The 144,179-nt window shown below is 39.4% G+C and overlaps 3 protein-coding genes and 2 long non-coding RNA genes across 7 annotated transcripts; 2 read left to right on the top strand and 3 right to left on the bottom strand.

Annotated features, from left to right (window-relative positions):
* Positions 1-10,026: 10,026 nt before the first annotated feature.
* On the bottom strand, positions 10,027-99,175 carry LOC131253057 (uncharacterized). 3 transcript variants are annotated; one of them, XM_058253883.1, is made up of 18 exons: positions 98,948-99,175; positions 85,191-85,412; positions 73,841-73,936; positions 69,239-69,291; positions 68,224-68,320; positions 65,914-65,987; positions 60,672-60,789; positions 60,369-60,479; positions 51,873-51,949; positions 39,942-40,008; positions 37,167-37,232; positions 26,848-26,955; positions 26,559-26,689; positions 26,286-26,352; positions 25,627-25,694; positions 25,281-25,368; positions 11,895-11,965; positions 10,027-10,945 (listed from the first exon to the last, which is right to left on the bottom strand). In XM_058253883.1, exons 1-18 carry the CDS (start codon positions 99,083-99,085, stop codon positions 10,495-10,497), a joined length of 2,103 nt encoding a protein of 700 aa, XP_058109866.1. In that variant the 5' UTR covers positions 99,086-99,175; the 3' UTR covers positions 10,027-10,494. The 3 variants fall into 3 exon arrangements, with proteins under 3 accessions (XP_058109866.1, XP_058109865.1, XP_058109867.1); XM_058253882.1 differs by having other exon boundaries at positions 25,281-25,380; XM_058253884.1 differs by having other exon boundaries at positions 25,281-25,365; positions 98,948-99,174.
* On the bottom strand, positions 33,708-37,123 carry LOC131253058 (uncharacterized). Its single transcript, XR_009174819.1, has 2 exons — positions 36,387-37,123; positions 33,708-36,300 (listed from the first exon to the last, which is right to left on the bottom strand). It is a non-coding gene; the product is annotated as an uncharacterized LOC131253058 (long non-coding RNA).
* Positions 99,176-108,864: 9,689 nt separating the features above from the next.
* On the top strand, positions 108,865-110,417 carry LOC131254163 (probable LRR receptor-like serine/threonine-protein kinase At3g47570). The gene is made up of 2 exons (XM_058255167.1): positions 108,865-109,105; positions 109,894-110,417. The coding sequence occupies exons 1-2, from the start codon at positions 108,865-108,867 to the stop codon at positions 110,415-110,417; spliced, it is 765 nt and encodes a 254-aa protein (XP_058111150.1).
* Positions 110,418-117,691: 7,274 nt separating this feature from the next.
* LOC131253059 (uncharacterized) lies at positions 117,692-121,880 on the top strand. Its single transcript, XR_009174820.1, has 2 exons — positions 117,692-118,050; positions 121,505-121,880. It is a non-coding gene; the product is annotated as an uncharacterized LOC131253059 (long non-coding RNA).
* Positions 121,881-125,185: 3,305 nt separating this feature from the next.
* Positions 125,186-127,935, bottom strand: LOC131253060 (uncharacterized protein At4g19900-like). The gene is made up of 2 exons (XM_058253885.1): positions 126,452-127,935; positions 125,186-125,410 (listed from the first exon to the last, which is right to left on the bottom strand). Exons 1-2 carry the CDS (start codon positions 127,845-127,847, stop codon positions 125,298-125,300), a joined length of 1,509 nt encoding a protein of 502 aa, XP_058109868.1. The 5' UTR covers positions 127,848-127,935; the 3' UTR covers positions 125,186-125,297.
* Between the last annotated feature and the right edge of the window lie 16,244 nt (positions 127,936-144,179).

Below are 144,179 nucleotides of genomic sequence, written 5' to 3' on the forward strand. Positions count from 1 at the left end.
TGCAATGATTTTCAAGGTTGAGTTTGTAAAAGGAAAAAACAAAATATAAAAAATAAAAATAAATCAAAGAAAATATTAAAATGTGTCCTTTGAATCCTAGGGCCTTCAAAGACTCCTACCATGTTTTAGTTATGGTATGACTGGTTTGTTTCATATCCATGTTTTATATCCAGACTTACTGTTTAAAAAAAAATTGTTTATATTGATGGGCTTGCTTTGATTAATTTCCAGACGTTGTAATCTCCATCACTGAGTTCTAGTTCTACATAATAGCTTGTGTTCTGTCTTGTATGCTATGCATCCATGCATTCCAGTATAACATTTTGGTAGTATTTGGTTTTTTAATTTTTTGGATTCCACAATTTCTTCTTTTGTAGGTGGATAAATTAAGACCTTTTTATCAAGTATTTTTCATGATGTACTCTTTACAGTAGGCTCCTAATAAAATCTTTACATTTTTTTAAAATTTACTTCCTCTCCTTCTTATTCTTCTTCTTCTTCTTTTCCCCTGAAGAAGTTTATAATTTGTGAACGAGCTACTTCTACAGCTAGATCATGGGACCCCCTCTAATACGGAGCCCCACACATGCTGCAACCTCACTATATATAGAAGCCAAACCCTGTAATCATACTTGACTAGATAAACATGACCCAAGGCTTTGGGGCAAACATAATTTTCTTTGTTTTGAATTGGAAATGAAAGATTTATGATGGCCATGGTCAACAGCCCACAATATATTTCCGAGTTTAGTTCTCTTCATTTACCATTTCCTAATTTACAATTCAAGATATAACTAGAAAAAAAGAAAAAGAAAAAGTGGAGGCATTCATTTGGGACTAAATTAGACCACAGCAGTTATTACTAGGGTTTGAACCAATCACTACAAATAGACTGAATTTGGGACAGAATCTGTTGTAGGTCCTTAATCCAATCACTAGTATTTTCATCCATTTGCATTTGATCAAAGATGGGTCTTCCAACTCACACTGATTGAATTGCTTCTCTTGGAGAGTCTTGTGGTAATGAGAAGATAATATTAAGACTATATCCCTTAACTGAGGATATAATCCTTCATAGTGGCATGGTGGAATGGGATTCATACAGCTGACCCCAAGTAGTTGCGATAAGGCTTAGAAGAAGATGATGATGATATTATTTTGGCAGAATGGTGCTTACCCAAATAGAAAATAATGGATAACCTATGGTTTAACTACAGATATGTTTTAGTATGGTGGAATGGTAGCAACGGATTTGTAGTTGATCCAAATTAGTTTGATAAGATCTTCAATGATAATGGTGCTTCTTTGAATTCAATCTTACTCGTGTGAGTAGATTTTGTGTCTGATTCTAGTGTTTGACGAATGGGGGCACCCTATTTTTGTGGACCCATTAGTTACTCTGCTGGGAGTTTTTCTTTTGAAGCCTGCACGGGTTGTCCATGAGTCTATGTATCCATCCTTGGCGATATTGGAAGATTTTAGAAATAATATATACTTTCTATGGAGATGAAAGTAACAGGTTTTTGAGTTCGAGGTAGGATCTTCTACATTTATTTTTGGGTATTGATTTATTTTTTTTTCGGTTAGTTCTTGTTTATTATATCTTTGCTTGGTCAGTAAGGGTTCTTTGGCTAGAAGGCAGATAAGTTTGTTGAACGTTGTTTGAAATCTCATTATCTTTAATCTCTCTTATTTAATGAGTATAAATTTTCATATGGTAGGAAGAAAACCAGAATTGTATTTATTTATTTATCGTAGCATTCCACTGGAAGAAGGCTACATGACTGTTGCCCAGGTGCTTTTGCTTTCTGGTCAACGTAATGAACTTAAATATTTCTTATGTAGATTTTCTTCACGAATTAGATTGAAAATTACAATAGTTTGAGGACAGTACCGAATGGTCCGATCGACAACTATTATCAACATCATTCTTAATCCCACCAATTCATCACAATAGCATCCCCAAGATGAGTGCTTATCAAATGTTTGATGGACAGTGGAATATTTAAGGAATATTGATATTGGTCGTATTAAAAAGAGTAGTTATTTAATTGAACACAATTTCCTACAATTTAAGTGTAGGTGATCCAGTCGTCAATATGGATAGTGAAGAGGATGAAGAGAAGGAAAGAACCATTGTTATGCAGGCAGTGGCAGCTTGTGTGTCTGTGGTCGGCGAATACTGTCGAGAATACATATTCAAACAACTGGCATGTCACAGGATGATGAACATGTGTGGTTTATAAACTCAATTATTCGGTCCAGTTACTGGGATTGTGTTACTCAATTAAGAATGAGTCGGGAAGTATTTTTTGCACTATGTAATCAAAAAAGCAAGAAGACACATCTTACAGATACTCGCTATGTCGGTCTAGAAGAACAACTGGTTATTTTCCTGCACACAGTTGGTCATAACGTTCGAAATCATGTGATAGGCCACAGATTCATTCGATCGGGTGAAACTGTAAGCTGCCATTTTAACCGTGTACTAGATGCATTGGTATCATTATATCCCCATTATGTTAATCAAGCCGGACAAGAGGCACCTGTTGAGATTTAAACAAACTTAAATTAGGCGGTATACTTTTAGGTATCATATTACCTTTTAAGGTTTATTTTTTATATATCGTTATTCATACACAACTATTTAAAGTCATACTTCTTCCTTTTAAAATGTTATGAAATGCAACTAGGATTGCGTTGGCATAATTGATGGGACACACATTCCTACTTACGTACAAGCAGTTGACCATGCCATTTTTTACAACATAAAAGGTGTCTTATCTCAAAATGTACTTGCGACGTGTTCATTTGATATGAAGATTTTGTATGTATTGGCCGGGTTGGAAGGTTCTGCCTCAGATGCGAGGGTACTACACAACGCTCTGAGCCGCGCTGATGATCCTTTGATTGTCCCTAATAGTAGTCCTTGGTGATCTTAACAGTTGTCTTCTAATTGTCTTTACAAAGTTATGCTTCGAATGGACCCTTAATAAATCCATCATTTAAATGTGTAGGCAAGTACTACGTTGTCGATGCTTGATACGCTTATTCACCGGGATTTATGGCTCCTTACCGTGGGGTTAGATACCACTTACAAGAGTATCGAACTAGGAGAGCACCAGCAAACATGAAAGAGCTATTTAACTATCGACATGCACAGCTACACAATGTTATAAAACGTTGTTTCGGTGTAATGAAGGCCAGATTTCTGATTTTGAAAATGGCGATGCAGTATCAATTATATACACAAGTGAAAATTGTGATAGCTTGTTGTGTCTTGCACAATTTCATACAATCAAATTATTAGAACCATCAAGATCTACATGATTCGGGTATACCAGTAAATGATGTGGATAATAATCTTATACCACATGAAGTCTCAACAAACGAGGAAAGGCAATGTCTACTTCAAACCACTCAAAGAGAGAAAGAAACATGGGTTAGATCGCGAGATGATATTACACGAAGGATGTGGGCAAATTCGCAACATAACAGTAGGACTAGACAGCGTACTATATCTCTTGATATATGAACTTTTTATTTCTACTTACTTGACAACAGTATTCGAATATTTTGATTAATGTACCATAAGTATACATCAATAGTGGAAATATTTGTAAGTGTCTTGAATATGACTAAAAATATACACATCTTCTATTTTGATTACCATACTATAGTCATACACTTCAACCTTAAATTGTGTTAATTTAAGAGATGTATCGATGAAATATGTAACTGTGCATCATATGCGTAGGTGAAATGTCAAGCTCTTCGCCTATTGATGCATCAACACTGATACAGTCACTTGTTAAGTTTGTAGTGACACCAACTCGAAGTTCACCACGGGAGAAGACGGTGAAATCACTTGCAGAACCAGTCCCGGGCAGCGAATGTCAAATGGACTAAACCAATGGATGAAGTTTTATTTGACACTTTAGTGGAACAGATTGCACTGGGACGGAAGACTGACAATGGTTTCAAGAGAGAAGCGTATCAAGCAACGGCTGAGGAGGTGACAAAACATACACAGGTGACTGTCAATTGGTAAAATGTGCAGAATCGGATGCGTTATCATAAGAGAGAGTATAATGACATAAAGGACATGCTAGCAGCTAGTGAATTCAGCTGGGATAATGAGCGCATGGTGCTTACGGCACTTGATGATGTGTGAAAAGAGTATCTTCGAGTATGATCTTCTTAACTTTGTTAAGTATCTCAATATAGCAACATGCTGTCAGGATGACGTTATAAGTTTTTATTGTATTTATTCGTACTTATAAATGCTTATTTCGAATTTGTAGTCACACCCAAGCGCTGAAAGGTTATGAGGTAAAAGAATAGAGAGAATGGATGACTTAGCGGCTATCGTTGGATCTGACAGGCAATAAGATGTTACGTGCAGGGAAGTAGAAGTATGGCCGCATCATCCTATTGGGTCCAGTGAGATCTGAACGAGGCGTGGACAGGGATCGATGACAATGTCGACGACACGGTTGACCTCTCTGATGATACTTTAGGCAGATCGACGAGAAACACTCCATTTTCCTCCGACCCATCGGGTGGGAAAAATCGCGTGTTTCGCGGTACTTCCATCCGCACATCTCATTCTGATAGTAATCATAATGGGAGTAGCATTAAGAAATGATAGCGACCTCCTCGTTCCTGTGATATACTTGGCATATCTCTTAATATTGTTGCGGAGGCAATGCGTGAATTTAGCCTTGGAAAAGAGGTCAATCGAACAAGCAAAGTCTTAGATGTGCTAGAGGAGGTACAAGGGCTGATAATAGCGAGTTCATTGAGGTTGGCCAGCTCTTAAGTAGGGACAAGCAACTCGTTTCTTTCTTTGTGAGTCTACGACCTGAGCGCCATGTCGATTGATTAAAGAAAACACTATCCGATAAGTTTGCATCTGTTGGTGGTGTTTTTGTTTGATGGGGATCTGTTTGATGGGGATTTCTGATCTTAACCTGTAATAACTTTTTTTGGTATTTGGACATATTAAATTTGATAGACACTACGTATTAAACTGTTTAACTTAGATATGTTGTGGAATTGAATATCTATTATTATATATTCATAGCTTGGTTATAATCGTAGAGCCAGATCAGATTGGTAATTCGGATATTGCCGAAGGACATCATGGTTAGTTAATAAATTTGATGTTCTGCTACTATCCACTACTCCAAGGGTACGTAATGCTAACTATTCAACAACTTAGCAAATACACATTAATCGTACCTCTCAGCTCCCTTAACGCTTAAATATATCGTACACAATTATATCTGTTTGAATTTGTTTTAGATTCCAATTTACATGAAACACTTCAACGCTTTATGTTTTATGAATTGCATATCCTCATGCTTATCTGAGTTTATTCCACTTGTATTTACAGATGGGGAAAGAGAAATATTACGTTGTACTCGTTGGTCGCCGACCAGACATATATCTATCTTGGGAGGAGGCTAGATTAGAAGTAGAAGGCTATAGCGGGAGTAGACATCAAGCCTTCAAAAATTGGAAAGAAGCATCTTCCTTTTAGGAAAGTCACTATGGCTCTTCAATTGCCCAACCAGCTGTAAGACAAGCCACATATGATGGATGTGTATCCGGCTCTTCTGACCATCTTGACATAAGGAGGACATCTTGGTCGTCAACCCAACAGACGTTACGGGCCATGGTATCTCGAGCTACTTTGACAGATAAAGTCGAGATGTCCTTTGGTGAGAGAGTAGATGCATTTATTACGGGAATCATGATTATGTTCCTCGTCCTATATATTATTATTAGACTCTAGTGTATTCTGTGATGGACAATGTAGTAATCGTTGCGAACTCCACTCACACTTATTTCAAGGTCTCCAATACATGATGCTTCATGTGATATACAATTTTTGCTTCAATTTGCTCCATGTAATTGTTGCCACACCACATTGGAAGTTGTAATGGGGACACCCACCAATGATGACTTTTAGATTATTTCTGGAGTCCATTGTAGTTAGCATATGCCATTTTATCCATTCATCTGACTCTCCCCACCCAGATGCAAGGACCGACAGAAAATCAATCCATTCGAAAACTCATGTGGGCCACACCATGTGAATATGAATTTTCAGATTTTAGTCATTTGCTTCCACCATTCCCTGTGGCTTGGCCCACCTGAGTCTTAATATCCATGATGAAATGGCTGCTGGCACCCAATGGACGGTGCAGATCTTGTACATGTTCACCCTACATGGCTTTAAATAGAAAGTCACGCTCTTCGCGTGGCTAGGAGACCTGATTAAGTCAGAAACGTATTGGCTACTCCCACTGACACCATCCATGTATGGCTCGTGGTCAATGCGCTGTGGGCCCCTGCATGATGTATGTGTTTCATCCATTCCGTTTAATGATAATATTAGGGCTTGATCCCAAAGAAGAAGGATGGGATATAAATCTCAGGTGGACCACACCGGATGAAAACAAAAGTGATTGGATATCCACCATTGAAATCCTCCTAAGGCTCACTGTACGGTTTGTCTGGAATCCACTTACTTGATTTGGTCATATAGGCCCAGATGAAGGAAAAAACAGAAATCACCCACATCGAAACTTTTATGGCCCCTTTTGGTATTTTTTAATGATCGAACCTCATTCAACACTATTTCCTGTAGTATGGTCCACTTGAGATCGGGATATACTTCATTCATGGCCTCATACTGTAAAATTATCTATAGAAATAGATGGACGACATGGATGAAACACATGCATCATGGTGGGGCCCACAGAGCACCGACCAGCAGCCACTGGCTGGTCTCAAGTGACCAATGAACCAATAAAAAGGCGTGAGATTAGACGAATGCAATGCTTGTGCCAAACACATCACCAGTGAAATTCTTGGATTACACCAAATCCCACCGCCCGCCCAAACACGCCTGGATCCCATCCTGGATTATGTACAATCCAGTAGAATTATCAGACATCCACTAACACCACCGTCATTACCTTAAAACCCATGGGATCCCTCCAAAGGGATGGAATATAGCTCAATAGATTTCAATTAGTGGATGCAAAAGACATGGGAGATTCCAAAGCATATCGAATACAAACTACCAAACAAGACCTAAAACATGTGCAGATGATCAGAACAGTCCTAGCTATCTCTAAAATGGATGGAGTATAGCCAAGGGATCACCTTGAATGGACATTTCGGAATGATCAAAATGAAATTTGGTTGGTTTTTTTACTTATCTTCCTTTAAAAATAAAAATTTTAAAAAAAATTAAAAAAAAAAAAAAAAATCATCCATCAAAAGTCCTTCAATCAAATGGTTAGGATCCTTCAATTAGTTGGAAATTTCATCTATGGCCCACCTAAGCTAGGACGCACTGGATGATCTGTACCGTCCATGTGCTCGGCTTGGGACTCACCTGAACCAAATCCACAAACACAGAAAAGAAAGAAAGAAAGAAATGCACTTACAGACAACTACAACACGTACCAAAGTGCGAGATCCAATTGAACATCAAGTGGGTCCCACCGTGCAGATTCTCTAGCCCAAAAAATTTACGACGATGGGATGATCCAGTGGTGGGACTCACAATTATTTCCAATGTGAAAACCTGGCCAATACGCCAGGTGTGGCCAACAAATGAGCCGACAGGGTCTTTACTCTTGCTCGGGTGGTGGACTCTCAGGAGTTTCACTCCCGGTAAAGGGTTCGAGTACCCATAGGTGGTGAAATTCACCTGGCGTTTGAGTGTGTGGGGGTGTGTGTGCGTGTGTAAAAAAATAAAAAGTTTGGATCTATACCATTGTTAGCTCCATAGCTATTCTGTGGGACCCACCTGAGGAGCTGCTACGATATTACACAATAAAAAAAGGATTCTCCATCCATCACCTTTCTTTATTACTCTTTACCGGATTCCTGGCTTTCCTTTTATCCAACTATTTATAACACGTGGCACGCATCTTTGAACAGTACAACGGCTTTTCTCTAACAACTTATAACACATGTCTCAAATCTCTACCGTTGATCTCTTTTGTCCCACCGTGGACGGGCTACATCTGAAAAACCCATCTCAATTGGACAATCAGAACCTTCTTATTTGTGTCCTACAGATAGACGGTTGAAAAAACAAATAAAGCGGTCCACAGTCATTGGGACCTTCCAATGTCCTAGCGCGTATACATCCATGGAAGGACAAAATAGACCAATGGTGCGGATCACAAAGACATGGGCCCCTCTTATCAAATTGAGAACTAGTATATACTGTGCAAAGTGATGGACCACCAACCTTTATCCTGCTTTTACTTGTTATAAAGAGAAATGAAAGGTGGGAGAGAGTGGATGGTGTTGGTGTGTTTGGACACGTTATTTCTTGGTTCTTGCAATGTGGGCCGTTGATATATCCGACATGTGATGGTGGCCAACATTGAAACGGATAGATGCGAAGCTCGAGGCCTTTCCTGGTTCTCCTCTCTACACCTCTCCTTTTTCTATCTCATCTACACATATAAAAATAAAAATAAAAGCCAAACCTTTTCTTCTACTGTACCCACAGTATTTTATGTTGGGCACTTGATCATGTGGGGACATACACCAACAGTTCGGTATATTGTCTTGGATTTATCATCCTTTTTTTTGTGAGGGTGTCCAAAATCTGTGCCATTCATCAGGTGGGTCCCACCATCAACATGCTCTGGCACAAAAATCAGAATGGTAAGCTCATTGGCAGGTGAAACACACGTGCGTTGAATGTGGACCATGGGTCATTTTCTTCTATTGGTCAAACAAGTTCGTTTAATGTAGACTTTTTATAGATTTTTCTTACACCTGTGTCGCCCACCTGATGAGTGACTGTCTTTTTAGCCATGGCATGTTCAGGATAGAAAGAGGCAGCTTTTGGTGTACAGACAATTTCTCCAAGATCATGCATCTGATTGGCCCATTATTGAATGAGACATGACACACACATAAAATAAATAAATGACTTCTAGACTATCCTAACTGTCGATCAAGGGACCATTACCCATAATTTCAACTAACCATTCCAAAAATGTGTATGATTTTTTAGATGGTTGTTATCAAATGTTTGATATGATTTTTGGGCAATGCCCCATCAATTAAATGGCTCAGATTGATGGCTATCTGCACTAATTAAGTGGTCCAATAGACAACTTATCTTAAAACACCATCATCACTAAAAAGAAAAGATCAATCCATCCACTGGGCCCGACAGAGATTTTCACCACAAAGAAGAGGAGAACTGAATTTCTCCAGTCAGAAAGAGATCCGACCTCTTAAGTCTTCATAATCAGGAGGTGGGCCATTGATGCCGGTGGCCTCCGCATGCGTGTGGGGATCAGACGCTGTTGCAAAACCATCAATTGGAAGCCTTTATGGGAACACAGATGTAGCATCTTTTAGAAGCCATTTTCAGTTAAGACTTTGAAGGGTTAAGCCCACCTGATCTTGTTACATGTAATGTAAGCACTGAAAGCCTTACATAATGATGTTGCCTTCCAATGTGCCATAACAGGAAACCTTTTCAACTTAAAAAGAAGTTTGTGGCTTGCAAAACTGATATTTTCTCACCATCTCATCTTTTCTAATGGTGGTTGTACTTCATATGGGCACCACCACCCTCCAGCATCGGCCCACCTCTCCCACTTTGGAGCAAGATAGGATATGAGTGGCCGTACCCGTCAAAGCCACAGTTAAAAGACTGTTGCACGGAGCCCTTCCCAGCAGCCCGCAGGGTGATTTATCTAGTGTTGTCTATTCACTTGTTGGTGATTCACAATTAGTGATTGTGGTTAGGCATCTGATAGTGTCCACGTTTTTGTGTGTCAGATATGCTCTTGAGAATCTTTTGATCGCCACAGCAATAGTAAATGCTAGGAATTACTCACAGTCGAATAACAAAAATATCGCTAAAGTCTGTTTGGATGCACTAACAAATTGAATTGCAATTCCTTATCTGTTAAACTTGAAATGAATGACTGTTTACTTTCATTTGCATTCGTATTGAGAATCATATCTTTGAATTGGAATTGCATTACATTAAAGTAGGATTACAAAGGAATGTAAAACAATTTGAGGGCTATGATGAAACATCATCAAATGCATCATTTCGTTCGTAATTCGATTGACTTGTGCATCCAAATGGTTCCTAATTCTCCATTTCAGAGAATCAATCTACAGAATTTTCAAGAAGAAGAAAAAGAATCAATGTACAGGAGCACAAACATCTGAAATTTGGAAACTGGAGCATTGTTACTGAATTATCTATATAAATTACATTGTAAGTTCATGGGATTTAAGTTCATGAGATTTACACACAGGAGACAGATTTCCACTGTTCGGTTTTCCATATTACAGACAACTCTCCATTAAATGATATATGTTTAATGGAATTCCCATCCACAAACAGTTACACACAGCTTTGAGTTTGTATTTTTGGGGTATGTACAGAAGCATTTTTAAGTTGTAAACTGCGAATTCGGTCTATTTAGCTGATACAGAGTCACCGGATTTCAGTTCCTGTTCTAGTTCATCAAACTCCCAGCCTCCAATCTCATCTGCCGAGTAGTCTCGGCTAACCTTACCAAATTCTGACTCCAGCTTTGCGAGTTCTGCTTCGGCATCCAGGGTTTGATTGGTTGTGACTGGGGCCAAGTTTGGAGACTCTCCCTCTTTTGATGGTATTGTGACCATGACCGTGGCCGATTTTGGAGACTCTCCCTCTTTTGATGGTTTTGTGACCACGGCCGAGTTTGAAGACTCTTCCCCTTCCTGTGGTGAACTCTCAGATGACTGTATGGTGTGGGATTGACTCTTCTGTGACCCTTCCTCAGATGGTGTCTCAATTTCTAATGTCGGTCTTTCGATTGATTCGAAATCCACCTTAATTTGTTCGATCGCATCAAACAGTTCCTTGACCTTGGGTTCATCATGCCTGCAGTGGCAAGGACCATGTTTCTCATTTTCCCTTTTTAGGAAAGGGGCACCATGCAGTGGTGCTGGTACCACAGTAAGCTTACAGTGGTGCTGGGTAGATGTGGAGCGCAGTAATGTTTTTCAAAGAATCCAACCCATCCATAAGTCCCATCACCTCAGAAAGACCCCAAAAATGAGCCCAATCGAAAACTCGGAGGAGCCACAGCACAGGGAACATATTGAGAGGGAACACCCACCGTTGATTAGCTTGGGGGATCAACCGTGTTGTGTATATATAATCAAGGCCATTCAGACCCATCATCCAGTCCATACGAAGGGTAAGGCCAAAATTCAGGCTGTTTTGCAACTCAGATAGGCCCTTGTGGAATTCAAGGGTGGGCATTCCATCCCAGGTCATTCTGTTTGCTGTGGCCCAGCTTAGTTTTGAATCAGGCTGAGTTTTATGTCCCTGGGGTTTTCTGAAATGACACAACTGATAGATGGGCTCGATGGTGTAAATACATCCCATGGGCCCCAACTGTTCTCAGTACCACCGTAAGGTTTAGGTGGTACCAGCCGAGCACACCCATTGAAGAAAATAAGTATACATGCTTACACCAAAAACACTACCAATTTAAGGACTTGATTGGCTTCATTAAGCAGGCCCCACTCAACCCCAAAACTCAGGCTGATCTTATCTGGCGGGCTACTCTTGTGCCGAGGACCATTTGCCAAATTTTTTAACTATCTTTTTTTTAAAAAGGAGTGGCGCAACTGAGCCCAGCCTGATTTTGGGCCAGTGCATGTACGCAATGAGGGCCATCTGATCCATGGCCCAAAATCAAGCACAAATGCACCATGTTGACATGTGCAGGCAGTCCAGATGTTCACATTGCATTAGCATGACTCGTATACATGGATTCACGAAGCAAAAGACAGCATGTAAAGAAGGAGAAAAATGATAGCACCTGGAAATATTTCCATCGTGAGAATAGAACTGCTCTTTCATGTGGTCCACTACACTGAAGGTGGTTATTATCTGAGGAGAAAAAGAAACATGCAAATAATAAGATCACAGAAAACAAGTAGACAAATTTTCAAAATGGTGCACCACTGTGGGCCTTTTGATCATCATTAAATGGGGAGGCAATTATTCAAGAAACTAATAAATTTACATTAAAAAAAAAAAATCAATAGATTTGAATTGTACAAACCAAGATTATTTAAACATGATTGAAAAATTCAAACTACGATTATGGAATGCAAAACCACAATTACTCTTGATAGTGAATATTGTTTGTGCCAGAAGACATGAAAAACAGTATTGTGCTAAATGATCACCAGCAAATGAACAATCTCTTAAATCATGAGATTTTTATGATTATTTGCCTTTCTGAAGTAAAAATTCTTGTATTAGCTAGCTACAAAATTTGGTTTTGGCAGTTAAAAGTGTCATGACTGAACATGATGCATGTAATCACAGCTGTAAAGTACTTCACTCCAACAATAACAATGAAGGTAAAAAAAAAACATGTTTCCTCCATCGAACTCCCTCCAAAGCACAAGGTGCACCCCAGCAACTCTTAATTCCACAGCACAACATCACTATAATTTTCTCTCTTCCTCTTGCAAACCCCATCTATCCTACTACCTACATCGTGCAAGAAAAGTAACCCTTTTATTTTACTTATTCTTTCCAAACAAAAGAAAGGAAAATGCTCTACTATTTCTCGCTGCAGCACTCTACGGCCTACACAAATGTTACCACCACTGCTTGGTATGCTCAGCAGAGATCTTTGATCTTCATTCTTGCCACTCAGTTTGATATAAAGGACGTTGGACCTTGACACCAGTTTTTGGATGTTGAAGTAACTACAAAATTAGGGATTTTTTCCTCAATCCAAAAATGGGATAGCTCTTTTATCTCATGCAACAAGATTGATCGTGAACATATTGGCGCTTCCACAGAGGTCCAATCTCAAACTGCTTCAAACTAAGGAATTCCCACCATCAAAACATAGTTTGGTGGTTCTCAATATCCAACTTCATCAGGCCATAATATTACTTTTCGGTCAACCTTTTAAGCCAATTACATAAAATCCTGCCAATATTACACTTCATGGCTGTCAGAAGCATATTTCCCATTATTCCCCATGATAACATTCATTCCTAGGCCACCCACTAGTGACCCACAACTAGTTACTGTGCATTTCTGCAAACCAACTTGATATGGCGTGGAAAGTAACCTAGACTCGCTCACTGGAATGTAGCAGTAGAAAATCATTATACGGCCACTACAGTTTATAACACAGTCCATTCACCTTCCTATCAAAGCCCCATAGTCTTTGTTAGGATGATCTTCAAGTAATACATGCATGGAAATATCCAGTCTTCCATGACAGAACTGAATAAGTAGAAACCAACTCTCTTTCGTCAGGAAAAAAAGAAAAAAAAAAAAAAGTGGATTTGAGAGTTGTTCAAAGTTTTGGATCAGACTAAATTTTATCAACTTGTCACGATCCCCACCAAATAGCTTTTCAATGACTGATTTCAGTGACTCAACAAGACAGCATTCAATAGACAAATTCAATCAATAAAGACGATAGGACCACCATTGACAGGTATATCACTGGGAGATTGATAAGTGTGATGGAGTTTGGCAAGGACATGTGTATCCATATTTTCTAAAATTCAGGATTTTTAGACACAAGTTTGCATCTTTCTGATATTTTAACCAATTAATATACAGGAAGCAATTATTAAAAAAATTTCAGGACATGTTTGCAATCTCACGAATATACAGCAATGTTTATGCTGGTGTGTGCACAGTAACTGTTGCACTCTTTCAATATAGACCATGAATTTGCAAGTAACATTTTCATCTCTACTATACATAATGCAAGCAGCAAAGGGCAAAAAAAATCACATATTTTTTACTTACTATAGTTATGGATTATTAAAGGACATGGGAAGGGTTTTAAACTGGCATTTAAGTAATTTAACTTTGAGCCATCTTACTGGGTGATGCACTCCTGATTTTTACAACAACAAAAACTATGCCTGATTTTCCAGTGTGACCCATGGAACTCCCTTCAACATTTGATTTCCAAAAGCCTAATGAAGGTGGCTTCCAAATACATACCTCAATTAACAGTTGCCGATAGTCATCTATTATCCCTTGCCACTCACAAAGGAGGTCCAAAAAGGAGTTCCCTGAAAAGCCTCTGACAAGCATCCCCAATTTGCAAGCAGTGACTATATTTTTGTTGTCACCTTGCCCAAAGATGAGAACTATCTTCAAAGATTCTATTATTCCTTCTCTTCCCCATAGAATTGCACAAGGAAGAATAGAAACACACTTGCACACAGTTATAAACCTAATTTCATTGACAATGGACGCATGTTTCCCTGGGACTTGGTCACTGCTGGCAACCCAAGATAAGGCTATCACTGAGTCACCTTCAACCATTAGAGGACCACCTAGAGAATAAAAATAAAAAAAAGACTGCAATTAGAATTCCAATTCCCTACTAGGCCTGAAGAAACGAAGCATAATAAGCCTCTCCTTGATTACCCCACCAACTCCATTGTTGAATGCCTTTAGGGATGTCCTTCTGTTGATGTTCAACTTCATCCAGCTTGAAGGGGGTGGCAGCCGGTGATAATTCTTCTTCCGGATCTTACTATAATCCAAGATAAACAAGCTCTAATTCCTACCCAACTCAACCCCTAATGCCCTTGAAGTCCTTGGAATGGATTCCCTAACTCATAATAGAATGCTTAATAGTCTCCTTCACCAAAAGCAACAACAACCAGATGTTAATAGAAAATTCATCTATTTCACTTATGCCACCATGTAAGGGCATGGGGGAGCATTCTCCAATACACACAGCCTCTAGACATAAAAGGACCCTTCAACAATGTCCAAAAGATCCATGACTGAATTAGGAAGAATCAAGCAATGAGTGTTGTAATCTTCTCTACTTAATTCAATCATGGCCACGAATCAGGTGAGTTGGGTCAGGTTGAGGGTCAACCCGCAACCATACCCGAACCAAATTCCAACCCTAGCTGCCCAACCCGAATTCCTCTCAACTCTACCCAACCTGACCCGAATACATATGATTGTTCCCAACCCTACCAAAACCTTATCCAAATTTCTCAGCCTGAACCCAACCTGATTTCAAATCAGGTTGGCGTTTTCCAACCCGAACCCAAGCTGAAGACCTTGACAATCCAACCCAACCCGACGAGAACTCAATTGTGTCAATCAGGTTTGGATTGACTCGAACCCAAGTTGCAGCCCTAAATGCAATACAAACTTTCCATTTCACTCGTGTTTCTTCCAGTCTCTTGCATTCTCACCAAGTACTTGGGTTTTAGTAGTTGTGGTGCAATCAATGTTTGAAGTATTGGTATCGCTACAAGTTTCGCTGGCCAGGGATATGGAAACAATATCGATATCGCCGATAATATCGTTGATGACCGGAAATGCGGGGAATATGGGAAAAAAAGGTGGAATTTTCAGCGAAACTTCAGGATATGTTAAAATGGACATATTTGCATATTTAGAAATTAAAAATTTTAAAAATAAAAAATTGTAAAAAGAATGCATACATAACAAGTTTCCATTTAATGGGGCCTTGAAAGTATGTGCTATTGTTAGAAATCAATCCAACCATCCCATCCGGCCTATTTAACCATCCAACCTTCCATCCAAACATCTACCGATATTGCAAAATATCAACAACACATGATATTTCACCAAGAAATTATCAACAATTGGAAAGGAAACGAAAGATTGTGGTCTCAATATCACGCATGTTGCGATATCGATAATATCGAGATATTATCAATGACAAATTGAACACTACGTACAACCATGTGCCTATCAAAAAAAATTTGAAATGAAAATTTACTAGTAAAATATCGTCAATACACTTATGATACAAGCATTCCCTAGAATTTTCATAGTTGAAAATATTGAAGATACATTGACGATATTGATGCATTGGCAATACAAGCGACACCTAGAATTTACATAGTTGAAAGTATTGGCGATCACATTAGCTATATTGATACGTTGGCGATACTTAGCAATACAATGCTAATACCTGGAATTTCTGATGCTACTAGCGTTATTGGTATCGCTACCAGTGTTATCGGTATCGCTAAGCTGGAGATGAAGATAATATCGGAGATAATTCGAACACTGGGTGCAATGACTCAATTAGAGTTGGGATTGTTGCACGAGTCCCGCATGGGTGGAAGTGCTAGGGGAGTTAGTAAGTATGCGACAAATGTCTAACAACTGAAGAAGGTTTGCAAGTCTCCTGTGTTCCTTTTAGTGCAAGAACAGGTGGTCCATCAATTACATTTCTTTCCAACGCCTAAAGAAGAGGATAAGGCAAGGGATCTTGCTTTTCTAAGACCTGAAATCCATATCAACCAGGATTATGAACTCTAGGGCTATTAGTTATTTTAATTATAGTGATTAGTGAACCATACCAACTGAGCATCAAATTCAACCATGTGATATTGTTTGGAAAGTATTACAAAGCGAGTATATTTGTGAGAAACAACTAATCCCTGTCATATACATATCTTGAGAATCTGGACTTTGAGAATCCTTCCAAACCTAATACCCTTACACTTGAGTAACACGGCTGCATGCACCTCTCCATGAGCACTTCCACATGCAGCCACATGGACCAACTTAGCACATACATGAGATGATTGAGATCTGATCTAGGCATCAAGTGACCCCACCATGTAGATGTCCTGGTCAATAGATAGGTAGGCTCTCTCGTCAAGCTGATCACTTGTGCATGTTGCATTGGGCCAATTGGCAATGTTTTCAAAACTATCCATCTTTTTCATGTGTTAACGGCTATGGATATGGGCCTATGGCCCACTTGGATGTGGTAATGGGCCTACAACCCATTTTTGGTCTTGGGATATGTCAGACATAGTGATATTTGTATTAGGGGTAGTTTTGACATATTTGCCTTTTTTTATCACTTAAATATAAAGGAGTGGGGGCATGTAACCCTGATCTCCTTTTTTCTTCTCTCCATCTTTCTTCTCCCCCTCTCTTTTTTCCACTTCATTTTTATTTTTCTTTTTCCCATCTCTATACAAATCTACATGGTACCAAAGTTGTTCTAAAAGTGGTTCAAGCCCATAATCCTTTCCATTCCACCCCAAGTTGCTAGATCTAGTTTTGGGGGCCTTCCAAAAGTATAGGGGACTGATTGGACCTTAAGGGAAGAATGTTTTGCTGTTCTTTTGTGCAAAGATCATTTTGTTTTCTTTATTGTTCTTCAAGTAGAAGGGAACACTCACAAAAAGGATCGTAGATGCATTGACAGATAATGAAGACTTGGATTAGGGTGGTAACAGACCGGAAATCTCCATGTTATGTTATTCTAAACATGTAGGTGTGTATGGAACTTTCTCTAAGGTCAGCATTTTTCATTGTTGTTTAAGTAAATTGACTGTGGAATGTCTATGGAGCCCAAAAGTATAGTTGTTGGTTCCTCATCCCTTGGAAAAAGGCAAGGACCCTTCCTTCAATGTGTCAATAACTTTCGTGAAGTTGAATGGGAAGAATTATCTTTTATGGTCTAAGTCTATCGAGGTATTCCTTTTAGCCCGCAAAAAGGATTAGCACCTCACGGATCCTAGACTGGAGGAATCTAATCCTGGATACAAACAATGTATGCGTGGGATGCCAAGATTCAAACTTGGTTGAGGAATAGCATGGAGTCTAAGGTGAGTTCTAATTTGGTGTTCGTAAACATTGCAAAAGATGCCTGGGATATTGAAACGAAGATGTACTCCTCATAACAAAATATTTCTCGAGTGTATCGGTTATACAAGGAGATCTTCTCTTTTTAAAAGGGGGATAAGCCCCTTCGTGATTACTTCGTACAAGTGACTAGAATATAATAAGAGCTTTCCATAATCATCCCATTACCTTAGATGTCACAATCATGAAGAAGCAGTGGGAAGATATGAAAATAGCGAAACTTCTGTCTAAATTGCCAAAAGAGTATCGATCAACAGAGGATCATATTTTGGGAGGAGTTTCCATTCCTTCAATGGTAAAGGTTTATGCAAAGCTTTAGAGAATCTCTCTAGCAAATGAATTCGACAATATTTATGTTAATGCACTTGATAAAACTGCATTGGCCTCTTCATCTAGTTATTCTAGTTTATGTGGAGGTCATGGTGGACGTGGTGCTCTCCACGGTGACAAAGGTGGTAGATTCCTGTGGGGAGGTAGAGGTGGTTGTGGTGGTAGAGGAGACCATACATGTACTCATTGTGGCCGAACAAATCATACTAACTTTTATGAGGATCTTCATGGAAAACCTCCAAGGACTAGTCAAGCCCTTATGATGAAGGATGCTTCTTCCGATGATAGACCCACTACTCTTACTTCATCTAATCCTGGTGACGATTATATCAGTATTTCACTATCATGGGAGGAATATGCATGTTTCTATCTTCTAATGGCTCTACATCCAACAATGCTCCCTCCACCTCTATAGCCACTTTTGCTCAGTTAGTAAAGTATGTCTCTTGTCATCTTTTGCCGCCTCATGTATTATCGACTATAGGGCATCCAACCATATCACTAGTAACCGCAATCTCTTGTCTTCCTATAATTGTGTTTCATCAAATAAGTCGGTTGCTTTAGCTAAGGGTACATCATCTAATGTCATTAGAGCTAGTATTGCTCAGCTTAATGCATCAATTTTAGGGATGTACACGAACCGAGTTAGCTTGGTTAGCTCGCTAGACTCGACTCGAAAAAGCTCGATTCGACTTGGTTGGAAGCTGAGTTTGAACCGAGTTGAGCTGATAATTTTTTTTTAGCTCGAAAAAAGTTTGAGCTTGCTCGAGTTCGACTCGACTCGGATCAAACCCCAACTTGAATCGAACTCGGATCGAACTAGTTCGGTGACTCAATAACTTTGATATTGATGTTGCTCATCAAGTGTTTGATGAAATGACTCAACGAAGTGTTGGCCGGTGGTAAGGAAGGTATGCATACAAAACAAATACCATTTTTTCTTGATTTTGACATTGCCTACAAGATGTTTAATGAAATACCTGTAAATGGCTGCTATTGGTTTACATACAGTAAGAAATTGAAAGTGCACTCCATGTGTTTGTGAAAACGTCGCATAGGCTCGATCTTGGCTCGAACTTAGCTCAAACTGGCTCGAGCTGTTGATCGAGCTGAGCCGAGTTGGCTAGTCAGGTTCGAGGACCGAGCTGAGCCAAGTTCGAGCTGGGGTTAGCTAGTAGCCGAGCTAAGTCGAGTTGTGCCAAGCTCGACTCGGTTCGACTCGTGTACATCTCTAATCAATTTCGTTGTCGTCAGTTCTATATGCACCCAAATTTCGATTTAACCTTCTATCTGCAAGTAAACTAACACAGTATTTGAATTGTGTTGTCCTTCTTTCCTTCCTATTATGTGTTTCAAAACCTCATGATTGATAGGACGATTGGGGGAGGTCATGAAAGGAATGGTCTATACCACTTAAACAGAGCCAACAAATGCAGAGTGCTTGCTGCGGATTCGAAATTCAATGACATCGTTATTTGGGACATTTGTGTCTATAGAATCTATAAACTTTCATTCCATCACTTCCCAAGGTGTCAGAGTTAAGAGTGAAAAGCGTGTGAACTGACTAAATATTATAGTCCATTTTTCATCTAGAATCAATTTAATAAGTGATGTTCCGTTTAAATTAGTCCATAGTGATGTGTGGGGACCAGACTGACCAATTCGTATCCCTAGTTTGTTAAATTTTAAGTACTTTGTTCTTTTTATCGATGATTACTATAGGATGACATGGTTATACCTAATAAAGCATAAGTCGGAAATCTTTCATGCATTTTACAACATACCTCTAGATCAGTGTTCGAGTTGTCGATATCGCTACAAGTTTCGCTGATTAGAGATAAAGATATAATATCGTTATCGCCGATAACCGGAAATGTGAAGAAAAATGGCGAAACATGGGGAAAATGATGGAATTTTTCAGTGAAACTTCAGGGCATGCCTAAATACATATATTTGCATATTTAGGAATAAAAAAAATTATAAAAAGAATGCATTAAATAATAAGTTTTCATTTAATAGGGCTCAAAAAGCATGTTCTATTATCAGAAATCGCTCCAATTGTAATCAAAATGAGTTTATATAATACTTTATGGGGCCAATGTAATCAAAATCGCTCCAATTGTAATCAAAATGAGTTCATATAATACTTTATGTGGACCGAGTCAACTCTATGGGGCCCACTGATTTATATACCTTTATCCACTCCGTCCATCCACTTTACCATATAATTATAGGGCTTGATTCCAAAGATGAAGCATATCTAATGATTAAGTGGACCACACCGCAATAAATAGTGTGAATTTGAACGTCTATCGTTGAAAATTTCTTAGGGGCCATAGAAGTTTTGGATCAATGTAATTTTTGTTTTTTACCTTCATCGATGACTATGCGATCTTATGGACAACTTAATGACAAATAAAGATCATTTTGGGCCCTAGGAAGTTTTCAACGGTAGGAATCAATGTCTCCACTGCTTTCTATGGTGTGGTCTACCCAAGCTTTGGATCTGTCTAATTTTTGGGTTCATGACCTAAAATGATCTCGCCAAATGGTGGATCGTGTGGATATAACACACACATCATGGTGGGGTCCACAGAACTTGGTGACATCCAAGCCACCAAGGTCGGCACGCTCGCCGCTTTCACTCCCTATAAAAGGGACGCGGATTGCGTCCTACCCTCGCTTGAACGGATTACCATCGAGGCAGGGATCTGCAAGGCCCACCACGATGTAAGTGTTTTATCCATGCCGTTCATCATTTTTCTCAGATCATTTTAACATATGAGCCAAAAACTGAGGCAAGTATGGGGCTTAAGTAGACCACAAACTGGGGATTGAATGTCCACCATTAAAAACTTCTTGGAGCTGGAGAAGTTTTAGATCAAGCTGATATTTGTTTTTTCACTTCATCAACGTCTACATGACCTTATGAATAGGTTGGATGGTAAAAAAGCATCACGGTGGCCCTTAGGAAGGTTTCAACGGTAGATGTCATTATCTCTGTATCTTCCTTTGGTGTGGTCCACTGGATCTATGGACCTGCTTCATTTTCATAACTAGATCTTAAAACAATCTAAGAAAAGCGATTAACAGTGTGGATAAAATACTTACATCATGGTGGGCCCCACAGAGCCCTGCTCGGACGGATTACCGTCTGAGCGGGGGTTGGACACAATAAAAGGGGTAATCTGTCCGAGCGGGGGTTGGACACAATAAAAGGGGACGCGAATTGCGTCCATCCTTTTTAACAGATAATTTTAGGGCTATAAACCAAAAACTAAGTACATCCAAATCTCAAGTGGACCTCACCACTGGAAATAGTGTGAATTGAACTTCTACCGTCCAAAATTTCTTGGGGCCACAAAACTTTTGAATCAATCTTTTATTTGTGTTTTCCCTTCATCCATGTTTGTGTGATCTTATGAACAGGTTGGATGATAATAAACATCGCTGTGGGCCCTAATGAGGTTTCAACGGTGGAAGTCATTATTCCCACTGTTTCCTATGGTGTGGTCCACTTGAGTTTTGGGAATTCTTCAATTTTTAGCTCAACCACTGAAATGAGCTAAAAAAACGTATGGACGATGTGGATAACCTGCACACATTCACAGTAGGCCCAACTGAGTTTACTCAGCACAATAAAAGCGTACTGAGTAACTCAGTACGCAATCTGATTCTGTAAAAGGTTTTTAAAACCCGAAACCCTAAAAAAAACTCGAGGAAAAAGCCGTCGATAGAAGAGGTTCGGGAAGGGAACCCTAAAAGCTCGAAAAATCTCTCCAAATTTCTCAAGATTTCGCATATTTTTCGCCTCATTAATTTCGATCAACGATCCTACAGGAGCATACTTCCAAATGTTTCTTTTTTCCTTTTTTTTTTCTCAATTTTTTTTTGGTATTTACGCAGCTCCCGATATTATCGTCCCTTTTATTGTCGAGAATGAGTTGTCGGCTACAGTTATCCCTTAACAGAGCCGCGATTTTTGGTCGACAACTGTAATTTACATTAAAAATTGATAAAATTGCCAAATATTCGCCGATATTAGGAAGAGAAACGAAAAAAGTGAATTTCGGTGTCGCAACTCCAGCGACATCGATAATATCGGCGATATTATCGATTTTTCGCCGATAATATGAACATCGTATATATATATATATATATATATATATATATATATATATATATATATATATATATATATATCAATTTGGTGTGAAATTGTGCATGTTTAGATCAAATAATGCCTTGGAATTAATTTCCCGGGATTTTCAAACATATTTACAAAGTCAATGTATTATTCGTCAAACCTCTTATGCTTATACACCCGACCAAAATGGTGTGGCTGGGTCAAGAATAAACATCTAGTGGAAGTTGTTTGAGTTTTGTTGTTAGAAATGAATGTTCTATAGTTCTTTTGGAGTAATGCAATTCTTACAGCGTGTCATTCGATCAATAAGATGCATTTATTAGTTTTAGATGGCAAAACAATGTTCTCTCTATTGTTTCCTAATAAACCAGTTTTCCTATTCCTCCTAAAATGCTTGGTTGTACTTTGTGTTGCTCATATATTTGGGTCAAGTCGAGATAATTTTTTGCCTCGTTCAACTAAGTGTATTTTTCTAGGATATTCTCGTACTTAGGAGGGCTATCAATGCTATTCCTCCACTATTAAGAAGCATTTTACGACTGTTGATGTCACCTTCTTTGAAAATGTTCCATTCTACATTGAAAATGAGCTTACCGACTAAGCCACATATGTGGAAGTTCCCTTGCCAAATGTATTTCCTTCAGAATTTGAAGTTGAGATGCCACTGCCGCCCCAGAAGAATTTCACACAGACTTATTACAGAAAAAGGGGGGAAAAACCGGGTGTTACAAACTATTCCTCGTCAATCCACACAATCGGGTATTATACCTAGTAAAGTTCTTATCTCTTTTGATTCTCTTGAGATTGCCAATGATCTTCCTATTGCGGTCAAAAAGCTAAATGCTCGTGTTACTCATTCTTTCTCCAATGTTGTCACCTTTACTCATTTGTCCACGATTTGTCGTAGGTTTGCCTTTACCCTATCTATTGTATGAATTTCTGAAGCATTGTCGAATGAAAATTGAAAATGAGCAATGAATGAAGAGATGGAAGCCATGTACTCCAACGACACATTGAAGCTGAGTGATCTTCCTTCGCATAAGACTCCAGTCAAGCATAGATAGGTTTACATCTTTAACTTCCTGCCTTATGGGTCAATTGATTGTTACAGAGTCAGGTTGGTCGCTAATGGGTATACTTGGATTTATGGAGTAAATTATCTAGATATGTTTTCACCAATGGTTAAGCTTAATTTGGTTCGGATTATTATGTCAATAGTTGCAAATCATGATTGGCCTCTCTCTCAGCTGGATGTGAAGAATGCAATCCTTCATGATGATCTACACGAAGACGTCTACATGGAGCAGCCTCCTAGATACGTTGCTTAGGGAGAGTCATCTAAAGTATGAAGGTTAAACAAATATATGCATATATGGGTTGAAGCAATCACCACGAAAGTGGTTTGAGAACTTCAATAGTATGGCTGTATCATTTTTACTAAAAAGGAGTAAAGAATATTACTCAGTTTTCTCAAACCACTCAACCTCTGGCTACATAATTCTTATTGTGTATGTGGATTTATTATAGTGACTAGTGATGACTTGGCAGGGTACTGGAAAGCTGAAGTCATATTTTCAAACTCAATTTCAATTCAAATATCAAGGTCTTTTTCGATGTTTTCTTTGCATTGAAGTGGCAAGATCGAGAGTTGAATAAATTGTCAAAGAAAATGTTTGTAACTTATTGGAAGAGAAATGGATGTTGGGTACCAAACTGGGAGATACTCCAATGGACCCTTATCTCAAACTTGAACCTAAAGAAAGAGAATTGTTAGAAGACCCTAGTATGTGCAGGAGATTTATGGGCAAAGTAATCTATTTGACCATTGTCGAGCCTGATATTTCCTTTTCGGTCAGTGTGGTGAGTTAGTTCATGTAAATTCGGAGGACACCACATCTATAACAGGTATTTGAAATGTTCACCTAGCAAGGGTATCTTATACAATAGGAAATAGAATGTGACTGCTACATACGGACAAATCCACACACCTTAGATTTCATTTCATGATCAAATCATAAATTTATTCACCAAAGTCTCTCTCTCTCTCTCTCTCTCTCTCTCTCTCTCTCTCTCTCTCTCTCTCTCTCTCTCTCTCTCTCTCTCTCTCTCTCTCTCTCTCTCTCTCTCTCTCTCTCTCTCTCTCTCTCATGATGAGTTGAACAGCCTCATTTTTGGACCATGTCATCCACATGCACAGCCCGGATGTCCTTCACATGTTCTAGGCTGGCACCTCTGGCCGCATGTGATGGTGGGGTGGAGAGTGGATGTAGGCTTAGCAAAACTCTGTTATAATTAAATCTCGTATCATTATATAATGTACTTCCTGTAAAAATATACCAAATATCATCGTCATCATCTAAGCCTTATCCCAACTAATTGGAATCGGCCACATGAATTGCTTGGAGCATCCCCAATATTATTGAAATATCCCCAATATACTGATAACACTGGTGGTAATACCAATAACACTAGTATTATCAGAAATTATAGGTATTGTCGATATATCACCAAGGATCGCCAATATTTTCGTCCTCGTAAATTCCAAGTGTCTCTCGTATCGCCAATGTATCGATATCGCCAATGTATCGCCAATATTTTCGACTTTGTAAATTCAAGGTGTCTCTTATATCACCAATGTATCTTCGATATTTCAATAATATCGCTAATGTATCGATATCGCCAATATGTTTCTTCTTTTTCCATTTTCCAGATGAAAGTCTCTTGTTGTTTATTATTCTAATTGATAATAATAATAATAATAATAATAATAATAAAATCTGCATCCAGAGCAAAAGATCTTCCTCTATTTGAGGTTGATCATTCCATTTATAATGCGAGGAAACATTATTCAAACTGAAACTAAAATCTGATTTTGAACACTTCAATATTTTGAGAAACAGCTGCATCACAAAATGTTATCTGTCAGACAGCAAAAAATATGAAGATATGGTAATTGTTAAATTACACCTTGGTATGTATATCAAGTATAAACTGTAAAACAAATCCACAGTGAAGAAAAAGGAAAAAATATATCACAATATCATATCAAAGTAAATCAATGAATACCTTTGCTTCATATTCAAGATACTCGACTTCAAGATTTTTCAGTTGGTCCGAATTTTCAGTACCTAGATTGGACATCATCGCTGACCTGCTAAATGACACACCGAAAAAGAAGGGAAAAAAAAAAAGATAAAAGAAAAGAGGCAATAAGAAAGTTATTGCTTTTCATTATAAACATTCTGAAGTATCAAATTTATGGTATTAGAGAAGAAATGATAAGAAAATGGGGAAGGAAGAATGAGAGATTGTGAGATTCTCTCTCACTTGGTCTCTTGTTTATAATAATGGGGAGATAAGAACAGTGTGCACAATGTGCCATTTCTAACAAAATGCAACTTATTTACATTACCTTTTGTCGAAGTTCTTTAAGTTATCCACCAATTTCCTGATTTGAATGACATAACGCCCCAACTCTTCCTATATTAGAAATACGAAACGTGGCAGTAAGGGAAAGAAACTGCGTTCTTCATATGGTAAGGCAAATGGAGATATTAGGAGCATGTGTCAGTCACAGGCACAGTTCTGGGTCCAATTTCAAAAAACTGGACACTGCACATGAGCACAAGATATGGGCCATTTATCAAGTGGGCAGAAATGGAGGATCCACAGCTCAGATTCCACAATAATCAGACAATTCTGAACTTATGATCAGAAAAGAATTCTGTTGAATGTTGGACCATTTCTTACATTTACTTTATTTGTCTTCCCATTTTAGTCTGCTGATCACATGGTTAGAGTCCTTTGATCAGTCTTTTAACTTTGCAGCCCACCATTGTAAGTCCCAACTGGTCCAAATCTCAACCTCATCCACATGCACCCATGTATATGTCAATTCGATGCTGGACCTAGAAATCTGTGTTTTTCACCATTTCAGAAATCAGGCCTGATCTCCTATACCAATTTACATCTTTGGCCATATCACAAATGAATCACTTTAATGCTTCTACACAAAAAGAAAGAAGGAAAGAAAAATGAAATGAATCACTTTAAATAATAATAATAAAATACCTTATATGCTGAAAGGTGATGAATAACCACGTTCATAAAATAATTGTTATGTTTCTCCAACTCATCACTGAACATGTAAAGCAAATAATAACAGTTACAGGGAAGAACAGAAATTCTAATTGGTGAAACAAGATTAGCATAGAAGCAATGACAGTATGAAAACAAAATACAAAATCAGGATGCATGTAAGGCTAGCTGCTTTTAGGGCTAAACCACCGATATGGTGTAGTTATAAGCTCCAATCAGCATGAAAAACAAAATGGACATACATACTTGTTCTGCTTTTCCTTTTGATCCATATATGAGGACTGGAGAATCCAGGTATCTTCCAAGAAATTGATCCATGTGTGGACAACATCTGCTTCTACCTTACACGAAGCTACTGATCTAGAAAGCTCATCTTCCTGTAATGTATATTAGAGAAAGAAGCAAGTTCAGGTATCTGCATCTTGAAATTTTCGCCACTCTATGCTACAAAATATCACTTCCAGATATTTTGATTAACTGCCATGAAAGAAAGAAAGAAAATTAATAAATAAATAAATAAGATGAGCATTCAGACCTTGGCTTTCAAATGTAAAACAATTTGATTGCTTGCTTCCTCAAATTTCTCTCTCTCTTCCCTGTTATTGTGAAGGCGTGCAAGAGCAGCTGCCAGGGAAATATTGACCTGCAATTGATAATCCAATGCTAGAAATATCAAAGGCCTTCTTCGATATCAGTGAAAGACCTTTAGTTTGCCATCAAAGAGAATTCTACATTCCAGGAAACCAAGGATACATGATTATTGTTATCCTCGTGAACACTATTTTAACCAAGGAACCATGGAAACATCAAATTCCCTTTGTCTATTAAAAGACGGAAGAACTTCATAAACCATCTAAAGTAGGTCAAATGACAGTACAATAATTTTTTTTGAGAGGTAACAACAGTTTTATTACAAGCTCGCAAAACGAGAAAAGAATACAAGCCCATACAAGGCCAAAACCAAAAAACCAAAGAGCAAGGCCCAGCTCAAAGAGAGGCCGAATCGGCCTTAACAAGCACGGACCACTCCTTGACAAGGCCACTAGCTTTGTTAATAACCTCATTTACTCCCACATCAACATTCCTGAAACATCTCCAATTTCTAGCTCCCCAAAGACCAAAGCCCTGCCATAAGTCAACCTCCAAGAGATTTTCCCGAAGTTATCCGTACTCCCACCATGCCTAGCCCAAAGCATCTCCTCAACTGATCCTGGCATCACCCAGTCAATATGGAGCGAAGAAAAGAAATGACTCCGGACTCTTGCATACGAACAATGGACGAAAAGATGAACGATCGTCTCCTCATTTCTCATACTCATCAGACATATATTGGGGAGGATCAAGGCTCTTCTCTAGAGGTTATCTATAGTGAGAATTCTCTTTTGGCCCACTAACCACACGAAAATCGCTACATGATGAGGTGGATCCATACAGCGCATCAAATCTGAAATCAAGCTAGTAAATGATCTAACCAAGAATTTTCCGGATCGATTCTTGGACCAAATCATTGAGTCTTCACTGGAAGTATTAGGAATAACTTTCTGAAGGACCTGCAACATCTAACCGAAGTTACCGAACTCAGCAATCTCAGCTTCCGATAAATTCCTGCAACAAGGAGGGGCCCAAACTCTCCCCCCCCCCCCCCCCTCTTCAACCATAGAAAAACAAATCGCCAACAAAATGAAGCAGTCAGACTCGGGAGCAAGCCGAGCAATTCTTGGAAATAGAACCTGAAGCGCCTGCACCAAATATTAGCCCGAAAAGGTATGAGAAGCCCATTACCCAACTCAAAAGATATCCATCTACAAACTGGGTGATCGGTAGCCCCAACCCCTGTCCAAATCGCAGACGCCTTGTAAATGGACGATCTCTTTACATACCACCCACCCACTTGAGTGCCATACTTACAAGCAGTCTGCTCCCTCCAAAATGCACCTTCCTCAAACCCGAATCTCCAGATCCACTTGCCGAGCAAAGCCCGATTCATATCACCTAGTAGTCTAGGGCCAGCCCTGCCAACCTTGATCGGCTTGCAAACCTCGTCCCATTTAAGTGAAATTTCTTCCCTTCGCTAACTCCTCTCCAAAGAAAATCTCTCTGCAGCTTCTGAAGTCTGTCCAACACCAATTTAGGGCATTTGAATAGAGACAGAACATACACCGACATATTAGAAAAAGCTATCTTGATAAGGGTTAAACGCCCTCTCAAAGAAACGTACCGAAATTTCCAAGGGGCTAGCTTCCTCTCGATTCTCTTAACAACTATTATCCCATAAATGCTTGGTCGGCTTCCCAATACAGAGAGGCAGCCCCAAATAAAAAGAGGGAAAGTCCCAACTTTGCATCCAAAGATGCCTGCAAGGCAGATGAGATCCTTTCTTTTGACATGAATCCCTAACATTTCCGATTTTGCCGCATTAACCTTCAAACCAAAGACTGCTTCGAAACAAACAGTTAACTTACAAAGATTATCAACTGCCTCCTCTTTCACCTCACAAAATAGTAACGTGTTATCCGCATACTGAAGGTGGGATATTTGATCAGCATGGGCTGCAACCTTGAAACCACTGAAGAGGCTGTTATCCTCTCATTTTTGAAGCATCATACTGAGATCTCCCCCTACCGCTACAAACAAGTAGGGGAGCAAATGACAATAAAACATCAAATCATATGTTGAATGAAATCAAGTCTTGGCGCTCACATCCTCTTCTTAGCATAAAAACATGTTTCCAATAGATCAATTGACACAAAACATGAAGAAAGCTCTTTGCTTCCATGAAGCATTAATTATTCACCATACATCAAGTTATTGGTTAAAACTAATGACTTCATCTGTCCCTCCAAAGGGAAAGAATTCAATACGAAGTGTGGTTGTCTTACACCTTCCTCAACCAAGATTTAGGCAGGAAGAAAAGAATGTTAAGCCTAAAGGCATTATTCCGGACTTAGATAAAGCAGAGGTCACGCAGCTCAAAGATTTCCAAACTTGACCAAGCCATGATGTTCCTCAAATATCTATATTTATCAATTTGAAGAAAAAACTGTAAAACCAGAAAGCCTACCTAACAACCTTAGGGTCAATGTGGGCAGTGGGATTTCAGCAGCAAAGGTGCAACACAGGCAGGTTGGGTCAAGTTGAGGGTCAACCCAAGCCCAACCTGACCCTAAGAGGACCCAAGACGCCAATCCAGGTCCAAACTGAAGTCCTCATACTTGACCCAAGTGTTCGAAGTATAGGTATCGCTACAAGTTTTGCCGGCCGAGGATACGGAAACAATATCGATATCGCCGATAATATTGTTGATAACTGGAAATGTGAGGAAACATAGGAAAAATGGTGGAATTTTCAACGAAACTTCAGGAGATGTTACAATGTACATATTTGCATATTTAGAAATTATAAAAAATAAAAAAAAATAAAAAAAAAAAAAACAAAAACAAAAAAAAAACTTGCAAAAAGAATGCGTACATAACAAGTTTCCATTTAATGGGGCCTTAAAAGCATGTGTTGTTGTAAGAAATCAGTCCAACCATCCCATCCATCCTATTTAACCATCCAAACATCCATCGATGTTGCAAAATATCAACAACACATGATATTTTACTAAGAAATCATCAACAATTGGAAAGGAAAAGAAAGATTGTGGTCTCAATATCGCGCATGTTGTGATATCGATAATATCGAGATATTATCAATATTATCAATGGCAAATTGAACGCTACATACAACCATGTGCCCATGAAAAAAAATTGAATAATTTCTTTTTTTTCTAATAAGTAAAATTTTGATGATATCAATACATTGGCGATATTATTGAAATATCATCGATACACTTATAATATAAGCATTACCTAAAATTTACATAGTCGAAAATATTGGTGATACACTAGTGATATTGATGCATTGGCAATACAAGTGACACCTAAAATTTACGTAGTTGAAAATATTGGCGATTACATTAGTGATATTGATACATTGGCGATACTTAGCAATACATTGCTAATACCTAGAATTTCTGATACTACCAGCGTTATCAGTATCGCCACCAGTGTTATCGGTATTACTAAGCTAGAGATAAAGATAATATCGGAGATAATTCAAACATTGAATACATGTTTGTATATGTACATGCTTGGATAGATGGATGGATCAAGGATGGATGTATCTATGTATGCATGGATGGCTGGATGGATGGATTGTGTGTGCGTGTGTGTGTGTGTGTCTATATGCAAGCACACATGCATGGATGGATGGATGGATGGATGGATCATGCATGTATGTATCTATGTGCATGCATGGATGGATGGATGGATCCACCCTTTTCCCCATGTTTCCCTAAGTCAATAATACATTCTTTTAGGCCTCATTAAAGGGAAACTTATTATTTGATTCCTAAGTATGCAAATATGCATCTTTTCGTTATTATTTGATTCTTAAATATGCAAATATGTGTATTTTAGCATCTTCTAAAGTATTGTGGAAAATGTTCCACCATTTCCCCCATGTTTCTCTAATGTTTCCTTGAGTTAGCATTACATGCTTTTAGACCCCCTATTAAAGAGAAACTTATTATGTATGCGTCCTTTTTGCAATTATTTGATTCTTAAATATGCAAATTTGTGTATTTTAATCTCCTGAAGTTTCATCAAGAAATTCCACTATTTCCTTGTGTTTATCCAATATTTCCCTCAATTAGTGATACATTTCTAGGTATCAACGATAATATTAGCGATATCAATACACATTTCTATATCCCCAACCAATGATACATGTAATGATATTGATACTTCGACACTACTTTAACTCATATAAATTCCACATGTTCTAAAGTTTCACTCATATTAACGAGGCAAATTAACGCGTCACTCCATTAATAATAAATAAGGTCTAATACATGAATATCGGTTTTTCAGGGCACAAAACTAACAATGCATGTGATTGTTCCCAACCTCACCAAACTCGACACCAAACCCAAATTCAAATCAAGTAGGCATTTTTCAACCTAAACCCAAACCGATGACCTTGACAACTTGACCCAAACTCGAGTTGGGTCAATTGGATCAGTTGGGTCACCCCGAACCCAAGTTGCAGCCCTAGTAGCAAGTCTTGCAAAAAACCATATAGCTGGTCATCAATCATCACTAAGAACCACTACCACGCCATTAGATCGCTAACTAAAGAGCGATTTCTAAGAATGGCTAGGGTGGCAAGTTTGATGCATCAATAGGTGTTCCTTATGAAGTTTTAGGGTTTTATGAAAGACAGGAGCATATAACTTCTCCAAAACCAATTTTTAAGTGATTAGGAACTATTCTCATCCAAAAGATATTAAATTTTCAAAAGATGTAAACCAATGGCCAAGATCATACCTATGATTGTGCCCTCTCAGTTTGTGTAGAAGCCCAATGTCGGTCCTTCAAAGTAGGTCTGTTCTTAATCCATCTCTCGTGGAAGGGATGCATGCCCACATTATACGCCTATAGGCGTAGAAGATGAGAGTCGTGCACACCATATACGCGTGATGGAAAAGAGGAAGGAATTGGGAGTGGGATTATGTCTCTTCTTCTCTTTTTATTCTCTGGGGGGAGTATTGTGCCATACACCAACATCTTCGGTCCATGCCCTATATCATCAAAAGTTTGAAATCCTGCCCATCCATGTGCCTAAATCGACCCGCTGAAATTGACCCAAATCCTTCCACTATTTACCACATTCATCCTTGGCCAAAATCTCATGAAGGCAGAAGTGGTGAACCACTAAAAGATCTAATAATTGGATGTCAATCAAATTTGACCAAAACGTTTTATAGCGGAAATAGAAAAGATTTAATGGTTGAAAACGTTTGAGGAACCTTTTGAAAATATTAGAGAGCGTTGGTTAGCTTTAAAACACTTGATGAATGGGCCGATCAACAAGATCTACCCACATAAGTCCCAAGAAGACTATTGGATTTCGTGTCAATGCATGTAAGGCTTCCACCACATCCTAATATGTGCACCCAATGTTGTCAAAATCGTTATCGTATCGCAAATCGTAACAGGGGTTGAATCTATTGAATTGCAAATGATAAGATTTTTATGATTTTCGTAAAAATTTGAAAATTATAAATTTAAATAAAAATAATTAAAAACTTCAACACTATCATGACATGGCTTACTTAAAAATTAAATGACTATTATCTCTCTTTCTTTTCTTTTTTTCTTTTTTCTTTTTCCTTTCTTTGTCTTTCAAGAAATTTTCCTTAAAAAACATTCAAGGATCCTTTAATAATTTATGTTCTTGTTACCTTTCTTGAATGTAGAATTGCATTAGAAAAGTGGTATTTTATTTCATACACCAACAAAAAAAATATTTTGATTTCTAACCATCATTCCACAATACATATAAGTCAACATGATCGTAACCATCCATAGAAACATTTCAAATAAGTCATGCATCAATTTGGTGTTTCGACCAGTTAAGAAGTGAGAGGAAAAAAAAAAAAAGGTTTACCGATTTAACATTGAAGAAAATATATATCATTTAATCTCATATAAAGAACAAAATAAAATAATTTACCTTTTCTAAACGATTATTTTTTTAAAGGTTTTTTTCTAAATGATTCTTAAAGCCCCCACCAATTAAAAAACATAAAATGAAAGCCAACTAAAGCATAAAATAGAAGAAAACAAACATAATTTGAATCGTAAATCAGGATTTGAATCGTAAATAGTAGGATTCAAATCATAAAATCATAGGATTCATCTAAATGGGGATTCAAATCGTTTTGCTTAAGATTCGACTCAATTCATAAATCGTAGGATTTTATCAACACTATTTGCACCCAACAACAGTTGTATGTCAACCACCAATGTAACCTCAAAATGTCTATTAAGGCCCATAACACAGGAACCATGAAGTCCTTACATGACCTTGAGTCTAAGAATTTGTGAAAACTAACACATGATCAAGTCAATCCAATGCAAGCATGATCGGCCTCTCGGTTAGGAAACTTCACAAGACCAATGTGAATGTGGATAACATGATATCAAAAAAGGGTTACATAGCAACCATTATGTAACGGTAACAATGGGTATTGTTATGCATTACAATCCGTAGCCTAATAGTAATGATGGTGGTTGTTATGACCACTATTACCATTATTGAATACCTTAGTGGATACACAAGGTGGCCATTGTGTCCACTTCAATCTTTCCCCTTAGACCCACAAGTGAGATTCCATAAGCAACCCTCATAACCCACTAAACATATTTAATCCAATAGTTCCACACAATTAAATGATGAAAAGCAAAAGAATATTCCATTCAACTAAGTGGTCACCAATAAACAAGATCCATCAACATATGAAAGATTGGCTTTCCAGGGCACACATATGTAACACGATGTTCACTCGTGGCAATCAAAGACCAATCATTAAGCAAGTCGATGTAACCCCTAGAAATACTAGAAAATCATTAAGCAAATGACATTGAAATATGCCCACACGCAGTGGAAACATGGCTTTATGATACTTGCTCAACTCACAAACCTCGCACTCTAACAGTGAAAGAGATGACAACAACAGAATGATACTGTTCAAATTCTTTGAGTAGAGGTGACCTAGCCAACATGCCACTAATGAGGTGATGTACTACTCTTCATGGTGGCTCCAACTTGTTCGAAGTCCAAATAATAAAGATCACTCAATTCATGTCCTCCACCAACCCTCTTCCTTGTCCTTAGATCTTGACACAATAGGCAAGATCAAAAGTCATAGAACAATTGAGAGACTTCGTAAATTTAGTAACGGACGTAAGACAAAAGAAATTTATGCATATAAAGGACAGAGAATAAAGAGATAGAAGATAAGTGCCCAAACAACATACTTCAAACAATTTACCATCAACTAAAGTAACAAAAGAGTTGGAAACTAATTTATCAACAACAAGATGCACCAGACTCACACATCATATAATCAAATGCACCCAAGTCCATGACCCAAGGGGTCTAACTCGAGGGAAGTGAGACAAGTTGTACCTGAATTCAAAGTGCTAATGTGGTGGACGCAAGAGCACTAGTCGAACAATGAGGCTGACTCTTTAGTAACTTTAAGTATACCTCTTTAGCAAGAGTGACTAAAACACCAACAGCACTCCGTTGTTTTTTAATGTAGCTAGATCCAGCTGATCAAATCTCACTACTCTCTCTAGAATAAGAAACGTAGTTTGCACTGTGGATAGCTTGGTTTGGTTTCCCACACTCTCAACACCTTTAAATCCAGAATGAGTACCTTTCCTAAATCCATGGCCTCCCCCTGACTCTCACAATCACTTGTGGCTTCCACAACCTCCTTGACCACCATCATAGACAGCAAAAGAAATTAGGGAAGATCTAACACCTACTCCCACTACCCCAATGGCAATTATAGTACTAAGAAATACCTATTGGAGATGGGCATATACCTCATTAAGTGATGGAGCATCCCCACCTCCCAAAACTTATGCCCGAATCGATTCATATTCAAGTTTAAGACCTTATCTTTTTTTCCTTTTCTTTTTCTTTTATTCTTCCTTCTTTCCTCTTTTATTATTATTTTTGTTAAAGGTAAGTTTAAGACCTTATCAAAATTTTACAACTCAGAATCCTTCATGTTGCTGCCTTTTTTTTTCCAAGGCTTATGATGATCTTTACAAAAGCATGGGGACAAGAGAAGGTGGGGAAGATGTCTTCAAACTTGCAAAACATGAGTGAGGAAGGGTAGGAACCTAGATCATTGAATCAGTCTAGATGCATTAAGAGTAATGACAAGAGGGGACAATGAGATCAATGAAAGGTAGAGAAGTTATTTTCAAAACTTATTAGATGACAACCACTCTGAGAACATAGGGATAGCAGGAACCATAAAGTCAAATGATGTTGGAGACTATAGATACTTTCACAGGATTAAGATATTTCAGTGAAAGAAGCTTCAGGAGAGATGAAAATAGGTAAGGTCCTTAGACTAGATGGTATACTAATAGAGTTTTGGAAGTCTATGGAAGATACCTGTTTTTTTTTTTTTTTTTTTTCTTTCATTCTTTCATTTTGACAAAGTTGTTTAACAATATTGTAGCATCGAAGAAAATTTCGGATGAATGGAGGAAAAGTACTGCGATACCAATTTATAAGAATAAAGGAGACGAATAGAGCTAACAGTAAATATCATGGGTCTAAATTTATGACCATATTATGAAACTTTGGGAGAGTGATTGAGCAAAGACTAAGGCATGAGAGATGAATGTATGAGAAAATCAGTTTGGTTTCATGTCAGGGAGGTCTACCACTAAAGCTATCTTCCTACTTAGGTAATTAATTGATGGATGAATATAAAGAGAAGAGGAAGGATCTCCACATGATCTTCATTGACTTAGAGAAAGCTTACGATAGGATCCGTAGAGAATTAATCTAGTGGGTGTTGATAAATGAGTTTTAAGAGGATATATTGATATGAATAAGCATATGTATGCGGGAGCAGTAACAAATGTGAGAACCACCAACGAAGAGAGAAGTCGGTCCCAATAACAGTAGGCTTGCAGTAGGGGTCTGAATTGAGCCCATACCTTTTCACATTGGTTATGGATGAGTTAAGGAGACATTTACAGGAAGAGATCCCACGGCATATGTTGTTTGTAGACGAAATAGTTTTGATTGACAAGATAAGGGAGGGTGTAAAGTGTAAACACAAAGCTTACATTTATGGAGGGGTTCTTCATAATCTAAAGGATTTAAAATTAGTCGGTCCAAAACAGAGTATATGGAGTGCAATTTAGCAACAATAGGAGTGGGAACAAGGAATTAGTTAGGATTGTTGACCAAGAAGTTTCCCAAAATGACCAATTTCGATATCTTGGGTCAATAATTCATGAGAGTGGAGAGATTGAGAAGTATGTTGCCCATATAATTCAAGCGGGATGGAGGAAATGGAAATGTCCTTTTGGAGTTTTATATGATTGTCATTTAACCCTCAAAACTAAAAGGGAAAATCTATAGGATAGAGCTACGAAACCAGCCATGTCCCTCTGGAGTTTTATGTGATTGTCATTTACCCCCTCAAACTAAAAGGGAAAGTCTATAGGATAGAGCTACAAAACCAGCCATGCTTTATGGGACAAAATGTTGGACAGTTAAGTAACAACACGTTCATAGGATGAGTGTAGCTGAAATGAGGATTGTTAGGATGGATGAGTGGCAACACAAGTTTAGAATTAGAAATGAATGCATTCGAGGGAATCAATACTCAAGATATAGAGTCATAGAAAAGGGGGGGAAAGCCTCATAGAAGAAAATAGAGAAAGGAGGGAGAGACAATCAGGTCTATGTCAATATGTGCTATGATACCATGTTGAAATCATGGGGGAGAAGAAGAAGAAGAAGGGAAAGCGTGCCGCTTGGTATCCCATGTCCCATCTCCCTTGTCTTTTATTAAGAAAAATCTCATAATGACAAATTTGCCCCCAGCAGCACAATACACCCATGTACACATTGTAGGTCATGCATCCCACACTGTGTACTTTAAAGTATACAAGAGTGGGGCCCATACACACACAGGTACATCTGATGGACTGCACGGTTGTATGGACAATACATCAACGTAACAACAATGAATGCAACACACTAACATCTGTAACGGAAGTAACCAAACACAACAAGTGAAGGCAAAATAAGGTACAAAAGCAGTTTCAGGCTGACAGCTGAAGCAAATAAAGAGGTCAATCAAAATTGACATTTACAAGATTCGACACGAGTATGTTCCGAAACTGAAGCAAGAAATTTTGACTTAAAAATAAATAAATAAAAATAAAAATAAAAAAATAATATTTGCATTAAGGCATATACCTTTTTCAGTTTAGCCTCAAGCTCATCTCTTTGCTTTTCAAGTCCTGCAATCTCAGTAGATATTTCCTGTAACATTGACATGACAAAAATGGCTTAGAGCTACACCTTTTGCCAGGAATAATAAAATGGTCACCCCATATGCATGCTTTCATATGATCTCCGAAGCACACATGGAGGTTCAGACCAAAAAAAAAAAAGAATCATAAAGCCAAGAGAAATCATGAACTACAACAGAAAGAAGAGGTTGTCCTACTCATGAGTATGTATAACATAATGATCTCCTTAGACTATTACATCTCACCTGGTATACCTAAACATCAGGTTGTATCATACAAAAGAAATACCACGTAGGTATGCAGCACTGATCCGTTACATATCAATTGGGTCTAGGAAAGAAATGGTAGAACCTTTCATGAATAGGATTTCTTCTTAGTAGAATAGATTTGTGTGGAGTTCTGAGGACAAATCAATAAGGTGGACCAAAGAAGTGAATTGTCTCCCTCCTGGGTATGAGAGCCTAGTGCTGATGGATCCGCATTGGGTAATCTAGGTGATTGTGAAGTTGTAGGGGCCACAAGAGATGACCGTCGGAGAATACTTCTCCAGACAGCCGCTTGAGCATATTCAAATAGGGGGAGGTGTCGGCATTGAGAAATGGCCTTAGGATCTTTACTTCATATTTCTCTAGGAGCATTGTCATCGAAGGTCCCAAGAACGTCATTGGGTGCAGATGCCAACTCTGCCAATGAAAACTTTCCTTTATTTTCGATGAAAATCGTGAAATATCCTCAGGGTTAAACATTTGTTAATCATGCAAGTAAAGAAGAAAGTGAAACCACAGATACTCTTGGGAAGGAGGGCATTCAAAAGTAGACCTTTGCATTATAGACTCTAGGCCCCCTCATTGAAATGTGTTATATCTTTCCTTTGGAATCATATGTTCATCATTTATGAAAAAAAGTGGGGTATCATGCATCATGCATGCACGAGTACATGACAGATTATGCACGCATGAGAACATAGTTAATTAAGTGCACTAGAAATGTGTGTGCGCCTCTGTATACGTTGGGCGAAGCCATGGTGCAAAATCACACTGATTGGATGATCCCAACCATCCAATCAGTAGCACGAGAAGCAGACAGCAATGAATCAGAGAAACAAAGTCGTTCCAATCATCATCTTGAAACATTTACTCGGTACTTTCCACCATGGATTTCTTATTATTCCAAAGAACCACATTGGTTTTGGTGATCCCAGCCATCCAATCTATGGCTCGCAAAAAAAAAAAAAAAAAAGATGGTTGTAACAAAATGGTGGCTTTAGTTTTTTTTTTTTTTTTTTCCCTGAACCCTTTTGGAGCTCCTCTTTAATAAAGTTTTGTTAGCTTTCAAAACAAAACAAATCAAAATGGCCCACATTCAAAGGGGTAGGGCCATTTGATCAGCATGACAGTTTTCACCATGGCTTGCCTCCAATGGTATGAATAAATGGACGATCAGGATCAGTAATTTGATGTGCCGTATGTCACTGAATGCAGACCCACACCCACACGAACACATGCATGCCTAAAATAACTCACTTGGAATTGTATGCAGGATAATGCACAATAGGGAGCTTGCGAATATGATTTTTTTTTTTTTTTTGGGGGGGGGGAGAGAATCAACCAAAAATCACATTGATCGGATGATCCTAACCATCCAATCAGTAACATGGAAAGCAGACAGCAAAGATTGAATCAGAGAAACAAAGTAGTTCAAACATCATCTTGAAATATCTATTCAATAGGTTCCACCAGGGTTTCTTATTATTCCCAAGAACCACATTGGTTTTGGTGATGCTAGACATCCAATCTATGGCATGCAAAGAAACCGATAGTAGTAGCAAATTGGCAGTTTTAGTTGTTTTCTCCCTAAGCCCTTTTGGTGCTCCTGTTTAATAAAGTTCCATTACCTTTCAAAAAAAAGGCCCACATTCAAAGGGGTAGGGTCATCTGATTGACTTGACAGTTTTCATCATGGCTTGTCCCCAATGGTATGAATAAATGGACGTTCGGGATCAGTAATTTGATGTGTTGTATGCCACTGAATGCAGACCCACATACACACAGGTACGAACATGGACATGCCTAAAATAACTCACTTGGAACTAGATGCAGGATAACGCGCAATAGGGAGCTTGCAAATATGAGATGATTTTCAATTTATATTTTATTTTTATTTTCTATTATTATTATTAAAAAGACAATCCAAGCATTGCCGAACATAGCAGTGAGTAAATTTGTAGCGGTAAAACACCCTCCCACACAACTCTCTTTGCATATTCAACTAACATGTAAGACAACCATCTGAACATTATGGAGCTAATCATACAGACCTGCTGATATGTCAAATCGGGTTAATAAATGGTTCAGAAAGAACCTTTCCAAGAATGGGTTTCGGCCTATAAAGATATGAGTCGAACAGAGGGAATTATTCAGACATATCGATAAACAAGAGCCATGACACAGTTGTGGATATAAGCAGATGATGAGCGAGCAAGTGTATCCTCAACAAACAACAGAGTGATGAAATGGAAGGAAGCTTCGGTGGCAATATTATTCAATATATGGTAAGCAATTCTTTTAGGAAGCTAATCATTGCCAATTAAAAGATTAATCATGATACTCCACCTTTGAAATGCTAAATTGATAAGCTGGTATCCATATTATTAAATTCCAAACAATTCTTTAAATAGTAGTATAACTAAGCAAACATAGCTGCTCTAAAAATGACATACCTTCTCAAGTTCAGTAACTTCATTCGCTTTGGCCAGGCGGAAGTTAAGTGCCTCTTCTTTCTGATGCCTATTTAAAATATGAAAGAAAAACAATAGAGAAGTCTGATACTAGAATTTTCCTAGAAAATGAAAGTGGACCATAATCAAATAAATAAAAACATTTTATGATATTGGAAAAGCAAGGCGTTCTTCAAATATATTTTGCATTTCCAGTGATCAGATATGTTAGTATAGGCAGGCAGACAAACAGAAAGAGAAGAGGAATTATCTTGACTCTTACAGAGCCACTCCAGTATACGAGGAATGAGGAATGCAGAATCCATTATAGACATGAATGCTCCAACCAGTCATCTGAGAGGAATTATCCTGACTCTTACAGAACCATTCCAGTGCAGTATGCTAGGAATGAAGGATGGAACAATGCATTGTAGACATGGATGTTCAAGTCATTGAACCAGACCACCCACATGTTAAGCCAACATTGGACAAGCCATGGTTAGAAAGTCTGATCACAGTTGCAGGATCCTTCTAACTGGGTGCCAGTGCCACTTCGTAATCTCACTCGCGCTCCCGCTCCCACTTCCTACCTATTTATACTTGTTTATATTTTGAAAGAGATACTTCCATGCTCCGAATCCGAATTTGTTGCTGGTTCGCTTCATGCTTCATGAAACTATAGATCAGACAACCCTAGTCGGAGGGCTTCTGCATGATGAATGGATCATTGCTCAATTTTTTCTAGCCTGATGATTTACAGGACACTAACCCGATGATTAAGATTGTTGATCAGAGCATTCTTTTAGGCCATGGACCATAAAGTAGGCACAAAATATGGACAATCAGGATCCATAATTGGACCATCCACATATTCAATGAGATGCACATCCCATTTTATGTAGCAGGACATCCCTACAGTTTTCTTTTCCATATATGCTAATCAGTGTTTGAAATATTGGTATCACGCAATGTATCGCACCCTAGGGATACAGATACATATCGGTTATCGCACGGGATATATCGTTTGTATCGTGTAATTTATCGCGCTTTTTGGGAAACATGGGGAAACATTGGGAAAACAGTTAAATTTTTCAATGAAACTTCAGGGATTATTAAAAAAAGACCTTAATATACACTTTTAAATCATAAAATCTCAAAAAAGAAGCGCACATAATAGGTTTCCTCTGTTAAGGTCCTAAGCTATGCATTGTCTGATTGAACTAAAACAACTATATTCAAATATTATGCATAACATTTATAAATGTATCAAAACATATATGAAAACACAACCAATGCATTCAAAAGAAAAAGATATAGTAGAAAATATGGTGGGCCCACAAAATTTTAGATCAAGCTGATCTTTGTACATTACCCATAGTCAGGTATGTTTAACCTTATCAACGGGTTGGACGGAAAATAAACATTATCGATCTGCTTAAAGTGGGCCCACAGAAGTTTTTAATGGTAGGCGTTCAATCAAACCCTCAGATAACACCTTAGTGAGTGTTACTCTAACGTGTAGGGCCCACCTCAATGTCCTTTTTGTATATCCACGCCATCTATCTGTTTTCCCATCTCATTTTAGGGCATAATCCTAAATTTTAAGAAGATCCAAATCTCAAGTGGACCATACCACTAGAAACAATGATGAATGACCATTAAAAACTTTTTATGGGCCACAAAAGTTATGGATCAAGGTGATCTTCATATTTTCCCTTAATCCAGGCCACAAAAGTTTTGGATCAAGATGATCTTTGCATTTTCCATTAATCCAAACCTTTTGTGGTGTGGTCCACTTGAGCCTTAAAAAGGTCTCGTTTTTTGGACTGATGCCCTAAAATGATCTTCCAGAATGAATGGATGGATTGGATAAAACATATACATCAAGAGGACCCCACAAAGCCCGCGACAGGACTGTTCATCTCAAGCTAACGCCATGCAATAGGAAGCGGATGTGTTGTGTACCACACACCACCAATATGGCTAGTGTGTTGACGTCACCAAGTTTTGTGGGTCCCATCAAGAGGTATGTGTTATATCTAAACCATTCATCCATTTGGCAAGCTTGTCATATGGTTTGAGCCGAAAAATAAGATAGATTCAAAGATCAAGTGGACCACACTGTAAAAAGTAGTGGGGTATTTAACGTCTACCATTGAAACCCTTTTGGGGGTCATAAAAGGTTTGGATCAATATGAAATTTGTTTTTCGTCTTCATTCAGGTCTGTGTGACCTTATGAACAGATTAGATGGAAAATAAACATTATGGTAAGCCCTACGAATGTTTTAACGATGAGAATCATTATCCCCACTTCTATTTGTGGTGTGGTCCACTTGAGCTTTGGATATGAATCATTTTTTGGGTTGCTGCCCTAAAATGATCTTGGAAAATGGATGAACGGTGTGGATATAATAAATACATTATTTTGGGGGCCATTTTGATCTCCTTTGGACCGTTTGTACAACTCAGAGCTCCAAGAGCGTCGGCGCTCATCTTCGCATGACACGTACCCACCTAGCATCCTTGGGTAAGAAGTTAGCAAGAAATTTGTGTCAGTCCGTAATAGATGTGGGCCCCACCATAATGTATATGTTGTATCCACACCGTCTATCATTTTGGAGAGATCATTTTAGGGCATGAGCCAAGGAATGAGGCAGATCCAAAGCTCGAGTGGACCCCACCACAGAAAACAGTGGGGATTGAATGCCCACCTTTAAAAACTTCTTGGGGACCACAGAAGTTTCCGATCAAGCTGATATTTATGTTTTCCCATCGTTCATATCAGTGTTAACTTATTAACAGGTTGGATCTCAAATGAACCTCATGATGGGGCCTAGGAAGGTTTCAACGATGGGCATCACTGTCTCCACTGTTTTTTGTGGTGGGGTCCACTCGAGCTTTGGATCTGCCTCATTCTTTGTCTCATGCCCTAAAATGATCTCTCCAAAATGATGAACGATGTGGATACAACACATACATCATGGTGGGGCCCACAAAACTTGGTGACGTCACTTCAGTAGCAAATCTCATTACTCAAACCCATCAGTAGCTAATCTGCTCCCATTTTCGAAAGAGGAAAGGGTTCCGGAAGGACGGAACCCTAAAATCTCTCCAAAAATCCCATTTTTCTCAATCAAACCCAAATCTTTAGGGGTTTTTGCAGATTTCTTGTCGAAATCTCCCAACCAATTTGAATCTAGCTTATATTCGAAGAAAAAAAAAAAGGAAATCGAGATTGTGGAACTTATAGCTCATCGTTGTGGATCGATTGAGTGGCCCACCAATTTCTACTTCCAATCACACAATCTCCTTTTACAGGTACCGAAATCCCCTCTGAATTAAAAGTTTTTCCCTGTTTTTTCTTCTTCTTTTTCCAATTTTTTTTTGTAATTGTGCATGTCCGACATTGTCTCCCCTTTTATCATTGAATTTATCGTCAAATGGTTGTTGGCTACAGTAAACTCGTGAGTCTGTGACAGAATCTACTGTAAATCCGTGAATCTGGGATAAAATCCGTGGTTAAATCTGTAGATAATATTTGTGATGTCGCCAAAAATCATACGATATATCGCACGATACATCACTGATGCTAATAATGATACACTACAATTAGTTACACCATATTAATGGATGAATGGGTGGTCTTACACTCAATTCTAATAATCGCACTGGGCCCCATGTTGAATTTGACTTCATGAACAAGTTTCATTGGCTCTGTGATCAAACTATAGGAGGCCGGTTGAAAGGGGAGTCCTTCCCTTCTTACCATCACCAAGTATTTGCTCTAATGATTAGTATTGTATTATTAGCGTGACTACCAAAGCATGTGCACCTCATGGTTGGATCCCCTACAAGTGTCCCAACATCGATAATTGGATCATAAATGTGTATAGCATGGGAGTTACACCATCACATACTTCCATTCATTACATTAGATCATTGTTATAAACATTGAAAAAAGGCAAGATTTTCTATGATCCATCTTGAGAAAGTCAAACATTTAAGCAATGTTTTCGGAATCGTTATTGCGTAATGTATCATACCCTTGGGATACTGATACATATCGGTTATCGCATGGGAGTTGTATCACATAATGTATCGTTGTTGTTGGGAAAATTGGTTGAATTTTTAAATGAAATTTTAAGATTGTTAAAAAAGGCATCAATACATACTTAGAAACCAAAACATCACAAAAAATAGGTACACATAATAGGTTTCCTTTGTATAGGGTCCTAATCTACGCACACTCTCACTGAACTGATGCAAGTATATTCATATAATTATAAATGTAAGAAGACATGTATGGAAACACAAGTAATACATTCAAAAGTAAAAGCAAAGGTAAAACAAATAGAAATATAACTATGAATAATGTGTATGGTTGTGGGCTCGAACCCACATAGAGATGTGTAGTGGCTCAAAATCATCATTCCTATCTCAACGGGCCTGGGCAGAATACTGTTGCTCCACAAACAAACAATATTATGCCCAGGTCATGGTAGAATGATACTAGTGAAGGTACTCTCTAACATAACGTTGGTACTCATCCTCTCCGATTTGAGAAAATTTAGGGCAAATTTCAAATTACTCCCAATCGTTCTTCCAATGTTGTCAAATCGCATATTCCATCGACCCATCACATACTCACATATGCGATTGCAAATTTCTCTGATTTTTCTTATATGTTTAAAAAAAAAGGAAAAAATCTAAAAATTTAGGAAAAACTATGCCTAATTACTACAAGTGATTGGATAGGATTCTTTTACCCATTTCATTCCAGTTTGAGTGTTTGAGACTATTAGACCATCTATAAAATAAGTTATATATTTAATTACTTATATTATATTTACCTAAAATTTTAACAAAACAAACAACATTACATTAAGAGAGAATTAATTATTAAAAACTTCGAACATAGAAATTTTATTGATAAATGACAAACTGATAATGTGAACAACTTATAAATTACAAGTTGCAACTTAATTTACAAATACAATTTACAATTTATCAAAAAAAAAAAAAAAAAGCAGCACAACTTGCAAAGTTTGCCATCACATATGGAGTATGCCATCGCATACTCGCATACTTATCACACAAAAAAGTATGCCATCACATACTATCCTGGATCGCATATGCCACCATGGCACATGCGATCCTTCTAAAAAAAATTGGCATATGCAATTGCACATGACAACAATGCTTCCTTCAAATCCCAAAATGAGGATGTATGTGAAGATGATTTCATCAAATACTCCTAAATACTCTTAAATGGGAGCCAATTGACCGTGATTGAAGCGGAATTTCAAATATATATATATATATATATATATATATATATATATATATATATATATATATATATATATATATATATATATATATATATATATATATATATATATATTAGCATCTTTAATTAAAAATAATAATAATAATAATAATAATAATAAATAAATAAATAAATAAATAAAAATAAATCTGAAAAATCCCCTAATTACCAAGAATTACTAGATCAGGTTACATGATGTTTGATTTTGTGTTTGGACACCAAAACTGCAACCGATTTGTGAGAAATTTCAATTTTTCCAATTTTCTACAACTCAGCCCATCTCCCAAAAATCTCAAAATGAAAGCTTCAAAGCCATGATTGAATCATGAATTTGCAACCATTTAACACTGATTTAACATGATTTATATATATATTTTTAAAATATATATATTAAAAATTAAAGGAATGCTCATCGGATCGAATGGGTGGGATATGTCGGCACCACCTATGTGTTTTGTATCACACAAGTAGGATACAAGATGTATCGGCCAATATTGTCAATACTGAAAACATTGCATTTAACAAAGTTAGTGGCACTTATATTTCTTGTCATGTGAGATAAATGAAGAAGAAAGTTATTTCAAAACAAGAAATAAAACACAATCAGCATCATCATCATCACACCCTTGTCCCAAATATTTGGATTAGGCATTAGAATCATCATCATCATCATCATCATCATCTAAGCCTTATCCCATTCCCAACTAGTCTTCTAAGACATCCATCTCAATTCTCAACATCCTCACCTCTACAACAATATTCCTCTACTCATGGCATGCACAACATACAGAACTTTAGAGGCAAATCTCCACTTAATCCACTGAGCTAAAATTTCATTGAGAAAATCTTTGTCGATCTCTCCATTGATTTAAATAGCAGAGGGTAACAAAACAAATAATAAACACAAAAGCCCTTCTTTAAGAATTAAGGGCGCGCACAAGGGGGAAATAAAATTGCATGCCCCTCCTTTCAATTAAGTTTAATCACCACTTGCACCTCCATAAAACAGTCTTAAATGACCATATAAACTAATTCCAAAAATACCCTCTCTCAGAGCAAGTAATTTTATTAATAATCCACTTAGACAAAAGTCAAAGCAGAAGGAATACAACCCACAATTATAACCTGCGAAAGGACAAAATATTAAAATCTTTAACAGTGTTATCCCCGGATACCCACTCTAGCACCTCTTTTTTATCTTCCATACTACCTCCTCCCACGGACCTATTTTGTTCTGAAAGTACCTTCTATAGCACTCCCCCCAGATATTCTCCAAAACTACTAACAAAATCAAGCACCAAATGATTAATTTATCCTTTCCTCGGATCCCATCATGCCACACCCAAAACATAACATTTACAGAATGAGGCATCACCCAAGGAGCTTCGAATATAACGAGGAACTCATTCCAAACTTGTCACGCAAAATGACAATGAAGATATAGCCGATCTATCGATTCTGCATCATTCTTAAACATAAGGCAAACATTAAGTATGATAATGCCCGGTTTCTGAAATACCTCTCTCACAGAACATTTACCTAAATATTAGCCATGTCTCTGGAGCAGTGCATCCTACTGGAGACAACCCACGTGCAAAACCACACCTTTCCCAAGTCTCTATGCAATGGACTTTTGCAAGTTGAATGTGAATTGGCCATTTTGTTTTAGACCATCTACTTTCACTATGAAATTTGGATGTCCAATTAGTACACATTTCATTATGATCATTTATGGTGGGGCCCATAGGATAAATGATCCAAATCACCAAACATAAAATAAAGATGGCTACGTATATGCCGAAGATGTGGCAGCCCTCAACAGTGTCACCACGCACACTGTCAAGCAGGCATCCTTCACAATAAATAAATGCTTTGATTTAAAGAGAAAAAAAACTAGAAAAGTCTAATCCTTTTCAATCGACACACATGTGAGATCAAGACCGCTCATCAAGAGGGCCTCATCATGCATACAACATCTGAGATTGAACCACCAGATGAGGTCCAAATGACATGCAGGACTAGACTCACTAATTGTGAGGGAACCAAATGGCAAAGAGAAGTTTCCCATTAATTATGGTGAAGGTTCCCCAACCCACTTCCAAAGCCCAATTTGACGGGACATGCTGGATCAAGGCGGATAAGGACCGCCCATCTATAGACCGGTCTATAGGTGGCCCAATGATAAAATTAAATACATTGGAAAGTCCTAGACATCAATTTTTCACATTAAGTATTGGTAATTGGAGCATCTCAATGCTATCCAATCTTCAGAAAATCATTGTGTGCTTCGAGGCAGTCTTAGGGCTGAAGATCAATGTGGGGAAGAGTGAAATGTTGGGCATTCATCTCTCTTCACAGGAAACTGGGGGCTGGCTTACAACATTGGTTGCAGGGTTGGTTCCCTTCCTTCCACCTACTTGGGGCTGCCCATATGCATTGGAAAGCCCCCTAAGCATTTATGGGCTATAATGATTGAATGAATAGAAAGAAAGTTGTCCACCAAGAAGAGTCGGTACCTCTCCTTGGGTGGACGTTTGACCTCAATCAAAGCAGCCTTCTCAAATATGCCACTTTATTTCATGTCCTTGTACAAGTGTCCGCAATCGGTCCGGATCAGATTGGACAAGCTAAGAAGGGACTTCTTATGGAGGGGATCAAATGATGGTAATAAGTTTCACCTCTTGAGGTGGGAGGAGGTTAGCAAGACGGTCTCTCTAAAGGGTGTAGGGCCACATAGTTTGTCCACTATGAACGTCTCTCCTTGGTAAATGGCTATGGCACTTTGGATTGGAGGAAGGTCATCTCTGGCGTGAGATAATAGTTTCCAATTATGGTCTTAAGGAGGGGGGATGGGAGGTAAGAGTCTTCGCTCTATCAAGCTTCTCATATTTGGAAATCAATTTCAGCTCTTAGAGATAAATTAAGGGATGGCATCTATTTCTCTTTGGGGTATGATGCTTGAATCAGATTTTGGAAGGACCCTTGGTGTGGCGGCCACCCATTGGATCTTGATTTTCTTAATCTGGCTAGTATCGTGACTTCTGAAGAGCTAAAGGCAGCAAAATGCTTCTCTCATGAGGGTTCTTGTCGGATGCCCCCATGTAGGAGGGATCTATCAGATGGTGCGTTGGAAGAGTTTCTCTCCCTTCTAGAGTGCCTTCGTAATGCGGGGGCATTTTCACACTGGGTTCAAGTAGGGTGGCATGCGGGATGCAAGGGCACACTCGGGGTGGGTGGCCCACAGAACCCATGGATTTGGGGGTCGTGTGAGGCGGGTGGCTCGGGTGAGGCAGAGCCCATGGATTTGGGGCCCACGAGGAGGGTTCGGCCAAGGACCTAACCGATGGATTTAGGGCCTAGGATATGAGATAAAGGGATTAATTTGTCATGTTCTATCAGTTCGAGCTTTTAGAGCAAGAGGTTAATTGTCCTGCATCAAATTGTTATCAGAGCGGGAGGTCTCGTGTTCGAGACTCCTCACCGGGTGTGATTAATGCGTGTCCATTTTCATACCGGGCTCAAGTGGGGTGGCCTGTGGGATACAGGGGCACACTCGGGGTGGGTGGCCCACAGAAACCCATGGATTTGGGGGCCTGGGCTATGAGATAAAGGGATTAATTCGTCATTCTCTATCAGTTTGAGCTTTTAGAACAGGTGGTTATTTGTCCTACATCACTTCACCTTATATTTCCTTCAAATGAGGCCAACTCAATGGTTTGGACTAATCACTGTTCGGGTCAGTTCATAGTTCCCTCTTTGGATAAGATGATTTGCCGGTGACATCAAGCATAGATGGAGCCTTCATTTATCATTTCTGATTCTATGGAGCACCTACGGTGGCTGCTTTTACTTGGTTAGTGGCTGGAAAAAAAAATATTAACGATTGACAATCTTCAGAAGCATGGGATGTCTATTCCAAACATGTTAATGCAGGGGCATTTTCACATCGGGCTCGAGTGGGGTGGCATGTGGGATGTGGGGGCACACTCGAGGTGGGCAGCCGGTGGAACCCATGTGATTTGGGGCCCGTGTGAGGCGGAACCCATGGACTTGGGGCCCACGAGGAGGGTTCGGCCGAGGACCTAACCCACAGATGTGGGGCCTGGGCTATGAAATAAATGGATTAATTCACCATGCTTTATCAGTTCGAGCTTTTAGAGCAAGTGGTTTATTGTCGTGCATCAAATTGGTATCATAGTAGGAAGTCTTGTGTTCGAGACTCCTAACCGGGAATGATTAATGCAGGGGCATTTTTCACACCGGCCTCGAGTGGGGTGGCCTGTGGGATACAGGGGCACAATCGAGGTGGGCAGCCCGCGGAACCCATGTGATTTTGGGCTCATGTGAGGCGGAACCTGTGGATTTGGGGCCCACGAGGGGGCGGAACCCATGGACTTGGGGCCCACAAGGAGGGTTCAGCCAAGGACCTAACCCATGGATGTGGAGCCTGGGCTATGAGATAAAGGGAGTAATTCGTCATGCTCTATCAGTTCAAGCTTTTAGAGCAAGTGGTTAATTGTCCTGCATCACATGTGCTGCCCATGCAATCAAGATGTCGAAACCATTGATCACCTTTTTATCGTTTGCCCTTTCAACTTCAAAGTCTGGCTGCACTTCCAAGTATTACTTGGTATGTCTTGGGTTATGCCAGGTTCAGTTGGAGATCTCCTTTAGTCCTGGCATGGGAGAGGCATGGTCATGAAAATTAGGCTATATGGCAAATAATTTTACCCACTGTTTGGTGGGCTATTTGGAGCAGGCGGAATGGGCCTCGCTTCCAAAATATTGCATGATCATGTGAAGCTGTGTTAGCTCTTGTTAAACTGCATGTTTCAAAATGGGCTGTGGTCCTAAATGTTGAGCATGATCTTATTGTGTCAGTCTTAGGGATGTAATCCTCATGGGCTTCTTTCCTTATATTCTTTCCCCATTTTTGCTTGTAAGTGGGCCTCTAATAACAAAAAATCCCTTACCTTTCGAAGAAGAAAAAATTTGAAGCATCTCATTTTCACCATCGATCTGAAGGTAACCATATGGCTAGGATTGTCCATTCAGTGTAATTTTCTCCCATCAATAATCCACTGGTAGAACCCAACAGAAAAGTGGTCTAGATCCTCTGCCTGACCAATTACCTGTCAAGTATCGTCTACAAGAGTTGTTTCCTGACCCATCACAGGAAAGAATTAAGAACAATACACATGCATCTAGCCACCATACACATGGCACAAACTAACTTCAATCCTAAGCATCAAACCAGCATACCTATAATACGTATTGCACATCGGACAGCCCCAAAATCAGATATTTACTAATTGGATCTGGGCCATGCCATTATCTTTGTTTATCCATTCTTTTGATGTCCGCTACTGGGACAGTAAGAGTATTTCATTAAGATTTTTTGTATTGACCCATCTGCGGTGGGGTTCATGATATGGACCCTTTGGACTGGATTGAGATAGATGTGTCATGTGTGCCATGTGCACAGTTACCGTGTATATGTATATGAACCTTGATACTTGCATAAGTATCCAATAATTCCTCAGCTCCACGTCCAGTGTTTTGCAGCTTTTGGAATGACGAAAACACCCTTCATTTTCTCCGTTGTTTGTTGAACTCCAAAGGTACCAGGACTAGCCACAGTCAGTATAATCACTGTCCTCTTGAGAGCGGGGGAAAGTTTTAGAACCTACCCATAGTCACAAGAATTTCAGCTCTGTTGAGGGATGGTATTTTGGTAACTATAGTTTATGTGGTCGTTTAAGAATATCATAGGGAGGCGCAAGTATTAGTTGAAAAGAGGGTTAACTTTTTCTCTCTGTTTTTTCTGTGTGTGTGTGTGTGTGGATGTGGTAAGAGAAGTTTTGAAGCTATAAGGCATTATAGTCACCCCCCGCATACAGACAAACAACTAGCTGCTTGCTGCTCCAACTCTTTTTTTATATAGGAAAGGTCGGCTCGAACCCTGAGACCTCAATGTTGACATAAAGCCTGTTTACCACTGACATACAGGCTCCAACCCAGAATGTGTTGCTTTAACTCTTTCTAGTTGAACAAACTAGAAGAATGCTACAAATTCCACTCCATAGCCAATTATTTCAAGCATGGGGCAGATTGAAGACTTTTGGAGATTTAATTGGCAAGTATTCAATTTAGCCAACTCTAGTTCTAGTTCATTTTGATCTTGCTGTCCACCCTCATCACATTAAAGATGTGTAGTTTTGATTTTTTATCTATCATTCCCATTAAAAACAATGAACTCCATTTTGAAAACAGGTCAAAAGGTAATGATTATTAGAGGTTTTAATTTATTTTTTTTAAATAAGTTTTGCCATCCTGCAAAAATCTCACCTTAACTAAGAGAGGAATTTCTAGTTGATAACCTGACAAATACAGGTGCTCCTCAAATTAAATTATATTTCTCACCAATGATCATAAGAATCAATATCTTGAATTATTTGAATATTGAAGACTCGCGATTAGCATGTTTTGTAATTGACATGCATCACGTCTCCTAAGATGAAAACAATACCACAATTTAATAAAATGAAGCCCAAAAAGATGAAGAATTTTTTTAAATAATAAACTATTTATGTTTTTATAGGACCTGTGATCTGAAATTCGCTTTTCTGCCTTCAAGGTGGAGCTGGCAAGAGAATCTGCCAAGACCTTCAACTTGTCAACCTACATAATGATTGAACAGAACATATTAGCAACAAAGGTTCTTGGGGAACCCTTCCCATAACACAAGCTTGTCTATTGAAGTTTCTTGCTAACTGATATTTTTCTATCAAGTTACTGCCTGGCTTCATATGAAATAGGAAGCAAGAAATATGTCCAATGAAGTCTTGCCCAGTAACAGGCTTGTAGCAATTAGTCACTGCCTCACTAGCAAAGGTTTTAGCAAGAAAGCCAGTTTGATACTATTTAAAGAACAGCATTCAATTGATATCTATATCAATATAGACAGGAGAATGTATCATGGAAATAAAATGATGGATGCATTGACCAAATTGTACTCTTGTATCCGCAGTTATCTTGTTGAGCATAATACTCTGACAGTCGACACTCACACAAGAGAGAGATAGAGAGACAGGCAATTGGATATCCGACTAATATCTAATTGAAAAACTAAAAACTTATGTTAAATACATATTTAAATTAGCAAAAATACTGCAAATAGAAAAAACAATAATTTTATGATAGATGAATGCTTAATAAACTAGTAAAAAATTTGCAATTTCCATAACATAATTACCAAATATCAAGCTACAAATCCTAGAACATTTAAACAAATAATTATCAACTTTGACAAAGGATAAAGTCAATCATCAGCAACAGTCACCATATCAACCCGATCATCCATGTCAATATCAGTCAACACTGTAGAATTTAGTATGTCATATATTAGTATATAATATTTTAGTCAAAAACATTGTTTTTTTAAAGGAGATAATTATTATTGTTGGGCCAAAGCCAGAAGAATACAAAGAACAAAAGAACAGAAAATTACAAGAAAGAAGAAAAACTATACTATAGCTTTAAAAGCTAACACTCATTCCAATAGTTTTGCTTTGACCCTATTGAAGACATCCGATACTTGGCTTTTTCAATTCCAAAAGCACCTTTGTTTCCTCTCCTCCCATATCACCCAAATTCCGGCCACCAAGGTAATCTTCCACACTTCTTTCCCTTCCTTCCCAATGCCATCCCCATGCCAAGCCCAGCAAAAGTTTTCAATGGAACCTAGCAATACACACAAGATACCAAAACCTTCAAAGAACTTATCCCAAAGTTCTCTAGCAAAAGGGCAATGCAAAAAGAGATGGTCCACTGATTCTTCATTTTGCATACACATTAAACATACATTCAGCAAGATCATCAGATGCTTTCAAAGATTATCCACCGTTTGAACCTTGTTCCTACCTTCCAACCATGCTAAGGCCACCACTTTGGGGGGAGCTTTATAATGCCTTGCAAAGGACATGTGACTAATTTGATTTCCCGATAAAGACCCAGAAATGAACTTGTAAAATGATTTTAACGAGAATTTCCCATATTTCTCTTTCAACCAAACCATAGAATCCCGCTCACCCACCACTGGTGCTACAAAGTGAAGCCTAAACAACAACTTTATTATCTCTTCAATTAGTTGGATAGATTACAAAAATACCCTCGGGTAATCAAGTAAGTGGATACAAATTGTTAATATACGTATCCAACACTACTTAGAAGTTAGGTAATCGGATAATCAGGTAAAAAAATAATAGTCCACTAAAAATTCCATATTTGTGTAGTTTTTTTAGGATCGCGAAGCCAAAGCTGCAACGGAAGTAAGAAAGACCTCTACATCTCCTAGGGGTCTGAGAGAATTGATTAGGCTAGAATCCACCATCAACTACGATAGTGGTTCAAGCTCGCGACCAGCAAAATTTGGCATAAAGGGTAAGTTTGTTGATCAATGAAGATATTTTCTTGGAACGTCGAGGGCCAAGGTAGCAGCCCAAAATGCGCTCAGATTAAAGATATTCTCTGGAAATTTAAAGTTAACATTATTGCCCTTTAGGTAACAAAGCTCTATGTGGTAAGTCAAGTTGTTCTAATTCTATTTGGTGCCTTCGTCATAAAGAGTGGTTCGCCTTGGAAGCCGAAGAAACCTCGGGGGAGATTATAATTGCCTGGGAGTCTTGTTCTTAGACCTTAGAAGACTCCTTAAAATGTTCTTTTTCGTCCTCTGTAGATCTCAAAAGTCCCTCCTTCATATTCAAATGGATCTTTTCCTCCATCTATGGTCCATGCTCTTCTTCTTCAAGACACATGCTTTGTGGATGACTTAAACACTATTACATCTAAATGGGACCTCCCTTGGTGCATTGAAGGAGACTTTAATGTTATTCGTTTATCTTTTGAAAAGTCTAATGGTCCTCGTATATCTAGAAGTATGAGACTTTTTTCAGATTGGGTTGGCAGGAACAATTTGATTGATCTTCCTCTATTAAATGTTAAATTTACTTGCTCCAATGATCAATCTCCCCTAATCCTCTCTTGCTTTAATAGATTTATGGTCTCCCCGAACTAGTTGGATTCCCTCCCCTTGGTCTGCCAGCGAGGCCTCCCCTGCCCAATCTCTAGCCACTGCCCCATCCTTCTTGAGTCAGTGGAGGAGAGTCGTACTAAGCCCTTCTCATTTGAAATATCCAGGTTCCAAACAAAAGGTTTCTTTGACCTTGTCTTCTCCTAGTGGACCTCCTTTCAAGTTTCTAGTAGCTCGAGTTTCATCCTGAGTCAAAAGCTGAAAAGGCTCAATCTAACTTAATTAAATGGAGAAAGGAGACTCAAGTGGACCTCGATGTTATGGCTTTTAACTCCCTCTCTCCTATTCAGCTTTTAGATATTTAGGAAGAATTGACTTGTCTCTCTGAAGAGAATAGAGCCCTAAGGGATTCCCATAAAGCGGACTATGCGAGAGTTTCTCATAAGCAAGAGATTAGATGGCGACAAAGATCAAGAGCCACATGACTAAAAGCAGGCAACAAAAACATAGTATTCTTTCATGCTATTGCCAATGCTAGAGCACATTCCAACAAGTTAAGTTCAATTTCAATTAATGGTTTTAAGTTAGAAGAGCATAATCAGGTATCTAATCACATCATCTCCTTCGATTCATCTCTGCTTTATTCTAAAAATTGGCCGAGACCCAGTCTGGATAACTTGGAGATCACTCAACTTTCGAAATTTTGGAACATAGTTAAAAAGGATATAATCACTTTCATCTTTGAATTTCACTCCTCGGGAAAGGTCTCACGTGCCATGGAAACTTCTTCACTGCCTTCATTCCAAATTTTGAAGGGACTTCTGAGCTTATGGATTTCCGGCCCATTAGTCTTTTGGGTGTCCCTTATAAAATCTTGACTAAACTCCTCGCTTCCAGATTACGACCTGTTCTATTCTCCATCATCTCTGATGCTCGGGGGGGCTTTTCTCACTAATAAACAGATTTTGGATTGTGATCACCCATGAATGTATCAACTCTTGCCACGAATCTGAGGAAGGGGGTCTTGTTTGCAAACTTGATGTCGAAAAGGCCTTTGACCATGTTAACTAGAATTACCTTAACTACATGCTGGATAGATTTGGTTTTGGCCGGAAATGGAGGTGATGGATTTCAGATTGTCTTTCTTCGGCTGCTTTCTCAATCCTGGTTAATGGCTCCCCTAAAGGGTTCTTTCACACTTCCAGAGGCCTCAGATAAGGGGGCCCCTCTGCCCTTCCTTTTTGTCATTATAGTAGATGGTCTTAGCTGTATGTTGTCAAAAGGGACCTCCATAGGATACTTCAAAGGCTTCAATATGGCCCAACTCCACCCCTCCAATCTCCCACTTTCAGTTTGCAAATGATACTTTATTATTTTTGCAAAGCATCACGGACTATTGTTCTTTGTCTAAATATGGTATTAGATATTTTAAAGCCATTTTCGAGCTCAAGATTAATCTTTGTAAAAGTGAGATGTTGGGCATAACCATCACTAATGATTCTCTTTCTTCCCTTGCAACTATCTTTGGTTGCAAAACAGGATCTTTCTTGATGTAAGACAATTAACCACTTGCCCTAAAAGCTCAAACTGATAGAACATGGCGAATTAATACCTTTTATCTAACAGCCCAGGCACCACATCCCATGGGTTAGGACCTTGGCCAAACCCCTTGCATGGGCCCCACTTCACACAAGCCACCCGCCTCACACAGGTAGGGCCCACCTCACATGGGCCGCCCACCCCGAGTGTGCCCCTGCATCCCATAGGCTACCCCACCTGAGCCCGGTGTGAAAATGCCCCTGCATTAATCACTCCTAATGAGGAGTCTTGAACATAGACCTCCCGCTCTGATACCACTTTGATGCAGGACAATTAACCACTTGCTCTAAAAGCCCGAACTGATAGAGTATGGCAAATTAATCCCTTTATCTCATAGCCCAAGCCCCACATCCCATGGGTTAGGACATCGGCTGAACTTCACATGGGTTCCAATTCACACGAGCCACCCGCCTCACACAGGCTACCCACACCAAGTGTGCCCCTGCATCCCACAAGCCAACCCACTCGAGCCCAGTGTGAAAATGCCCTTGCATTAATTCCCCTCTAAATACTTAGGCCTTCCTCTCTTTATTGGCAAACCTGCCATACACCTCTGGGATGTCGTTATAAAGAGATTATTAAGGAAGCTTCTCCCTTAGAAATGCATATACATATCTTTGGGAAAGCACCTCACTCTTATCAATTTTTCCCTTTCGAACCTCCCTTCCAACTTATTATCCCTATTCTGATGCCCTAAATCCATCATCCAAAACATAGCAAAAATCAGAAGAGACTTTCTCTGGAATTATAACTCCCCTCATCACAAATTTCATCTCCTTAGTTGGTCCAAGATCTGTAGACCTTATACTGAGGGAGGGGCTAGGATCATAGTTTCTTCAAGTGTTAATTCCACCCTACTAGGGAAATGGCCTTGGCGCTTCAAAATCGAGGGGAAATGTAAGCGGAGGGAAACCATCACAGCAAAATATGGTGTTGAGGAAGGTGGTTGGTTCACTAAACTATCCTCCCTCTATAGGGCTTCTAGCATCTAGAAAGTTATTTCAGGTGTTAGGGAGTCCTTCATAGAGGGAATCCCTTACAGCTTGGGAAGTGGCAGTAAGATCAGATTTTGGTTGGACAATTGGATTTTGATTAGGCCCCTAGTTGACGCATTTCCCAATCTGGCCAACATCTTCTCAACCATATTTGTACTTCAATTTTTTTCTCCTGTTGGCATAGGAATTTGGTGTCCCCCTTGCAAAAGAAATCTCACTGAAGCTGAATCTGAAGCCTTAGTCATTCTCCTTCAACTCTTACAAGGGATTCAGCCCTCACCAGATTCTAATGATAGCCTCGACTGGACCCTCTCCTCTTCTAGGACTTTTGCAACCAAGACCTTCTACACTCGCATCACGGCCTCTTCCTCTCATCAAGATCAACCATTCCCCTCCTAGAGTTATATAGCTCTACTGAAAGTAGTTGTGTTCACTTGGTAGCTAGTTAAAGGGAGAACCCTAAACACGGATAACTTATAAAGACGTGGGATGATCATCCCTAATGTTTGCCCTCTCTGCCTCAGGGATGCAAAGTCTATTCCTCATCTTTTTCTCCTCTGCCCTTTCTCGTTAGTCATCTAGACAGATATTTGTTCTAAATTTTCAGTGATTTGGGTGATGCCATGGTGCATATCTACCTACCTGCATGCTTGGCACAACTAAGGTCTTGACAAGGATTCTTTGCTCTGTGGAGACTTTTCAAGTTGGCCTCATTGTAGGCAATCAATTGTCGAGGAGGCTATTCCCTCAATCGGCAGGGCCTCACATCCCTTACAGCTTAGTCTTCCACTTGGGAACATATAAAGAAGCTCATCATCAAATAGACGCAAGCCTGCCTTCCTCAGGGCCCAGGTACAATAACTATAATTAAATACCATGACCTCATGAAGAACACATGCTATGACGAGGAACCTTGACATATAGGTAGGGCGAACCTCTAAGCTATATGGGAATGTATCCTCGTCTGGATCTGATTTGCCATGGGAAGGGTAAATACCCTTTCAGGGGGGAGTTCCGTGTGTATAGGCCCATCGGACCTTCGGACTTTCCTACCTAAATGCAGGACATGAAATTAAATATGATATGCAAGATTTCAAGCTTTAGATCATACCAATTTCTAAACAATCACAAAAATCCACGTCCCACGTACGATCAAACATTCAACAAGGGAAATCTACGGGGGTCCAAGCTTTACAAGTTAGGGCTAAATCAAATAAAATTATAAACCAAACAATGCTCAAAGGAGTGTAAGATTCATCCATCCTTACAAAGGATTGCTCCCCAATTCAAGAGATTCACCATGTTTCAATTCGGGGAAAAATCTAGGGTTTGCAAAAGTTGAAAAACATGGAATTTGGGATTATCTAGGGTTAGGGTTACGGAATTTAAGGTGAGAGAGAGAAAAATAGAAGAAATACGGAACCTGAGATGGTTTCTGCGTGTGGATAGCAGGCCGACCTAGGTGCACGTGCATGACTGCCTGTCCGCACGTGTGTGGGGCCCATGGATCTGAAAAAGGCCACCTAGGGTTTGATCGGCCAAGGAAGGCCCACTCTCACACCAAGTTTCGTGTCGATCTACCACCCGGTGTGTGCGTGGTCCTCTGCCGAAGTTTCAGCCCCTCTGAAGGGCCAGAATCTAAAAATCTACTATGGAGGAAAGCTTGGGGAAAAAGAAAGGTGAATCTGAAGATGGGAGGGCTGTGGAAGATGATGGAAGTGGGGAGTAGGAGGTGGGACGATCTGGGATAGTTGTGGCTTCGCACCATGGTAATTAGCCCTTCGAGGAATGGAGGGTTTCGCACCCAATTAGCTTCTTCAACTCAGAGGGATAGAGAATAAGAAAAACGCAGAATTTTATACATAAACTTCAATGAAAAATACCTACATGGGGTTGCCTATTTATAAGAAAAACCTTAAACCCTAAAAGCCGCGCCATGTGCGCACACTAATACTTAGAGACGAAGTAACAAAAATAACAACTAATCAACGCAATCAAAACCGTTCCTGATGTTTCTAATAACGATAATAACCAAGACTCAAAATCCTAGATCATCTAGGGTGGTGGGCCACGATCATGAGATCCAATGGTGGTATCCACTTGATGATCGGGTCCACTCCAATGCTCCATAGCACAGCCCCTTAACTAAGAGGTCCTCCATACATGTCGTCGTCAATCTAGATCGATAGTGGGGCCTTTCTCCTCCTTGAGTACGTGCGTAGGGTGGGGGGCATGCGTGTGCGCATGATGTCCCCATCATACCTACACCAGAGCCTTCTTGCCTCAGTTGTTGGGTGGCTATGTTCTCAATCAGCGAAACCTCACATCCCTTGCATTACCATTGGCCTCCTCAATGGCAGTAAAGAAAGTCAAGCATATTGCTTCTCTAGAGACATTAAAATGATGAATCAACGTCAACTATAACCCATGTAACATCCACTTGGTAGGGCATGGTAAGCCCCTCCAGGGTGAGGGCTACTGCCTGCTCTAATTCTGGCATGAAAGGAATCTATGTTGCTTCCAAAACTCCTCCAATACAGCTCCTTTTGTTGTTGCTCACATTGTTAGGGAAGTGCAAGATTGGTCCATCAGTCTTTATCTCAAAGACAAATCCATCCTCTCTACTATCCTGGGCTAACGTTGTTTCGTTTTGGTTTGGCAACCTTGATAGGTTTTAACTAGGTTTCTTCTTCTTCTTCTTCTTCTTCTTCTTCTTCTTCTTCTTTTCCTTTCCTTTCTATTTGTAGTCTTTGCTTTGCTCTTCTCGGGCCCCCTATGTTTTGTGTTTTGTTTTCTTTCGATAATATTCTCTATGTTTTGCTTTTTGTTTTGTTTTGTTTCAATAAAATTCATCCTTCAAAAAAATCCCATATTTGTATCTATTTTACCGGCTCATATATGTCGGGTAATTGGGTAAACTGATATCCATTACCAGCCCTACTCACACAAACACTATCAATTAGTCGTTCAAGTTGTCATCTGTTTTGGTAGTTGTTTACAATTATATCAATTTCAGGATAGTATAGTTATTGCAGTCTTTTTACTTGGAGCATAATTTTTAAACTCTTCCAATTTCAGTGGACAATAATTACAAAATGAGAAATCAACAAAACAAATCTAACAAACATTAAAACAAATGATGGATGACAAATCATTTCCAAGTACTTAGGAAGAGCTTTAATGCACATGCTAGATGAAGTGTGCCTTTTGTAGAAATTTCCTCCCCATTAACGCATGCACACAAGCACATAGAAAATTCCTCCACATTAATGCATGCACACAAGCACATCCACCACCCACCCACACACACCCACTGACGCATGCACACACGTGGCATACATGTGTTCACACCCACACACGCATGTGCATGTGCATGTGCATGCACACAAGAAGAAATAGAAGGTGAAAATACAAGCACTGGTAAATTTTCATAAGCAACTTTCTTATAAACCTAACATTGGATAGAGTGACACACCTTTTGAGAACGAATATCAGGTGAGTCTCCATTGTTTAGGGATTTCTTCTTTAGTAAGAGTGCTTCCAATTTGGAACATACCCGAACTTCTGCAAGTGCTTGTTTTAGGGCCTAGAAATTCCAAATTAGATACAAAAATTAGAAAAACCAAAGAAATTTAAGAAAGATAGTCATAGTCCATGTGAATGAGCACAAATATGCACCTACATATGAATTCTGAAAAGCTATTGCATATCACCAAAAAAAAAAAAAAAAAATCCTAATGACAGAAAATCAACCTGCAAAAATGAGCATCAAGCTCACCTCTAATGTAGCATGAGTTGTTTCCACTGGTGTTATTTCTTCACCTTCAGTTGAAGGTACTCTTGACGTTTTCATTCCTTCAAGCTTTTGCTGCAGAGCTGAGGCTTCAGCATCTATTCTGTGATCAACAGCAGATTACAAAAATAAAAGAAGAAGAAGAAGAAGAAGAAGAAGAAAAAAAAGAAGAAGAAGAAACCATCAAAAGTAGTTTTAGTTTTCACACTGCATACCGGTGTAAACCAACATGGCCATGAGCATCTAAGAAATGAGTGAAGTAACTAAAGAAAAATGCAGCGAAACTATTCTCTCAAGCCAATGTCTGCATGGACATTTATTCAGCAACCCAGAGCAATATCCACAACAATCACAATAATCATAAACAAAAACCATAGAAACGAGCATCATAGAAACAAATTGGCGGAAGAAGGAACAACATGTTCGTAGGATGAGTGTAGCTGAAATGAGGATGTTGAGATGGACGAGTAGCAAGTCAAAGAAGGATAGAATTAGAAATGAATGCATTCAAGGGAACTTGGGAGTAACACCAATAGGATAGAAGATGAGAGAAAGTAGACTTTGATGGTCTGGTCATGTGGAGCAGAAACAAAGAACTGCACTGTTAGGAGTCAGTTGATACAAGTTGAAGGCTCTAGAAGGGCAAGGAGAAGGCCCAAAAGGACGTGTGGAGGTAGTAAGAAAGGAATTCATGACCTATGGTCTAGCTGAAGTTATGGCCATTGATAGTGTGCAATTGCAGAAAAGGATTCATGCAGCCAACCCTAATCAGTTGGGATAAGGCTTATATGACGATGATGATGAATCACAAAGATCCAACAATCCCAAACAAGTCGAATCAAGAATAAAATATTCAAAGAAATAAGGGTTTGATAATCCAAGAACAGAGCTTCCATCAGAACCCCCGAATCATCACCAAAATTCAAACAAAACTATGCACAAATTTCTTTTTCAAATGGAGATCTATCAAATTGAAAAGCCAATCGAGATCTAAAAACTGATCTGACAACCTCAAAGGCAACCAAGTGAGATTTCCATATCATGAGACTTGAAAACTCACAGAAAACAACAGACAAATTCCCCAGCTTTGCTGAATTCTACTTTTGACACATGATGCACCACCAGAAGTTAATCGCATGAATAGAAGGTCAGAGGCCAAGATTCAGGGATGCTACTAAATAGTGATTGAATCATTGAATAAAAATGTATAAAGTACCAATTGATAATCACAAACAACAATGGATTCAAAACTAAGGTATGTTAAAAACCACAGGTCCTTGGGATATCAAATATTGGAATATGATTCAGAAGCAAAATGCTAGGATCAATGGAACCCTAGAGATCCCACACCATACTATATACACAGGTTGGGAAGACCAGAGTAAACCCTATTTTTTGGAACCATTTGGGTTGTGTACCAATAAAAAGAAGATGAAATGGCACACAACTGCTGGCCAAAAAGCATGTGAACACTAAATAAAAACACATAAAAGTATCCCAGTAGCACTTCACAATGCATTGTTTAACAATTAGCAATTCAAAATTACACGAAGCATGGATAAAAGAAGTACGGAAACCCAAATCTAGAAGGACCGAGCATAATGAATGCCCTGTGTTCAGATCAGAAAATAATTTAGTGCACAAAGATTTCAAACTTCGTTTTTGACAGAGACAAAATTTCATCACCAGCCTTCATCCTGATCAGTGTTTTAAATAGCAATAGCGTGATGTGTAGCGCTCAGCCCTCTATAATGTGTAGCGTAAATACGTAGCGTGTAGCGTAAGCTACACGATACTTCTATTTTTTTAATTTAAAAATAGGACAAATATAATAAATAGTGGAAAAAAGGAAAAAACATATATATCAAAATGTCTAAAAGATTATTCATTTTATCAATTATAAGCATGTTCAAACGAGTTATTAGTTATCATTTATAACAAGTCAATCTACATATATAAACCAAATCAAATAATTATCACATCAACAACTTCCTAAGCAAACCACTTTAATTAATAATGTCTAATTGAAACCACAAGTCACAATTATGAAAACAAATAAAAATCTCATACGTTAAAAGCATCAAGTACAATACAAGTGTCACATTCCTCAACATTAGATACAAAGAAAACATGAAATAAATAAATAAAATAGTAAAAAAAAATTCATTGTAGCGTACGCCACGTGATACGTAGCTGTAGCGTATGCTACGACCCTCGTATCGTACACTACAGGGGATTTACGCTATTTAAGACGCTACATAGCACTACAGGTGCTATTTGAAACACTGGTCCTGATATCTCGCTTCCACTCAACCTGACTTGCGTTGCATTGTGAACTTGACATGTCGGTTTATGCATTGGACTACTACATCCAATTTCCATCTTATACAGTATATTCTTCTCTTCATGAAGGTGCTCCCTCCCTCCCTCCCTCCCTGCATATTCTGATGCTAACTAGGCTGATCACCTAACAACCAACAATCAACCTCTGGCTATTGGGATTTCTCAACCTTACTAGTGTCTCTTGGTGTGCCAAGAAAAAACTTATTGTTTCTCATAAAGTGTTGAAATTGAGTGTCACGCCTTTAACTACGTTAATTGGCTATAGTTCCAACTTCGGGATCTTAATATTTCATTGTCTGTAACTTCTAATCTATTGAGTTGTGACAATGTTAGTGTATAATATATGGAGGCAAATCCATTCTTTCATGCACACACAAAACAGCTCGAGCTTGACGATTATTTTGTTCATGAGAAAACTGTTTAAGGTAGATTTGCGTCATGCTTCTTCCCTTTCAACGGTTGGCTGATATACGTACAAAGTTGCTTCCTTGGGATCATCATTGGATCTATAAACAGGGTTGTCAGCCTTCACCCACTCACAATTTGAGGAACATGTTAAGAAATAGGTCTTAAATTATGATCAAGGTGTTTCGTAGCGGTAATGGTGGGCGTAACGGTGCCCACCGTTAAGGATACACTAAATCGGTGTAATGGGCGATACGCCTCTGTATTAGTCTTTTTGTTTTTTAGCTCCAAAAAATTCAGAAAATCCGGAAAATTGTAAATATTTCAAATATGCATTCGTTTATAATTTTGAACATGTTTATGGAAGTATAACGGTTCAATCTTTTGTGAGAATGCTATATCAGGCTATCTGATGGATTTATAAACCTAACAAGTTGAAATTGACTGCAAACCTTTTTATATTTAATTTTCTAACTATATAATATCAATATAAATTTATTATAATAAATGTAATACCAAAACATCTCATATTTGCAGGTTTTACTATTATTTATAGTATTGGTGTATTACATACATTGCGACTCGCATTCATTCATTTCAATATTCAGAGTCTAGGAATTTTTGTGTCCTATTATGTAATTCATATACCTAGCAATTTGATATCATTTCTTTTCATAGATCTTATGAAAAAATTAAAATTAGATTCAGTAAATAATGTTGCCAATTTGGGGCTGATTTGGGGGACCATTCGATGCCCCAAATCAACTTCAAATTCATGCAATCTATTGGCACTTCTCCCACTAATGGATTGGTGGACATTATTGGACAGTGAAGAATGAAAAATATCAAAAGGTCCTACTTCAAAAAACAATTGTTTGTAACTTAATGGTGAAAATTGTTCAAAAATTTTAATTTTGGGATTGTGACTTAGCAACAATGGTTCCAAAATTTAATTAGTTAATTTTGAGTTAATATATGCCTCATGTACAATTTTTTAAGGCCATTTACATGGGGCCCACTCGATGTATGTATTATATATCCATGTCGTCCATCCATTTTGCCAACTCATTTTAGGGCATGGTACAAAAATGAGATGGATCCAGATCTCAATAGGACCACTAGTGAGTGAGGTGGGTCACATTGATTTATCTGTACATCCATGTAGTCAATCCGTTTTGCCAACTCATTTTATGGCATGGTCTCAAAATTCAGGTAGATCTAAATCTTAGGTGGCCCGCTAGTGAGTGACGCCTAAAATGTTGGGCCCACCTCAATGCATTTGTTGTATATCCATGCGGTCCATCCTTATTGCCAACTCATTTTAAGGCATGGTCCAAAAAATGAGGTAGATCCAAAACTCACGTGGACCACACAGTAGGGATTGAATTCCCAACATTAAAAATTTCTTGGGACCAATTTCTTTTTTAGATCAAGATGTTATTTGTGCTCTCCTTTCATCCACGTCCATGTAACCTTATCAACGGGTTCGATGGCAAATAAACATTATAGTGGGCCTTGGAAAGTTTTTAACGGTGGGTATTCAATCCTACTATGTGTTTGACTTGAGATTTGGATCCGTTTGCTTTAGGGACCATGCCCTAAAATGAATTGGAAAAATGGATGGATGGCATGGATATACCACATATAAATCAAGGTGGGCCCCATGCAGCGAAACAGTGCAAGTGCACTTAGTTGCGTGTGTTGCTGAGTATCTTTTAAAAAAGCGTGTGGCTGTAAAACAGCCACGCAATCCATTCGGTTTTTTTTTAAAAGAGAGAGGGGACCAAAAGGAAAAATGGAAAGAGGGAAAACAAGAGAGGAAAGAGGGAAAGAGGGAAAGCGAGAGAGAGAGAGAGAGAGAGAGAGAGAGAGAGAGGGTCCCACCACCAGGGGAAGAAAGAACGAAGAGCAACAGCTATTGTTGTTGTCGCAGCAGCAGCTACAGCAACCGCAAAAGAAGAAGAAAAGAAAAGAAAAATATAAGTTTTTTTTTTCTTTTTTCCCATTTTTCTTTAGGGTTCTTGGGAAAGACAACCGTTACGGGACTGTAACAGCCATTACGATAATGGCTGTTACCATCCCAAAAAATCGGGGGTCCCCGTTTTGGACCCGTATCACATAACAACTTTAGCTGTTTCCATTATGGCCGATATGTAACTGTTTTTGCACACCTTGATTATGATGGCATCCTTTTGATTCCAATGTACTATGAGGGTAATGCTTGCAATCTATGTAAATAGTTTAGATAGGCTTGAGAATCTTTAGGATCTCTCTAGATAAGCTTGAGAAGATTTCTAAAATTTTTCCATATAGGTTTGAGGAACTCGTAAACTAAACCTTTATATTCATTATATCCACTCAATTCAGGAGACAATTCCTATGCATCTAGGTTCTTTTTAATCACTGCCAGATGGAGCTTCCATACAGGAATTTCAACAATGATTGGTAAAAAGTCAAAAGATAACGGCTGCTTATTCACCTCGCAACATCGGCATTTAATTTCAACCCTGTAATGGCACCTTGTGCAAACTGGAGCAGTTCTTCACGCTTTACCTGAGCATATACATGAATATTAATTAATAAATTCGTAAATCTTTATTTTTCCCCCATTATTTGCACTATATGCTATTTCTATAGTTAAAAGAATTGTAAGAAGCTATAAAAACCACATGCATAAGGAACATACCCTTAAAAATGAAAAATCCAAAAGCATAATCATCTAAATAATTATTAATCCAAGAAGCCTTTGGTTTAATATTTAACAGTACTTTTTTGGTGAAAGGAGTGTACAATAAAGAAACAAAGCAAAATAGAAGAGAACTACTTTTAAGGAATAGATGAGGGAACTACAAAAAGTTGGTTGAGAGAACCAATCAAGGAGATTGACAGTCGACTTAATGAATCTTTGAAAACTTCAACGATCAAAATTGTTCTCCAGTCTTCAAAACTTTCATAGCTTATACCAAAATGTATGCATATTCATCTAGCTAAATGAATCAGTTTTCATAACTATTATAGACAACTTCCCAGAGTGACAACGATGTCCCCATCAAAATGGAAGCATGACATTGGTAGGTTAGTGTTTTAAATCTCAAATGTGTGACTTCTTTTTCTTTTCTTTTTCTTTTTTTTTAATTCTTTTTTTTTTTTTTTTGAAAAGTATGACTTTTCAAATATTTAGGTACAACACCAACCACGTTTATAATGCATGTTCTAATGCAAATACCGAATATTAATAGGGAATATTACAAAAAAATTACTTAATTAACATAGAATTTACATTCTGGTACCTTTTTCAAAAAGGTTTTCAATGAACTACCTCATCAATCCAAGTAATTATCATTAGAGTACCTTCCATTAGATTTATGAACAACGGTTCAAGTCGGCCGATGCAAGCGAAGGGGTCGCAGCACCAGTGGCCCCACCATGATGTTACATGAAATCCACCCCGACCACCATGTGCGCCACCCCCTATAAGGCCCAGGGCCCCTGGTGGTTTGGGTGGGAAAGGGATAGTCTTTGGAAAGAGATAATTGTGAGAAAATATGGAGACAAATAAATGGGATGGTGGCCAAAGAAATCATCTATGTATAAAGCCACAAGATTGTGGAAGATGATCATAGGTTTGGAGGGAAGTTTTAAGGGGTGGGATTCTCAGTGGGTGATGAGCAAAATGTGAGGTTTTGGGAAGATGTTTGGTTGGGTAGCTCTAGGTTGAAAGACGATTATCCCAGGTTGGCCTCAGTGTCCTCGGATCTAGGTATATCTATAGCCCAATGCTTCTCATGGGTGGGACCGTTTGGTGTTTGGACCCCTCCATATAGAAGGAATTTGAGAGAGGAGGATGAATTCCTTGCTCTTTCAAAGTGGCTTTTGGGTGTAGTGCCTAGTTCGGACCGGGATTCAATGAAATGGCTCTAAGATGAGTCAGGTTTATCTTTATGGGTGAAGACCCAGTTTATTCATATTTCATTTGGTCTTATTGTGCCCCAAAGAAGGTTACAAGCTTCGCTTGGTTGATGGTATGGAACAAGGTGCTCACTATCAATAATCTCCATAAAAGGGGCTAATCCTAATAAGCATTTGTTGATTGCCCTCTGTTAGGAGGACAATGAGTCAGTAGATCACCTTTCCGTCCATTGCCCTTTTGCAATGTTTGTCTTTGTTCGGGATGGTGTGGGCGATGCCTAACTCAGTCTCAGATCTCTTTTGATCTTGGCATGGTAGAGGGGCTAGTAAGGGAGCTGTGTTTGGAGGCTCGCTTTGCTTGCAGGATGTGGGCGATTTGGAAGGAAAGGAATAACGAATGCTTTAATAATCTTTCAGGCAATACTTTGGGGGTTTTTAGAAAGGCCAAGAGTGATGTAATTGATTGGGCAATAGGTGTGTCTTGCTTTAAGAGGCTGTTCTTTCTTTTGCAGTGATTGGGCTGCGTTGTAAATTATTGTATTGTGCCCGCCTTTTGGCCTTTTATCAATAAAATTGTCATCTTTCAACAAAAAAAAAAAAAAGGAGGTAAAATATTGGTTCCAATCTTTGTAGGCCCAGATGGATGGGCATCTTGTTACTTGGTAAGAAAGGTATTTAAAGCAGTGGAAATGCTATGTGCACCAAGTTGCAAGCTTTTATGCATTATCTGTAGATTGACAAGCACGTACAAGTTCACAGAAAGGTAGTCACCTCGTTTTACCACTTCCAATGCTTGGAACAATATGAAGTAATAATTAATCCGAAGAAAGGATCTAACCAGTTGCAGAAAAGGAAAATAAATAACCACTTATATTCATACCAATACTTCATCTTGGTAGCTTGCGATTGCTTTTGCCAGGTCTTGTATACTACTCAGAACAGCATTATGAACCTCCTTTCCACCTGTCAAACAAAGTCTGCAAATGGCCAAACCAAGAAAATGCTGAGATTAAAAACCTCAACCCTGACCCGGTATTGATTTAGCACAACTTGAAAGAATTTAGCTAGGATAGGTTACTTCTTTTTTGCCTTTCCAAGGGCAAATAAAAAAATTTAATAGCAAACAGAACAAACAAAAGAGGGAGGGATGATGGGAGATCATCACTCCTGATATAACATGGAGCCAAAGCGACAAGAGACATCTATCTTTGAAGAGTTGGCCCAGGAGACCACATTCAATATACTTTCATGAACACCTCTTTTGGGGAACATAATATATTCATCATCAAAGCCTTATCACAACTAATTGGGGATGGCTACATAAATTCTATTCCATCATCGCACTCTATCAAGGGCTATAACTTCAGTTAGACCATAGGTCATCAATTCTTTTCTAATGACCTCCACCCATGTCATTTTGGCCCTTCCCCTTGCCCTTTTAGAGCCTTCAACCTGCACCAACTCACTACTAAGTCCTAAACAGTGCAGTTCTTGGTCTCCGTTGCAGATGACCAAACCATCCAAGACTACTTTCACTTATCTTGTTACCCATTAGTGCTACTCCTAAGTTCCATTGAATGCAACAAGTCTTTTTCCTCAACTATGTTTGATCAGTAAGGTTACTCTAAGTCTCTAACCCATAATCCATAATTTGATCCTTCTATGAAGGGGGGATCAAACACATTATGAGCAACACAAGACTGCACAGTGCAAACAAAATCATGGAATTTCCAGAAAAACAAAAATGAGCAATAACAATGAAAAGTGGGTGTTTGATGCTGGAGCAGGAGCAGTTACATGATAAAATGGTAAAAGCCATGCAGCCTTAAAAAAAAAAGTGGGTGTTCAAGGCAGGAACAGGAGCAGTTATCTAAGAAAAGTTAAAAAGCACTCACCCAAATATCTCCAAAAGTAGAGAGACTTCTTCTTCATTTGGTGCTTCAAGAATCTGAGTCATAGAAAAAAGTCAGCCTGAGGTTAACCTCCATGATCAGCAGGTACAAAAGAAAGCAACTTCAAGCAACTTAAACTTTCAATTAGAACCATACTGAAATAAGCAATAAAAACAATCAAAGTTTCTGTTTTTAATATTGAAATAGTAAGATCAGCTGCCCAAACATCTTTTTACATATTGACTTCATAAAGGTGGTCTAAGAGAAATTATTACAGTTGATTATGATGAATAGTATAACTTATAGTTGCATGAAGCATGAAGAGGAGCAGAAACGAGTTCAAGTGCAGGAAAGGGGAAGCTTCCGTTTCAAGATGATGGCAAGTATAAAACAGCTATTGAAGTGGGAATTACAGCTCGAGTCCGAAGCATGATTGAAAGCAGGAGTGGTGAGAAGGATCGTGCAACTAAGCTCTAACTAAAATTCAGCACTTAACAGCAAATACAAATCCAAGAAATCAAATTTTGAATAAATGCAGTTTAATGGTATTTAAAGGATTACAGTGGGCAGTTCAAGAGAAGATGACAATTGGTAATTGGGAAAAAAAAGATGCCGCACGCTTAAGCCAACATATAACCCAAGTACCCAACAGACCAAATTTCAAGTAGATTATGTAGGATTTACATATTTATATAAGTAAATTTCATGTGTAAGAAATGATAAGCCAAAAAAAATAAATCCATAGGAAGTCGAAAAGAACTTTTAAGGACCTTAACCATCAAGGAGTCTGATGTCTTTAACAAAATGGACAGAGGTATATGATCCTTATCAAAATGGACATAGATTCAACAACACAATTTGCTACCCTTTCAGCTTCGTAAGCTGCTTCTCAAGTACTGCATCTATGGGGGCCAGTACTGCATCTCCAGAAATTTATGAAAGAAAAGAACGGTGGCACCATGTTCGCCTTAAGTAACTTCATAGTAGTGAAAGAGCCCCCTTATACAAATTGCCAAATGTGGAACCTGGAAATCAGCTTGCCCATTAGTTCTTGGACCATGGACCCCTGCCGCCGAAGTCATGTGTTTCCATTACAGCCTGGAAGTGTTAAGATAACTTGTCCATCCATGTTCGAAGAGATCCCATCAATGACGCCTAGACCTCGTGCACCGAAAGTTCAGGGTAAAACTAGAAATGGGAGAAGGTTCATAAAACATCCATTCTTGTTCTTCCATTGTCTTATAAGAAAAACCAAAAGGAAGACCAAAGGTAACCACTAATCTCAACTTTACGGCTGTCAATGGACTGGGCCCAAGCAAAGCAAAATCAAATTTTAGAACAGATCGAGATTGATCAATTACTAAATCAAGCCAGAAAAATTGAGAGCCTGCCACAGATAGACCATACCAACTATTGATTGTTATCAATCCACTAACTTAACCCTAGTCGCTAATTATTTTATAATGCCAAACTACAGCTAAGAAACTAAAAACGTTCAAAATTCATCACTAGCACTGCAGATTATGGGGCTGCAATTTGAGGCACAAAACTATAGGATCTAGGAAAACCTATAGAGATTACTATTATATGATGCAGGACAGATGATCTAACCTAGGCTGATGTAAAGAAATTAAGTAACAAATTAATTAGAGCAATGAAAACACAAAGTAGAGCTTATCTATCACAAATTTATAAATAAATAAATAAAATCAGCAATGTAACATGTTCAAGTTCAAGCTGTCCGATAGTCCCACAATGTAGATCCAATAAAATATCAATTAAACAAGATCTATGGAAGGTAGAACTTCCATCTAAGCATAGGTACTAATCATCATTCAAGGGAAATACATGACTTTGTTAGGGTTGGTAGGCTTGGGTTGATTTCGAGGTTTAAGGAATTGGGAAATAGGTTCAGATTTTCAAATTTTGGGAAAATAATGTTCAAGGATTTGGGGGTTTTGGATTTGAGAATTAGGGTTTGACGTTTTAGGGATTTAGGGTTTGAGGTTTTAGGGATTTAGGGTTTTTACAAAACCAGGGTTCGGATATGGAGTTTTAGGGGTTAGGTTAAGTACGGGACAAAGGATGAAATGAAGGGGGAGACAGCCCGTACGGACAACCGTACAAGTCTGTTCGTATGGTCGTTCGGATAGGATGGTACGGCCAGTAGGGTTGTCAATGGGCCGGGCCTGCGGTTGGTCACGGCCCAAATTTTGAACTATTTTGGGCCGGGCATATCCAAAAATCTGATTTTGGTAGGCCCGAGCCCAGCCCTTGACACCCTTAATGGCCAGGGATGGTCGTGCGGTTGAACGGTCAAAGGGAGTGGGTCGGTGGAGGTTGAGGGGGTACGGGTTAGAAGAAAGAAGAACAAGGATGGAGGTGGGGATTGCTTGTTGATGGAGAAAGAAGAGAAGAATACTAGAAAGAAAGTGAAAACGAGAAGCGAAGAAATACCTTATTTAAGAGAATGAGGGAGAATAATAACTTGAATTCACTCTATAGCATCGAACCAAATCACTCCAATCAATGAGATTTTGCTTCATCACAAAGCAAAGAGAAGAAGAACTTTCTTTTTTTTATATTCAATCATGGCTAGAGTGGGAACGTCCAACCCTTATATAGTCTTAGAAAATACTTTTTACAAAAAGATGCTCTCGGATAAAAAGTTTCACGTAAGGACACTCAATAAAATAAAATTTGTTCTTAACTCCCTAATCTCAGCCAAAAAAAAAAAAAACAAAACAAAGCATACAAACAACTACATAAACTAAATTATTTCGTGGCCCACAATCAAGATGTCCAATGACAATGATCCAATGGTCTGAATGGTCCAATTAAGTAGCCCACATGCATCTTTCCAGTGAAGGGCCTTCAGAGATGCACAATCATGCATGTGGGGTCTTCAACGGGCTAGGCACTCGAATTGGGCCCACGGGACCCCATATATGCATCACCTAGCTATAAAGAAACGGGAGCTCTCCTCCTCTCGCATGCTCTGACCGGTGCTCAGATGTCCTCATCATTATAGATCTTGAGAAGAACTTAAAAACAAGCTATAGATCACTAACCATAAAAACAATGACACAAACCAATAACTCCCAAAATTTATTGCATCAAAACCCCACGGGAGATTCTGGCCTATTTTTTTGAAACCAACTAGTCAATGTCAATACCTATAATCCCATAACCCTTTTCTTCTTCTTTTTTTACTGATGGATAAAAAAAATTCTTTTGTATGAACTTATTTCCTACAACCAAGTATCTATCAACTCAGACACAATTAATTCATCCACTGCTATCAAAGCAGTTTTTCTAAACCTCACAAGCAGACCCAAAAACCGCCTCAAAACATCCAAGGATACTTTTAATTATCTCCACATATGTTAACGAAAACTCAAAGAAAAGGATGGTATCATCTGCGAATTGAAGACGAGAAATCAGCACATTACTAGACCAAACCTTAAAAACAAGGGGATATCCATCCCTACCTCCCCTTCAACCAATTTGGCAAAGCTTTCCACAACAATTATAAAATTAAAAATAAATAATAAATAAATAAAAAGTAGAGGAAAGAAAGCACCCTGTTGAGGTGAACTATTGAAGACTAGAAATGCCATTTTTCAGGATCAACAAAATGACTAGAATCGAGGCACCCTACAATACATCATCCACAGTTCGCCAAACCCCATTCTACATATTATGTGGAGAATGAATACATGGTCATGAGCTTTTTCAATAACGCTTTGCACAAAACGTGAGGCTTTCTACTTCTGTCCCTAAAGTACATGTCCTTTAGCAATGAGCACCCATCGAGAATTTGGCACTCATTAACAAATGCACCCTAGAATGAGGAAATAATACTCATTGTCCCTAGACCTGCTGGCTAGAACTTCCACTAGAATTTTATATATACTTCCAACAAAACATATGGTCTGAAATAGGTGAACTCTTAACTCTTCTTCATTCTTCCAATAAGCAAGGAGTGATGAAACACAATCTTTTTCTGGATGCAACAATGAATATCTTCATATACATAGCAGAGATGGTTGCAGAAGGAACAACTCAATTAATGCATGAAGTTGAAAGCATGTTTAATTAAGATGACTGACATGCATCATTTTACAGGTACAGTATACAGCATTATTTAAGTACATAGCAGTTTGCCAAAATGAAAGGTTAGGGATTCCAAAAGATTAAGCTATGTAAAGAAATAAAAATATTTAGCTACCCTAACATATACACGTGACTAGAATGACCTTAAAGGTATAACAAACTTCCCATGCAACAGTTAAAGAGATTTCATAGCTAAGTATCAGATAAAAGGAAGTAAAAATAGTCAGCTGTCTACGAAAATAGTACTACTCATCATAGCTGAAAACCTAACCATTATATGTATTCCTTAGAAAGGCCAGAATGAACTTCAACCTCACTCTTTTCTTCTCCAGCCAAATGAAAAGCAAAAAAAAAAATGCCTGTTTTTATACATATTATAGGCTTCACAAAAATCCAAAAGAGTAAGGGCATGCCATAACCAATGTTTACCATTTATAAGAATACAATAAAGGAAAGTAAAGTTAGATCATCAGCTTCTCATAAACTCACCATAGACAATGCTATGCCTTCAAGAGCTTGACTATGAAGAAACACATCTCGGAAGTTCATGGGTTCACCCCCTAAATCAGGATCATAATATAAAACCTATCCATAAGAACAACAGAACACAACAAACAAGTAGTTTAATTTCAATTATAAAAAATTTAAAAAAAAAAAAAAAAAAACCTGTTTAACTGTAAACAAAAATAGTTATTTTTAATTTCCTGATCTCAGAAACCAATAAACCACATAAATATTTAATATATCTAGCATCATTTTGACATGAACTGTCTAAAGATAAAGGAATTCATTGATCATGACTATCATTGCACGATAGAGAATGCATGTCTAACTGGGAAAAAAAAAAAAGTTATCTTCAATTTCCTGATCTCAGAAACCACTAGACCAAAGAAATGTTTAATATATCTCACATTATTTTGACAAGAATGGTTTAAAGATGAAAGAACTAATTCGGTGATCTTGAATGTCATGCAAATGCATGACATGCACACACGCACAAGGGAGCAAGCAATGGTGCAAGAAACAACCTGATCAGATGATCCTAAACCTTTGGATGTGACCGTTTTGCTACAAACATCCATTCTTATGAGCCATAGATCACATAGTTAGCATCGTCAAGTGCTCCTCTTTGGCTAGCCATATATCACATGGTTAGCATCCCAAACAGAAGTGCAACTTTGGATTCATAAGCATACACACAGTGGGGTCTGTTGAATAGATGTTTCAACATATGGTGGGCCCCCACCCCCACACACGTGAGCTATGTGCACATGCGCCCACAAGATGAGCTTCCATCCAACCACTCATATGTGCGTGACATCCAACTAATCCGATAGGTTGGCCCCACCATGGAATCACCTAGTGCGAAAATCAGAATGATCCACTTATCGGGAGGGTGACACCACAGAAAATAACATTTGCCACCAATATAATAAAAGAATATGGGTGTAGCCTCCAACTAATGAATGGATTGGACTGATTTTTGCACAAGGTGTGGGTCGGACGTTGCAACAACATGACAGGATGGAAATTATACAGTGGTTGGATGGTAAATTTAAATTAATCAATCCTCACTCCCTCCCTGAAATAATACTATAGCAACAATCTGAAATAATATTCAGAAAATATAAAGAAGAAAAAGGAAGCAATCAAAGATTTATCATTCCACATCATAATTAGTAGATAACTGAAGAATATATCACTACCACACGCTGTTTGACATTAAGCTAAATGTGGTCATTTCATTGATTCGAAGGTTTTGATAATGTTTCATAAAGTCATTATTTAAACTTTGAAGTTGAAAAACTTGAATAAAAATTAAAGAGAACATTATCAAGAGATTGAGAAGATTAGAAGTCTAAAAAGTCTTAAACTCTTGAGGACTCGGGAAACAAAAACTTGCTTTTCAAAATTGTGCCAAAAATCATTAATCTCATGTAAATGTATTGTATTATTAACATATTAATTTAAACGTTAATTACATAATATATCTACATGAGATTTTATATCAACATATTAATATATCATTAACATATTAACTTAAACAACTTGTTGATTGCAATCAACTTGTTGATTGTAACCAATGTAATAGACTATTGGATAGGCCTTTATTATAATAAACCTACATAATAGTCAATTACATTGCGCCGGTGGGAGTTTTATGCTCTCTTTTTCAGTCCCCAGACCAGATAAAGGAGGGTTGCATCAGGTTGGCAGCCGGCATCAAGCTTACGCCAAAATTTCCAACATAAATCCGAACAATATAATATTCCCAATTCATGCTAGGGGGTTCCCTGTAAGCAACGTGCTGCATCAAAACCCAAGTGCAGCGAGAAATGGGTAAGGGTTGGCTAAGGTGTCCTCTGGAAGTGACACGACGCAACAACTTGGGGCCAGTTGCTGTGAGAAGTAGGCGAGGGTTCCCGTGCCATTCTAGACGTGTGCAAGTAAAGAAACTAGTCCAGGAGAATACAGTCCATCTTGCTGCATAGAATATAGGAATATTGACAAGTAAGAGTATGGAGTTTGTAGATATGATGAAACAGAGGAGAGTTAACATAACTTATGCTCACGAGATCAAGTGGAAATGGACCAAAACTAAAGAAATTGATGGATATAAACTTCGATATATAGAAAGTGGCAATAATAGAACTGGGGTAGGGATAGTGATCGAGAATGATTGAAAGGATAAAGTTGTACATGTTAAGAGAGTAAGTAATAGGATTTTACTACCTGTGTCAGCAAAGAAGATAATTAATGTTATTAGTGCATATGCGCCACAGGTAGGGTTAAAGGATGGAATCAAGAGAAATTTAGGGAGGATATGGATGGACTAATGCAAGAAATTCTAAACAGAGAGAAGACATTTGTAAGAGGAAACTTAAATGGTCATGTAGGGGGGGGGGGGGGTATGAGGGCGCACATGAAGGATATGGTTTTGGGAGAAGAAATGAGATGAGAGAAGCTATCCTTTGATTTCACAAAGGAATACAATCTGGCTCTAGCAAAAGCATACTTTAAAAAGAGAGATGAACATTCAATAACTTTCAAAAGTGGATTATATACAAGCCAAATAAATATCTTTTTACTTAGGAAGACAGAACGATCAATATGTAAGGACTGAAAGGTGATACCTAGAGAGAGTTGGACTTCGTAACATAAGTTAATAGTTACAGATGTTTACATTAAATGAAAGAAAGAAAATGAAATCAATAGGTGCCAAAAACTAGGTGGTGGAATTTAAAAGGAGAGAAACCAATGTTATTCAGAAATAAATTGATGGAAGAAGGAAAGCAGAATGTCGAGGAAGAAATAAACATTATATGGAATGAGATAGCTAAGTGCATTACGAAAGTGCTACAAGATGTTTTAAGAGTATCTAGAGGGAAAAGTCAATCATTTAAGATAACTTGGTGGTGGAATGACGATGTATAAAAAGTTATTAACGAGAAATCTGCATGCTTCAAAGCCTGGCAACGAACTAGAAACAATGGAAATCTTGAACAATATACAAATGCCAAAAAGATTGCTAAGATAGTGAGGCAAAACTTACGGCTTGTGATTATCTTTATAATAGATTAGCGACAAGAGAAAGTGAGAAAGATGCTTTTCAAACTTGCAAAAATGAGAGATGAAGAGTAAGGACTTGGATCATGTTAGATGTATTAAGAGCAATGACCGGAGGGTACTATTCGAAAACAATGAGATCAATAAAAAGTGGAGAAGCTATTTTTAAAACTCGTTAAATGATAATCACTCTAAGAGCATAGAGATAAAAGGAACCATAAACCCAAATGATGTCGGAGCCCATAAGATACTTTTGTAGAATAACGATATCTAAAGTGAAAGGAGCTTTGAAAGGATGAAAATAGGAAAGGCCCTTGGACCAAATGGCATACCAATAGAGGTTTGGAAGTGTATGGGAGATACTGGGTTATTTTGGTTGACAAAGTTGTTCAGAAAGATTGTAAGATAAAAGAAAATACCAAACAAATGAAGAAAAGTACCATGGTACCTACTTATAAGAATAAAGGAGACATACAGAGCTTCACTAACTATTGTGGGACTAAACTTATGAGCCATATTATGAAACTTAGGGAAAGAGTGATGGAGAAAAGACTAAGGCATGAGAGGAATGTATCGAAAAATCAGTTTGGTTTCATACCTAGGAGGTCTACCATTGAAGCTATTTTCCTACTTAGATAATTGATGGAAATACATAGGGAGAGGAGGATCTCCAAATGGTCTTTAATAACCTGGAGGAAGCTTATGATAGGGTCTCTAGAGAGTTAATCTGGTGAGTGTTGGGAGAGAAAGGAGTTTTAAGAGAATATATTGACATGATTAAGGATATGTATGAGGGAAAAATAACAAATGCAAGTGAGTTCCCAATTGCTGTAGGTTTGCACCAGGGGTCAGCACTGAGCCCATACCTTTCATATGGACAAGTTAATAAGCCATTTGCAGGAAGAGATCCCATGGTGTATGTTGTTTGAAGATGACAAAGTTTTGATTAACAAAACGAGGGAGGGTGTAAACACAAAGCTAGATTTATGGAGAGGTGCTTTAGAATCTAAAAGATTTAAAATTAGGTGACTGAAAGCAGACTATATGGAGTGCACATTTAGTAACAATAGGAGTCAAAATAAGGAACTAATAAAGATTGCTAACGAAGAAGTTTCCCAAAATGACCACTTTCAATATCTTAGGTCAATAATTCGTGAGGGTGGAGAATGAGAAGAATGTTTCCCATAGAATCCAAGAGAGGTGAAAGAAATGGAGATGTACTCTAGATTTTTTATATAATCATCGGGCACCACTCAAACTGAAAAGGAATTTTTATAGGATGGGTATGAGACCAGCCATGCTTTATCTGGTTTTATGGGGCAACCCCAAAGGTTGTGGCCTTCACTTTGCTGATTGGGAGGAAAAGAGTGTCAACGATCGACAACCTCCAGAAAATATCTTTGGTACTCCCCAATGTTTGCTTGATGTGGTTGGTAGCTGCAAAATCAAATGGCAACCGTCTCTTGCATTGTCCATTTTCCCAAGAAATATGGAGAAGCTTCCTTTGTCTTTTCAACGTTTTTGGGTCACGACTAGCTCCAACTGGGGAGTTCCTCTTGGCATGGCATGGAGTCTAAATTAGGAAAGATAAGAGGGAGTGTTGGAAATTAGCTCAGCAGACTTGTGGACCATATGGAGAGAGAAATTGATGCAGCTCGATGCGGCCACAATGGACAGCTTAAATACACTAACTTCAAAATAGTGTATCTTCCTGAATACAACTCTGATTGAGGTGATTCAAAAGCCAAGATGAAGCTTGATGAGTCTTCTTTCAAAGAAACATTTAAAAAAATAAAAAAATAAATAACACAGTGAAACGTGGCTGATTTCAAGATGTTTTTGAAACTGTCCAAAAAATCATCAGTTTAAGCCAACTGGTACTTCAAGAATTTCAATAATTTTTCGGGAACTCGGAATGAGATGAAATTTTGTGGGATGAAAGTAAACTTGATAAGGAATTACCAAAATAAATTATAAAAATAATTCATTAACCAGAAGTGCCAAAAACATCACCAGCAACAGACCCATCAAAACTGGAAATTTTTGCAACTATAAGTTGCCGATGAACTGGACGAGTTGTCATTAAACCGAGAATCACTCGACTAATGTGGATTGGAATCACTCACAACCGAGGAATCACTCAACTCTTTCTTCTACTAGAGATTTACAAGAAATAATTTTTTTTTTGTAACTCAAAACACGGATCCCTTTCTCATTGCAAAATAGGTCCTTATATAAACCAATTACAACCACCCTTCATAAATACATTAATAACAACCATGTGTTTCCAATGTATTACTACATATTTCCAAAACAAAGAAACAACATTTCAAAACCATTCCAAAGACATACTTTAATTTTAAACTCTTCCCTTTCTATACATACAACATGGTCCCAAAGCCATGCATCATCAGTGTTCAAAGTATCGATATCACTATAGGTTTCACTAGCCAGGGATACGGAAACAATATCGATATCGCCGATAATATCGCTGATAACCGGAAATGGGGGGAAACATGGGAAAATGGTGGAATTTTCAGCGAAACTTCAAGAGATGTTAAAATGTACATATTTGCATATTTAGAAATAATTTTAAAAAATTGCAAAAAGACTACGTACATAACAAGTTTCCATTTAATGGGGCCTTAATAGCATGTGTTGTTGTAAGAAATTAGTCCAACCATCCCCTTCAGCCTATTTAATCATCCAAACATCCATCGATATTGCAAAATATCAACAACACATGATATTTCACCAAGAAATCATCAACAATTGGAAAGGAAATGAAAGATTGCGATCTCAATATCTTGCATGTTGCGATGTCGATAATATTAAGATATTATCAATATTATCAATGACAAATTGAACACTACATAAAACCATGTGCCCATGAAAAAATTTGAAATAATTTTTTTTCTAAAAAACAAAATTTTGATGATATCAATACGTTGACGATATTATTGAAATATCGTCAATACACTTATGATACAAGCATTACCTAGAAATTACATAGTCGAAAATATTGGCGATAGATTGGTGTTATTGATGCATTGGTAATACAAGCGACACCTAGAATTTACATAGTTGAAAATATTGACGATTACATTAGCGATATTGATACATTGTCGATACTTAGCAATACATTGCTAATACCTGGAATTTCTTATACTACTGGCATTATCGATATTACTACCAGTTTTATCGGTATCGCTGAGCTGGAGATAAAGATAATATCAAAGATAATTCGATAATATTGGAGATAATTCGAACACTGTGCATCATGAATGCACTTGAGCTGAAAATTATGGCCTAGATCTCTTGGCTTGGGCCTTATTCATGAGTTGGGCTTTTCCCTTAAATTGAGCCCGCATCATTCTCCCCTTCTTTGAAAAAACTCGTCCTTGAGTTTGAAGCACAATGCCTTTTTGAATTGGCTTTTTCTTTAGTAGACCAGTAGTTGATGATTTACTACGACAATTCACCATGGTTTGTCTTCCTTGAATGTCCAAATCGATGTAGACCATTTACTATCATATTGTCATGGCCTTCCCAACAACAAATGGCATGCACCCATGGATACCACACTGCACCCATGGATGCTTCATCTTTATATGTTTTTCTAATAATAAAAGAAACAAGACGTCAGTTAATGCTTACCTTATTGTCCCTTTTGAACCATGATATCTTGTAAGGCATAGAGTGCTTCTTCACTTTCAAGTGAAGCTTGTCCACCATCTCTTTGGAGACCAAATTTTCAACATTCACACTATTTATGATGACATTACATACACATGTGCACTATGTATGGAAGATACTAGTCCGTAACAAATCGTCTTCGGGTGCTCGAGGAGCAACCAAAACTTTGTGGATAACAGACTTTCATCTTCATTCGGTCCAGTCATTTCATTAAGCACTTCATAGGCATCTTCGTCATAAATCAGCTTATAATCATCAAATTCAATGTATTCTTTGTTCACATCACCTTCGTGTGGTCCGGTCATTTCATCAAACATTTCATGGGATCTTAGTCATAAATCAGCTCATCATCATTAAATTTCATGTGATCTTCGCTCATTTCACCTTCATTCGATCCGATCATTTCATTAAATATTTCATGGGTGTCTTCATCATAAATCAGAATACTTGTGAAGGCTTGTGCGGGAAGTCTTCACGAAACCTCTTCCATCATGCATTGTAGATTGTTGTTGGCATGCCTCAATTTTTTAATTTCTCCACGAAGGTAGACATCTTAAATTGAAGCCCATCTGTTAGGCCTTATTTCCACTTCCTCTTGCCATAAGAAATCAAGCCTAATCCAAGAACTGAACTTGCTCTGATACCACTTTGATGCAGCTCTGATACCACTTGATGCAATCCGATGCGGTCATAATGGACAGCTTAAATACACTAACTTCAAAATAGTGCATCTTCCTCAATACAACCCTGATTAAGGTGGTTCAAAAGCCAAAATGAAGCTTGATGAAGCTTCTTTTAGAGAAAAATAAAGAAAAAATAATAATAAAGCACAGTCAAATATGACTGATTTCAGGAAGTTTTTGAAATTGTCCAGAAAATCGTTGGTTTTAGGCAGCTGGTACTTCAAGAATTTTAATTATTTTCTAGAACTCAGAATGGAATGAAATTGTGGGATGAAAGTAAACGCAATAATGAACTACCATAAAAATTATGAAAATAATCCATTACCCAAAAGTGCCAAAATCGTCACAAGCAACAGACCTATCAGAAATGGAAATTTCTGCAACTACAAGTTGCCAATGAACTAGACAAGTTGCCATTGAACTGGGAATCACTCAACCGATATGGGTTGGAATCACTCACAACCAAAGTAGAATCACTTAACTCTTTCTTCTACTGGAGATTTGTAGGAAATAATTTTATTTTTTTTTACAACTCGAAAAATAGATTTCTTTCTTATTGCAAAATAGGTCATTATATAGACCAATTACAACCACACTTCATAAATACATTAATAACAACCATGTGTTTCCAATGCATTGCTACATATTTCTAAAATTTAACACACACACACACACACACACACACACCAAAGATATTCCCAAGACATGCTTTAGTTTCAAACTCTTCTCTTTTCTATGCATGCAACATGGTCCCAAAGCCATGCATCATGAATGCACTTAGGCTGAAAATAGTGGGCTAGATTTCCTGACAAGGACCTGATTCATGGACTGGGCTTTTCTTTGAATTGGGCATGCATCAGAAATGGGAGATGTTTTCGGAATTCGAGATCCTCAGCAGATGAGGTGTCTCATAAGGCAAGGGTCCATGTAGTCAAATGGTCTTCCTCTTTGTGAAAAATGAGAGGATTGTAATTTTCCTTTTTCTTCTTCTTTTGGGTTATTTTTCCTCTTGTAGGCATCACTCTTTTTCCAGTGCTATCTCAGCACTCTACTAATAAAGTGACGTTGGCTTTCAAAAAAAAAAAAAAAAAACCATGCTTTATGGGACAAAATGTTGGGCAATTAAGGAATGCCGTGTTCATAGGATGAGTATAGCTTAAATGAGGATGTTGAGATGGATAAGTAGCAAGACAAGGATTAAATTAGAAATGAATCTATTCAAGGGAATTTAAGAGTAACATCAATAGGTAACAATATGGGGGAAAGTAGACTTAGATGGTTCGACCATGTGCAACAGAAACCAAGAACTAAGTTGGTTGGGAGTGAGTTGGTGCAAGTTGAAGGCTCTAAAAGGGCAAGGGGAAGGCCCAAAAGGACGTGGGGGGAGGTAGTAACAAAAGACTTCTTGACCTATGGCCAATCTGAAGTAATGGCCCTTAATAGAGTGGAATGGTGGAAAAGGATTCAAGTAGCCAATACCAATTAGTTGGAATAAGGCTTAGATGATGGACTTCAAAATAATGTTCCCTCAAAGCATAAACTTTGTCATCAAGGTCATAAAGGTGCAAGTTCCTAATTAATAAGTTTCTCATTATTATATAAAGAATAACATTAAGAAACCCTAGAAAAACATAAATTGAATTCAAGATATGTGACAAAAAAGAAATTAAGTATTTAAGTTGAAGTAAAATACTAACCACCATTACCATAATACATATAGGTCAAAACGCTCCTTCCATAAAAACATTCCAGATAAGTCATAGATCAATATGGTGTCTCGACCAATTAAGAGGTAAGAAATCATCATCATCATCTAAGCCTTATACCAATTAATTTGATAATTACAAGGTAACAAATATAAATAATAATAACAACTCCACAATTTAAGGTTGAAGAGAAGATCTGTCATTTATTTCTTATAAGGAATAAAATAAACGATTGACCTGTTTTAAAAGACTCTTAAAGCCCCCACCAATTTTTAAAACATAGAATAGAAGCCAAATATAAAATCTAAAAAAGAAGAGAAACAGTATAATGTGAATCGTAAATCAAGAATTGAATCATAATTCAAATTGTAAAAATTAGGGTTTATCCAAAAATAGATTCAAAGTGGGATGCAAATCGTTTTACCTAAGACTCGATTTAAATCATAAATCGTAGGATTTCGACAACTATGGCCCACATGATGTATGAATGGATATCTACAATTTTAGTTGCTAATTACTTTGATTAAGTTGCTATGTTCATATTTTTGGGGATTTGGTTGCAGGCTGGTCATGATAATCGAACGATCATCATCCTCATCACTTTGTCCAGACATTCTACCAGGCTTCACTAGTCAATGGTCATTTTTCTATTTTTCAGCATTTGTTCTCTTCTCCAGCAACAATGATAACTTTTTAGCTGAATTTGGATAGAGGTTTCACTTTTTGGAGCAATTTTTCCACCAAATTTGTCCTATAGGATCTGTATTTATTTATTTTTTGAAAGATAACAAAATTTTCTATTAACAACCCGCCAAGCGGGAAAAGAATACAACAGAAAGAGCGCTACACCGCCCAACAAAGGACGCCAGGAAAACCGGCCTAAACAAAAGCAGCTCAACCGAAAACCATCCCTTTAATCCTACTAATGAGATCCTCAATCCCCACATTCTCATTCCGAAAACAACGGCCATTCCTAGCAGCAGCCCCCGCCCACCCCCCCCCCCCCCCCCCCCCAACAAAAAAATAGCCCAAAAATTCCCCATCAAAATCAACCGCCACTTAGCTTTCTCTGATTTGCGCACTCCCCCACCAAGCCAAGCCCACATGAAATCTTCAACCGACCTTGGCATAACTTATTCCACATGAAGCAACCGGAAAAAATGAACCCACACTTTAGAGGCATAGGAGCAATGCAAAAACAAATCGTCTATAGATTCCGCACTCCTCACACATTAAACACATGTTCGGCAATACCAATGCTCTCCTTTGAAGGTTATCCAAGGTGAGAATCCTCTTGCGCCCCACCAACCAAACGAAACCACTACTCGTGGAGGAGCTCCAAAAAACCAGCAATGAAAAGGACAAGGATCATCAAAGAGGGTCTATCCACTAGAATGTTCTTAACCAAGGAATGCATCGAGAATTTACCAAAAGGATGCCCCAACCAAACTAGCGAATTTGATTCAAAGGGCGACAGGTGGAACTTCAATAGAATGGCCAATTAATTAGAAAATTCATCAAACTCCACATCCGACATGTTCCTCCTACAAGGGGGATTCTAAACCACTAACCCCCCAAGCATTGAAAAACAGTTCGCGACAAAACAAATCACTCTAGAGCTAGTCTTGCCACTCTAGGAAATAAATCTTGAAGTACTCAATCTCCGCACCATCTATCAACCTGAAAACGAATGCGGTGACCAGTACTTATTATGTAAATTTTTTGGAATAATTTCTTTCAAAAATACCATTACGAAGTTTTCTTTCTTCTTTTTTTTTTAAGGGGGGTTAGGCTGATACCCTGCCAACCCCAAGTAGTTGGAATAAAGGTTGAGATGATGATTAATACCCTCATCAAGTTAAACAAGATACAGTATTTTTTCAGTATCTCTCTCCATGCACACACGGACAAGCACACATGGATTGAACCCATTTATCCATCATACTCCACGAATACCCCTAGCGGGTCTCATTGCACATAAAATCAATGGCAAGCACAATCGATGGAACACTCTTGTTGTTTTATATGTAATAATGAAAATAACGTCTAACAACGAAAGCACCGACTTTAAAAAAGACCAATTAAAAGCACCAAAAATTGAGAAATCAAATTAACATCAATATGATTGAATAATGAGGTTAGAGGAATGAAATTGTTGGATAAAACATACCCATTTGATTTACTCACCATAGAAGATTTTCTTGGAGATAAGCTGGGTTCATCAGAAGTGTTGGGTTGTTCCAAAAATTTCTCCCTATTGTCCACAGAACCTTCAGACAGTTGTTCAATTTCTTTTAGTACAACTAACCATCTTCTTAATACTTGAGTTCTTTCTAGTCCCCTGCAAGAAACCGCAACTTCTTCCAATCGCTTCACGGTATGCCTAAAGCTTTTGAAACTCCGAGCACCCTGCAAAATTATGCAAGTTACACAGGCATGCTACTGAATAAATTACTCAGGAGACAAAGCTTCTATTATAACTACACCAAGGACAGAAAAGGGGGGGGGGACTCCCCCAAAACATGCATATTGACCAACTGGGTTGGACCAATCCTAACAAAATCATTACAATCCATGATATTGTTTCTGCAAATAAGTCATGCTACAAAAAAAAAAAAAAAAGAGTTTTGATTCCTCGATCTGAAAAGCAGGCAAAGATGAGTCCTTACAAATCTTTGGCAAAACTGGATTCGTAAAGCTGACCCAAAATAACAGAAACAATGAAGATAATGATTTTCTAAATCCGCATTTTATCATGAGAAGGAAAAGGATGTCTACAATAATGAGATTTCGGTAACCTTCCCTCTAGTGCGTTCCTCAAGGTGATCATATTCGGAAATGCAAGCGAATGATGTCAAGAGACTCGACACTGTCTCTCAAGCCATGTAACATACAGGGAACATTAGCTTAAAAATGATCATGCGAATACAAGAGGAATATTAACAACACAATTGGATGCTTAAAAGGAATTGCAGTGATAATTTAAAAGGCATGGAAATGAGCAAATTGCAAGTTTCCATAGCATTCACATTGAGGACTAGATACCAAATTGCAATAACATTAATGTCAAGTTGGACTGGAAATGAATGTAACTTCTGTTAGAGAGAGTAGGAGTACATTTTATTCATGAAAAGGTCTCCTCTAGCTTACTGTCCACATCTCATGTTCACTCCAAGGATCAGCTAGCTGACATTCTCACTAAGGCCATTCAGTCTTCTCATCTTCATGATGTTGTAGGCAAGTTGGGCAAGTGTGATATCAATGCTCCAGCTTGAGGGAGAGTGTTAGAAAGAGTGAGTGCATTTTTTGATGCAGCCTCAGGACGCCATACATACATACATGTTTAGGGTTTGCTTGTGTTTAAAAAAATAAGGCTAAAGAGCAATTAGGCTCTCTAACAATTCATTCTCCCCAAAAATATTTTTTTCTTCTCTTTTTCAACTTTGATTTGAGGCAACTTCATCCTCATGAATGCTAGGAATGTCGCAACAATTCAGTTGCTTTTTCCTTTTCTTCTTTTCTTTTCCCTTCTTTCTATCTTCTTCTTCTTCTTCTTCTTTTTTCCTAAGAAGGTCAATACAAATTGGAAGTTCCATCTTAATTGAACAGAATATTTGCAATTTGATCCAGCTGTATAACCAAACACACTATACCACCATAACAGCAGAATTGCATGTCGTTTTACAAACCCATTACTCTCCGTGAATTCAGAAGCAAGAACACATTGGGTCTGTTAAGCTGCACTATCCAATTGATTCACACTTATTAAATCCAAGTAAAGCATAAACGGCCAAATTGTGATTACCCGTTTCAGCATTGCCACTAAGGGATTGGGCTCCAAATCATGATTACATAGCTTTCAAGTTGAACTCGGAAGTAATTTCCACTTTCAGTTTCAGGTGTACAACCAAACACACTAAATTACCAAAAAAATTTGCATGTCATTTAACAAATCCACAACTCTACGCAAATTCAGAAGCAAGAACATATTGGGTCTATTTGGTTGCACTGTCCAATTGAATTGCACTTGCTAACTCCAAGAAAAGTATAAACGGCCAAATTTGCGATTACCCTATTCAGCATTATCATTTATCACTAATGGGATCAGGCTCCAAATTGCAATTACATAGCTTTTAAGTTGGAATCAGAACTGCCATTCTTAGGTGTACAACCAAATGCACTAAATTACCATAATATCAAAATTGCATGTCATTTTACAAATTCACAACTCTGTGAATTCAGAATCAAGAACGCATTGGGTCTATTTGGCTGCACAATCCAATTGATTTGCACTTATTAGATCCAATTAAAGCATAAATGGTGCGACTACCCTATTCAGCATTACCACTAAGAGATCGGTGTCACAGACTGCTAAATCCTCAGCACCAATGCCCGTGCGGCACTCGTGCAAGAATCCAACACTACTCAAGTCAGCCCTCCTACCACTTGCACCAGTAAGAATTTGGTGAGAATGCACGAGATTGCTAAGGAAACACAAGAGAGAGCGAAGAGGAACTTGTAATGGATTAAAGAGAATATGACTTGCATTGATCGAATGATTTACAAATGAGGAAGCCTCCCACTTATATGGACCTAAGAGAAATCTAGAAGTTCAAATCCAAGCCCAAGATTTTGCCAAGTGGCACTCATCCAACGGCAAAGAAAACTCTAGAAAAGTTTTAGAGAATTCCACATAAATCTAGCTCAAGACACTCCTGGGGATTTCTAAAGCTTTCTAGGAATCTCTACACAACTCTCCAACCTTCTAGAATACTCTACAACTTATGTACAAACGTCTTCATGAATAAAGAAAGCCAAAAATTAGCTAAGTCGTGGCAAAACCTCTTGGCCTACAACAATTCTCTGCCACTTAATGTGTCAACACCCTCATCAGGTCTTCTTTGATGAACCTCTGTATGCAATCTTCGAACTGCCACAAAGTGTCAGCACGCTCCCGGGTTGCTTCGCCCTCAAGTAGTCCCTTCCATTTTACTAAGTACTCCATATGTGAAGGGACTTTACATCTACTCGTCTTACGGTCGGCTAGTATCTACTCCACTTCCTTTCAACATAATCGTCAGTGCCCGCTTCAACACGCCTCATGCAGGGTCTTCCACATCCTTGTGATATGATTTCAACAAGCCGCATAGAAGATAGGATAGATCTTCAGCTAAGTGGGAAGCTAAAGTTGGTAGAACACCTCGCCTGCCTTCTTGATGATGGGAAAGGTCCCTTGTAGCACCGTACCAAACCCTTACGCACCTTTGTAAACACCTTGAACTAGTGGGGCGGTGCCTTCACCATCACCTTATCCCTTGTACTAGCAGGCCACCTATTCACATATGCCTGCTTCTTCATGCGCTATATCTTGGCAATGTCGGCCCTCTCTTGCCAATCCTTGGCAAACCAATACACCATTGGACTTTTCCCTGTGTAATTGTTGCTTTAGTATGTGGAGTGAGTGGCTGTTATAGAGAATGTTAGTGTATAGTGTATGTGGTTAGGCCCTTTTAATGTAAGTGCATTTGCACATTTTCCTCTTCTCCTGTGGTGTACTATATACTCTATTATAATAAAATATTGTGTGATAGGGCAAACAAGCCTAACACAACATCTTTCCTAAACTCTCCTCCTCCTTCTCTCTCAGTCTTCTCCTCTTTTCTTCACATTATAATCATCAAACCATTCTCTACTTGGTATCAAAGCATAGATCGAGGCATTCTGCATCCAACAAATTGAGCTTGCTGACGTCAGCAGTTGAACGGCTGACGTCAGTGCTGTACGGACGCATGGACTCCGTTTGAGCTAAAAGTTTAGGGGTTTAATAGATCTTGATTTTAGAATATTTGTCATAATTTTTTCAGAATTTTTTGGACCTCCTTTCATGGTATTTTGGGCGAAATAGAGAAATTCGAAAATCGGGCCCATCTTCTGTTTTTCTTCAATCTACCTCAAATCGGTAAGCTTTTCTTTGGTTTCTTTGCTCAAGATGGACCGAAATCTTCCTCCCAAGCTACCCATAGAGGATTTTTTACCTAAGATCCATGTTTGAGAGAGTTTTAACCTCAAATGGACGTGCGACCGGGCCGTTTTTCACTCGGTTGGGCCGTTTTTTACTGAGTTTCGTGTTATTTTGGATAATTGCTATTTGTTTGAGGTTTATCTCTTATTACCTTGAAGAATTGAATGAGATAGAGTTGTTTGAATCAATCCTTCTTGGCATAGGTTTATCTCTCTTGGACTCTCCTATGGCTGACAAAGGGCTCTCATCTCTTGGCATAGGATCTCTTGAATCCAACCCCTTGCAGATTACCTCAACTAAGTTGAATGGTGACAACTATCTTGAATGAGCACAATCTGTAAAAGTGTTCTTAGGAGCCCGTAAGAAGTTGTATATTTTAGATGATCCCCCAAGCTCTACAGATGTTACCCATAAGTCTTGGACAAAGGAGAATTATCAAGTTATTGCATGGTTGTTGAATAGTATGGATTCCTCGATTAGCCACTCAGTGATGTTTTTATCCTCGGCTAAAGGCATTTGGGATACGCTTCATGATATGTTCTCGGAATCTCAGAATTTTTCACGAGTACTCCAACTTATTCAAGAAATTGATCAACAAAACTCAAGATCATTAAAAGATTACTATTCGACGCTTCAGGATATGTGGGATGAGTTAGACCTGTATCAGCCTCTTCCTTCCAAATGTAAAGAGGATCATGAACATGCCCATAAGCAGCGGAATAATACTCGTATCATGCAGTTCTTAGCTGGGTTGAATTCCGATTATCTTCATGCTCGAGATCAGGTTGTTATACAGGATCCTCTTCCCCCACTGACGACAGTCTATGCCATGTGTCAGCGCGCTACTGTCTTTAATCTTCCTTCTCATTCATTTGTGCCACCAAAGCATTCGGCACATCTTGCTGGCGATCAGTCCTCTCTTGGCCTTCGGGTACCATCCTTGAGTTCAGGGCACATTTCTAATTTTGGTGGTCGTGGTAGAGACCGCGAGGAAAATCGCAGTCGTGGCGGTCGTAGTCTTCGTGGTCGTGGTGGACGTGGACGTGGACAAAGACGTGATGGTTCCCACATTTGTTCACATTGCAGTGGAACTAATCACACCGTTGATTATTGCTGGCGGATCCATGGTCATCCTACGTATGCCGCTACTTCTGTTGCATCCACAATTGCTCCTGAGACACAGTCTTCCACCCCGACAGCTGAGCAGTCTACTTCAGGGGAGTCTCTCATCATTTCTCAGGCTGCATATGATGCCCTTATGCGGCTTCACATTCGTGATATTCCTGAGCCATCTCACGTAGCTTAGGCCCAGTCAGGTACTGCTCTTCTTGCAACATCCTCTCCTACCTCCTAGGTCATAGACTCTAGAGCTTCCTCCCATATGAATGGTAAGTCTCAATTCTTTTCCTCTTATTCTCCTTTTCCCCACACTCAGTCATTTTCCATTAAACTTATTGTCTGTTAGCTCTCTTACTAAATCATTAAATTATTCCATTACCTTCTTCCCTTCTTATTGTTTGTTTCAGGACCTACAGACGAAGAGAGTGATTGGTGGGGGGCACGAGCGAGGAGGCGTTTATCTTCTCGATGATACACCCGTTGCCGCTTCTAGTACCCTTTCTTTGGATCGAAAGTCCATGACTCAGTGGCACTGCCGCTTAGGCCACTCGTCAATAACTAGATTGAAAATTTTGTTTCCCTCCTTATCTGTCACTAACCGTTATATTGTGATATTTGTGAATTGTCTAAACATCATCATGCTACATTTCCTCCTAACTCTTCTAGGAGGAAATCTCAACCTATTGTTCGGGTTCACGCGAATGTCTAGGGACCAGCTCCGGTTACTTCCACTTTTGGATTTAGATATTTTGTTACCTTTATTGATGATTATTTACATATGACTTGGATTTATCTTTTGAAATCTAAACGTGAAGTGTTTGATGTGTTTAAAGAGTTATCATGAAGTGTGCACTCAATTTCAATGTTCCATCAAAACCCTCCATTCTGATAATGGGGGGAATACATGTCTACTGCCTTTCTGTCATTCTTGCAGGAACATGGTATTTTGTCTAAGATGTCGTGTGCTCACACACCTCAACAAAATGGTATTGCAGAACAAAAGAATCGTCATCTTCTTGAAGTTGCTTGCACCCTTCTGCTTGGTATGCGCCTACCTAAACATTTTTGGGTGATGCTCTTCTAACTGCTACTTTTCTTATTAATCGTATACCCTCACGTATCTTGTCTTACAAATCTTCATTTACTATATTGTATCCTCATGATAATCCATTTCCTCTACCACCTAAAGTTTTTTGTTGCACATGTTTTGTTCAATTTTTGGATGGAAGTAATGATAAACCTAGCCCCAGGGCAATTAAATGTGTCTTTCTAAGGTATACTCGGAGTCAAAAAGGGTATAAATGTTTTGACCCATTGACTCGCAAGAAATATGTCTCTGCCGATGTAACCTTCTTTGAGGATATTTTTTTTTTCTCAGCTCCCGGTCGATCCCTCTGTGATCCTCTTGCGAGTCATAAGGAGTATGACTCTTATCCTCTTCCCCTTTCCACTAGTGATCATGAGGAAACTCCTCTCCCCTCTATTCAGCATCCTGTTGGTGATTTGGGTGACCCTAAGCCTCTACAGATAAATCATCGTCGAGATAAATCCTCACACACTCAGCCATCCACCCTTCCGCTCACTCTGGATGTTGGCTCAGGTGACTCTCCTACCTCGAGTTTAGATCTCCACATTGCCTTACGCAAACGGTTACGATCTTGTACTCAACACCCCATTAGTAATTTCATTTTATATGATCATATTTTACCGTCTTTTCAATCGTTTGCAGCTTCCCTTTCACCACAGACTATTCCTCGGTCTCTCTCACATGCTCTTCAAAGTCCTAACTGGACGAAGGTGATGATAGAAGAAATGTCTGCTCTTGCCACTTCCTTTAGGGCATAAACCTGTTGGATGTCGATGGGTTTATACAATCAAGTTTCTACCAGACAGCTCCATTGATCGCTATAAAGCCCATCTTGTTGCTAAGGGTTACACACAGACTCACAGTGTGGATTACTTTGAGGCATTCTCTCCAGTGGCTAAGCTTAATTCGGTTCGCATTGTGATCTCCTTGGCCGTTAATTTATCACGACCCTTGTTTCAACTTGATGTTAAGAATGTATTTCTCCATGGGGGACCTTGCAAAGGAAGTCTACATGCATCAACTCCTAGCTTTGTTGCTTCTCACAACCTTGTATGTCGGTTGAAGAAGGCTCTTTATGGACTCAAACAATCCCCACGTACATGGTTCGAAAAATTCAGTCAGGCTCTCTGGGAGGTCGGCTTTGTTCATAGTTATGCCCATCATTCTCTCTTTATATGTCGTCGATCGACGGGCATCATGGTTCTCATTGTCTATGTGGATGATATTGTTTTGTCCAGTGGTGATTCTGTTGAAATGAGGGAGGTCAAAATATTTTTAAAGACCAAGTTTGAGATCAAGGATCTTAGTCCTCTTCGCTAATTCCTCGGAATTGAAGTTGGTCGCTCATCATCTGGATTGGTCTTGTCACAACGAAAATATGTGCTCGATCTTCTCATGGAGACCGGCATGTTAGGGTGCAAGCCCGCTACCACTCCCATGAATGCTTCGCAGAAGCTTTCGACCAAATGATGATACTCTCCTTACTGATCTCAGGATGTATCGACGACTTGTAAGCCGGCTTATTTACCTGACTATTACTCACCCAGATCTCTCATTTACGGTGGGCGTTGTTAGCCAATTCATGCAAGCTCCCCGTACTTCCCATCTCACGGCTATCTACCGCATACTTCGGTATCTAAAATCAGCCCCAGGTCTTGGCCTCCGCTTTCAGTTACATGGTCATCTTCATCTTTCTGACTATTCCGATACTGATTGTGCAGGTAGTACTTATGATCACCACTCTACATCTGGCTTTTATACCTTCCTAGGTGGCAATCTTATAACATGTAAGAGCAAAAAGCAACCGGTTGTTGCTTGGTCCTCGGCTGAAACAGAATATCGTGTTATGGCTCATGCGACGTGTGAGCTCATGTGGCTTCGCAACCTTCTTGAAGAACTTGGGTATCCTTCTTCGGATCTTGTTCCTCATCACTGTAACAACCAAGCGGCCATCCATATTGCTCGTAACCCGGTTTTTCAGGAGCGAACCAAGCATATTGAGGTCAACTATTGCTTTATTCGGAAGAAAGTAGCTTCTAAGGAAATCGTCACCCATTTTGTTCGATCTGGGGATCAACCTTGTTGATGTTCTTACAAAGTCCTTGAGTCGAGATACTCTTCATCATGTTCGTGACAAGTTGGGCATGATCAACATCTATGCTCCAACTTGAGGGGGAGTATAAAGAATGTTAGTGTATAGTGTACGTGGTTAGGCCCTTTTAATGTAAGTGCATTTGCACACTTTCCTCTTCTCATGCGGTGTACTATATGCTCTATTATAATAAAATATTGTGTGATAGGGCAAACAAGCCTAACACAACATCTTTCCCAAACGCTCCTCCTCCTCCTCCTCTCGCAATCTTCTCCTCTTTTCTTCACATTATAATCATCAAACCATTCTCTACTACTGTTGCCCCGTTGCAAGCTTGAATGGGCTATGCCTGGATGACTCACTCTGTTGCAAGTTATATAGCAAAATTGTGTCGCATTCAAAAGTTAGAACCTATCCTTCTGGTTGGCATTAATGAAGGGTCATATATACTCTTCTAGCAACACTTTTACTCTCTGTCTTGCCACCTCCCTCCTTTGGAAACATCGAGATGAAGTCCATAGATATGCTTGCCCAAGGTTGCTCTAGCACCAATAATGGCTACAACAAGCAACCTTACTTCTTGTGCTCCACCTTGTCTTACTAACATACAAGGCAAGTTCACACATTACTTTCTATATCATCCCTCGTATCCGGTCAATAGTGCCATGCTTCAAGGAGGGTCACGGTCAATCTTGGCCCAGGTGACCTGCCCATAGTGCGTCATCGCACTTCTTAAGCAATTCTTGTTGTAGTTTACCCCATTTAGGCACATAAAGCCAATCTCTTTAAGTGACCAAGATCTCATCATGCACTCAAAATCTATTTAGTCCTCCCCTCCTTAGCCACTTCCATCAAGCTCTTCGCCATGGGGTCATGCTCCAACCCCTCATGTGATCAGGCATGCTTCCTCTTAGTTGACTACCTTTGCTAGCTTGAGTGAGGGCAACTCTGTCTTCTTACTTGTGTGTTGCCCACCTAGTTGGTCCTCCCAAGCTAGTATCCAACGCCATGTTGAACTCTACCAAGAAGTCCAGCCATTGCACTTGCTTTGGCCTCAAATTTTTCTAAGACTGGAAAAACCTCATCCCGACATTATCTGTCCTCACCACAAACCTTGACCCACGAAGATAAGTCTCCAAATTCTAAAACAATGCACCACAATTGTCATCTCCTTCTCTTGCAGGTGTAGTGCCACTCTATGTCGTTGAGCTTCCTACTCCTATAAGCTATGGGTGTCCCTCCTACATAAGCATTCCCCAATAGCAAAGTCAAATGCATCAATCCATATTTCGAATGACTCATTGTGATCAGGCAACACCAAGACTGGCTCTTCCATGATGGCTTGTTTCAAGACATTAAATGTCGCTGGGCATTCATTTGTCCATAGCCACTCCCAATCCATCTACAATAGGTCTGTGATTAGAGGGGCTCCCCCAAACAGCCTCAAATGAATGGTTAATGGTAGTTGATGAGGTCGAGAAAGGATCACAACTCCTCGCCAACCTTGGTGGGAATCTCCCACTCTTGTATCACCTACACTCCATCCATATCCTCCCATCTCAAATCTAATGTCCAAGGAAGCAAACCTTGGACCTTGCAAAGGAGTAGTTCTCCTTCTTCACATAAAGTGTTCTCCATCAAAACCTGGAAGAGCGTACTTACATGTTCCACATGATCCGCCAAGGTGGTTCTATATACAGTAATGCCATCGAAGTACACCATTACGAAGTGATCCAAGTAAGAGTGGAAGACATTGTTCACATGGGCGCAGAATGTCACTGGAGCATTAGTCAAACCAAAGGGCATTACTAGAAACTCAAGCGTTCCATACCTCGTGACACAAATGGCCTTTGGCTCATCACCTTCCGCAATCCGCACCTAGTAATACCCTGATCTCAAGTCCAACTTGGAGAGGTAGCACGCTCCTTTCAACTAGTCAAACAAGTCCACTATGAATGGATGAGGCACTTGTTCTTGATATTCACCTTATTCAAAGCATGATAGTCGATCAATAGACATAAGCTCTCATCAGACTTCTTCCAGAACAACATTGAGGCTCCATATGGTGCCTTGAAGCCCGCATCCAACAATTCCTCAAGTTGCTTCTCAAATCTTACGTTTAAGAGGTGTCATCCTGTAGGGAGCTAATGTGGGTGGCTTCGCTCCTGGCTCCAATTGGATGTAATGATCCACCTCTTTCCTTAAAGGTAGCTTCTTTGACAACTCACTTGGCATAACGTCCTTGAAATCAACAAGGACCTTCTCGATCTTTAGCGAGAGCTTTGCCTATCGCACTCCCCACTTCCTCTACCAGTGCCACAAGTTAGGTGGTCTCTCCCTTCTTACAACCCTTTGTAAGCTATAAGGTCAAAATGGCCTCCATCTTTGCTTTGCCCACATCCACAACTAGGAACATGCATGAAAATCTCTCAACCATAATGACCATGGCACCAAAGAAGGGCATAAGAGTTGCATGTGGCATGATTTGGAGCTCCATACCCAAGATCACGTTGAATTAATCCATCGGAACCATGGAGAAGTTCACCTTTCCACTCCATCCATCAACGTGTAGCTCTACATCCTTTGCAACGCCGTGAATGGGTTAGGCTTCCAAGCTCATTGCCTTCATCCTACCAGACTCCACCAATTACAACCCCAAGCACTAACCTCCTCACCTGAGACAAAGTCATGAGTTGCATTCATATCAACCATGGCACGAGTGGACTTCCCATTAATGTGGATGTCCATGAACATCGATCCTTGCCTAAGTGGTTCGGCATTCTTCACCACTTGACTCTTCAAGGCATTCAACAATTGAATTGTCCCATCCTTGGCTCCTCACCATCCTCCTTAGCTTGGACTACGTTCAATGCCTTTTCTTGTGGGCAATCCCTAGCCCGATGATCTCCATCACAAATAAAGCATCCTTAATTCTTCAGGGGAGTTTTGGACTTCCACTTGTCTTATGGCTTCTTGAAGTCCTTCTCATCATTGGACTTTTTGTCACCCTACCTTTTTTCCCATTGGAGTTGTTAACTGGCTTGAACTCATAAGCTCCATCGCCCTTATCGTTGACTTCCACGAGTCACTCGACCACCACCAAGGCAAATGCAAGGTCTTGCAACTCTTACTCTGCTAAAGGTTGGATACCATCCATGAAGAAGAGCATGTCTTTTCCCGTCATGTCCATGATGTCCACCATGAATTGCTTCACAGTCTTAAATAGAGCATGTGTGTCAGAGCCTATTAAGACTCTTTCTTAAGTACTCCACATTCTTAGGAAGGAACTGCAGCTTTAACTCCTTGAGATCCTCCTAGGTAGTGATGGTGAAAATGTGTCTTTCGATGTCACCGCGCCTCCAACAACACCATAACATCACATCATCAATAAAGTACATGATCATGGCGTGCACCTTAGCTTCCTCATCCTCTAACTTAGAAGCTGTAAAATATCGCTCCATCTGCCACAGGTTCTTCAACTCCTTAGTGATGCATGACATCTAACCACTTGCTCTAAAAGCTCGAAACAATAGCACATGGTGAATCAATCCTTTTATCTCATAGTTCAGGCCCCACATCCCATGGGTTAGGACCTCGGCCGAACCCCCCTCGTGGGCCCCACATAGGTTTCGCCTCACACGAGCCAACCACCTCACACGGGTGGGGCCTGCCTCAAACGAGCTACCCACCCCGTGTGCCCCTACATCCCACAAGCCACCCACCCCACTTTACATGGGTCCCATCTCACATGGCCGCTCACCCCGAGTGTGCCCCCGCTTCACATAGCCGACGCAGAACAATTAACCACTTGCTCTAAAAGCTCAAACTAATAGAGCATGGCGAATCAATCCCTTTATCTCATAGCCCAGGCCCCACATCCCATGGGTTAGGACCTTGGCCAAACCCCCCTCGTGGGCCCCACATCACATGGGTTTCACCCCACACGGGTGAGGCCCGCCTCACACGGGCCGCCCACCCCGAGTGCGCCCCTGCATCCCACGGGCCACCCCACTCGAGCCCGGTGTGAAAATGCCCCTACATTACTTAGCATCCTTATTATAGAACTTAAGGTCGGGGATCCTGAGCCTAGCCACCTCTCTTGAAATTGTTGGCCGCTACTTTCCCCAAGATGGCAACCTTGGTGTGGTGCTCTTCAATCTCCTTCACCATTTCCTCATGAATGTCAGCAATCTAAGCCTTGAGTACCTCCACCGTACTCGCTATGTTGTCATCAGCCTGCTTGACACCTCGGAGTGCTCTTGTTGGGTCACATCCAAGTTTCCCAGCTGCTCCTTTCCTTCGGCTATAGCAAACTCCACCTTGCGACAAGGTCTTCCAATGCACTCATCTCCATGCCCACCCTTGTGTCAGTGAACCAGTCCCTCTTGTTGTGCTTGGATTGATCACACCTCTTCTCAACATGCCCGGTCACCTCCAATGCTTGAGCGATTTACTAATGAGGGGGTCTCCCCCTTATATACACCTAAGAGAAATCTAGAAGTTTAAATCTAAGGTCAACATTGTGCAAGTGGCACTCATTTAACGGCTAGGAAAATCTAAAAAGGTTCTAGAGAATTCCACATGAATCTATCTCAAGACGCTCCTAGAGATTTTTAGAGCCTTCTAAGAATCTCTACACAACTCTATTACCTTCTAGAATACTTCATAACATATGTACAAGTGTCTTGGTGCCCAAAGAAAGCCCAAAAATTGGTTAAATCACGGCAAAACCTCTAGGCTTGTGACATCAGGCTCCAAATCACAATTACATAGCTTTCAAGTTGGACTCCAAAAGTAACTGCCATTTTTGGGCGTACAAGTACAACCAAACACACAAAATTACTTTAATAGCAGAACTGCACATCATTTTACAAATCCACAACTCTCCGCGATTTCAGAATCGAGGACGCATTGAGTCTGTTTGGCTGCACTATCCGATTGATTTGCACTTATTAGCTCCAAGTAAAGCATAAACGGCCAAAACGCGATTAGCCCCTTCAGCATTACCACTGAGGGATTGGGCTCTAAATCACAACTATGCAGATTTCAAGTGGGACTCGAAAGTAACTGCCATTTCAGGTGTACAACCAAACACTAATTACCATAACAGCAGAATTTCATGTAATTTTACAAAACCACAACTCTCCATGAATTCAGAATCGAGAATGCATTGTGTCTGTTTGGCTGCACTATCCAATTAATTCGCACTTATTAATTCCAAGTATAGCATAAATGGCCAAATTGTGATATCCTATTCAGCATTACCACTGAGGGATCGAGCTCCTAATAGCAATTACATATCTTACAAGTTGGACTGGAAAGTAACACCCATTTGAGGGCAACTTCCACATTTAATACATGATGAGGCACCATTGCAACTTGGTCACTTCCTCTTGTTTCAACTGAATGGTTCTCAATCCAATTCTCTCACAGATCCAAACGCGAACCACTCTCAATATGAATACATGCTTGGACGATTTCAATTCCAATAAACAAATGGAAAATGGGTGCATGCAAATCAAAAGGGGTGGGTGTGCATATCAATTTCACAGAGACAAAAAAAAAACATTAACTGCATCGGAAATCGAATTGAAACTAGAGAGAGAGAGAGAGAGAGATCTGACCATGCGATCTTGAAAGAGCTTGGCGCCTTCGGCGACGGCATGCCCGACGGTGTCGGCATAACTCCGTACAGTGCGAGTGAGATTATTCTTGCTGCTGACCTCTACGGCCTTACTCACAGCAGATCGAAGCCACGACATCGATTCTCGGAAGGGAGACGATGGTTTTGGATCTTCTGGAGGTTTTTGCTTGCTCAGAGAGAGAGAGAGAGAGCGTTATCCTTGAGAAAGGACAGCTCTCGCCTGACTTCGCATAGTCATGCCGAGGCGTGCCGGCAACTAACAGAACACCACACGAGGGAGAAATTTCATCAGATCCATCCCGTCCATAATATGAAACGACACATTTTCACCATTGATCCTAATAATTACTGCAATCAAAGACTTCGGTGGGCCACACCATAGTGAACGATGTAAAATCATCCCTAAAGATTAAAGTCACGAAGTGTGGCCCACATGAGTTTGAAATTTCCTTATTTTCGGCAGATCCATTCATCCTGGTGTGACGCATCAGATGAGTGGACTGGATGGAATAGACACACCACGACGAACCCCACAGACAATTTGAATTATTTTTTTTGTGAGACTTCCCATCTACTGTTAGTCATGGTGTGGCCCACATAAGTTTTTAATCGGCCTGATTTTTGGACCTTGATCCAAACAAAGAGTGGCCCACCTGATGAACAGGAAGGATCTCATCCGCATGAAGTCATCGATCCACCACGCAAGGTGTTTTCGTGGAGAAAAACTTTGATACTCTGGCGAGTGATGGATGATAGACAGGCGCTTGTAAATTACAAACAAATTGCAAAACTGTCCAAATCTATTTGTCTCAGTTGATATGTACCGTAGACTATGGGGTTGGTGGACATTTACTGGACGGTGAAGAAATAATCTATTCCAAAATACAAGTGTCCACTAATCAATGTCTAGGATCGTTCGACCAATCTAATTTTGATACCGTGACTTATAAATAGTTGGTTTCACAATCTAGTCGGGTTAATTTCAGTAATGCATTCAACGTGTACATTTTCTAATGCCTGTGTATCAAGCTTCATGCTCTATCAGAGTATCAAATAAGTCCCTTTGTCTTCTCGGCCAGATGGATTAGAATTAGAATTACTTGATACGTGGCCTGTGTTTTCAAGTTTTGGTAATCCCGACCATTGGAAGTTTGCTAAGCTAACGCACGGCTAGATGGTGAAAACACGTGCCAATGTGGAATCCGTGTGTAATATTCGAGATTTCAATTGTGTGGTGCACAATGTTTGGATCTTATGCCCTAAAAATCAAGCCGTTTGACTCCTTTGGTGAGTTATCGTGTGCAAAACAAATGGATGTCTAAAAATTAATTTTTGGCCGTCCATTGACTCTAACACTGTGGCTCACCATGGAAGTGAAAAAGCCTGTTTTTTTGGCCAGAAGATCTGAACAGAGTGGTCCACCTGATTCAAGGATCAGATCTCGTACATATACTCCATATTGTCATGCCGAGTTGCGTGTGGATCGAGCAGCGTACCAAATTTAGGGTTATTGACCCTCTTGCAGATTGAATGATCTTAATCTCCGGCTGATAGACATTTGATGTTAAATATGGACTGTTGAAGTAACAATACATTAGACGCCTCCCAATCAACCACATGTGACATCATTTCCATTCAAATTCTACTTTATGATCCATTGAAAGTGGGTCTCACTGTTTATACGGTTTAAGATTAGTGTATATGTGCTGTGTGTGCAATCTCTCAGTGTATGAGTATGAACTACAGTCCCTGTTAGAGTATCAAAACAATTTTCGCATTTTGAATGGACCGCTTTAGGACGCAATCCGTTGAATAGTAGGAGGGAGTTTTCCCGTCTTAAGTCTTTTGGTGAACGAATGTCCTGGATAACTGTTCCCGAGAAACGGATGTGCGTAGCTGAAGATGAAGCTGAACTGGCTAGGACAAGCTCCGCCCCACGTAGGTGTATTGGTTGCCCGTGATATACACAAGTATCAAGCTGTCCTCCTAGGAGATCAACGATCCTGATTGATGGACCATTGTTGCAAGTAGTTTGCCCTAACGGTAGAGTCAAAAATGGGCTGAGCTTTAGCTAGGCTGGGAGCAATCAATAGTTTTAATAGGCCCAACCTAGTTAATTTAAAATCAACGCTTATCTCAACCCGAAGCCGGCCATTGTTGGGCCTATTGATAGATGTCTTAAATTTACAATTCAATAGTTCGTTGATGACAGGTTCGATGCCATCGAGTAGACTTCGATGTCATCGAAATTGGCTCCATGCCATCGAGATTTTCCGAAATAAATTGATTTGGTTGTTAGACACTTTAGTGCCCTTTTCGATGCCATCGAAGACAGTTTGATGTCATCGAAGGCCTGGTTGATGTAATCGATAATATCTGAATTTTCATGTTTAGTCACTGGAACATTTTAGTATTTTTTGATGTCATCAAAGTGGCTTCAATGTCATCAAATGTTAAATTTCGATGACATCGAAGTGTATTCAATGTCATTGAAAGATTCCACATAGATTTTTACTTATTTGCGAATTTGCAAGATTTGTTTCCAATTTTGATTTGGATTCTCCTAGAGGCTATATATAGGAGTATAATCAGGATTGGGAGGTAATTTTTTAATTCATTTTTAGGGTTTCAAGGGCTTGTAAAGGAAGATTTGAGACTTGTTCGAATCGGGTATTCTCTCTATCCCTTATAATTTCTACTTTTATAGTGTTTTCTGTCGCTTTATGCCATGATTTTTTCTCGCAAGGATTTTTCCACATTAAATTCAAAGTGTTTACATTGTGCTCGCTCAGTGTTATTGGATTAATCTACTTGATTCATCTTTGTGTGCTTCCGCGGTCCCCCGATAAGTGGCATCAGAGCTATCATTGGGGTGCAAGCCTGAATCTAAAAGTGAGTGTCAATGGCTATCAATCATAAATTTGATGTTGAGAAAAACTCCAGGAAAAAATATTTTTGAATTATGGAAGATCAAGATGAGTAGCTTATTGATTCAACAAGAATTGTATGAGGTCCTTAAGAAGCAACCAGAATTTATGGATAATAATGAATGAAGAAACTGGATAAGAAAGTGAAATCTCCAATCCGATTGTGCTTAACGGATGATATTCTCTATAATATCTTGAGGGAGAAAACTGCAGCAAATTTGTGGGCGAAGTTAGATGACATCTATGCGAAGAATTCCCTTAGAAATAACCTACACTTGAAACTGTAGTTGTTCAACTTCAAGATGACAGAGGGATAAGATGTTGAAGCCTACATTAGTAATTTTAACAAAATGATCTACAAATTGCTTGATATGGAGGTAGTAGTCGATGAAGAAGATCAGGTGTGTATCTTTTTTAATTCACTATCTGCTTCGTATGAATCTTTTAAAGACACCTTATGCACCAGTAACACTACCTTTAGTGTTGATACTATTATCTTAGCCCTTTGGGGAAAAGCAATGAGAAAGAAAAATAGTAGCATAGGGGCATCCATTGATGCATTGTTTACGAGGGGTCGGAATTCAGATTGAGACATGGGATTTTCTCGATCAAGGTCCAAATCCAAGGGTAACGGCAAGGATAAGTTAAACTGTTGGAATTGTGCAATGTCGAGGCACATGAAGAAGGAATGTACAAATCCTAAAGCGAAGAAAGAATACTTAGAGGCTTCTTCCAAGAAAGTCAACACTGTCACGTCTGATGAAGAGACAAGTGAAGGTAATGTGTTGTCAGTGTCTATGATCGGATACTTATACGATCATCGTAAAGATGAGTAGATTCTTAACACAGGGGTTTCATATTATATGATTCATCATCGAAGTTGGTTCGCTAGTTACAGGGAGTGTGATGGTAGACAAGTGTTTATAGGCAATGATGATGCTTATAACGTTGTGGTTGTTGCTACGGTGCACATTAAGATGTTTGATGGGATGGAGCGTACCTTGACTGAGGTGAGGCATGTTCTTCATATGAAGAAGATTTGATTTCTCTCGGTGCACTCAAAGCAATAGTGTACAAGTTCACCGGTTTTAATGGTGTCCTTAAAGTTTCAAAGGGAGCTCTCGTAGTTATAAAAGCCAAGAGGCATAATAACCTATACAGGTTGATCAGAAGCACTTCAATAGGTGGAGTTACAGTTACGGTAGCGGATTCCACGTCTGCATTTATGTGGCATGCACGACTACATGAGCAAGCAGGGCATGAAAGTACTTTCTGACCGAAGCTTAATTCCAAGTTTTAAGAGTCTTGATTTAAATATATACGAGCATTGTATATATGGTAAACAATCATTATGCTCACTATTTCCCATGGTATGATCCACTTGATCTTTTGATATGCTTCAATTTGGGGCTAAACCGCTAAAAGTAGATGGAAGAACGGATGGATGACGTAGATGTAATACATTCATAATGTTTATTTGTAATGCATCTGAGTTTACTTAGTACAATGGGAGCGTGCTGACTAACTCAGTATGCAATCCGATTACGCTTGCTATGCCCCACAATGATGTTTTATTTGTAATACATCATGTTCATCAGATTTTGTATATACCAAAATCCTATATGTGGGAGGGAACCTAAACATTGAGGGAGGGAACCTAGATATTAAACGGGGCAAACATAAATTTCAGCGGGAAAAACTGAAAAATGAGCAGTGTAAACATGAAATTCAGCTTGGGAAACATGAAATTCAGTGGGGCAAACTATGAATTCAGCGGGGCAAACTAAAAAAATCAGCGAGGCAACCTAGAAAATCAGCGGGGGAAACATGAAATTGAGCGGGACAAACTAGAAATTCTGCGGGGGAAACATTAAATTAAGCGGGGTAAACTAGAAATTCAGTGGGGCAAACTTGAATTTCAGCGAGGGAAATTTGAATTTGAGCGGGGCAAACTTGAAATTCAGCGGAGCAAACTTGAATTTGAGCAGGGCAAATTAGAAATTCAGCGAGGCAAACAAGAAATTCAACGGGGGAAACTTGTATTTAAGCGGGGCAAACTACAAAATCAGCGGGGCAAACTAGGAAATTAGCGAGGCAAACATGAAATTGAGCGGGGCAAACATAAAATTTAGCGGGGGAAACACAAAGTTCAGCGGGGGAAATATGAAATTCAGCGAGGGAAACATGAAATTCAGTGGGGCAAACTAGAAATTGAGTGGGGCAAACATGAAATTAAGCGGAGCAAATATGAAATTGAGCAGGCCAAACATAAAATTCAACGGGGGAAACATGAAGTTCAACAGGGCAAACTAGAAATTGAGTAGGGCAAACATGAAATTAAGCGGGGCAAACATGAAATTCAGCGGGGGAAGCACAAAATTGAGCGAAAATTCAGCGGGGCAAACATGAAATTCATCGGGGCAAGCTAGAAATTCAGCGGGGGAAACATGAAATTCCGCAGGGGAAACATGAAATTGAGCGGGGCAAACATGAATTTTAGCGGGGCAAACGTGAAATTAAGTAGGGCAAAATATAAAATCAGCAGGGTAAACTAAAAAATCAGCGAGGTAAACTAGGAATTCAGCGGGGCAAACTAGAAATTTAGCGGGGGAAACAGAAATTTCAACGAGAAAAATTGAAAAATGAGTGGGGCAACCATGAAATTCAGTGGGGGAGCATGAAATTCAGCGGGGCAAATTAAAAAATCAGCGGGGCAAACTAAGAATTCAGCGGGGCAAACATGAAATTCAACGGGGCAAACATGAAATTCAGCGGGGGAAACAGAAAATTTAGCTGGAAAAACTAAAAAATGAGCAGGGCAAACTAGGAATTCAGTGGGGTAAACAAAAAAATCAGCTGGGCAAATTAAAAATCAGCAAGGCAAACTAGGAATTCAGTGGGGCAAACTAGGAATTCAGCGGGGCAAACATAAAATTCAGTAGGGGAAACAGAAAATTCAGCAGGAAAAACTAAAAAATGAGTGGGGCAAACATGAAATTCAGCGGGGGAAACATGAAATTCAGCGGGGCAAACTAGGAATTCAGCGAGGCAAACTAGAAAATCAGCGGGGCAAACTAGAAAATCATTATGCCCACTGTTTCCCGTGGTTTGATCAACTTGATATTTTGATATGCTTCAATTTGGGGCTCAACCCCTTAAATTAGATAGAAAAATGGATGGACGACGTGGATATACTACAAGAAACGGATTGACTACTCCCCCTACCACCAGACAATGGCTGGTGTTCGGTGCTCTGTGGGCCCTATCATGATGTATGTGTTTCAACCATGCTGTCCATCTATTTTTATAGATCATTTTATGATATTATACAAAAAATGAGGCATATCCTGATCTCAATTGGACCACATTACACGAAACAGTCTTTAATGAACATCGACCATTAAAAACTTTTTGGTGGCCATAAAAGTATTGGATCAAGATGATCTTTGTTTTTAACCTTCATCTGGGTCTTTATGACGTAATAAACAGATTGGATTTCAGATAAACAATATAGTGGTCCTCAGGAGGATTTAAATGATTGATATCCAATCATTATTGTTTTCGAGTAGTGTGGTACATTTAAGATTTATATCCTTCTTATTTTTAGGATAAAGCCCTAAAATGATCTTTACAAAGGGATGAATGGAATGGATGAAACACATATATCATGGTGGGGCCTACAAAGCACCGACCACCAGCCATGGGGTTGGTGTCAGGGGGAGTAGCCAATCCGTTTCTTATACTACATACATTTAATGTGGGCCCAACTGAGTTTAAAATATACCTGTGGTGCATGATTTCTTCACCGGACCAACCAATTTCTGAAGAAGACAAAATGTTGATAAGGGGGCCCACAAAATGAGTATTTTTTTGTCTTTCTCGTGGAAACGGAGTGAGAAAAGGGGGTGAAAGCAATGAAAGTGAAAGCAACAGTGGAAAGGGAGATGAAAAGCAAACAGTGGGAAGGGAGAGAAAAAGTGGACAACAGTGAAAAGGAGGGGTATTTTCTTCCTGAAATTCGATCTCTGCACGTGCAGGTCTAAGTTCCAAAACAAAGTTTGTAGTGCTTCATGAAAACAGCTGGATAAAAGGTGGGGTCCACGGTCCCAAATTTCTCCTTGAGAAACGACAGCACTCGCCTGCCTTCGCATGGTCATACAGAGGCGAGCTGGCAACTAACAGAACACCACGCGAGGGAGAAATTTCATCAGATCCACCCCATCCAGAACATGGGACGACACATTTTCACCATTGATCCTAGTAATTACTACAATCAAAGAGTTTAGGAGGCCACACCATAATGAAAGATGTAAAATCATCCCTAAAGATTAAAGTCACGAAGTGTGGCCCACATGAGTCTTGCAATTTCCTTATTTCCGGCAGATCCATTCATCATGGTGTGACACATCAGATGAGTGGACTGGATGGAATGCACACACCACGAAGAACCCCACAGACAAGTTGAATTATTTTTTTTGAGACTTCCCATCTACTGTTAGTCATAGTGTGGCCCAGATAAGTTTTTAATCGGCCAGATTTTTGGACCTTGATCCAAAAAAAGAGTGGCCCACCTGATGAACAGGAAGGATCTCATCCAGATGAAGTCATCTATCCACTTCAGCAAATAGTCACGCAGGTGTTTTCGTGGAGAAAAACTTTGATACTCTGGCGAGTGATGGATGATAGACAGGCGCTTGTAAATTATGAACTAATCGCAAAACTGTCCAAATCTATTTGTCTCAGTTGATATGTACCATAGATTATGGGGTTGGTGGACATTTATAGGACGATGAAGAAATAATCTATTCCAAAATACAAGTGTCCACTAATCAATGTCTAGGATCGTTCGACCAATCTAATTTTGATACCGTGACTTATAAATAGTTGGTTTCACAATCTAGTCAGGTTAATTTCAGTAATGCATTCAACGTGTACATTTTCTAATGCCTATGTATCAAGCTTCATGCTCTATCAGAGTATCAAATAAGTCCCTTGGTCTCCTCGGCCAGATGGATTAGAATTACTTGATACGTGGCCTGTGTTTTCAAGTTTTGGTAATCCCGACCATTGTAAGTTTGCTAAGCTAACGCACGGGTAGATAGTGAAAACACGTGTCAATGTGGAATACATGTGTAATATCCGAGATTTCAATCGTGTGGTGCACAATGGTTGGATCTAATGGCCTAAAAATCAAGCCGTTTAAATCCTTTGGTGTGTTACCGTGTGCAAAACAAATGGATGTCTAAAAATTAATTTTTGGCCGTCCGTTGACTCTAACGCTGTGGCTCAATATGGAAATCAAAAAGTCTGTTTTTTTGGCCAGAAGATCTGAATAGAGTGTTCCACCTGATTGAAGGATCAGATCTCGTACATATACTCCATATTGTCATGCCAAGTTGCATGTGGATCGAGCAGCGTACCAAATTTAGGGTTATTGACCCTCATGCAGATTGAATGATCTTAATCTCTGGCAGATAGACATTTGATGTTAAATATGAACCGTTGAAGTAACAATACATTAGACGCCTCCCAATCAACCACATGTGACATCATTTCCATTCAAATTTTACTTTATGATCCATTGAAAGTGGGTCACACTGTTTTTACGGTTTAAGATTAGTGTATATGTGCTGTGTGTGCAATCTCTCAGTGCATGAGTATGAACTACAGCCCCTGTTAGAGTATCAAAACAATTTTCGCATTTTGAATGGACCGCTTTTGGACGCAATCCGTTGAATGGTAGGAGGGAGGTTTCCCGTCTAAGTCTTTTGGTGAACGAAGGTCCTGGATAACTGTTCCCTAGAAACAGATGTCCGTAGCTGAAGATGAAGATGAAATGGTTAGGACAAGCTCCGCTCCATGTAGGTGTATTGGTTGCCCGTGATATACGTAAGTATCAAGCTGTCCTCCTAGGAGATCAACGATTCTGATTGATGGGCCATTGTTGTAAGTATTTTGCCCTAACGGTAGAGTAAAAAATGGGCTGAGCTTTGGCTAGGCCGGGAGCAATCAATAGTTTTAATAAGCTCAATCTAGTTAATTTAAAATCTACGCTTATCTCAATCCGAAGCCGGCCATTGTTGGGCCTGTTGATAGATGTCTTAAATCTATAATTCAATAGTCTGTTGATGACAAGTTCGATGCCCTTGAGCAGACTTCGATGTCATCGAAATCGGGTCGATGCCATCGAGATTTTTCAAAATAAATTGATTTGGTCGTTGGACACTTCGGTGCCCTTTTCGATGCCATCGAAGACAGTTCGATGTCATCGAAGGCCTGGTCGATGTCATCAGTCATATCTGGATTTTCATGTTTAGTCGTTGGAACGTTTTGGTATTTTTTGATGTCATCAAAGTGGCTTCGATGTCATCAAATGTTAAATTTTGATGACATCGAATCGTGTTCAATGTCATTGAAAGATTCCACAGATTTTTACTTATTTGCGAATTTACGAGATTTGTTTCCGATTTTGATTTGGATTCTCCTAGAGGCTATATATAGGAGTATAATCAGGATTGGGAGGTGATATTTTAATTCATTTTTAGGGTTTCAAGGGCTTGTAAAGGGAGATTTGAGACTTGTTCGAATCGGGTATTCTCTCTATCCCTTATAATTTCTACTTTTATAGTGTTTTCTGTCGCTTTATGCCATGATTTTTTCTCGCAAGGATTTTTTCACATTAAATTCAAAGTGTTTACATTGTGCTCGCTCGGTGTTATTGGATTAATCTACTTGATTCATCTTTGTGTGCTTCCGCGGTCCCCCGATAAGTGGCATCAGAGCTATCATTGGGGTGCAAGCCTGAATCTAAAAGTGAGTGTCAATGGCTATCAATCATAAATTTGATGTTGAGAAAAACTCCAGGAAAAAATATTTTTGAATTATGGAAGATCAAGATGAGTAGCTTATTGATTCAACAAGAATTGTATGAGGTCCTTAAGAAGCAACCAGAATTTATGGATAATAATGAATGAAGAAACTGGATAAGAAAGTGAAATCTCCAATCCGATTGTGCTTAACGGATGATATTCTCTACAATATCTTGAGGGAGAAAACTGCAGCAAATTTGTGGGCGAAGTTAGATGACATCTATGCGAAGGATGATGACATGATTGCCCATGTGGGTGACTTCGGGTTATCGAGGTTCTTATCTGAGTTTGCTCAAACCATATCGCTTGGGGTGAAGGGATCCATTGGCTACATCGCTCCAGGTAAGATTCATATATTTTCTTTAATTTTATTCTCTTAAGTGTATATGTGCGATACTTGTGCCCCACTCCTATGGAAAGCTTTCGTGGGCGTAGGCTATATGGGGCCTAAGGTGATGTCTTTGAGAAATCCAATCCATCCATCAATTTTGGAAGCTCACAATAGGAAAACAACCCAATAATTATTTAGATCCAAGATTCAAGTGGGCCATAAGGCAAGAGTCATTGAGTGTTAAGGGCTCAACATTGAAACTTTCATTGGGCCATAAAAGTTTCTCATTATGCTAATATTTATGGTTTCAGTTCATGCCAGTGGGAATAATCAGATGAACGGCTTGGATGGCGTATAAACATCATGGTGGGCTCCAGGAAGGCCTCAACATTCGGCATTTCCATTCTCATTATTAGGTGTTGTGTGGCCTACTTGAGTTTTGGATCTTAATATTTATCAAGTTGCTGTACTATTATGAGCTTTTGAAATTGATGGACGGATGCATTAGATTTCTCATGTTGACCCACATAACTTGGGCCCACAAGAACTTCCATGGGCAGCTAAATACTTAGCAAACTCATGAAGTTTCAATTAGCATAAATATCAATGAACGTACTCAATATATATCCAAAGGAGAAATTTTCATATACCACCATTGGATCAGGCCGAACTTTCACATTTGGTGCTTTCTTTCTTTGCTGATGTTAGAAATTCTCAACTTTAGGATAAACAGAAATGATAATTACTTGTTTAAATGGAATATTTGCTTATATTTAAATATGAGACGTACAAATTACAGAGTATGCAATGGGTGGTAAAGCTTCTACCCGAGGAGATGTTTACAGCTATGGAATCCTTCTCTTGGAGATGATAACTGGAAAGGGGCCAACTGATGACATGTTTAAAGGCAATCTAAGCCTTCATCATTTTGCCAAGTTAGCGTTGCCTGAACGAGTAATGGAGATTGTAGATCCATATCTCTTTGAAGATGCAGAAGTTACTCAAGGCAGTGGAAATCATATCAATGCGGGGAATAAAATACGTGATTGCTTAATTTTGATGGTCAGAATTGGTGTGTTATGTTCTTTGGAATCTCCGAGAGAACGAATGGAGATGAAAAATGTTGTCATGGAAATGCATGCAATCAAGGACTCATATCTGAGGTCAGAATTCACAAAGATACAAGTTAGATCACCACTGTGGGGTGAAGCTACGTCTTACCTCAGTCATTACTGTGATATTACTGCAAGGTTGTTAAGAAAGATTTCGAAATACAATAAGTTTGTTGAACAAGCTTTAGATATATATATAATCTTGACTTAAGAGTGAGCTTGTACTGATGCTTTATATGCGAAGATTTGTTTCTTTTCCTTTATTTTGTCCCGTGTTAGGCAAAGGAAGATTGTATCATGAATGTAATAGGATACAGATATTATCTACTTATAATAAGAAAACTATTGGGTTTCTAAGGTGTTTAATCATTGAACATTTTATAAACCCTTTTCAAAATGCTATTATAATCTAGCAAAGTCCCATTATGGATTAAGATCTTTGGCATGATGAATGTGAATAATTTCTTTTTGCAAATGTCCATTGATATACCACCAACAAAAGTGTTAGAATCATCCAAACTTTGTAGTGTCCTGCCCAACGACCTAAATGCATGTCCAGATAGACTAGGTGAAAGCTGCCAAATGCAAATGCAGCGATGTTCATGTGAAGATTTCGTTGTGAGAACCGCATGTTTGTTGTTCTGGTCCTAATTCAGGCTGCCAGATCAGTAAAATAAGGATTCGTCTCATCTCTATGTTATGTGATATGTACTTGTTAAGTATGATTAAGCTTCATGTTTGAAGTTTGTTTATTTCAACTTGTGCTTGTGCTAGTGTGAATGGTGGTACAGAATGAGGAAACATGCAACGGCCTTATATACTGTTAATGTGGGGCTTTTCTCTATTGCATGATCTAACAAAGCCTGTTAAATGTGGATAATTACTTGCAATTGTTCATTTTTTTTGTTGAATGGCTATAATCATTTCATTGGGGAAATATTAGAAATGACCATTCATCACTTGGACCACATGTGTATATTAGGAAAAATGGCTGTTTCTTTCAAAACAGCCATTTTTCTGTACGGGTTCCTCATTTGAGGAGTGGACTAGATGATTTGTGAGGTTAAAGTTCTACTCTACCTAATCATTGTTTACAGGAAGTAGTCCTACATTGGGCTTGGCCTTTGTTTTGAGACGGAGGCCTGAATACATCTCAAAGGGCTGGGGTACGCCTTGATATGCATAATGTCAATGTAAACAACCCAAATGTTGATAATGAATAGGGGCTGGTAAAGGGTCATGGACCTAGATGGTTAGAGCATGAGCCCTAAAAGCATGGTCCTAGATGGTTAGTAGCCCAATAGGCAGGCTTTAGACCATCGGCCTAGATATTCTAAATACTTGGACAGTGGAAATGGCATTTTTTTTTTTCAAACAATATAATTTTATTAACAAGGGATCAACTCTGTACAACAGATTCAGGCCGGGACAGAACCCAGGTAGAGAAGCAAAGAGCCGCACCTAGGGCTCACATTAATGAGCTTTTCTGATACTCCCTAGCCCTATCTTGTCAAGGAAGATGTCCCTCGGATATACTTCACTGTTAGCCACCCCCACTAGGGAATTGATGCCAAGACCTCAGTGTTGAAACGAGGTTTCTTGTCAAGGAAGATGTCCCTAGCCCTACCTTGTCAAGGAAGATGTCCCTCGGATGTGGGGTGGGACTCACAGTTGACCCATCATCATTATGTGTCATGCATTAGCGTAGATAACCCAACTTGGCTTGGGCTCAGATGTTGGGTGGCAATAGTATCACCGGCTCATCCCGGCCCACATTGGTGGGCTAAACATTACGGAGAATTGGGTTTGGTTTTTTCAGTAGTTGTGCTACTTCTCACAAGTACCAAAACATGATTAAGTAGACAATGGAGTCTACAACAAAGTTTAATTGGCTGATGCCAAGAGGTGAAGAGGCCGACCTCTGTCCCATTGTAGCAACCTCTCATGGTTCATTGCCACCCAACCATCAGCTCCAGTACACATGGTTGTAGGTTAGTGATCCTTGACCTCTCATCCTGTGGGCCCCAAGTATATAAAACCTTGGTAGAAAAGCAAATGGAGAAAAACCTTATCTTAATTAGCTATTGATTTGTGGCTATGGAATTTGGGGTGAAGAAGAAAAAACTTAAACTATGATCTGAATTCAAAAAGGAAAATTCTAATAATAGGATGCTGAAAGTTTTCCATCTGAATGACTTTTATTATGTTCCATCAACCATATGGCCCACCGTTGGAGGGTATGCATTAAGGGTGCGGTTTGGGTAGGATCCACCTAGGTCGGTGAATCCCTAACCGTGGGTCCCACTGTGATTCATGTGCCTTACATCCACACCGTCCATCCATTTTGAAAGCTCATTTTATGGCATGATCCCAAAAATATTGCAGATCCATATCTTAGGCCGACCATACCACAGGAAACAGTAGTGACTGAATCCCCACCATTTAAAAAAAAAAAATAAAATCATGGAGGCCACAGGAATGGTTATTTGCCATCCAACCTGTTGATAAGGTCACAAAGACCTGAAATGAATAGACCACAAAAAGTCATTGCATGGGTGGCCCACAAATCCAACACTATATTCAAAGGAAGGTAATGATTTAGCAGGTTGAGTGTACTTGTTTCCATCCACATCACCTATCTGGACAGTCCATTAGGTCCAGTCCGCTCTTCATGGGCAGTCATGAAAAAATAAAATAAAATCATACTAATCAGATAATCCATCCTGTCCAGTCAGTGTCTAGGAATAATGGACAAAATTATTTGTTAAAAGATAAGTCCAGCTACAGATGTTTAGGACCACCTGATTATTGTATTTTTGCATAGTACTAATGAAAATTGATTAGACCTGATGGACAGACCAAATAGGTCATGAGAATGATAAAACTTCCAAATGCAACTATGTGCATGGCAAGATTTACTAACACATGTTTTCCAAATGCAAAAAAAAAAAAAAAAGGGTAGAAAAAGAAAAAGAAAGGAAAAGAAGGGTTAGATATCACATGCACTTTAATAGATGGGATATTATCGGCTGGTCCCACGTTTGTTGTGCTACAGCATGCAGCTGTGAAAGCATGGATATGATCTATTTGTGTGTGTGTGTGTGTGTATATATATATATATATATATATATATATATATATAAAAAGGTCAATACTCCTGCGATGAACTGAAAACGCAAAAATATCATCCTGATTCAAAATTTTGGGCCCTACAGATGTTTCAATGGTGGGTGTTCAATCCCACTGTTTCCAATCATGAAAAACACTTTGACTTTTGGATCTATCTGATTTTCGGGCTTATCTCTTGACATAGCTGCCAAACAGATGGACAGGATAAATTTCTCACAAACATCATGGTTGCCTCACCTGCCTTTGGCCAACGGGAACATCCTCGCACGCAACTTCCATCCGGGTATTTCGCATATTCGGCGCCGGGTTGGGCGGATAAAGTAGCTTGTCCTACCCCAAAATTATATATGGTACTTCCGATAGCTCATTCTAGTTTGCGTGATACGTCCATTTTAAGTTCTGACAGTCCGGAGCACCTCCGCTTCCGATCGGGCCTTTTCTGATCCGTCCGTTTTAAGGTGGGCCTATCCCATCCATCTTTGGGCAGAGCTTGACCTTAAGGTTGTGACTAAGGCCTGAACAGAAGATGTAGGTCCAACACCTGAAAGGGTCGGGTACGCCTTGATACATATAAAGTCAAGGTAAACGACCCAGATCTGGATATTGGGTAGCGGGCTGGTACAGCCATGGACCTGGATGGTTAGAACATGAACCCCATAGACATGGCCCTAGATGTTTAGGAAGCCCAACAGGCATTATTTAGAGCATGGGCCTAGATGGTTAGTCAGAGACACCTTGGACTGAGTGACGAAGACAAAACGTACCCCAGTAGCCCAAGTGGCCCACACCACATGAAACGGGGGATGGGGTGCACACTTAAAACTTACCTGGGCCCACCAAAGTTTTGGACCAGTTGATATTTGAATATTTTTCTTCGGTCACATCCTAGATGTGCTTACCTTAATGATATAGGCCACACGGAGTTTCTAATGGTGCGCGTCCCCATTTCCATTATTCCTCTGCTGTGGCCCACTTGAATTTTGTATGAACCTGGTTTTCTACTCGTGTCCTGATATGAGCTAGATGGACTGAGCAGATGGCATGCGCACACATCAATATTGGCCTCACGGAGCTTCTTGTTGCATGTCCCTGCTAAGCGCGAATCGCCATACTATTACACCTCATTTTTATGTGCCTGTGCATCAACCATCGTTCTTTGCCAGAGTATTAATTAATTTGCATGCAAAGGGGTGCAAGAAAGTTAATGTGTGATCATTGAGCGCCGCCACAGTCAAATCTCACCCCATCATTTCACCAGATGTGCTCACCACCCACTTTCCATCCGAATATCATAATTTTGCTGATTGCGTGGTGACCCAGCTATAAGGGACTACACGGTATCAGGAGTATGTGAGGCCTATATATATATATATATATATATATATATATATATATATATATTATCAGGGTTGCTATCCATTTTGCCAGCTCACTTTAGGACACGAGTCCAAAGTTCAGGAGGACTACACCGCTTGAAACCAATGAGGATGATAAGGTCTACTGCGGAAACCTTCTTAGGACAGTTATGTTTACATGTAATCCAACGCATTCATGAGGCCACAAAGACCTTGGTGAAAACACATATCAGCTTAATTCAAAAACTTTTGTGGTTCTTAGAAGTTTTGAAAGGTGGGCATTCAATCCTTACATTTTGCAGTGGTATAGGCCACTTGAGCGTTGGATGCACTTCAATATTATGCTCATACCTTAAAATGAGCTAGCTAGCAAAATCGATGGACGACCTGGATAAAATGAGCTAGCCACTGGATTCCATGTAAAATTTTATGAGGTAAACCCCACCTGGGGGTGAAGATATTGCCACCCAAGGATATTTGACAACTTGAGGACACTACAAATCATCACTGGATTGGTGTAAGTCACTGCATGGGCAAAAGTACGCATTAGCGGCAATGATATTGCCGCCCAAGGCCATTTCAACAAGCCTAAGTGCACATAGAGTCACCTTAAGAGTCGTTGAGCTCAAAAATGTAAAAACTGTGTTGAGGCGACAATAATATTGCCACCCAAACCTTTGCAAATCTAAAAAGATCCCAAGATCTCTCCCAAGATTTCCTAAGATGGTTGTAAAGAGAAATCAGTGGCCAAGTGGTAATAATATTACTGCTACCTCCCTTAAGAGGTGAAACTAATTATTTTACCACTTATCAAAGCAAATTCTTGATGACACGTGTCTCCTGGCCGATTAGATCATTTCACATGGCATATTTGTTCTCCGAATTACTACTAATTATCAGAAAATCAAGCAAACTTCTATAAATAGAGGCTCACCTTTTGTTGAAAGAGATATACAATAACAATAACACGAGGAGAATTACAAGAAGATATTAGAAAGTTAGAGTGAAAGTGAGGGTAGAGCAAGAGTATAGTAGAAAAAAGAGTGAAAGTGAGCAACATTCATCCAAACCCTCCAACCTAGTCTATTCTAGCGTCCAAGCCATCTTTACAATTTAGGATCAACGGAGTAGGGTTGGAATTTGGTATCTCTGATCATCTCCTTTTATGAAGAGTGTTGTATCTCTTCTTTTCTCCTCCCACATCTCCATGTACATGGGCGGCAATTCGACCATTTATTTTATTTCATGCCTTTACATTTGCATATCATCGCTGATCTCAAACACTATTTGCTTATAGTTTGCATAACTCTCAATTGTATGCTCTATTCTTTGTCAAACTTTCAAGTCCTGGTGTATTAGAAGTCAAGTCTTTGTCTAAACATTCTTATTTTTATTTGATCATTAACATATCGTATTTGTTCTTATTTCCTTTTCTTTTGTAGCCACTATATTCTTGAATCTAACTTGGTCAAATACCACAATCTCCTTTTATATTAGTTTGGGTGAGGAGTGGCTTATTGTTGATTTTTGACATTGTTAACAACTAGCCAGTAAGTTAATATAACACCTTTTGGAACCTCAATATTTTCAAAAATAAAAAATAAAAACTTAATCGTGTAAAGTAGAGATTGTATGCAAATATGGGCGAAATGGGTGCCTAACCCCTTCTTTATCCATCAACAAGGTCCTTACCTAGAATCCTTGATCATAGATTTTATATAAGAGTCATCTTAGTTTAGAGTATCTAGCTAATTCCCCAACTTAAGGCGATTCTATGGGTCTAGTGGACCATAAATTCTAGGCCTTTATTGGCTATTGGTAACTGTTAAGTCTTTTAAATGCACCATTATGAATTAACAGTACCATACCTATCCAAAATCAAGTCACAGATGATATGAGATGCATTTTTGGAAGCACATGCGCCCACTTATGGGATGGCATCATAGATTCACTTGAGCCTTGAATCCGCCTCATTTCTAAGCTCATACCTAAAATGACATGAAAAAATGGATGGGCAACATGGCTAAAACCCATGCATTACGCTAGGCCACCGAGAGCCCTTAACTGGATTTGAGTCCATCGGGGGGGTCCCCCCCACTTCCATGCCCATGCATGAACCATCATACTGTGCTAAATATTAGTAGGCAGTTGGAAGTTCCCGTGGTCAGAAGCCAAGGGGTGCCTATTGTGATGTTAGAGAGAAATCCACCCTGTACATCCATTTTTTCCGACTCATGTTATGACATGAGCCCCAAAATGAGACTGATCCAAAAGTCAGCTAGGCTACAAGAGAGAAAAAAGTGGGCAGGAAAATGCCTACTATTGGAACCTCCATGGGGTCCATCGTGATGTTGATCTGCCATCCAATCAGTTCATAAAGTCATTCATTAAAATCGAATATATATATATATATATATATATATATATATATATATATATATATATATATATATATATATATATTTATATTTAGCCCAATCGAAAACTTATGTAGCTCCATCAATGTTTCAATGGTGGACATTCAATCCTCGTTGTTTCCTGATGTGTGACCCACTTGAGTTTTGGATTTACCTAATTTTTGAGCTCATGTCCCAACATGATTCAGCAAAATGGATAAACAGGGTGGAATTCTCACAAACATAATGGTGGGCCCACTTTAGCTTCTGACCATAGAAACTTCCTCTTAGGGTGTCACATGCAATCCGCGTCCAGCATGAATAAACTCTCGGCAAAAGGGTGAGGTTGCGTATTAGGTGGTGTTACCCTCAGAGGTGGGCTTGAGGTTTACCTCAGCCCAGAATTTGAATTGTTAAGGGCCAGGCTGTTGGCTGGGCCTATTTAAAATTTAGATTTTGGTAGGCTCGAGCCCGGCCCAATGACAACCGTAACTAAACTATTAGGTCATAGCTAATCCGCTCTCGTGCACGTTTGAGTGCACCGACAACACCCTTTTTTTTGGTTCGTTCTTTTCTAGCCAACAATACCTCCTTCCCTACCTCTCTCTCTCACTCTCTCTCTCTCTCTCATTTCTTTTATTTCGGGATTCTTGGTCGAGCAAAACATCTGCTTTCGGTTAGGCTATCTACTCGACGTGTATGAGCCAAAGCTCGGTGATCCCGCCCGTTCATACGCTGCAACCCACTTTAGATTGGCAATGCTTTGGGATTCTTCTCTGTCAGCTGCTGATTTTAAGTTACCCACTGGTCGCATACGATTGGGGGGTGTAGTCAACAATCCACACTCTATGGGAAGAAAATCGACTCATTTCTCATTTTCGAGGGCATGACCCATCCGTTTTGGCCCCTCCAGATGAGCAGCCTTGATAACAGAAGATTCAGCCTGCTTGCTTCGTCAACCACTGTTTGTTTTCTCACTCTGTAATCTTCTTCTGATTTCTTGGTATACAATTTTTATTTTTATTTTTAAGTTATTTCTAAATATCATGATACTGGTGCAACCAAACACACCCTAAAAGCAGGCGAGGCCTCACCACAGGAAGAAGAAGGCAAGAGATCCTATGAGGGCCCCACATTAAAACAGATGAGTCTCTATTTAGTTAGTTACAAGTGACTGGCTTTGATTTCTCTGTTACACTACTAAGCTTCTTATGATGATACATTCCTTGGCTTTTGAAATTCCAAGTGAGTGACTACTTCTTTGAATTGTTTGGTGAATGGCTGATATTGTGTGGTTTCCGTAGTACCGATTGGATTTTCATACTTTAATGCCATTTCCAGTGGATGGAAATCAATTTTCTGCTCTCTCTCTCTCTCTCTCTCTCTCTGGTGAATGGCTGATATTGTCTGGTTTCCGTAGTGCCGATTGGACTTTCATGTTTTCATGCCATTTCCAGTGGATGGAAATCATTTTTCTGCTCTTTTTTGTTCTCTCTCTCTCAGGAAATTATGAAATCCCGACTCCATGCTAAGGGGTTTTTTGGCTTTATAAAAGCCAATTGATCTTTATGGAAATTCTATACTCGTTCTTTCATTGGCTGATTTCAGCTGCGTTTCGATGCACTTCTGAATTGAATTGAAATAACTAATTCAATAGAGCAAATTGAGCAAATTGCAATTAGGGTTCGTTTGTATGCCTGTAAATGGGGCTAACTGTAAATGATTTACAGTCCGGATTTGGATGCTAAAAAATGCCTGTAAATCATTCTTACAGGCTGTAAATCATTTACAGCTTTCAGCCCCATTTGATTTACAGGCAAAAACCTATGATTACATTTACAGGCTCTCCATTTATAGCCCAACAGCTATATTTTCAAAGATTGGCTCTCCCTTTACAGGACTTAAACAATTTACAGGCTATCCATGAGGTGGAAGGCGCTACCTTAACAGAGGCCAGGTGACAGGTGAGTGCTGCCACAAAGTGGGTTACAACTGACGTGGGTTGTGGAGTGTGGTGGTTTGTTACAATCCCTAATGATTTAAGGGCCTAGCTTGACGTGTTCCATCAGTTGTCATCGGGCATCCAATTTCAACAAGTTGTTTTTGGGCTACTAAATGTCAGTAATGGTTATATAATACCTTTCTAAATGATCTAGATGGAAGACAAGATTAGCACTTTAATGCAAGAAATTGTATGGCACATGGTGCTTTCCTGAAATGCATGCATTGGTTCTTATTCAATAAGTAAGATGCTTGTTTATATAGAATTTTATGATCCTCAACCCAAGGATATGTATGGGGCCTTCGGTTTGTTGGAGTGGGGCCCATGGTTCAGAAATCCAGACTGTTTGCCTCGTTGTCCCCACTATGGATCGATAATGCGTCTAATATCTCCTTAATAGGACATCTCTAATCATTTAGTTTATGGCGTGCAAATAGACCGTTACAAAGGGAAATACAGCAATGGTCCATTTCTAGCACTAAAACAAATTCCCAAGATTGGTAGCTTTATCTACCAATTTGAGAGTTTTTCTGTCAGGTCCATCCACAGATAATCACTTTAGAACATAGTTTTGGATTTGGATTACTATAACATGTGCCCCAAAATTTTACAAAGTGCAAACTAAAATCTTGAGGATATGGTATACATCAGTGGGTCAACATCATATAATTCCTCTTTGTTTATATACTTTCTACACATATTCATTTAAAAAAAAAAAAAAAAACCCTTGAGGTAACATTATTATTTTCGGTGGTGTGGTCCAACTGAGGAACCGTACCTGAGGTGGACCTAATCAACAGCTTGGATGTGAAACAAACATTACAGTGGGCCCTACTAGTTTTTTAATGGTGGACTTTTAATCATTATTAGTTTCGGTGGTGTGGTCTACCTGAGATTTAGATATCCCTCGTTTTTGGAATCAAGCCCTAAAACGATCCAAAAGAATGGATGGACGGCATGGATAAAACAAATACAATATGGTGGGCCCCACAGATCATCTACATTATCCACGCCACCTCACCAAACTGCCTCCGTCAATGCAAAAGGAAAAAAATAATAATAAAGGAAAGAAAGGAAAATGCAAAAGAGAGAAAAGGGGTTTCGTACCTTGCAGAAGCTCGATGGGAGAGGGAGAAGAGACTGAGAGAGGGAGAAGGAGACTTGAAGAGGGAAACGGAGGCGAGAGGGAGATGAAGACATTGGAAAGGGATGAATGTCTATTTATACAGCAATGGCCACCAACCTTCTTCAATACAGAGCTCTGATTCTCCCCAATGTCAGCCTCGTAGCCCTCATTGCGCCCGCATGTAGCTTGATAGACTTCAATGGCCTCTTGTAGCCTCGCCTTCAATGGCCGTTTGTAACCTTCAATGGCCCTTCAGCCTTCACTCCGTCTGAGAAGGTAGGTACGCTTTTTCAATGCAGGTGCGATTCTTTCCAACGATTTTCATTTCAAAAATTTCAACTGTTACCTATAACTTAGTTACAGGTAACTTGAAAAACGACTCCAGCACCTATAAGATTTTCGGCTCTTTCTCTTGTAACTTAGTTAAAGGTTGAGAGAAAGTCACCTGTGACTTTCCTCCCCCAAACGCCAACTGTAACAAAGTCTCCTGTAACTTACTTACATTTTAGAAAAGTTACAGGCATCCAAACAGGCCCTAAATATCATGAAATTGATGCAACCTAACACACCCTTAAATCAAGCGAGGCCTTACTACAGGAAGAAGAAGGTAAGAGATCCTCTGTGGGTCCCACATTAAAACAGATGAGTCTCTGTTTAGTTAGTTAGAAGTGACTTGCTTTGATTTCTCTGTTACTCTACTAAGCTTCTTATGATGATACATTCCTTGGCTTTTGAAATTCCAAATCAGTGACTACTTCTTTGAATTGTTTGGTGAATGGCTGATATTGTGTGGTTTCCGTAGTGCCGATTGGTCTTTCATGCTTTAATGCCATTTCCAGTGGATGGAAATCATTTTTCTGCTCTCTCTCTCTCTCTCATGAAATTATGAAATCCCAACTCCATGCTAATGGGTTTTTTGGCTTTATAAAAGCCAATTGATCTTTATGGCAATTCTATACTCCTTTCATTGGCTGATTTCGGCTGCATTTGGATGCACTTCTGAATTGAATTGAAATAACCAGTTCTATAAAGTGAATTGAGCAAATTGCAAGTAGGGGTCATTTGCATGCCTGTAAATGGGGCTAACTGTAAATGATTTACAGTTCGGATTTGGATGCTAAAAAAATGCATGTAAATCATTCTTACAGGCTGTAAATCATTTACAGCTTTCAGCCCCATTTGATTTACAGGCAAAAACCTGTGATTACATTTACAGGCTCTCCATTTATAGCCCAACAACTATATTTTCAAAGATTGACTCTCCCTTTAAAGGACTTAAACAATTTACAGGCTATCCATGAGGTGGAAGGCGCTACCTTGACAGAGGCCAGGTGCCAGGTGAGTGCTGCCACAAAGTGGGTTACAACTGACGTGGGTTGTGGAGTGTGGTAGTTTGTTACAATCCCTAATGATTTAAGGGCCTAGCTTGACGTGTTCCATCAGTGGTCATCGGGCATCCAATTTCAACAAGTTGTTTTTGGGCTACTAAATGTCAGTAATGGTTATATAATACCTTTCCAAATGATCTGGATGGAAGACAAGATTAGCACTTTAATGCAAGAAATTGTATGGCACATTGGTGCTTTCCCTGAAATACATGTATTGGTTCTTATTTAATCAGTAAGATGCTTGTTTATATAGAATTTTATGATCCTCAACCCAAGGATATGAATGATATGCTGGGGCTTTCGGTTTGTTGGAGCAGGGCCTATGGTTTAGAAATTTAGATTGTTCATCTGTTCAGCCCCATCGTACATCGATAATGCTTCGACCATCTCCTCAATAGGACATCTCTAATCTTTTAGTTCATGGCCTGCAAATGGATGGTTTCAAAGGGAAATACAACAATGGTCCATAGTCAGCACTAAAAAGAAGTGCCCAAGATTGGTGCCTTGGATCTACCAATTTGGGATATTTTTATGTCATCGTCCATCCACACATGATCACTTTACAACATAGTTTTGGATTATAGTAACATGTGCCCTAAAATGTTACAAAGTACAAACTGAATGCCCGAGTATACTGTGTACATCAGTGTTTCAACATCATATAATTCCTCTTGGTTTATATACTTCTAGACATATTCCTTAAAACCAGCTTTTTTGTCTGCACAAGAACGGGTGCTTCTGATAGCATGATCAAAATTGAAGATGTCAATATCTTATTGCTGAATTGAGCATTGCTTTAGTTGGGATTGTATGCCAGTGATTTTCCTTTTTTTTCCCCTCTCTACAGCAGGCTACTCCTACGATGATAGGATATGTGCAAGTTCATTGATTTTCTCTTGCTTTCTTGTGGCAGTTTATATTACCTCTCTTCTGTTTTTAGGCATTGTGCTATCTGTTCTCCGCTTTGATTTTAGTTCTCTTTCAATAGACCTACTCGCTTTATCAAAAGGAAAAGTGTAACACCCAGGGTCTTCCCATGAGTTTACAAGAAATTCGAAAACCTTGCACTCTTGTACCTCTATCTGTTTTACGCCCTTATTTTATCTTTGCAGATCACATTCTGAAAAGAAATATTACACCTTGTTCAGTAGACGCCTGAAAATGGCTTCAACTCATTTTTTTAGTCATAGTCATGCCTTAGAGATCTGAAATGTCTTCACCTCATTTTTTTTAATCATAATCATGTATTAGAGATCGTGGTCTTTTATACATAATTATGATTAATTAAAATGGAATTATGTAATAGAGATCAAGATCTGTAATACATAATTATGATTAACTAAAATGAGATGAACTCATTTTCAGTTGTCTTCCTAAAGGCCCTTATTTTCCTGGCTTTTGGCTCTGTAAATTTTTAGAGGGACCTTTATGATCTTTTCCAATTTACTTGTTTGTTAAGCAATACTGACAGAAAATGGTTGAGAACTCGACGAGATGACTTTTCTAGGGGACGAAGCTCTGTGTCAAACTTCTAAAAGATTCTTGGGAATTCAATAAATTTCCATAGGAGGAATCATATGATACACAACCTGCATCTATGCATGCTGATGCTATATGTAGTTTTTCAATTCTGAGTGGTGCATATGATCTTGTAATCCAGATCATTGGCATGTTCCATCCCCATGGATGGGCGTGCCTAAAAAAAATTCCCTGATTGATAACCATGTCCTGATCTATTAGAAGTCAAGTCTTTGTCTAAACATTCTTATTTTTATTTGATCATTGACATGTCATATTCGTTCTTATTTACTTGTTTGTAGCCTTTGCCCAATTTTCTGGTAGTGTTCTCTTTTGTAATCACTATATTCTCGAATCTAACTCAGTTAGATACTACGATCTCCTTTTATATTAGTTTGGGTGAGGAGTGGTTAATTTTTGATTTTTGAAATTGTTAACAACTAGCCAGTAAGTTAATATACAACAGCTTTTGGAACCTCAAATTTGGTTAAGATCTTCCTATATTGGAGACATTTGGAGCATAGTCCATCCATGATGGAACTCAGCTGTCCAATGGCCTGGACTACTGGACCATGCAGCCCACTTGTCTGAATTGAAAATGTGTATGTACTGTGCGAAGACATGCGCTGCTAATCTGCTAATCATATAATTCCTCTTTGGCTAAGCATACTTAGGAGAAAAATCTATACACATTCAGAAGGTAGAGGAAAAAGGGGTGTATATCCTAAACTTGGGATGCAATTGGCATTTCACATGGTTAAGAGTAAACATGAATTAAAATTGATGTTTGAGCCTTGGTGTGACCTTGTGGCTTGCTAGAAATCATGATAGTTCAAAAACTTGGTAGTTCGACTCAAAACTCAGCCAAGTCCCAACTCGACTAGGCCAGATTTTGAACCGAGTCTCATGGAAACTCGTTGAGTGGTATGACTCGGTTGGGACTTGACACAACCTATCAAGTCAGCTAAAAAACTCAGAAAACTTGATTCAACTTGGCTTGACTCGACTGAGTCACTCGCCCAGCCAGCTGCTCTTTTGTTTCAAAAGTAAAATGGCGGGAGACTTGAATCAAACAGGCGACCTCGCTTATCTAGGCAAGAAGGTGCTGCAAGCTTACTGAACCACAAGGTTGCATGTTATTTTCATGATTTTAATTACTTCAGCTTTACCACTTTACACGTATAAAATACTAGAAATTTAATTATAAAAATATTGAATCATTCGATAGAGTCTTCGAGTTGACCCAACCCAGGTAGAGATTGAGTTCAGTTTTTGAGTTTTTGAACTATGGAAAGCACAACCAATTATTTTATTGCTATCTTAATTGCTTTAGGTTCTAACCATTTGAATGCACTAAATACTAGAAATATAATTATGAAAACATCAAATCAAGTTGATTAAAGACTTGGTTGAGTCTTTGAGTTGATCAGTGAGTTGACTTTTTGAGTTTTGGAACTAAGGAAATCACAACCAATTATTTTATTGCTATTTTATTTACTTTAGGTTCTAACCATTTTAAATGCATTAAATACTAGAAATTTAATTATGAAAATATCAAATCAAGTTGATTAAAGACTCAGTTGGGTCTTTGAGTTGACCCAACCCAGGTACAGTTGGAGTCGACTTTGAGTTTTTTGAACTATGGAAATCACAAACACTTATCTAATTTCTGTTTTAATTATTTTTGGGTTAACCATGTTAAATGCACTAAATACTAGAAATTTAATTATGAAAATATCGAATCAAGTCGATTAAAGATTGAGTCGAGTTTTCGAGTTTTGAATTATGGAAATCACAACCAATTATTTTGCTATCTCCTTCTGATCAGATAAATGGATATCATTTATTCTACATTTACAAACATAAAAACAGTCACTTGCATTTTAAATTTGTCTGCATTTCTATCCATTGAGAATGACTTCCCATCAAACAACAGATGGGTCCAGGTCGTTTTCCAGCCTCCTTTGCATTGTCCCAGTTTCTGTTTCTTCCTTACATCATCCTTTTCCGGGGCTTGTGACAACATATTACATAAGGTTCCTGCATCTTGCGTGAATTAGTTATTTTTGCCAAGATGAAAGCAGTTCAGAATCCATCGGAGATAACTGAAGAAGTTGGTGATGAAATGCTGGGCAGAATTGATCCTGAGATTCAGAAGGACAGGATCAGGCAGATAATCAACTACCAGAAATCTCTGTATATCTCTTGCTCCTCGTTGGCTTCTCTCTCTTCCTCTGCTGCCTCATGTTCTTCATTATCCTCGTCTGGAAAAAGCAGCAGTTTGCTAGATCTGATGAAAGGAGGAAGCACGTCCCTTAGTAGATTGTTTGACATGGAGTATACTAGTCTGTTTACACGTTTCACTGAATATAGTGGGCCGCCCATAATCAAGCCTATATATCTGTGGGGCAGTGATGAGGATGAAGACTTTCAAGGGTTGTCGCATTGGGCAGCCATGAAAACAGTCCAACCAATCGACAATGGTTCTGGATTGGGTTCTCTTAATGGGTTTGCATCAGATAGCAGCTTTGGAGAGAGAGATTTGGGTTTTGCAAAGAAGAGAGCAAAAAGCAAACATCGATTGATGAGAAAAAAATCATTTAAAATTTTACCAGGATTTGGCATATGGAGATGCAGAGGTTTTGGATTCAAGCTGAGGTTGAGACGATTGAGGGTCATCATCTGCAGAAGAAAGTTTTGATCATATAATTTCCAGTCCAGCATCCTACAATGAGTTGGGATTCCCACCCACCATCGATGGGCAGTGGAAGATGTTGGTGTACGATTGGAACAGAGGAATCATGCCCATTGATTTTTTATAATTTCAGATTCTAGTTTACCATTCCTTGGAAACAATCAAAGGAATTTGTACATTTACATGTATTAATACTTGAAAGTTGAAACAGCTATTTCCTTCTCTTGTATGAGATTTTCAGATTGAAAATAAAACTTCCCATTTACATTGGAAGAATGGAAAAAAGAATAATGGAATGGAAGAACAACTCATAACAATCAGGGAGCTTATATTGAGGCACTGTATGCATGCTTACAAAAGAGACAGTGATCTGATATGAGTCTGATTGAAAATAAAATTTCCTATTTACATTGGAAGAATGGGAAAAAGAATAATGGAATGGAAGAACAACTCATAACAATCAGGGAGCATTGAGGCACTTTATGCATGCTTACAAAAGAGACAGTGATCTGATATGAGTCTGATTGAAAATTAAATTTCCTATTTACATTGGAAGAATGGAAAAAGAATATTGTAATGGAAGAACAACTCGTAACAATCAGGGAGCTTATATTGAGGCACTGTATGCATGCTTACAAAAGAGACAGTGATCTGATATGAGTCTGCCCATGACACTCCCTTCTTCGATTTTCAAGTTGTTGCTCTGTCGGTTCCATAGGTGAATCGCGTAGGTCTCTCCACTCAGTTGAAGCAGCTTCGCAGCAACCCATCTCGACGTAGCCGGATTCTCCGGCCTCTTGAACAACCCACCTATCTTAGTCCAATCTACTGGATAGAAGGCCATCGGTGGCAAGACATTGAAGTTATATCCAGGCCTCTTGGCTACTCTTGCGACCACCCTTGAAACCAGATACGGCCCGTTATGGCCCCATTTGTTTCCATTGAAAGTGAGTGAGAATTCATCAATGAATTTGAACAGGAGAGGATGCTGCTTATCAAAAATCAGGACGGCGTTGTTCAGACGGCTCCAATTCCCAGTCTCTGCATCGATGGCCTGGGCCCCGATCGAGTTCCTCAAAGCTGTTAACTTCTTCATCACTATAAAATCAGTGTCCAAGTAAATGCCACCATATTTATATAGGACTGCAAGTCGTAGCAGATTGGATAGATTCTGAGCTAATGGAATCTCGCCTGGATCAACATTCCCCTTCTTCAGCTCATTAAACCAGGCCCCTGCTGGCGTGTTTCTGAGCAGAAATGGCAAGTCTGGTGTGACTGCTATCACTCTGAAACCAGCATCCACCAGAGGTTTCAAGACCTGGCTCCCACGCCGGGAATCCATTGTCGTCGAAAGAATCATCAAACACCCGAAACGATGAGCTTTGAAGAGGCTCTCCAAGGCGAGGAATTCCCGATGCCCAAACAGTATCACTGGTGAAATCCATGTCATGAAGAACCGGGCGTCACACCCATCATCAAAGAATTCCTGAGCCCTCACTGCAAATTTCCGGGTCAACCCATTCGATCGAATAATCTTGAATTCATTAATGTTATCTATGAACCATTTGATCCTCTTCTCAATTGTGACATTAATGGGAGGAAGAACTGGACCTGGGTCTTGGACATAATTCTCCCAGACCTCTTCTTCTACAGAAAGCAGCACTGCAGGCGAAGACTTCGATTTGAACTGTACCCGGGCCTTATCGGAGGGGAAAACCCAAGTGGGTCTTTTCGATCGGAAGGCGACGGAGTGGAGTGAGAAATTGGAGAAAGCACTGATGGTGAGGAGGAGAAGGAGAAGGAAAGCTGCAAGAGATAAGGTGGAGAAGAGGGAGGAGAATTTGAACATGATGCAGAGACTCTTCTTCTCATGGTGGGGAAAAGACATGAAAGAGAGAAGAGACAGAAATGGGATTTGAATTATAGAAAATAAGAGATGGGAAGGAGAGGATTCATCGCGGAGAACGGGAGAATCTAAGGAAAGAAGTGAGGAGATTTTGGAGGCTTTTATTAAAGGTTTTTTCAACTTCATCCGACTGATATTAATATTCAAAACAAAGAAAAGTAGGGAGAACGTATAGCCGTCGCTAATGCTATGTAGTTTGGAAATCTGCAAGAGAGAGAGAGAGAGAAATTGGCCGAATTGAATATCTTTCCTTTTTTAACTGTGAAAGGCTTGTTTTTGGAAGATTCTTATGGACGGCCAGGCGATTGGGCTTTGCTCTCCGCGAGGCAACGTCGGATTTTTCGCTCGCAAGAATGGTAATCTTACTCGCAGATACTTATTCGCGGCGCACGCGTGGACGAGGCATGTGTATGTGAGATCGGAACCGTTCACCCGTGGGGCCCGCTGTGGATGTGACCTGTTCAGTAAATCAAGCCGGCCGGAAAGTTGTAACTACTGGATTTGGGGTAAAAGATGAGTGGTTGAAAACGGTTGAACAACTGTCCGGATGCAATACTGACCGGACTTTCCTGTCCCCCGTGTACAGGGAGAATCTGGGCCATGGCGTTGTAAATGTGATATCCACTCCGTCCATTGGTTTCAGCAGCTCACGTTAGGTGAAGAGCCTAAAATTGAGGCAGATCGGACGCTTAGGTGGCCACAGGACAGGTAATAGTGATGATGGAAACGCGGCTGTTGAAACCTACATGAAGCCCATCGTGATGTTTATATTGTCATTCCCACTGGGATGAATAGAAAAGACAAACATTAGACTGATCCAAGCCCTACAAAAGTTTCATTTGAAGGCGTTCAATCCCCACCGTTTCATGTGGCGTGCCCCACCTGAATTCGGGATCTATCTCATTTTGGACTCACGTCCTAACAACTAACAAGAAGGGACACTGATGGACGGAGTGGATGTCACACGGACATCCTGATGTGTTTCACATAGGGGCACAGGTGCCGTTTGGGTGGCGTGACCGGTCTGAATTACGGGTACTGTCTCTACCTGTTGTGGGCCCGCCTGATGAACAGCTCAACTTCACTACACGTGTGACTTGTTTATAAGGACATGCACGAGTAAAATTATTAGAGGTTTGTTAACCTCCACACGAGTATAGATTTCTGCCCATCCATGCGTCCTAATAGCCATATGCGCGAGATCCAAGCCTCCCATATGGTGGTTCACCGTCTGTCCGAAAAGTTCAGGCCGTTTTACCCGGGCGGGCCACATTTCTCAAAACGAATGGATGGTTCGAACTGTCTTAGCCGTCCTTTTGTTTTGCGCAGTTCGGCCCACGTGTACCAGTGAAACGGCCCGAGCTTCATTCGAAAGCTCTAAGTGGCGTATTCCTCACCTGTGCCATGTTGGACGTGTGATTGAGCTTTGATGTGGAGGGCTCTACGCGCGTGTGGACTAGGCAAGCTTCTTTTCATGGGAGCCACGACGCGGGCGGATCTTGTCCGTTCATTGAGACCATCGGTGATTACAAGTCACGGGACGCGGTTTGGCGAGCGACCCCAACACCAGCCAGCTAGCTGGTGTCAAAGCTCTGTGGGACTCACGATGATGTATGTGTTTTATCCAAGCCGTTCATATATTTTGCCAGCTCATTTTAAGTCATGAACCCAAAAATGACGCAGATCGAAATCTCAGGTGGACCGCATCACAGGAAACAGTGGGGATTGAACACTTACCATTGAAAACTTCTTGGAGGCCACGGAACTTTTGGATCAAGCTGATTTTTATGTTTTCCCTCCGTTCAGGTCTGTGTGACCTTATCAACATGTTGGATGGAAAATAAACATTACAGTGGCCCCAGGAAGTTTTTGATGGTGGACCTTCAATCCCCACTGTTTTCCTGTGGCGTGGTCCACCAGAGATTTTGATCTACCTTATTTTTGGGCGCATGCCCTAAAACTGAGCTGGAAAAATGGATGGACGGTGTGGATAAAATATATACATCATGGTGGGCCCAGAGAGCTTTGGCCGTTGCTGGCATTTCTCTGAAAATGGCAAGAAAAGAGATTAGGTGAGTCTAAATCTGACCTTTTACGCTGGAAGCTAAGTCGTCTGGTCAATCATAATGGGTCATGGACGGAGCCCACTTGGATGAATGAGAGGATGATCTCAACCATCCATCTGAGAAGCTCCACATTAGATAGCTTCAAACTGAGGGTTAAAGAAATCATCCAATGGTCCGTAGATCCCGGAGAATGAGGTAGTCTCGTTAGTATAATTTTTTATACGGCCCAATTGATAGTGTGGCCACATGTTGGACGGTCAGGATTATCAAAACATTCAGTTAGCGGAGTAGCTGTTACCCGGGTAATGCGTTAGTGGGTGTTACCCTAACCGTGTGGGGCCCACCTTGATGTATTTGTTATATATCCATGCCGTCCATCTGTTTTTCCATATCATTGTAGTACGCGATCCCAAACCTTAACAATATCCAAATCTCAGGTGGGCCAAACCACTAGAAAGAGTGATAAATGACCATTAAAAACTTTTAGTGGGCCACAAAAGTTTTGGATTAAGTTGATCTTTGTGTTTTCCTTTCATCCATGTCTTCTTGACATTATCAATAGGTTGGATGGTAAATAAACATTACAAAAACCTTACAATGGGCCCTTTGAAAATTTTAACGCTGAGACACCCAAACACCACTGTTTCCTGTTGTGTGGTCCACTAAGGTTTGGATGTGCTTAATTTTTTAAAGGATGTCCTAAAGTGGGCTGTAGAAACGGAAGGACGTAGTGGATATACAAAAAATCATCAAGGTGGGCCCCGCAGTAAGGTGAACATCCACTGCTGTGTTACCCGGATAACACCAAATCAGGTCCCGGCGTCACCATGGTTGGAAGCAACGGATCTTCCAGCGCGACGGACACAAAACGTCCTCGAGATTTGGTTGGTCACTGATTGTGTAACGCGGGTTTCGGGAAGACAATACCAATGAATGTCGTCAGGTTGAACCGATGTTGAGGGTCAAATATTGTATATTAGACCCCATTCATTAGCTAGATTTACGAGCATGATACTATTTAATGCACCAGTTTAGTTGTGTTTGTGATGCAAGGTGTATTTACGAGCATGGACTGAAAAAGGGTGCTAAATGCATGGATTTGATGCTCCAGAATCACCAAGGCAAGGGACGTACTCTAGGGGACCAAGATCGACGGAATTATACGCCAGGGATTCCCGAAAATCGAGAAACTGAAGCTTAAGCGGCTTGAAAGTCAGCCAAAATGCAAGATCACTAGTTTTCCATCATCTGTTCGACTCAAAACTTCATACATGGCCTGAGGGCCATAAATTAACCGTGCACGTAAAATTTCATCCATTGGATCCCTCTAGAAGTAGCCCAACGGACATATCAGCCCATAAAACAGTGATTTGGGGCCCGCTTGGTATCTGGAAATACTTCAATTTTGTTCTCAACGCGTTAAATAGGATGAGGAAGGCAATGGACGGAACGGATTCCACATATACATCACAGATGATCCCGCATGTACAGCGCGTGTACATAGGGTACGTGCGCACGCCGCACCAGACGACTGAAGTGGTCCACAGACGGTTGACCCGTCTTCTTTCCGCACCCGCGTTCAGCGGACGGACGCAGGCTAGCCGTTTTTGGCTAGTGCGCCCCACCCATCACCCTTTTGGAAGATCTGAACCATCTATTGCATCCGGAATGGGGGTTTAACCGTCGCTTAGCTTTCCTTTTGGTCCCATGCGCACACACACAGGCAGATTGCATGTAAACGCAGGAATGGACGGTGGGAACAAAGATCGCATGGGCCACACCGAATCCAACATGAAGCCAGCCAATTCTTACTGGTTTTTCGACGTGAATCGAATGGTCGGAGTGGATTCTACACCTGGCATCAAGCAGTGGTCCACCGACTTTCACAGCGCCCGACCGCGCAAGCTCTGTTCCGCAACAGAGCTGCGGTTGATCTAGGTGGGCCACTATCGTACATCAGGTGCTTGATCCGGACCGTCTATTGTGTAGAGGGGCCAAAACCGTCCGTAGGGACGTCTTCATTTACGTCGGTTGTGGATATCACAAGTACCAGCAAAGGGGCAAACATTCCGGGCTCTCACGTGTAGCTGCGCACGTTCTGCGAAAGGAGTGCGTAACTCCTTCCGCAATGACCGACCTCAGCAAGGGACTCCGGCCAACGTTTTCTCGAGGGACTTTGACAGCTACAAAAGCAAAAGAAGATGGAGAGAGAAGGGGATCCGGAGGAAGCATTCAAGGAGGATCGTTTTTCGGCTGGGGCAGGACCTGAAGGACGCAAGAAGGGAGAGAGTACAGGGGTCCTATGGCTTAGGCTTGAACAGGAAGACAGGGAGAGATTCGGTGGCGGCAGGGCTTAGCTCGATTTTGGTGGAACGTGAGCATGGCTTGAGGAGGCAGACGTGGATGCATTACAAGGGAGAGAAAGAGAAATAGTCAGTTGTTTTCTCTAACGTTTTATGATGTTTTTGAGATTTAGCCTAATCAGATTTATGTGTGGCTAAACCTCTTAGCTAGGGCTAAGAGGTGAAGCTTGTAGTGAGATGGGAGACTCTATTTTTATGCCTTTGATTTAATTTGTTGAACTACTTTGAGTACGGTTCAGTTAGGGGAATGCTTTTAGTTTTTAATGGTTTGTTGTGACTGAAATTACAATAGATCTGCGATGGCTTTGAGTATTTCTTTCTCCCTTTGATGTTTATGACGTCAGGAAGCCCTGTTGTTCACCATCATCTCATGGGCATGGTTGGATGACGGTATCCTTCCTAACCTTCATGCATTGTTGAGTGGTTGGTAATTAGTTTAATTCTGTTATTTGCTTTGCCTCCTGGGCATGGTTTGATGATGGAATCCATTCTAATTCATATACTTTTCATCTCTTTAAAACTATATTAAAAGCAGTTCAGTTTAGTTTCTATGGTGATGGCATAAGATCTCCCTGATCTCTACAAGTGGATCCTCTGAATCCCTAGTTTCCCTTCCCTGAATTGTTTAAGTTTTAGATAATTATTCCACAATTATTCCTTAAATTCTATTTGATTTAGATTACATCTTTTGCTAGTTCTAGATCTAGTTAGTTCTAGATAGGGGTGCACACGGTTCGGTTTGGTTCGGTTTTGGGGTGAAACCGGAACCGAACCATTCCTAACGGTTCTAGGAAATTTGGAACCGGAACCGAACCGTTGGCACCCTAGAACCGAACCGGAACCGAACCGTTAAAACCGGTTCGGTTCCGGATCGGTTCCACGGTTCTTGGCTTTTTATAATCCAACCCAATTGCAAGCCCATGTCCATCCATGTTGTGGTCCATTTGATGAATGGTTTAGATGTTATATAAGGTGTTCAAAAATACATTTACAAAAATAATTATTCTAGAGAAAATAATTATAATGTATGCAAAAATACATCGGTTCGGTTCAAGGTTCGGTTCCACGGTTCGGTTTTACGGATAGGATCCACGGTTTGGTTTTACGGATTGGTTCACGGTTCGGTTCGGTTCTACATACCCCCAAACCGAGAACCGAACCGATGTCACCGGTTCTTTGATTTTTGGAACCGGAACCGGTGCACTCTAGAACCGGACCAAACCGGACCGTTTGGTCGGTTCCGGTCCGGTTCTACGGTTCTACCGGTTAAATGTGCACCCCTAGTTCCAGATCACGTACAAGTTTCAGTCCCTGTGGATTCGACCTCGGCCTTACCGAGCTTATTACTACATCACAACCCTATACTTGGGGAGTGAACAACCGACAACAGGGTCGTGGACTTTGCTAGACTTTTTTATTTTTTATTTTTTCTGGTAAGGGTTGTGATCACACACGAAGATGCATGTGCATAACATCTGAGCGGTATACCAGGTTGGATAGGCCCCGTAAATGAGCGTGACTTGGCTGCGACCCGGTACCATAGATGTGGGTGGGACCCTGACATTAGGGCCCACCTCGATGTATGCTCTATATATCTATGCCGCTTATCTGTTTTGTGAGATTATTTTAGAGTATGGTACAAAAAATGAAGCATATACAAATTTTAGGTGGACTACACCATAAGAAACAGTGATCATTGAATGCCTAGCATTAAAAGTTTCTTAGGGTTCACCTTAGTGTTTATTGACGATACTGTAAACTGAAATTTGCATGATAGAAATGACCATACAATTAGAGCTGGGCAAAATAGACCCGATCCGGTGGATCCGACCCGATCAGACCTGATCAGAACCGATCCGACAGTCTGGATCGGTGCTGATCGGGTAGCCTCATCCAAATCCGAAATCTTTTCGGGTCGAATTCGGATTGGCCCTGATCCGACCCGACCCGACCCGAAAATCGATCCGAATGGATCCGGGCAGATCCGATCCTACCCGATTTGGAGTAGTTCTTTTGATACTTCTACCTTTTCCTGTGGTATGGTCCGCTTGAGCTTTGGATATACATTAATTTTAGGTTCAACCACTAAAATGATATGTAAAAATGAATGGACGGCATGGATACATCACATGCATTCAAGGTGGGCCCTAACTGAGATTGCTATGTACAATAGCAAAATGATTTGCTGTGTACCGCACACTGCACACAGCTACTACATAACTGGCTTTCAACCTAGGTGTAGGTACGTGTTGTGCCAAGACGATGCTACTCTATTCAAAGGAGATCAACGTTATATGGCCCCATAGTGATGTTTTTATTATATCTACACCGTTCACATATATTTAGAGATTAATTTAGAGCATTATACAAAAAAAGGCGACCCAAAAAAGGGTTTAAATGATAGATGTTTAATATTCACTACTTCTTTCAGTGTGGCCCACTTAATAGTTAGATCTATCTTATTTTTCGTCTCAAGCCATAAAATAAGCTCAAAAAATGGATGGACGGTTTTGATATAACACATGTACCATGATCAGACCCACCTAACTTGCTAATGTGATGTCCATACCATGTACTACCAATGCACGGGACAGTTCCACTGACGCCATTCACAGCTGTAACTTTTAAACGTCGAGCGTTGTACGAACGGTTCAAACGAATTCAACATGGGCCCCACAATGATCTATTTATTATATCCATACCGTTTAACCGTTTTTCATGATCATTTTAGAGTATTCGGTAAAAAAATGAATCATATTTGAAGCTCAAATGGACTACACCAAAAATAACAACGAGGATAATGATTTTCACCGTTAAAAAACCTGATCAGTATCGTACCTAATCCAATCCGACTCAGTTTCCCTGGCCGAGTCGTACTCGGCTCAGGTTAGGCCAACAAGGTGTCAGATCTGATCAGATGGCATGTCCAAAATCCGGCCCCAGATCGGAACGAGTTCGGGTCAGCGTATTTAGATCTCAGACAGAATCGGGTTAGGCACAATCCGATCCGACTCGGTCCAATGCCTACCTCTACATACAATGCATGAGAGATGGGGATGGAGAAATCTAAAAATTGTACCTGGTTGAGATGGCATCATTGTAAGCCTAATCTCCTAATATTTCTTACCTTACACCCTTCATAAAAGGAAGCCGATTGTGTATAGGTAACTCAGTATGCTAAGGGTAATAAGTAAACTATGTGGGGCCCACAGTCATTCATGCATTGTATCAACTTAGTGCATTTATTTATAATATAAATTTATGGCTTTAACCCAAAAATTAAGAATATCCGAAGCTCAAGTGGACCATACCACCGGAAACAATGTGAATTTGGGGGGGACAATAGAGTTTACTCAGTACGATAAGAGCGTACTGCGTTACTCAGAACGCAATAAGATTTCTTAGAAAAGCATCGGAATGAAAAATCTATAGTTGAGGAGTTTGAAACCCATTGAAACTCCTCTCCTTAGGCTTCACACAAATTTGATAATCCTAATCTAATTAAAATGTTGTACGTGCAACACAGCTATAGTGCATCGCCCCTTCTACAATTTTAGATTAATCACAACTGAAGTGCAGTCCAGTACTGGTATGCCCAATGACATTATCGAACCCTTGGAGAGATCTATATTGTTGATTAATTAGGTCCACCTTATAGAAATTCTTACGTTCTCCTACTTAGGCCATATTAATTAATGTCAATGTTTAATTTTGAAAATATTTCAAAAATATGTTTTAATTTTAAAGAAAATATCTTAATGGATAGGCCTCCAAGAGGAGAAAAGGCTCAAGATACTAGACAGGGCACAAAATGTTAATTTGTAACCTTAGGACATTGACATGGACATAATAGAAAGAGAAAAGGAAACATGATTTTAATAAAGGATCCTTAGTTTCTCTGGTTGACAATCAACCTATAAATGGGTTAAGTTATAAACAAGCTAAAAAGGATAATTACTTCTTCTACAAGAAATCAGGTCATTAGAAGAAAACTACATAAAGTACAAGCAATGACTCATAAAGAAGGGTAATAATTCTATTTTGATATGTTTTAAATCCAATATAAATAATGTGTTGGTAGATTCATATATAGTAAATATAGATTCGGATATAACTATTCACATATGTACTTCCGTATAAGACTTGTTATAGAGCCGGCCATCAACTGATGTGGAACGATCAATATATGTAGGCAACAATGTTAAAGTTAATGTGGAGGCAATTAGAGTCTGTAGGCTTAGGTTAGGGTCCAGTCATTTATTAGATCTATTTAATACATTTTATGTTCTTTTTATAAGGTGCAATTTAGTTTTTTGTTTCTTATTTGGAAAAATCAAGATATTCTTTTAAATTTGAGAATAAAATGTTAAGTATCTAGTTTAATTTGATTATTATCAGCACTAGCTCTATGGTGCACAACCTATACCAATAATAACTAAATGCCTCACACGTTTATAATGTAAATGTCCTGCATAAAGATAAAATAGGATTTAAATAAAGACTAGATTATGAAAATTAATTTCTACATATTTTGGCACAGACGATTATGTCATATCTCTCATGGGAGATTGGAAAGATTACTACGAGAAGAAATTCTTCATTCTCTAAACTTCACTGACTATAAAGTATGCACATATTGTATTAAGGTCAAATAAACCAGAACAATGAATAAATGTGCAATTAGGAGTGTAAGACTCTTAAAAGTGATACATATGGACATTTGTGGTCTATTCCTTATAACATCTTTGTGTGAGTACAAATATTTTATCACTTTTATATATGATTGATTTTGTTTTGGATACATTTATTTTATAAATGAAAAATCAGATGCGCAGAATGCTTTTAGAATCTATAAAGTTGAAGTTGAAAATCAACTCGATAAGAATATTAAAAGCGTCAGGTTTGATCGTGGTAGTGAATACTATGACAAATATGACAAATCAGGTTTCAATTTAAGACCCTTCGCTAGATACATACGATATTATGGCATTGTCGCCCAATACCCTATCAATAATTTGAAAAAGAATCGTATGAAGGAACTTTCATATATTTCAGTAGTTACAAGTATCATATATGATCAAGCCTATACGTGGTTGAATATTTCTTTTACAATTAGAATGTTAGGCAAGTATTTATCTGATCTAAGAATGCAACATTGAATAGGTATAAAGAAAGTGTTGCGCTACTTATAAATGATCAAAAACTTTAGATTCACATATAGAAGGTATGACCATTTGGAGTTGCTTGGATACTCAGACGCGAATTATGATAAATACGTTGACACAATGCCCTAATCGGCTCTGAAACCAACAATAAACTGTAAGCCTATTGCCGTAGTTGAGATGCCATCACTATAAGCCTATTGTCGTAGTAGTCCGCACCTTACACCCTTTAGAGAAGCATCAAGATGGGAAAATTGCCTGAGACGTGTAAGATTGTGGATTCAGTCTTCTTTTTATAGTTGAGGGTTGAGGAGTTTGAAACCCATCAAAACTCCTCTCTCTTAGGCTCAACGCGAATTTGATAATTCTAATCCAACTAGAACGTTGTTCACGCAACACAGCTATAGCACACCGCTACTTACATAATTTTAAATTAATTACAACTGAAGTGGGATCCACCGCTTACGTGCACCGTATAGAAATTCTTACACATATAACCTGTTGATGAGGTCTCACGAACTTGGATGAAAGGAAAAGAAAAAAAATCAACTTGCTCAATAACTTTTGTGACCCACAAAAGATTTTCGATTAATAGTCAATAACCACTGTTTCTTGAGGGGTGGTGTGGTCCACCTGAAATTCGTATCTGCTTTATTTTTTGTTCCATTCCCTAAAATGGAAAAACAGCAGGACAGCATGTATATATAATGAATACATCAAGGTGGGCCCTACGGTCAGGGTCCCACCTACATGGCTGGTTTGGGGGTCGTAGCCAAGTGGGCCCCCTTATAAGTTGTTTGCCGTGTAAACCGGAAATCTCATGTGACAGTGGTAGGTACCTACCCTGGCTAGCTATCTCTGAGACGGGAAAAAGATTCAACGTGCATGAAATCCACACCGTCCATTTACAGGCTTTGTCAAAAACCAGCAGGCTGGTTCTACACTCATCCAGTTTAAAATTACACAGAGACCAGTAAATCTCATTTTATGCATGGCTCACATGATTTTGGAATTCTGTAAGTTCACCATGATGATGTTTATGAGAAATCTATCCTGTCCATCCATTTTTTCAACTTGCATTAGGCCATGAACTCAAAAGATATGGGCATCGAGAACTCAAGTGGAACACATGACCGGAAGTAGGGAGGGAAATGCCTAACCTTTCTTAGGTCTGGTCATTCTCTTTGGAATGAACTGAAAACCTAAAAACATTAACCTGATTCAAAAGTTTTAGAGTCCCACAAACGGATTTCGACTGGTGGCAGCACGTATAGTATCTTTTCCCTATATATATAGATATATATATATATCTATATATATATAGATATATAATATATATATATATATATATCCCACGAAATGGATATGTAAGTTTTAGGCGTGATTGTATATTTCTCACTGTTCTCACCGAGTTTTAGTTTAGGATGACTATTGAGTTGTACGGTTTACATGACGTGGCTCACCAGATTTACGGTGTGGATTCCACGCACATATCACGTGTAGGCTGCACACAGATGGAACGCACGGTAATTACCATAGGTACGAACGAATGTGATCATTCCGGTTTGGGACCCTACACTGCTGTTTTCAGTTCTGACAAGTGGGCCCCATTCAACGGTTGTTGCGATTAATGTGGACCCAAAACTCTTCCTGATTGGACGATCCTCTGGCCCTTTTCAGTTGAATGTGGACATCTGGAAATTTACTGTATTTATCGTTTTCAACGGTCAATATTTGTAAGCCTGAAATCGAAAGGGTAGGATTGTGCCACCAAGTAAACTCTTGATCTTGAGTTTTGACAACATTAAAATTAGAGGTTGATTGGCATCGGTCTCCTCCTGTGCCATGGGATGTGGCAATCTCCACCGTTCATCTCGTACGTCCCAACAACGATGCCATGCGGCAAAAGTCCCACCAAACGGAGATCTTCATCATCCACATATAAAGGACGGTTTACAAACAACGGTTGCAACACCTTTGTGTGGATAATGAAGTTCTCAAATCGATGGGATTTTTATATGGCCCATCTAACGTGGGGCCTACTACAGAAACGGTCTGGATCAGCACTCCGTGAGTTACAATCGGCCAGCAGCACTGTGAGAGCACAAATGGCGAGCCATGCTAGCAAAATTCATCTGAAGGACAAGCAACGTAATGTCCTTGGTTAAAGTAGTACACGTGGCATATTGGACCACATCTAGACCGTCCATTTGGTGTGTCGTAGCGTGATGGGTGTTCCATAATTAAAAAATAGGGCCCATTTGCAAACCGCCGCTACCAAGATTGAATGCGCCAAAATCCTTTGATCGGGCGGTTAGGATTGTCTAATCGGTGTGACTTTCTGAGCTATGTACCATCCATGGTTGGGCTCACTTGATGATCGCTTCGGATTATTTCTACGAGTGCCACGTGTTATTTTACATCAATGACATTCCCGTATGGAGGAAGAAAGATCCTACCAAAGATTTCTCCGACCTTATTATTCTTGACCTTGTTATAAAAATTCCATCATCAATTCGCGCTGTACACGTGTAAAAGATCTGGACCTTACGTCTACTGGGCCCACTCAGGATGGGACATATCCCAAAAATCAGTGTTCAGATGATCCTAACCACTGATTGGATGACTCATGAGAATTATTAAAAAAAAGGGCGTTGACCAAAAGATCCATCTAGCGGTCACCGTTCAATGGGCAAAGATACTTCAGTAGATAACTAGTACTAGTATTGTCCGGCAGGTGTGATATCTGTAGGACGGTATAATAGATGAACGGTCCAGATCTCATCAATGTGCACTACCTACGTAGATATATTTAATCTAGAGAAAAGATCAGATACAGCCATATAAGAATAACCTATCCGTGAAAAAGGTGGTCCACATCATTAAGACGATCAGTTAGCACGAAAATTAAGCGGATCCCCACACTGAGCGAGACATAATTTCAATATCAATGGACAGCCGATGGTGTGACTTTAGTATTGGTGTGGCCCACCTAATGAATGGATTGGTCTGGCTTTTCTATACCAGGTGATCATCATGGTGTGACCCAGCTTTTTTACGGATAGGATGTTCTACATATGAAAAGTATTAGTGGAAAGAAAATGTCTGTATCATAACCACTCATTAAGATAACCGGCTAAGAGATTAGTGTTTGTCATTCGATGCTTTATCTTATTTGTAATGGAATTTCAACGGATGATCTGTATCCTTATTTCTTGCCTAATGGAAAAGCAATAGAAAGTGAGTTAGTTTAAGTATTTTCAAATGGATGAATCTCTATTATTCAGAGATTGGATCACACACGCAACCAAACATGTGTACTTATTTTATTTAAATGATATTAACAAATGCTTGTTCGTGGATAGTACGCTATCGGTTTCCAAGGATGTGATGTATGTCATATCTTCAACTTGACTCAAAATCGATGTCTAGCCCGGCCGGGTCGACTTGGAGATCAGACCGAGTCTTATCTTTTATTTTTCTCTCAACTCGATATTTAACTATTCTAATGAGTGAATTTGCAGTGACTCAGCTCGAAATCTATCCAAGTCATGTTGACTCAACCGAGTTTTGAGTCAAATCACCGTGTGAGTTTCAGAATTGTGATGTGGGGCCTGGCCATGTTGCTCATGTATAGCCTATAGGTGATTTCTCTCTTATTTTGAGCAGCCAACAACTAGAAACTGACATTTCGTGAATGTGGATGTTCGCAGATGAATGTAAATTGGTGGAAGCTATGTGGGGCCCACTGCAATATTCGTGTGCCATCCACTCCGTCCATCCGTTTTCTCCAGCTAGCTCATGTTAAAACATGACCTCAAAAATGAGGTAGATCAACTCAAGTGGGCCACACAACAGGAATAGTGGGGATGACCAGTTTGCATGTGCTCCCAATTCTAGGATCCTACATCATCTTTCGGACGGTGCATGTAATAGTTGGTTTAGAGACAATAAACGGTGTGATTATGCTGGCATACAAGTGGTGTCAATTGGAGCCTTTAAAATCTTTTAGAGCCCATGTAAAGAGAAAGTTTATCTAATATCTGATCAGCCATTGATGGGCCACCTGTCAAAGCCTTTTGCCGATCAATTATCTAAAAGACAAACCCAAATTAGTGGGAGAAGGCTGAGACCATGACGATGATGACGAGAATCCCATATGCTAAGTTTTTAGAAAGGAATCTACTATTTACACACACCCTCTTCAGGGGTGGGTAGTACCATTTTTGTAAAGCACAAAAGCTTGACTTGAAACTCAGTTGAATGGAAGTTCGGGCATCTCCAGAGCTGATATGGAGCCTCTTTTTTTTTTTTTTTCTTTTTTCTTTTTTTTTACATAATAATTTATTATTACTATTTTTTAAAGTTCTTTCAACATTATTAAATATTTGTGAAAGTATATATAAATAATGTTAAATTGTGCCAAGTTGAGTTGGGGTTTTCTCGAGTTTTAACCCAATTATGAGTAGATCACATTTTTCAAGAGTCCAGTCAAGTTGAGTCGACTCATGTGAGTTGGTGGAGGGTTTTTTTTATTTTCCGTGTGTGTGTTTTAAATGAAGGATAGTACAAACTTCCCCTCTTCTACAAGCATACTGGTCAATGGCCTGTGAGTGAGAAGAATATATTATTTATTTATTTATTATTATTTTTATGATCAAGTTATGATGCATGGGAGGACATGAGGTCGAGCACCATCTTCCTCTAGAGGATAACTATTCCGAATCCACATGAGGAAAGAAAGCAGAAAATAGAAATAAATTCTAATAAATTCGAAATTGATTAATGAATGAATAAAAATGAGTTTACAATCCTTTAAATATGTGTACCAAGGAAAGAAATCAGAATCAAACTACAACTACAACTCGTAGAATTCGCGACTTACTATAAATCGTAAACTTACTATTTATAGATGGTCGTGATGTCTATTAGTGCGTAAGGTTTTCGGCCAAAAATAGTAATTGTCCTATTTGGCTTCACCAACCGTTCTCCTAATTATTCTAAGCTCTTTTCACATTGGGCGCAACTCTTAAAGCCCGACGGATGAAGAGTTATAATCAAACTAAAACTTACTATTTATAGTAAAAATGAAATTAAAATAGGAAAACGACCGTCGATCCAGGGGTTTTTCGCAAATTCAGGTTACGCAACCCAGCATAACAAGGTTGGTTGGCTAAAGTAGCTCGTTCTACCCCAAAATTATATATTTTACGTCAGATTTTAAATGAAGGATAGTGCAAACTTCCCCTCTTCTACAAGCATATTGGTCGATGGCCTGTGAGTGAGAAGAATATATTATTTATTTATTTATTATTATTTTTATGATCAAGTTACCAAGAAGAGAGTGTGTTTGCAGTCAAGCAAACACGATTCATCTTGCATCCTGCTCCAAAGACACATTAGCCTGGTACTAATTCCTGCGTTTATACACAATCACTCATAAACCACATGTAGTGGATAAATCTCAGAGAGAAGAATCAAACTCGTGTTTACTAAGAGCAAGCCCACGACGCTAACCATTTCTCCAAACCTTACATTTATCATGATAATTTTCTCAATGGGCCACCCATTGTAGAAAACACCGGACAGACGGTTTAGATCAAAATCAAACCACCATAAAGCTCTGCCTAGCTCATCAGGCGAAAATTAAGATTGGTCTGATTTTTGGGTACGGGCATGTTCAGGGCGGATCTGACCTAACAAATGGCTTAGATCTTGTACACGTAAAAACCATTGAAGATCACATCCTTAGCAGCGATCATGTGTTCGTTGGCTGCTTGAGTTCTCTCTGGGGAGCAATTCCACAGATAAACATGTTCCCTGCGCTCTCTTTAGAGCTAGACTGAGAATTGCCGATGTTCCATTCACAAAGGAGAGAGCGAAGTGGTCCCCCTATCAGGAATCAGGCTCATTAGTGGATGAGAACCGATGGTCAGACGAAAGATGGTCGGCAGTCCATTTCAGTATATTTGTGGGCCATCCAGATTGGCTATCTATGATATAAAGATCACCAAGATAGACCCATTAAAAAATAATCGTTCTTCAATAAATAAAAAAAGGCGTTTGGTAGTCTTTCTTAATAGACCATAAGTTGCAAGTACACACGTGTGAATTAAGAGATTCTTTCATGCGTGGCCTGCAACGGGGGCACTGACTTTTTCTTTCCCTGGACCTAACAAACTTCCAGGAGGGTGCATTTTCATCATGCGTCCCACCAATTGAAGTGGCTAGGTATTTTTGGAAGTCTGCTGCAGATCACCTCTTCAATCTCTCATGTCAATTACTTTGGTATTTTATTCTTGGGACAATGTTTTTTTTACCATGTCTTTTTCTTACATCTCTACCATATATAATGTGAAATCTCTACCATATGCCAGCTGTTAAGGGCAAAATTTACTAGCAATTAATGTTAGAAATGATTTAAGTCGTCAGTTATAGAGGGATACGAGAGGGGCTTAAGATAGAAAGTATAGGTATTTAGAAGTTTTTTTTTTCCTTGAGCGATGAGATCAAAGTTTGATACATTGATAGAATGTAGTAATTATTGTATATTCGAGTTGGGTGGGGTCCAATATGCTTACGATAATTGTTGGTGCAATTTTCGGCCATGCAAAATACGTGTGCTGCTATGTGGGCGTGCTAGATTTGATTGTGATGTAGAGCGGGTCGCTGACAGTTACATGGCCAAGATGGATCAGAAAAGGCCCGGTCGACGACAGAAGTGATCCAGACCATCGAACCTTAAATTGGGCGTATTTTGCAATCCGGAATGAGTTATCTGACATAAAATATATGATTTTGGGGTAGAACGAGCTACTGAAGCCAACCAACCCCACTACGCCGGGTTACGCAGCCCGGAATTGCAAA

This window comes from Magnolia sinica, chromosome 8 (genome assembly GCF_029962835.1).
Source record: "Magnolia sinica isolate HGM2019 chromosome 8, MsV1, whole genome shotgun sequence".
Lineage (NCBI taxonomy): Eukaryota > Viridiplantae > Streptophyta > Magnoliopsida > Magnoliales > Magnoliaceae > Magnolia > Magnolia sinica.

Bases quoted from the DNA above. Each gene is read 5' to 3' on its own strand.
- LOC131253057 (XM_058253882.1), bottom strand. From the start codon at position 99,085: ATGTCGTGGCTTCGATCTGCTGTGAGTAAGGCCGTAGAGGTCAGCAGC. The intron at 60,480-60,671 runs GTGAGCTTGATG...TGGAATTTCTAG, and splicing joins CAACTCATGCTACATTAGAG to GCCCTAAAACAAGCACTTGC. The intron at 25,381-25,626 runs GTAATGTAAATA...CTTCTTTTTCGG, and splicing joins TTAAAGAACTTCGACAAAAG to TGTGTCATTTAGCAGGTCAG.
- LOC131254163 (XM_058255167.1), top strand. From the start codon at position 108,865: ATGAAGAAACTGGATAAGAAAGTGAAATCTCCAATCCGATTGTGCTTA. The intron at 109,106-109,893 runs GTAAGATTCATA...TACAAATTACAG, and splicing joins CATTGGCTACATCGCTCCAG to AGTATGCAATGGGTGGTAAA.
- LOC131253060 (XM_058253885.1), bottom strand. From the start codon at position 127,847: ATGAAGTTGAAAAAACCTTTAATAAAAGCCTCCAAAATCTCCTCACTT. The intron at 125,411-126,451 runs GTAAGCATGCAT...TCCTTTCATCAG, and splicing joins ATCAGATCACTGTCTCTTTT to ATCTAGCAAACTGCTGCTTT.